Genomic DNA, 141,258 nt, shown 5'->3' on the forward strand with positions numbered 1-141,258 from the left:
AAGGGGGTAATCGGCAGTCAATATTTGGCATTACCTTTGCCGTGCCTGCTGCTTTTAGGTTGGGATATACTACAGTGTGTCCAAATATCCTCTGTATGTACAGCAGTAGCAGTAGGACATAGTACTGAGTACATTTTACGTTCACTGTAAAGCTGACTGACAGACTGCTGTACATTTAGTTTTCCTTGTAAACTACTGAGGTTCAAAAATAAAAACTAGTTCATTCAAGCTAATCTGGTCATTGTGTGGGACTGTGTACCTTGTGAAAGAAACAGCAAGAGCCCCCGCAGCGAAAGGCCGTCTTCTTAATACAGACTATGTGCTAATACATTTTTTTTTTAAATAAACGATCCTTATGATCTCAAAGTTCATGTGTCTCGTTTTAGGCTGTAGTTTGAGAAGTTCACAGCTTCAAAGAAAGGCAGCACTTCACAGTACACTCCCCTCTTCACAACTCCTCAACGTCAAACTGTTGCTATGAAGCCTTGCTGTGAGAGACTGCTCTGTAGACATGTTCTGTGGCTCTGCTGAAGCATGTCTGTCTCATAGAGGGGACATTATTGCACAAATAGACCGTCATCAATAAAGAGCATGTAGGATTGATAGTAGGACTTATAATTGATTTCCGCTTGATTCTTTTTCATTAATACCAAGGTTTAGGCTGTATTTTATGTACATACAGTGTGATTATAATGGGGAACTGTGCTTGCATATAAAAGTTGGCTAAAGATATGGCTGGTGGGAGCAAAATGTAAAAACACACTTGATTTGATTTGGGAGAAAGTTCCAATCGCATTATGTGATTTTGAGATCCATTGTCCAACCCGGAGGCTGGGGCGATTCACTGATAAATTTCATTCTGCTTTTGTTTTTACTCGAAGACGCCCTCTGGTGGCTAAAGTAGGCCACTATTGTGGTTCGTCACCCAGTCAACAGTCTTGTTCTCCTGCTACAGTACACGTCTTCAGTTCCACTTAATATGAAACCAGACGTCTGGCACACAGTAAGCAATTCCTAAAGTGCAGAAGGTCCCTTAGGAGAGAACTTGCCTACCCCAATCCAGATAAGACATCCTCAAACCAATCGAAACTGCTTCTGTCCACCTTCACCTGAGTATCAGTCAGTCACACCAGTAACCTTAGGGTCAACTCACATACCTCATAACAACAGGTGTAGACTAACAGTGAAATGCTTACTTAGGGCTTTCCCAACAACGCAGAGAGAAAAAAAATAATAACACGAGGAGTCAATACACAATAAGTAATGATAACTTGGCTATTTACACAGGGTACCAGTACCGAGTCGTTGTGCAGGGGTACGAACGAGGTCATTGAGGTAGATATGTACATATAGCTAGTCTTATCAGTAACAGTAAGCAGGCAATGCGTTGACGAGCCAGTCACATGTCAGACAGACCAGGGACACAGTCAGTCACGACTCACTGCTCAAGCCGGCGTCAGACCACCAGAACAGGTGTGATTCTCATCTCATCCAGCTGCTGACATCTCTTTATCTGTCCTTTCCATCAGCACTCACTTCCCCTTTCTCTCTCTCTCTCTCTCTCTCTCTCTCTCTCTGTGTGAGGAGTTGAGTGAAGAGACTTGTTACTTATAAAGCAGTCTGTGCTCTCAATGAATATGCCCAGATATGCTTATCAGGTTGTTTGTTGTAAAGATGACAGGTCTGTATGTCTCTGCATTAAAAACGATTTGTCAATGTTGAGAGTAAACGGTAATAGAAACAACAGAACTGACTCCTATAGGTTGAAAGGGGAGTATAGAAGGGTAGAGATGTGGGGTGGGTGTCAATGGTAGAAAAGCATACATCCAGTCATTGTTTCTTCCCTCGTTTGATGACCCAGTCCTTTGTCTAACTTTCTCTATCTGTCCATGTGTCCCTGTAACGTTCCCTGTCTTCCGCAAGTTTAAAACAAGTTGACCCGGCAGCAATTTACTTACACAGACAGCAGTGGAGGCTGCTGAGAGGAGAACTGCTCATAATATTGCCTGGGAAACAGAGCAAATGTGTTTGATACCATTCCACTGATTCCGCTCCAGCCATTACCACAAGCCTGTCCTCCCCAATTAAGGTGCCAACAGCCTCCTCTGAGAGACAAGAAGTAATAAATTGACCATGGAGAACATACGATGCTCAATGGAATAGGGCTCACAGTGACATCTACTGACTAAATCAAGGTATAACTTATCTGCGTCCAAGAAATTGCTTCGATTGATGATTACACAAATTGGGAGAATTGACACTACTGGTACCTCATTCGCAACAGCAAATCCTGACGGGAAAATGTCCAGGGGTATGTGGTTTCTGACAACTATTATATATACACAATACCAGTTAAAGGTTTGGACGCACCTACTCATTCAAGGGTTTTTCTTTATTTTTACTATTTTCTACATTGTAGAATAATAGTGAAGACATCAAAAGTATGAAATAACACAAAAAAGTATATTTTATATTTGATATTCTTCAAAGTAGGCCCCCTTTGCCTTGATGACAGCTTTGCACACGCTTGGCATTCTCTCAACCAACTTAATGAGGAATGCTTTTCCAACTATCTGGATGGAGTTCCCACAAATGCTGAGCAATTGTTGGCTGCCTTGTTAAATAAAGGTTGAATTTTAAAAAAGAATAATAATAATCTGAGTCAGCACTCCATCACTCCCCTTGGACATATAGCCCTTACACAGCCTGGTGTGTTTTGGGTTATTGTCCTGTTGAAAAACAAATAATAGTCCCACTAAGAGCAAACCAGATGGGGTGGCATATCACTGCAGAATGGTGTGGTAGCCATGCTGGTTAAGTGTGCCTTGAATTCTAAATAAATCACAGACTGTGTCACCAGTAAAGCAGCCCCACACCTCCTCCTCCATGCTCCTCCATGTTTCACGGTGGGAACCACACATGCGGAGATCATCCGTTCACCTACTCTGCGTCTCACAACGACACGGCGGTTGGAACCAAAAATCTAAAAATTTTGACTCACCAGACCAAAGGTCAGATTTCCACTGGTCTAATGTCCATTGCTCCGGCGCCGACAGAGATGGCCGCCCCGCTTCGCGTTCCTAGGAAACTATGCAGTTTTTAGTTTTTTTACGTGTTATTTCTATTTCTTACATTAGTACCCCAGGTCATCTTAGGATTCATTACATACAGTCGAGAAGAACTACTGAATATAAGATCAGCGTCAACTCACCATCAGTACGACCAAGAATATTATTTTCGCGACGCGGATCCTGTGTTCTGCCTTTCAAACAGGACAACGGAATGGATCCCATGCAGCGACCCAAAAAAACGACTCCGAAAAAGAGGGAAACGAGGCGGTCTTCTGGTCAGACTCCGGAGACGAGCACATCGTGCACCACTCCCTAGCATTCTTCTCGCCAATGTCCAGTTTCTCGACAACAAGGTTGATGAAATCCGAGCAAGGGTAGCATTCCAGAGGGACATCAGAGACCGTAACGTTCTTTGCTTCACGGAAACATGACTCACTGGAGAGACACTATCGGAGGCGGTGCAGCCAGCGGGTTTCTCCACGCATCGCGCCGACAGAAACAAACATCTTTCTGGTAAGAAGAGGGGCGGGGGCGTATGCCTTATGGCTAACGAGACATGGTGTGATGAAAGAAACATACAGGAACTCAAATCCTTCTGTTCACCTGATTTAGAATTCCTCACAATCAAATGTCGACCACATTATCTACGAAGAGAATTCTCTTCGATTATAATCACAGCCGTATATATCCCCCCCCCCAAGCAGACACATCGATGGCTCTGAACAAACTTTATTTGACTCTTTGCAAACTGGAATCCATTTATCCGGAGGCTGCATTCATTGTAGCTGGGGATTTTAACAAGGCTAATCTGAAAACAAGACTCCCTAAATTTTATCAGCATATCCATTGCGCAACCAGGGGTGGAAAAACCTTGGATCATTGTTACTCTAACTTCCGCGATGCATATAAGGCCCTGCGCCGCCCTCCTTTCGGAAAAGCTGACCACGACTCCATTTTGTTGATCCCTGCCTACAGACAGAAACTAAAAAAAGAAGCTCCCACGCTGAGGTCACACTCCAAGACTGCTTCCATCACGTGGACTGGGATATGTTTCATATTGCGTCAGATAACAATATTGACGAATACGCTGATTCGGTGTGCGAGTTCATTAGAACGTGCGTCGAAGATGTCGTTCCCATAGCAACGATTAAAACATTCCCTAACCAGAAACCGTAGATTGATGGCAGCATTCGCGTGAAACTGAAAGCGCGAACCACTGCTTTTAATCAGGGCAAGGTGACTGGTAACATGACCGAATACAAACAGTGCAGCTATTCCCTCCGCAAGGCTATCAAACAAGCTAAGCGTCAGTACAGAGACAAAGTAGAATCTCAATTCAACGGCTCAGACACAAGAGGCATGTGGCAGGGTCTACAGTCAATCACGGACTACAAGAAGAAAACCAGCCCAGTCACGGACCAGGATGTCTTGCTCCCAGGCAGACTAAATAACTTTTTTGCCCGCTTTGAGGACAATACAGTGCCACTGACACGGCCTGCAACGAAAACATGCAGACTCTCCTTCACTGCAGCCGAGGTGAGTAAGACATTTAAACGTGTTAACCCTCGCAAGGCTGCAGGCCCAGACAGCATCCCCAGCCGCGCCATCAGAGCATGCGCAGACCAGCTGGCCGGTGTGTTTACGGACATATTCAATCAATCCCTATACCAGTCTGCTGTTCCCACATGCTTCAAGAGGGCCACCATTGTTCCTGTTCCCAAGAAAGCTAAGGTAACTGAGCTAAACGACTACCGCCCCGTAGCACTCACTTCCGTCATCATGAAGTGCTTTGAGAGACTAGTCAAGGACCATATCACCTCCACCCTACCTGACACCCTAGACCCACTCCAATTTGCTTACCGCCCAAATAGGTCCACAGACGATGCAATCTCAACCACACTGCACACTGCCCTAACCCATCTGGACAAGAGGAATACCTATGTGAGAATGCTGTTCATCGACTACAGCTCGGCATTCAACACCATAGTACCCTCCAAGCTCGTCATCAAGCTCGAGACCCTGGGTCTCGACCCCGCCCTGTGCAACTGGGTACTGGACTTCCTGACGGGCCGCCCCCAGGTGGTGAGGGTAGGCAACAGCATCTCCACCCTGCTGATCCTCAACACTGGGGCCCCACAAGGGTGCGTTCTGAGCCCTCTCCTGTACTCCCTGTTCACCCACGACTGCGTGGCCACGCACGCCTCCAACTCAATCATCAAATTTGAGGACGACACAACAGTGGTAGGCTTGATTACCAACAATGACGAGACGGCCTACAGGGAGGAGGTGAGGGCCCTCGGAGTGTGGTGTCAGGAAAATAACCTCACACTCAACGTCAACAAAACTAAGGAGATGATTGTGGACTTCAGGAAACAGCAGAGGGAACACCCCCCTATCCACATCGATGGAACAGTAGTGGAGAGGGTAGCAAGTTTTAAGTTCCTCGGCATACACATCACAGACAAACTGAATTGGTCCACTCACACAGACAGCATTTACATTTACATTACATTTAAGTCATTTAGCAGACGCTCTTATCCAGAGCGACTTACAAATTGGTGCATTCACCTTATGACATCCAGTGGAACAGCCACTTTACAGTAGTGCATCTAAATCTTTTAGGGGGGGGGGGGTGAGAAGGATTACTTATCCTATCCTAGGTATTCCTTAAAGAGGTGGGGTTTCAGGTGTCTCCGGAAGGTGGTGATTGACTCCGCTGTCCTGGCGTCGTGAGGGAGTTTGTTCCACCATTGGGGGGCCAGAGCAGCGAACAGTTTTGACTGGGCTGAGCGGGAACTGTACTTCCTCAGTGGTAGGGAGGCGAGCAGGCCAGAGGTGGATGAACGCAGTGCCCTTGTTTGGGTGTAGGGCCTGATCAGAGCCTGGAGGTACTGAGGTGCCGTTCCCCTCACAGCTCCGTAGGCAAGCACCATGGTCTTGTAGCGGATGCGAGCTTCAACTGGAAGCCAGTGGAGAGAGCGGAGGAGCGGGGTGACGTGAGAGAACTTGGGAAGGTTGAACACCAGACGGGCTGCGGCGTTCTGGATGAGTTGTAGGGGTTTAATGGCACAGGCAGGGAGCCCAGCCAACAGCGAGTTGCAGTAATCCAGACGGGAGATGACAAGTGCCTGGATTAGGACCTGCGCCGCTTCCTGTGTGAGGCAGGGTCGTACTCTGCGGATGTTGTAGAGCATGAACCTACAGGAACGGGCCACCGCCTTGATGTTAGTTGAGAACGACAGGGTGTTGTCCAGGATCACGCCAAGGTTCTTAGCGCTCTGGGAGGAGGACACAATGGAGTTGTCAACCGTGATGGCGAGATCATGGAACGGGCAGTCCTTCCCGGGAGGAAGAGCAGCTCCGTCTTGCCGAGGTTCAGCTTGAGGTGGTGATCCGTCATCCACACTGATATGTCTGCCAGACATGCAGAGATGCGATTCGCCACCTGGTCATCAGAAGGGGGAAAGGAGAAGATTAATTGTGTGTCGTCTGCATAGCAATGATAGGAGAGACCATGTGAGGTTATGACAGATGTTCACAGTATCGAAGGCAGCCGATAGGTCTAGAAGGATGAGAGCAGAGGAGAGAGAGTTAGCTTTAGCAGTGCGGAGCGCCTCCGTGATGCAGAGAAGAGCAGTCTCAGTTGAATGACTAGTCTTGAAACCTGACTGATTTGGATCAAGAAGGTCATTCTGAGAGAGATAGCGGTAGAGCTGGCCAAGGACGGCACGTTCAAGAGTTTTGGAGAGAAAAGAAAGAAGGGATACTGGTCTGTAGTTGTTGACATCGGAGGGATCGAGTGTAGGTTTTTTCAGAAGGGGTGCAACTCTCGCTCTCTTGAGGACGGAAGGGACGTAGCCAGCGGTCAGGGATGAGTTGATGAGCGAGGTGAGGTAAGGGAGAAGGTCTCCGGAAATGGTCTGGAGAAGAGAGGAGGGGATAGGGTCAAGCGGGCAGGTTGTTGGGCGGCCGGCCGTCACAAGACGCGAGATTTCATCTGGAGAGAGAGGGGAGAAAGAGGTCAGAGCACAGGGTAGGGCAGTGTGAGCAGAACCAGCGGTGTCGTTTGACTTAGCAAACGAGGATCGGATGTCGTCGACCTTCTTTTCAAAATGGTTGACGAAGTCATCTGCAGAGAGGGAAGAAGGTGCAGCATCGTGAAGAAGGTGCAGCAGCGCCTCTTCAACCTCAGGAGGCTGAAGAAATTCGGCTTGTCACCAAAAGCACTCACAAACTTCTACAGATGCACAATCGAGAGCATCCTGGCGGGCTGTATCACCGCCTGGTACGGCAACTGCTCCGCCCACAACCGTAAGGCTCTCCAGAGGGTAGTGAGGTCTGCACAACGCATCACCGGGGGCAAACTACCTGCCCTCCAGGACACCTACACTACCCGATGTTACAGGAAGGCCATAAAGATCATCAAGGACATCACCCACCCGAGCCACTGCCTGTTCACCCCGCTATCATCCAGAAGGCGAGGTCAGTACAGGTGCATCAAAGCTGGGACCGAGAGACTGAAAAACAGCTTCTATCTCAAGGCCATCAGACTGTTAAACAGCCACCACTAACATTGAGTGGCTGCTGCAAACACACTGACACTGACACTGACTCAACTCCAGCCACTTTAATAATGGGAATTGATGGGAAATGATGTAAAATATATCACTAGCCACTTTAAACAATGCTACCTTATATAATGTTACATACCCTATATTATTCATCTCATATGCATACGTATATACTGTACTCTATATCATCTACTGCATCCTTATGTAATACACGTATCACTAGACACTTTAACTATGCCACTTTGTTTACATACTCATCTCATATGTATATACTGTACTCGATACCATCTACTGTATCTTGCCTATGTTGCTCATTCATATATCTTTATGTACATATTCTTTATCCCCTTACACTGTGTATAAGACAGTAGTTTTGGAATTGGTAGTTAGATTACTTGTTGGTTATTACTGCATTGTCGGAACTAGAAGCACAAGCATTTCGCTACACTCGCATTAACATCTGCTAACCATGTGTATGTGACAAATAAAATTAGATTTGATTTTATTTGCTCGTGTTTCTTGGTCCAAGCAAGTCTATTCTTCTTATTGGTGTCCTTTAGTAGTGGTTTCTTTGCGGCAATTCAACCATGAAGGCCTGATTCACGCAGTCTCCTCTGAACAGTTCATGTTGAGATGTGTCTGTTCGTTTAACTCTGTGAAAAATGTTTTTGGGCTGCAATCTGAGGTGCAGTTAACTCTAATGAACTCATCCTCTGCAGCAGAGGTACCTCTGGGTCTTCCTTTCCTGTGGCAGGCCTCATAAGAGCCAGTTTCATTATAGTGCTTGATGGTTTTTGCGACTGCACTTGAAGAAACTTTAAAAGTTCTTGATATTTTCCAGATTTACTGACCTTCGTGTCTTAAAATAATGATGGACTGTCATTTCTCTTTGCTTATTTAAGCTGTTCTTGCCATAGTGTGGACTTACCAAATTGGGCTATCTTCTGTAGACCACCGCTACCTTGTCACAACACAACTGATTGGCTCAAACACATGATTTTAATAGGGAAAGAAATTCCACAAATTAACTTTTAACAAGACACACCTGTTAATTGAAATGCATTCCAAGTGACCACCTCATGAAGCTGGTTGAAAGAATGCCAAGAGTGTGCAAAGCTGTCATCAAGGCAAAGGGTGGCTACTTTGAAGAATCTCAAATATAAAATCTATTTTGATTTGTTTTACACTTTTTTGGTTACTACATGATTCCATATGCGTAATTTCATCGTTTTGGTGTCTTCACTATTATTCGACAATGTGGAAAATAGCCAAAATAAAGACAGACCCTGGAATGAGTAGGTGTGTCCAAACTTTGGACTGGTATTGTATGTATAAATTCAGTACACACAAATAATCAATACCGCTAGTCTATATGTGACATGGTTATGTCTTGTTGCAATTATGGTTAGGGCTTGGCAGTTAATTAGCACGCTTTTGGCTTATTCCTGGGCAAGACCTAAACCATGTCACATATACATTCATCTAATAATTCAATTTCATAGAAAAGCAAACACAGAATGGTAATAACATTTTTATTTTTCTTTGCAATGAATCATCAAGGCGTGTCAGCATCTCATGAAATGGCAGAGCGTGATCGGCCCTAGGTGGACAAGTACAAGGGCCGCATCACCAGTGCAGGCAAAAGTATGGAATGGACCCAGCTGTCCTCGGTGGTATCGTCTCTAGAAAGTCCAGGGGTGGGACAGGACTGGTCAATCGCTCAGGTTGACAATGGAAATGCCCATGGTAATATGCAGGTAATATAAACCTTTGAGAATGAATGTGAGACTCTGGATCAGGGGTTGAAATGGCATATTTACAATCATGATTATGTGCAGGTTGTAGAGATGTCATTTTTACACCCATTATTATAATCTGGTTGTTCAATTTCAAACATTTGTTTACCCACTGTGCAACTGCTTCCCAGGAGGTCATGTCTAATGTGAAATGACTTTATTTAACTAGGCAAGTCAGTTAAGGACAAATTCTTATTTTCAATCACGGCCTAGGAACAGTGGTTCAACTGCCTTGTTCAGGGGCATAACGACAGATTTGTACCGTGTCAGCTCGGGGATTCAATCTTGCAACCTTTCGGTTAACCAGTCCAACGCTCGGACCACTAGGCTACGCTGCCGCCCCACTATTGTTTGATGAACATTCTACAATACACTATGAGTCTACAGAATCTACAGTTCCATCGATTGAATCTACAGTTCCATTGGAGATCTCTGTTATTTTTCGAGGTTGACAAGCGCTGCCACAGTCCAACGGGGGGCATTGGACAGTCGGGAACATATCGACCAAAGGCACACAGATGTTGGTTGGCTCCTATTCAGATGTCGAGAAAAGAAGTAGCCTCACTGGACCAAGGAGCAGAAGCTGAAATGTATTGACTGACTCACTCCTGGACTGAGCTGATGAATCATACATGTTGGAGTACCGTACGCAGCTACTAAGCTATTGTGTTTATGTTCAACCTATTGTGTTTATGTCTTTCATGGGCGTTGGCAGCCTACAATATGGGGGCTGACAGCATCTCCTCATATGAGCAGGTGGACGCTAAAACCACTGGAGGGAATTATGCCAATGATGTTGTTGCCAGAGCTGAATATTTGAAAAGAAACATGGCTATTAAAAGTCTCACAGGCTGACTGACTTTCTGTCATTCCAAGGAAAGAGAATTACATCCTTTGTTTTTTTAGGTCTGTTGTAAACTCCTATTAAAACGTTGGATTACAAGGCTATTACAGACATTATTATATTGTATTGTATTTTTCACATGTTTCATCTCTAACATAGTTCACTCCACTTTCTGAGAAAGATCATGTAATAAGTCATGCAAGGCTTTGCAGTCTCAGCTTTTACAACAATGCTTTACATTACACATCACACGAGTGCCTGATAAAACGCATTATTAGCCTAGAATTGTATTTTGTTGACCTCTGATTAAGCAACCGTCATTATGAGACTTTATAATGCCACTAATACAACATACATTACCTGATTCTGTTTTATGGACTATTGTTATGATAATACTTTTAAATATGCCTACATATTGGATATAGTTGTTATAAAGTCTCTAAATAAATCGAAAAAAAAGTAGTTGGCCACGACTACATATTGTTGAATGATATTAACGGTTTCCCCAAACTATCTCTGGGTATTACATTTAGGCAAGTAGGCCAAGACATTTGTGTTTTGTCTGATCCCTAAAGATGGCGCTATGCATTTAAAGTGATTTTTTAAATCTACCGTTCAAAGAGAAGATGCACGCTTTAGTCTACACTTGTCATTATTGCTTTTCGACAGCAGGAGATCGGGCTGTTTGGTCATTCTAATGTAGAAAGGGAACATACATATTGCCATTGAGCATGGACAACTGAGGACACACAACTTCAAGGGATGGAAATATTGTCATCTTCACACCGTGAGACTATTCTGCAGATGTGGGCATGCGCACTGCATCGGTTCTACGGGGGACGGGAAGACATCACGGAAAAACTCGCTGTACCCGAAACCCCCACGCTGAAATTCATTCTTGGTTGCAGAGTAGCACGACTACCGACTACCATGTTTGATACACTGTTGAAGTCAGGGACTACTTGACACCCTGGCGATTTAAGTCGCCGCAAAACCGTATCAAATACCGTATGGGAACAGTATGCGGGAAATGGTTGGAGGTTGCTGCGTGTGTTCCGATGAGCGAGGCTGGGCTGAAAATCCTCTTGTATACTGTGATGGGCACGGGTGCAGCGTCGCTGTTCACCAGGGTAACTAGCTTGCTATACTACAATGTAATTACGGTATTGGGGGAAGGATGGGGTGGTGCGTGCCTACGTGCGTGCGTGTCTGCCTGTTTATGTGGGAGGGGGTGTTTTCCTTTAACACGCGTTGCCGTGGTGCGAGAGGGGACATATAACATTACACCGAGCCCTTATGGCGCCGGCTATTGCGGTTTTGGTAGAATGGCTATTATTCGATCCAAAGTTACGCATCGTTAGGAAGCATTTGCTACTGCTGGAGCAGTGGACTAGCTGGCCTATCGGGCCTTCCGGATGAATTGTTTCCTCAACGATATATTCACCTTCTTTGTTGACATCTTTGTATCTCAGCCCTGCAGCAACGTCGCCACTCAATATGTCCATGAGTTTTGAGTCGAAGAAGAGCCATGAATTATGATTTAATGTGTACATCTTTACGGTTGTAAGGCTATAAGAGTAGTGCACACCTTCGCAGTATATCCCCCCGTGGCTTTTATTTATTGTGCTATGTAGGAAACATCAATAACAATATCGTCTGTGTCCGACACACGATACAATCTGAGTTTACAAACTGATATTCACGTCCTAGTATTATAAATTAGGCTATGTCTTGCAAAGTAAAACCACTATGGTTGCGTTCAAACCGCCACCACTCGTTGAAAAAGGTGACCTAAATCAATAGCCTATCAATATTGGGATCGTCTCGGGAATAATAAATATATAAATCATTGTGACACTTAACTTTATGCCCTGGCTACGCCTTCTCTCAATTCAGTGGTCTTGTGGTAAGAGTGTCTGTCCTGAAAAGGTTGGGAGTTTGATTCAGTCATACCAAAGACTGTAAAATGGGTCCTGCTGCATCTCTGCTTGGCACTCAGCATTAAGGAGATAGATTGGGGGTAAAGCCCAGTGATAGACGAGCATCCTGTCCAGGGGGTGTACTTGTACATCAAGCTGCTTCACACTATGGAAACAGGAGATTTGCTCTTGCTCCTATGAGTCGTTCCGGCTCGTACAAGCCATGGCTCGTGCAAGGCTACTTACTTACTCTATGCTTGCTCTCAACAGTAAAAAAAATATATATATATTAATTAAAAGTTGAAGGTATACCAAGAAGTTAGTTAGTTACATAACTAATAAGTTAGGTAACTTGTTTGTGTCTCGTTCATTTGAGTGGTAGACTAATGATTTGTCTGTATTTGTGTCTTTATTTATGTGTGTGGGTGTGTGCGTCACAGCGTGCTATGGTATTGTCCAGGTGCCCACTGGCCCGTGGTTCTGTCGAAAATGTGAGTCTCAGGAGAGAGCTGCCAGAGTGGTGAGTATATATATCCCATATATCGATATATTGTCCGTATACTCATTCAAATCTCTATCAATGTACAGGATATCCCTGCCTGTCGTAGTAAATAACACTGGTAGTACAGTGTGCTATTGAAGCTACTGTGCGTAGTTGGTTATTGTGAGGTGTGCTCTCATTTCTCATCAGAGATGTGAGCTGTGCCCTCACAAAGATGGCGCCCTCAAGAGGACAGACAGTGGAGGTAAACTACTGGACGCTGACTTTCCTTCCTCTATTCTTCATCCTCCACTTTCCATCAATCCCTCCTTTCCTCCACGTTTCCCTTGTCTTACAAACATATAATGTGTGTGTGTGTGTGTGTGTGTGTGTGTGTGTGTGTGTGTGTGTGTGTGTGTGTGTGTGTGTGTGTGTGTGTGTGTGTGTGTGTGTGTGTGTGTGTGTGTGTGTGTGTGTGTGTGCGTGTGTGTGTGTGTGTGTGTGTGTGTGTGTGTGTGTGTGTGTGTGTGTGTGTGTGCGTGCGTGCGTGTGTGTCTGTACTAATGTGAGCTGTTCTCTCTCCAGGCTGGGCCCATGTGGTTTGTGCACTCTACATTCCCGAGGTGCAGTTCGCCAACGTTCTCACCATGGAGCCTATCGTACTACAGTACGTCCCTCACGACAGATACATCAAGGTATTCGTCACTGTTCACTTCCACTTTTGATAGCCTTGTTTGTCTTTTGTCTTTTCTGACCGTCATTTGAAATGCATTTTATTGGCTTCAAATGATTGAATGAAATTGGAGATATTGTTTCTTTAGCCAGAGTAAAGGGTTGTCCATCTCTGCCTACCTTCAAAACTCCACACAAACTCGTGGGGGGCTGTTTTTGTCATTTGCACGCAGTCATTAGTATACAGTATATTTTTGCGCGGGGCAAAGCTTTCATGAGATCATCCGGAGTTTTTCCTAAGTCCTCTCTGCAAGTTTAGCCTTTAAAGTTGGCATCTGGATAGTCACGGGCCATGTATCCCACCATCGTCTGCATTCTTTCAGGCCTAATGGTCTTGAGTGATCGCTATTGTGGAAAAATCTATATTCAGCATATGCCCACCAGACAGATTTGTTTTTGAATGAAAGCTTTTATATGATTGGATTACAGTTCTATTCGAGTCAATGGGAAGCTACGTAGACGCCTGCTGCTGAACGATAGTGGGTACTCGTCTGGTAGTGGCCTCGCGCCACCATGTCAGGGGCAGCTATAGTAAAAGGCTTGCACCTCTCTGGTCTGGGTTGTCAGAGCCATTCATCAAGGATTTGCTGCCCTGCATTCTCAGAGAGCGTTTGAGTGGACAATGGGCCGTGTCCCAAATAGTACACAATCCCAAATGGGCCCTGGTCAAAAGTGGCTTCACCACACAGAGAATAGGGCGCCTTTTGGGACGCAGACAACGGGTGAAGGCTCAATAAGCCCACCACCCTCCCTCCCTCCTTTACAGTAGCTCCAAAAATGCCGTTTCCCTGTTTCCCTTTGGCCCATGATGCATGTGGCTCACAAGGGGAGGAGGAGGGGGTAGATGAAGGGAAGGGGGGGGTAGATGAAGGGAAGGAGGGGTAGAAGAGAAGAAAGGTAAGGAGGCCCGCTGTTCTTTTGTCCAGCACCTGTTGCTAGGCAGACAGCCAGCCCCCTCTGTCTGGGTAATAGCCGTAGGGGAGCGAGGTGTGAAGAGGAGTAGGGGGGTAGAATGTTTCATAGCAGGCTGCTATCAATGACAGGCTAGGGTTGGACTCTGGGCACTGCTGAGGCCCATAGAGTTGAACAGTATCACACTGGCTGTGTCCCAAATGGAACCCTATTCTCTATGTCGTGCACTACTTTTGACCAGGGCCCAGAGTATAGTGCACTACTTTTTAGCCCTATGGGCCCTGGTCAAAGGTAGTGCGCTCTATGGGGAATGGGATGCCATTTGGCATAGTTAAGTAGTCATAACTTATTATTTAATGCAAAAAAGCATTAATTTCGTGGAACGACCCGATTTCCATTCCATAGCTAAGTGTGCCCATTAGATCTGTGAGTGATTTCAGCTGGACATGACATCTGACGTTGATAAGAGGAGATCTGTTCTGGTCAGTCATCCTTCTTTTTCATCTTCCTCCTCCCCTCTCTTTAGACGTGTTATATCTGTGAAGACCATGGGAGAGAGAGCAAGGCTGCGTGTGGGGCCTGCATGACGTGCAACCGGCAGGGCTGTCGACAAGCCTTCCACGTCACCTGGTGAGTGGTCTGTGTGTGTGTGTGTGTCTGTGTGTGTGTGTGTGTGTGTGTGTGTGTGTGTGTGTGTGTGTGTGTGCGTGTGCGTGTGCGTGTGTGTGTGTGTGTGTGTGTGTCCTCTCCCATCTGTCTGACTGTCTAACCCTGTGCAGTGCTCAGATGGCTGGCCTGCTGTGTGAGGAGGAGGGCCCCGAGGCTGACAACGTCAAGTACTGTGGCTACTGCAAGCACCATTACATCAAGATGGTAAGAGACTGGCAGAGTTATTCAAGTCTCTTTTCAGCTTTCTAGGAGAGCTCCAGTTATTATTTATTTAAATGGAATGAAATGTGTAAATGTGTTGTGTAATAAGACGGATTTGGAAAGGACTTCCACTACTTCCACTTGGTTTTGTAACATTCACATACTGCGTTGAGGAAGGCAAGGAGACATAGCTTTTCAAGCCGGCGTGGAGAAATAGCCTCCGCCCCCTGTAGCTCTAGCCGATTGCCCGTCCAGCTATTGCCCCTATAGCTGTACTTGCCCCTGTGACCGTCACGGTTGGCAGCAGTGTGACTCTCTGCCTCTCCTCGGCGGGGTCCTGTAGCAGAGGAAGATGCGCTCCAGTGGAGAGAACACCGAACGCGGCTCCTTCGGCCACTCCAGGGGGGGCTCCACGTCCCCCGCCCAGGACAAACACGGCTCCCACCACCACAGGCTCAGGAAGGTGAGTGTCTTGTGTATTGTTGTGTACATACTGAACGTGCATTTGACTATTGCTTGGTGTATTTGCATGAATGCTCAAATCCTCAGCCTCTCCCTTTGGTTACATTCAGAGTCACAAGGACAAGGTGAGGCAAAAGGAGAGGCATAAAAAGTCATCTGATGGTCTGGGGTCCTCACTGTCCAGCAGCATGGACAAGGTAACGCCAACTCCAATATTTACACCCCTAAATGCCCTCAGTCTCTGTCTCTAACCTCTCTTAACTCTCTCTTTCTCTCTCCAGTCTTTCCCCACATCCACCAATCCTCTTCCATCATTGACCGAGTATAACCATTTGGTTCCCTAAATAGTTTGAACTATTGTGCGTTTCTAAGTGGATACATTTGAGAAAATGTTTTTTATTCAGGTGAGGTCCTTGGTTGAACTCTCTAACAGGACCGTCTCGCAATACTTTCTAACGAGCATAAAGGGCTTTAATCTGTGACATCAAACCGCTTCTCGATCTCCAATGACACATTTTCCACCCGTGACCTCTCTTGTGCTGTTGATTTAGTTGTCGTCGGGTCACCACAGCAACAAGGACAGCGAGGGGAATTTGAAGAGGATGAGCTCTCACGGCCAACTGGGACACCGCAGTAAGAAGACAGGAAGCATTGGCAAGAGCTGCTCCTCTTCCTCTTGCTCCTCCAGTCCCTTCAACACGGGTACAAAGCTAATCCTTTATGGGCCAACTAACCTGCCGTTTTGTGTCCAAGCAACTTCTCAGTCAGTTCTGTTTGTGAATAACCAACTCTCTAGTGCAGAACTCTTTGTTTTGGTATAACTTCACTGTGTTTAGTCTGAACGTGTGTTTTATAATGGTTTTAGGTATGTTAATGTGCTGTGTTTGGGAATAACTACGGTGTGTATTCCCAGGTGGCGGCTCCCAAGACCTGCTCCCGTTCTCCTCTACCTCTCGTTTGGAGCGTGACCCCGACCGAGGAGCAGACGAGCACGACGCCGAGGAGCCCCGGGATGAGCGGACCAGACGGACAGCGCCTGAGGAAGATGACGAGGAAGGGGAGGAGGAAAAGGAAGAAGAGAAAGAAGAGGAGGAGGAATTGGACAATAGTAAATACCACAACAAGGCCTCTCTGCAGCCCCCGGCCCTGACCCCGGTTGACGGACCTCACGGAGGGTCGTCGCAGGGTCACGAGAGGTCAGAGGGCGAGACCAACTCTTTCGAGACAAAGGTCACCATCTCCACTTTCGGCTCCATCATGCGCATCACTTCCTCCTCGGGTGGGATAGGCAGCGGCAGCAGCAAGCTCCGCAAAATCACTTCCTCCTCCTCGGGGGACTACAAGCTTTCCAAGTCGCTTCTCAAGTCCCCGCACCTAGCCACGCCCCCTATACTGGAGGAGGCCAACCTAGAGGAGGACAAGGGCACGCCCCCACCACCGCTGCCAACACACCGGGAGAGGAGGCACCGTGGCAACAAGAAGAGCCGGCACGGACCGGGTCGTCCGCGGGGGAGCAAGAACCGGGAGCGGACGGAGAGGCGAGAGGAGGAGTACCGTCACCACATGGCTCCTGCTCCACCTCCTTCCCTAACCTCCTCCTCCACCTCGTCCTCCTCGCTCTTCCCCAGCTCCTCCTCCCTCCCCCACACAGCGTACTCCTCCACCCTGCCCACCTCCTCCCTCTCCTCCTCCTCCTCCTTCCCCTCCTCCTCCACTTCCTCTAGCGTCAGTTTCTCCACAGGACGCGGCAATACGCTGCTCGGCTCCGGTGAGTCTCTCACCAGATCCGTCGTGAGCGGGCGTAGTCTCTGTGCGGTAGCCCTCTAGCATCCTGTGTGCACTTGCATGTGAAAATAATACACAGCACTTCTGTGTATTGTGGCTGTGGATGATGAACGTACACATCATCAAGTATGTGTATTTAGAGATGTTCAGGAAGCAAGATGCCTCGTTGAGAAAATGGCGGCCAGATTTAAGCCTGTACATATTTGCACTACAGAGAAAGAAAAGGAAGAAGAGGAGTAAAGAGATTGAGTAAGAATCAGAGGAAAGAACCCTTGTATGTATAACGCTTTTTGCTCATGACTTCTTGAGCAGAACCAGAAGTGCAGACTTTGCACGTGCGTAGTAAATCTTAGGTAGTTAGTGATCTGTGCGTCGTAAAGAGATTTGTTAGATTGTGGTTTTGTGTGCAGTGTCAACAGAGAGAGCATGTGCGTCAATGGCTGGGTTGACATCCTGCTTTTGCTCTACTCTGACAAGATATGACCTCAACACTTTTAGGTGCGCGGTTGTGTGTGTGTGTGTGTGTGTGTGTGTGTTCTATAAATGAATTGCATTTATGAATTAAGTCTGATACTATTCTCTTGGTTAGGAATCTACACCTGTCACGAGGGCCCTCTGTCTTTGAGTGGGGCTGTCTGTAACGCCCCTCTGACGTTGGGCGGAGGCGTATGTAGCACCGCTCTCTCTTCAGGACTCCTGCCATCTCACGTCTCCACAGTGTCACTTCAACCAGTCAACTCTGCCCTCAACCCACAGGTACTCGGGGAAATCAACATCATGTCTGCGTTCGAGCCTTTACCCATATCCTCGACGTTCAGGCTCTACCCTACCCAGGCCCGGTTGCTTCTGCCAAATTTAAGGCCCGGCCCGGCCCTGGCCAAAATCAGAAATAACTTCCTGCGTTAGTCAATCCATTAGCCGCTCCTCTCTGTCCGTCACGAGCTCCCTGCTCTGCTCATGGCGGCTCTGAGTCTGTGAGTATCCATAGCAACGGCTCCGCTTGGGCATGAGAGAGCAGTTAGCTGTTAGATACTTTTCGTCACTCGAAACTCTGTGAAATAATCTCTCCGGCCTTATATTTGATGAGGTGGAAGCACTTCTGACATCATGTTGCGGGCTGAGCCAGATATAACTGTACTGCGCAGCAGAGCACGAGCAAATGGCTCAGCTTCAACATTTTTGTCATCAATTTAGTGATACGCAGGCCCGGCACGTACCCTAGTTATTGATGAAAAAACAGGCCCCACCCGGCCCTAACTACCATGTATAATGTCAGAGCCCGTCGAGCTCGGGTCAGGTAGCAGAGCTTTCGTCTTCTTAAAAATGGCACACTAGTACCTATATACAGATGTATGATCTTCATTTGAGCCAGTTTGCTACAGCAGAAAAAGTATCCTGCTTCTGCAGGAAATATGAATTATTATGTGGATTTTAATTAATGGACACTTCTGTAGGGGTTGATACATTTTTTTCGTGAAGGAGTCTGACATTTCAAAGTGGAAATTACAAACTTGGGACGCCTTTTTAAACCTCAAATACACGACAAGTTAAAAATGTGTTGATAGTGACAGTTCTCCTGCAACAGGGTGATCAAATTAAGATCCTACATCTGTACTGCACTACCAGGCATCTGGTCAAAGTAGTGCACTATGCAGGGAATATATAGTGCCATTTGACTGAGCTTATCAACGATATCATGTTACAACTAAAATAGTATCCCACATGTATTCAGTTGCCAGGTAAATGAGATCCTAACTTTGTTCTGTGTGTGTTAAACCCTTGTAGGTGCATGTTCCATATTCCAGTTCTTCCTACAGCCTCAGCTCCTCTCAGCCGTTTGGCAGGGTCTTTTCCACTGCCCGTATACTGCCCTCGCTACTGAGCCAAGCCCAGACCTCACTTCAAGGTAACACACACACACACACTCGTTAGTGAGATACTTATGTTTGCTATGAAGTTACATAGGGGAGAGTGGGGTAAATTGAGACAAAGGGGTAAGTTGAGCCACCCTTGTTTCTAGGAAACCATACACAAAATGAACAATTTGACCAAATATTTAGGAAGAGGTCTTCATTTCAGTCTGTGACGGAAGAAATCACATGGAAAAGGTGGTTAGCAAGTTAGGTAAAAATACATTTAAGTCAAATGAATTTAGTGTGTTAGAGGTTTCATGATGCGTTTATCTAAACCAAAGTAGATCATTTTAAGATTGTTCTTTACATCAGTTTGGGTCTCTATAAGCTTCAGTATGAGGTCTTAAACCTAGCATGAAAGTGCATAATTTTGTGTGTGGGATAATATAGTCAAAATGTTTCCATGGGGTAAGTTGAGCCAATGATCATGGGGTAAGTTGAGTCAATGGTCATGGGGTAAGTTGAGTCAATGGTCATGGGGTAAGTTGAGCCAATGACCATGGGGTAAGTTAAGCCAATGGTCATGGGGTAAGTTGAGCCAATGGTCATGGGGTAAGTTGAGCCAATGACCATGGGGTAAGTTAAGCCAATGGTCATGGGGTAAGTTGAGCCAATGGTCATGGGGTAAGTTGAGCCAATGACCATGGGGTAAGTTAAGCCAATGGTCATGGGGTAAGTTAAGCCAATGGTCATGGGGTAAGTTGAGCCAATGACCATGGGGTAAGTTAAGCCAATGGTCATGGGGTAAGTTGAGCCAATGGTCATGGGGTAAGTTGAGCCAATGGTCATGGGGTAAGTTGAGCCAATTGTCATGGGGTAAGTTGAGCCAATGGTCATGGGGTAAGTTGAGCCAATGGTCATGGGGTAAGTTGAGCCAATGGTCATGGGGTAAGTTGAGCCAATGGTCATGGGGTAAGTTGAGCCAATTGTCATGGGGTAAGTTGAGCCAATGACCATGGGGTAAGTTGAGCCAATGGTCATGGGGTAAGTTGAGCCAATGACCATGGGGTAAGTTGAGCCAATGGTCATGGGGTAAGTTGAGCCAATGACCATGGGGTAAGTTGAGCCAATGACCATGGGGTAAGTTGAGCCAATGACCATGGGGTAAGTTGAGCCAATGACCATGGGGTAAGTTGAGCCAATGACCATGGGGTAAGTTGAGCCAATGACCATGGGGTAAGTTGAGCCAATGACCATGGGGTAAGTTGAGCCAATGACCATAGGGTAAGTTGAGCCAATGACCATGGGGTAAGTTGAGCCAATGACCATGGGGTAAGTTGAGCCAATGACCATGGGGTAATGGTTGAGCCAATGACAAGTTGAGCAAATTGAAGTGTTTTCTTCCCAGGCAGAAAAAAATCAAGGCATTATCTCAGGGATATGAGGTAACAACAGGGCCTTAGGTGTTAAGCCTCTGTTAAAAGATGCTTAAAATTATTAAAAGACAAAAAGCGATTGTGATTGTGTTGAATTGTGTTCTGGGAAATTAAGATAGACATGGTTTTAAAAAGGCATTTTTAAAATATTTAATTTAGTACAGAAATGTGTTTGCGGCTTAATTTACCCTGTCCCACAGCTCAACTTAACTTACCCTGTCCCACAGCTCCACTTAACCAACCCTGTCCCACAGCACAACTTAACTAACCCTATCCCACAGGTCAGCTAAGTTGTGCGAAGAGACCACTTTTTTTGGACAAGCAATGTTTTCAAAACAGAAAGACATAGTATATTTCTCTTGACGGAGTGATGCTGAATGTAAAAAACGGCTCAACTTACCCCAGTCTCCCCTACTGTAGCTACCTGGTAGTTTATCGGGATTGCTCTCTCTCCTCTCAGAGTCCGAGATGGACGACTGTCGCTTCCCATGTCACGACAACTCGCCACGAGAGAGCCTTTCCTCACAGTAAGTTTCTGTTTGACTCTACTCTCACTGTTATCAACACTGTTCTCTCTCACTGTCACTATCAACACTGTTCCCTCACTGTCACTATTAGCACTGTTCTCTCACTGTCACTATCAACACTGTTCTCTCTCACTGTCACTATCAACACTGTTCCCTCACTGTCACTATTAGCACTGTTCTCTCACTGTCACTATCAACACTGTTCTCTCTCACTGTCACTATCAACACTTTTATCTCTTACTGTCACTATCAACACTGTTCTCTCTCACTGCCACTATCAACACTGTTCTCTCTCACTGCCACTATCAACACTGTTCTCTCTCACTGTCACTATCAACACTGTTCTATCTCACTGTCACTATCAACACTGTTCTCTCTCACTGTCACTATCAACACTTTTATCTCTTACTGTCACTATCCACACTGTTCTCTCTCACTGTCACTAGCAATACTATTCTCTCTCACTGTCACTATCAACACTGTTCTCTCTCACTGTCACTATCAACACTTTTCTCTCTCACTGCCACTATCAACACTGTTCTCTCACTGTCACTATCAACACTATTCTCTCTCACTGTCACTATCAACACTGTTCTCTCTCACTGCCACTATCAACACTATTCTCTCTCACTGCCACTATCAACACTGTTCTCTCTCACTGCCACTATCAACACTGTTCTCTCTCACTGCCACTATCAACACTGTTCTCTTTCAGTGCCACTATCAACACTGTTCTCTCTCACTGCCACTATCAACACTATTTTATCTCACTGTCACTATCAACACTGTTCTATCATACTGTCACTATCAACACTGTTCTCTCTCACTGCCACTATCAACACTATTCTCTCTCACTGCCACTATCAACACTGTTCTCTCACACTACCACTATGAGACTGTTCTCTCTCACTGCCACTATCAACACTGTTCTCTCTCACTGCCACTATCAACACTGTTCTCTCTCACTGCCACTATCAACACTGTTCTCTCTCACTGCCACTGTCAACACTGTTCTCTCTCACTGCCACTATCAACACTGTTCTCTCTCACTGTCACTATCAACACTGTTCTCTCTCACTGTCACTATCAACACTGTGCTCTCTCACTGTCACTATCAACACTGTGCTCTCTCACTGTCACTATCAACACTATTCTCTCTCACTGTCACTATCAACACTGTGCTCTCTCACTGTCACTATCAACACTATTCTCTCTCACTGTCACTATCAACACTATTCTCTCTCACTGTCACTATCAACACTGTTCTCTCATACGGTCACTTTTACTTGTGTATGCTTTACCATTCCATTTCTTTCTGTCTCTTGTGTACCAACGTTATTCCATTTAATTCTGTCTCTTGTGTACCAACATTATTCCATTTCATTCTGTCTCTTGTGTACCAACATTATTCCATTTCATTCTGTCTCTTGTGTACCAACGTTATTCCATTTCAATCTGTTTCTGTTCTCTGTAGGCATATGACTGTTCATTTACCACTGTTATTCTCTCAGGTCTCCTATGAGCTGTCTGCCTCTACTGTTTGACCAGAGGGAGGGTGTGGGCCCTGGGGTCAGAGGTCGCCCTGAAAACGTCCCTCCATCCAGCTCCCACATAGAGCTCCTCCTGGAGAAGCATGGCAACGGAGAGATGGGTGCCAACAGTAAGTACACTGGGATTCTTTGTGGCAGTCTATAATATATCTTCATTCTCTGAGGATTTTCAGTTGGTCTTTTTTGGGCGATGTGTCTGCCTTTGTGACACAGTCGGTCATACACACCCGATGTGAAATGTATTTTTGGACCCTTTGGAGAGGAAGTGGATTCTTATCAACCCGAGTCAGTCTGATACGCTTGCTTTCAGATCCTTTAAAATGCGCTGTGCTGTTCTGCGATGATCATTAGTGTATCATGGCCGGTAGCGGCAGGTAGACTAGAGGTTAGAGCGTTGGGTCAGTAAATCCGAAAGGTTGCAAGTTCAAATCCCTGAGCTGACCAGGTAAAAATCTGTCGTTCTATCCCTGAACAAGGCAATTAACCCACTGTTCCTAGGCCGTCATTGTAGATAAGAATTTGTTCTTAACTGACTTGCCTAGTTAAAAAAATTATATTTAAAATAAAATGGCTTAGTATGGAAACTGTAACAAAAAAATGAAACAGACTCTAATGCAGTGCTCTACACTCACTCACTTTCTTTCCTACCCCTTTTTCCTGTCTCTTCCCCCCTCCCCCTTTCCATCTCTCTCTCTCCACCAGTTGTAGAGATGCTCCAGTCCCTCCACGCGCTGCAGCAGGAGAACCAGCGTCTCCAGGACCAGATTCTCAGCCTGACGGCCAAGAAGGAGCGGCTGCAGCTGCTCAACGTGGAGCTGGCCTGTCCCTTCCCCCCGCAGGTCCATCACTCCCACCAATCCGCCCAGGGCCTAGTGCCCACCACCGCCCACATCAGCTTCCTCTCCTCCGCACACGGTCAGACTCAGGAAACCCTCCTCTCATTCACCTCCTTTCAGAAGCTTCCCATCCTCCTTACCTCATTCGTTGATAGAGTCAGTTTGCTAGTCTGGAAAAGAGTGTCACCATCCCCCAAAACAAACCTTGTTTTTGTCATTATAATCTAGACAGTTGTGTGTTGTGTTTTTTTTTGTAGTTGGTACCCTGTCCCTGTATCTATATCTATATCCCTGTGTGTGTACCTCTCTTGTCCCTATAGACCCCCTCAGCACCAATAAGAGTCCCCTGTCTAAATGCTGCTTCCTGAATGATACCTCCTTCATCACCTCATCCGAGGTGAGAACCCCTTTGTGCCCACCACGCCTTACTTAGTACCGGCCAACACCTGAACCCACTGTGTAGTTACTTATACAATACTCTTGCCCTTTATCCCCAACTGTAGCATTAAAGGGGATATCTGGGTTTCATTTCCAATCAAACGTGCCGCCTCCACTTGTTTGTACATTGAGTAGCAACGGTCATCTAGATTGCTAAAAATGCAACAGAAGGACAATGGATGAAGATACTCATCTTACTGGCACGGACGATTAATGAGTTTAGGGATTTTGGTAGGAATTCAGGTATTCAATTTATTGTAAAATGTCACTTTTTAAAAATTAGAATGCACTTATATATAAATGTTCTTATTGTATTAGGTATTTTGGGGGATATTTTGTGTTAAAATAAAGACGATTCTATATGCGTCGTTTGCATAAATACACCAGGTTAGATTTGCAATTAGGAATAAATTAACATAAAGGGGTGGCACAGGGCTGCAACCCCCAAACACGACCTCTGTCGACCCTGCCTGCACTCACCTGCGCTGGCTTAGGTGCCCCTGTTGTTCTCACGTTCCCTTGCATAATTCAACAAGTGTGTCAATAGCAGGAAACCCTCAGAGTAAAAATCAACACGCTTCGCTCTAGATTACACCTATCTAAACATACTTTACATTTGCGAGGTCAAACTAATATCACTATAATCCGAGTGTTCATTTCCGGAAGATGCTTTCATTTCAGAGCCTCTAATTTGTAAACATTTCAACTGTATTAAAGGATTACTTTTCCAAATTCCGCAAAAAAATGAACACCCATTCAAATAAAGTTATCTTTCTTGTGATGGAGGTGTCAAGATGGTGCGTTAAATCCCTAACCAAGCTTTAGCGTTTTTTTACAGAATCAGTGTAAAGACAATGCATTTCATTGAGCCCATTTTAGCCATTACCAGAGTGTGTTTGACAGGTCATTACGAACGTTAACGGGAAAAAACGACAGGCATAATCAAGAGTATGAAAGAGTCACAGGTGTAAAATGAAAGCAATTGATCCAGTGAAATTTAAGTGACAAGTGGATTTTCACCCCTCAAACACAGGAAGTAGATGGGTGAAAAAGACAAATCCTCAGGTGGGCGGGGCATGCGTGTTATTACATTTCAGGGAATGTTAATATATGAAATATGGGGAAATGAACCTCACAGATTTCACCTTTAGATGAACCATAACTGTCCTATTAGTTTTACCCTGTGTTTTTCTCTTCCGACTCTAGGAGCTCCACTCTGGTAGTCCCTCCCGCAGTAGCTCCTCCCTCTCCTTCCAGAGCACTCCTCCCCCACAGCAGAGTCCCGCCTCCTTCGGCCAGCCCTTGCTGAACGGGCTGGGTGGGCGGGGTTTGACTGACAGCCTGGGGGGCCTCAGTCAGGCCAGCAGTTCCATGGTGGGCGGGCTCATGGTCTCCCTAGCAGGAAGTCCCCAGCTGAACATGAACGGCGTGCTGGGCAGCCTGAACGGGGTGATCCAGTCACCTGTCCAGAACGGACCTCAGCCCACCCTGCCGGCCCTGCGGCCCCAGCCTCCTCCTTTGGGCCCCCAGGCACTGGCACAGGGCCTGCAAATCCCCAAGAGCATGAGTCCGTGAGTACCTCCTCTCTGTCTGATCACCAGAAAAGTATAATGGTTGGTGATAGTGTTGGTTGATTGTTTTGTGAGGATGTTGTTTGTAGATTGCTGTTGATCAGTTGTTGTTGTTGTGATAGCCACGGCCATTATTTTTATGACAGGGATACATTTTTATATCGTCCTGTTGTGACTGGCTGTGCTGACTGATTCTGGTCTAGACTGTTACTGTAATTGATTTTTGTTGTGACTAATGGGTTGACTGGGTAAGTGTTGTTTGCACTGGAAGTGTCCCATGATGAGTAATATTGAACATGGTTGTGTTTCAGGTCTTCCCTCCTGTCTGAGCAGCAGAAGCAGCTCCTTCTCCAGCAGCACTTCACTCCAGTAATGACTCTACCATGCACTACAAACACACTCAGACATGCAAACACTTGCAGTACATGCTCTTGATGTTTGGTAACGCAATACAACACAACCATGATGATAAGATGGATCATCATACGAAGTTCAAATAAAACTGAAACCGTATTAATGGATGAATTATCGGGACCGAAATAAGAGATACAGTTGAAGTAGGAAGTTTACGTACACTTAGGTTGGAGCCATTAAAACTAGTTTTTTCAACCACTCCACTACATTCTTGTTAACAAACTATAGTTTTGGCAAGTCGGTTAGGACATCTTTTTTGTGCATGACACAAGTCATTTTCCCAACAATTGTTTACAGACAGATTATTTCACTTATAATTCACTGTATCACAATTCCAGTGGGTCAGAAGTTTACATACACTAAGTTGACTGTGCCTTTAAACAGCTTGTCCAGAAAATTACGTCATGGCTTTAGAATCTTCTGATAGGCTAATTCAAATCATTTGAGTCAATTGGAGGTGTACCTGTGGATGTATTTCAACGCCTACCATCAAACTCAGTGCCTCTTTGCTTGACATCATGGGAAAATCAAAAGAAATCAGCCAAGACCTCAAAAAATCAATTGTAGACCTCAACAAGTCTGGTTCATCCTTGGGAGCAATTTCCAAACGCCTGAAGGTACCACGTTCATCTGTACAAACATTAGTACGCAAGTATTAACACCATGGGACCACGCAGCAGTCATACCTCTCAGGAAGGAGACGCGTTCTGTCTCCTAGAGATGAACGGACTTTGGTGCGAAAAGTGCAAATCAATCCCAGAACAACAGCAAAGGACATTGTGAAGATTCTGGAGGAAACAGGTACAAAAGTATCTATATCCACAGTAAAACGAGTCCTATATCGACATAACCTGAAAGGCTGCTCAGCAAGGAAGATGCCACTGCTCCAAAACTGCCATAAAACTGCCAGACTACAGTTTGCAACTGCACATGGGGACAATGAGGCAGCATCTTGTTGTGGGGGTGCTTTGCTGCAGGAGGGATTGGTGCACTTCACGAAATAGATGGCATCGTGAGTGAAATAATGTGGATATATTGAAGCAACATCTCAAGACATCAGTCAGGAATTTAAAGCTTGGTCACAAATGGGTCTTCCAAATGGACAACAACCCCAAGCAAACTTCCAAAGTTGTGGCAAAATGGCTTAAGGACAACCAGGTCAAGGTATTGGAGTGGCCATCACAAAGCCCTGACCTCAATCCTATAGAAAGTTTGTGGGCAGAACTGAAAAAAACGTGTGTGAGCAAGGAGGCCTACAAACCTGACTCGGTTACACCAGCTCTGTTGGAGGAATGGACCAAAATTCAACCATCTTATTGTTGGAAGCTTGTGGAATTGAAATTGAAAGGCAATCAAATACTAATTGAGTGTATGTAAACTTCTGACCCAGTGGGAATGTGATGAAAGAAATAAAAGTTGAAATAAATCATTCTCTGTACTATTATTCTGACATTTCACATTCTTAAAATATAGTGGTGATCCTAACTGACCTAATACAGGGATTTTTTACTAGGATTAAATGTCAGGAATTGTGAAAAACTAAGTTTAAATGTATTTGGCTAAGGTGTGTGTAAACTTCCGACTTCTACTGTACATTATTAAAATATAGCTGTGAGCAGCAATGAACGGGGTTCACAGGATGACAAAAAGGACAGAAGATCACTCGATCATGCAGGAATTATCTTCCTTTATGTGCAATCATGATTCTAAATACAACATCTGGAGTGAATTTGACATGTGGTTCATGAGATGATTTTGAGCAAGAGTGTTACATATGCAAAGTATTAGTTATTAATAGTTTCCTTGTTTTTTATATATATTACCAAATTCAGTGTGGTTCGTCTTAGATATGTCTATGATAGTGATGACAAGTTTGAAGTTGATGGGCCACTGTGGATTGGAATTGCAGTGTTTTAAATGGACGTGTAATATCAGATTTTTTCTTTGGAGCTAGGCTTGTTAGGGGGCACTATAGGTTGAGGTTGGATAGGATGTGTCTGGAGGTGAGGTGGCAGAGGTGATTGGTAGGGGGCGGCTGCAGCCCTGGAATGGCAGCCCATTGCTGGTGGTTCAGGTGTTGCCTGACCTTGATCGGGTGTAGCTAATGCCAACGCTGGGAGCTGCGTTGGTGTATTGTTTCGGACTGGAATTTGTGCTAGAAGGTGCCATCTGAAACCTCAGCTTCTCCAAAATTACTCCATGATTTTCGACAGATGTCTTTAAAGCTTGCACCATAGCCAGGAGCTGTTGGATTGGATTGTCCTGACCTATGATGGACAAGGTCATGAGTTGTCTTTGGTGTCCGCTTATGGGGGTTGGACCTGGATGAGGGTTGAACTTTGAAGTCTCCCTCTTGTTCCTCCTCAGATTCTTTGTACTTCTGTGCAGGGGTGAAAGTGGAATTATTTTCTTCCCGGTACAGGACGTCCTGTCGTGCACCAAAACAAATGTATAACATATAGAATCCCTATTAATTCAAATAGGATCTCTGCGGGCCTAGTTGTAAAGAATTGTAATTGAACTTTTAAAATGTATGACCTTTAATTTGGTGTTTTATTAGGATCCCCATTAGCTGTTGCTAAAGCAGTAGCTAGCCTTCCCGGGGTCCACGCCAAACATCAAGTAATACAGAAGATTAATAAACAAGGACAGCTCAAGGACAGAATGTCAATTTACTGTGGTAATAAACATAACCAGTCATGATGTTTTCATATGATTGTCAAATAATCACTTCAAAGGGCTCCGTGACTTGGTTACCGGCGCACGTTCATCCACTCGCAACATATTCCCAGCCTCCAAATAATGGTGAATGGAAAGAGAGATCTGTTACACAAAATACCAAAAAGTGTAATGACATTTGGCGATTGTCGTTAGGACATCATTTATGCGTCCACTGCTGTTCGGGCACGTCTCGGTGTCAGCCACTCATCTCTGCCTTGACAAAATATCAGGGTTTTCCTCAAACCACATCGCATTTGAGCGTAGGCTATATGACCCGTTTTCAAGTCCATTTGCACATTTAAAAAAAATAGCGGTAATTATAAGAAAAGTGATGTAATAACCTACAGTTCTTTTGACATTTTGTTCTATTTGTACAGGCTCATGTTTTACCAATAAGGCGTACCCCCACCATTTAGTTTTCCCGGGACGCCGTATCTTTTCCGTACCACCTTACTTTCACTCCTGGCAGTGTGTTTTTGGGAATGGCCCCTGCGCCTCTGGGGCTGTAACAACAACAAAATGTTGAAAAGGTCAAGGGGTGTGAATACTTACTGAAGGAACTGTGCATACAAACGTTCAAGTCTCCAGGTCAAACAGGGCGGTGGATATGACGGTTTAAAGCGAGACTGCTTATGACAGTGTCAACTATAGGCCAATCAGTGCCGTTCTTTTTGCCCAAGTTATTCATGGCCTCTAGTTTCTCTGTTCCAAATTATTTAAAAAGTTACCAATCTGATCGACTGTTAACCCCTAATTATTCAATGAGTGTGACCATGGTCAGGTTTAGTTTTGGTCCCAAAAAATAAATGGAGAAAAAAAACAGCATATGCTGCAGTCCTTTTCTGGCCTGGCACCGGTAGATTCATTTTGGATGTGCATATCACTACCCATGTTCAAGTCCCTTATATCTTGGGCTGTGTGTGTCTCAGGAGCAGCAGGTGGTGGTCTATCAGATGCTGCAGCAGCAGTGGCAGAGGGAGCTACAGCGCCTCACACTGGCCGGGGCCCTCACCTCCACCCCCACTGCCCAGTCCCCAAACCTGGGGGCCTCGCCCCTGCAGGGTGGCCAGGGAAACCCCCTCTTCGGTCTGCAGGAGAATGCACTTCACAAGCCCGGGGTGAGTGCCGATATGCAGTTGTTCGAGACTCCTTATTTGAATAGGCCATTGTATATGTCAATTCTTGATCGACTGAAACTTTAAAGAATAAACGTCTTTCTAGAAGGTTGACCCGCTTTGTAATGCTGTTAAACCTGAGGATATAATGTTGATACATGTATGTGTGGGCCGAACATCTAAACTCACAGGTTAGTTTTAAATGTGTTTAATTTCAGGGGGTGGGAGAGAAGGGCGGAGACAACAATGGCTGATATGTTATCTTCGTGTCTGAACTGTTGCAGCTATAACAGCAGCTATAGCAGGGGAAAGGAACGTAATTGAGCTGTTCCATCAGAAACTAATGTCACCTTTAATCTCCATCTGAAAGACTCTTGAACTCTCTGTCTTCTATCATCTCTGTCTTTCCCCCTCTTTTATGAATGTATAATGGAATCGATTTAAACGGTTATGTTTTATTTCTTATGCATTGAATTCCTTTTATTTGAGGACGTTTTTTTTCTTCCAGGTCTGTGTGTGTGTAGGCAGCTTTCAGAGAGCATGAATACGGTGGTCTGTAATTGAATTGCACTGATCTGTTAGCTAGACCAATTGGGTTCACTCTTGTAGCAAGAGCCAGAGATTCTGGTGTCCTGACGGTAAATGTGGAGAGTATTTGGGGTCCAGCATAGAAATTGGACTCTGGTGATCAATTCCAAATCAACCCCTAGCCGCTACTCTCAAGGCACTTCCTGAGATCTGAAATGATTCGATGGGCGTAAACAACATGATGACTATTCCACCTAGCCGATCAGAAGACATGGTAAACTTTAAACCTATCCAATCCTTTTAGATCTCCTGGAGTGCCTATGGGTAGGGCTAAGTGTCGACTTGGAATTTGGATTTTGGGTGTTTTGGGCCAAAGTGTCCTTAGGCCACAACTTTACTGAAGCACTGACCCTCCGCTTAAGCAATTATACCCCTGTGGAACCAATGTATCCCTCCAAACATCCTTGTTGAGGACAATCTGTCTGAAACCTCTCTAAACATCAACTGTCTTCCTCAAGGTCGTGTCTTCCTTTCATTTTCTTCCCTCCCATATATTATACAACTATGATATTCCTATTCTATCCTATTAAATGTCACAGCTACAGGCTGGCATCAAATGATCTGGGGACTGGCATTGACAGTGTAGAGTGCGAACTATGCCTCAAGTCCACCCCTGAGAATTTCGAGAGAATATATGATCCTCAATATGTGTGCCGCTGCCAAGATTAATCAAACGAAACCAAACGTTTGAAAATTGTCCCAAGTAAACATGTAAGAAATTCATATTTTTGTTTCCTCAACCCATGTGTACTTTGCTGATATATAACCTAATAAGGGACATTTGGATACTTGGAACTGATAAGTTAATGATAGATTAGTATGAATATTTTGCACTCTATCCTGAAGTGTTAGTGTTTTCTTATTTGTTTCTGTTGTACATATTGTTCTGTTGATGCCCGGGAAACGAGTTGTTCTTTTAGCAATACTGTATAGTTGTCAATGCCTTCAAATAACGCTAGAATTACTGAGGAAAATCAACTCGCCCTTAACAGCCAAAAGGCAGCTTCTTTTTGTCTTATTCATTTCTTAATCTAGTTTTTGTTCTGGTTACATTTACCGTTATTTTAGATTGAGGGCGAAAGCACTCTTTTCAATCTTACCATTTATACTATTGATAGGCAACGGTGATAATGTCAACAATTGTCAAATGAAAATACGTTTATTGGTAAGTCTCAAATCATCTGTAAATTGTGTCTTAAGATGCTGCTCAATGTTTTAGAAGAACTGACAAGCAACATCCCATGTTAGATGGTGTCACTTTACTTTTGTCTTAAGATCTATAAAATGCGGTCATAGTAATGACATAGCAGTCATGGTATTTGTGACTATGTTCTTATACAATTGTGACTCAACGTCTTATTGGTGTCATCAGGTTCAAATGTTGATTCAATTGTCATCAGGTGACTTTATCTGTTATGATACGACTGTCAATGACATCGGTTACGTCATTCTAGTAACACTTATTATGTACAGTATGTCTTACTACTGAGATCACGATGTCAAGTTATAAAATGTTACCATTCAGAACACATAGGCAACTCGGGAACTATAATATGTAACTTTCTTTACTGCATCTCCTTTCCTGTGTGGCACATAACAACAGGTCCTTCTGTGCTGGGATCAAACTAATCTATTAACATTGGCCGTTCTCCCAGGTCTTTTAACTCACTGTTAGACTGGAATAATATTTTTCCTTTGCGGTGTTCGTTACTAATCTTATTCGATCATTTCCTCATTTAACTACGGTCAACGATCATTCCCAAATGTGTGTTAGTTTTCCATTTGCGACCTCGATATTGACCTCCCCGTACATGTGATATCCGGTAAGTATTAGATCTGTTCTGTTTTTGTTGTTAGTTAACAGTGAGGAGCTTTCAATCGACTTTTGTTAGTTGGTTAAAATACTGTAGCAACGAGACGATAGGAGAATGTTAACGTTGACAACACATGAGCCTATTCCTCCACATTGACAGGACTTCCAAAGGAGGTCTGCGGTTGAACAAGTACGTCCTTATGAGTTGTTGTACGATTAAGGTTTTTAAAAAATCTAGGAAAGAACATGTCGAAGAGGTTGTTTTGAATGAAAGAGTACCTCGAAGGAATCTTGAAAGGGAATCTTTCCCATGTTGCACTGGGGCGATTTGGCCCAATAAATGTAAATCTTTTTTTTTATATATATACTTTTTTATTTTTTTTATTGTTTGAGTGCAAATTGTATACTTAAATGTGTTTGTGTATAGACGCATTCATTTTCTAAGCTTTGAAGTTTGGGTAGCCAAGATAAAATAATCCATGTTATTATGTACGTATGTTGTTATGTGTATCTGTTATGTATTACATCATATTTAAGCACCTCTCTCTCAATGAAGTTTGACGAAAATGGAACGAACTTCTTGGGACATAAAATGCATGAAATGCAGTTAAGTCTCGCAAATCAGTAGCTAAATACCAAGTTTGACTACGCATAGTTTTTAAATGCATTGTTCTCAAAAAATGTTTTATGAAATTTAAGTTGAGCACTGCATTTAAGAAAAGACAAGCATTGTTGTCAATGTACAGTGTATTTGTTAGAGAGAATTAATCAACAATGAATTTGCCAATATTCAGATTTAATGCCCTGTAAAGTATTTTGATATTTTTGTGTAAAAATTAAGGTACAATTAAGACGACTGAACTTTTACTGTCAATAAATGTATTTTACTGAGTTGATTTGCATGTTCTCTTGGTTTCAAAGCTTTATTTACAGACCGCAGCATTGACAAAGTCCTTGTGTGCATCACTTACTTGAAGCAGCCTGTCATAATGCCTTCATGAACCAGTCATAACAGTGTTATGAACAGTCATAACAGTGAAAGAGAGCGGTTCCCCAGTTGGGCTGGTCTGTGACGCACCGACACATTTTCCATTCAGAGGAATAAGGCAACCTCACAGAGAGCTACACACAATAGAACACTTTATTTCCAGAGGACATACGTATGAGGTGGATGTGGTTCTGAGTAATAGCAAAAGAGGAATTATAATATTGACTGTATAAGGCCGGGATGTCAAAAATAAGGCCTGGAGGGGTCCAATCCGGGCCACAGGTGGTTTGAGTAATAAAACACCTGCAGCTGAATTATTTTTTTTTGGGGGGGGGGTCTAACTCAATGTACTTTAAAATTACTAAAATAAAAATGGAAACAGTAGAAATGATAATGGACCTATATTTATACCGTTTCTTGACTGTCCAGCTCGCTAACAATCACTAGACAGTCAGGGAGCATCGGAAACACACATAAAAACGATGAATAGAGGACTATGTTTAGCAATTTTGATGGCAAGGAAATACAGTATAACCAATTTTCAGTGTGGACCTCCGGACCTTGTTGAAGACGGAACGCGGCCTCCAGGGTAAAATGAGTTCAACCCGATAAGGAGATAGTGACATAAGCAAAGGACTGCATAACACATAGATAGCATCAACTACTAGTAACAACTGGCCATCGTAACAACCAACTGTAAATGCATGTTTCAATAACAACATCGCTCACTTCAATCCACGCACTCCATCACTCTTGTCCACCTGGAGAGAGATTGAGGAGGCTCTGACCTAAACCAGCAGAAGGACTGTCGGGTCTTCTGCCCCCTAGCAACCTATCGGTGGCCTGCAAGGCCTGGTAGCGGAAGTCACCGGAAGTTTTGGGAGACAGTTTATGATCCCCCTAGTCCAGGGATGGGTCATTTTGATGGGAGTGGGAGACACAACAAAAATCGGATTCATCATGAGGGGCTACACTTGCTCACGGGTCTGCGTACCCACATGTCCCTGCCCTAGTCTCTCTGGCGCCATCAGGTGATGGGTGGAGTGAGCTGCATGAAGTTAAAAAGCTCAAAGGCGGGGGGAATCCGTAACAATAAGTGTCATGAATCAGTCAAAACACTGTAGAAGCAAAGGTGTTGTCTAGCTTGATCAGGTTGGAATTATATTGGATACCTGTTGATGTATAAGAACCCTGTGACTTGATTGCACAGAACATTTTATGCTGAGGAAGAAAAAACTGCAGTGATGATTGATCTCTGAAAGTGAAACCTATCTGTGCTCACCCTGTAGGGGAAAAAATGGCATTTTCGAGTTATTTGGATGTTGTAGTACAATACATTTTATGGAGAATTTGTTATAATGCAGCTCTTGCCAACATGGCCAGGTGGCTCAGGAGCACCTCTACAAGAAGACATGTAGGATTGGTGACATAGAGATAGATAGAGAGAGGTGAAAGTAAGGCGGTATGGTCCCGGCAAAATAAATAGTGGGGATAGGCTATATAAGTAAAACATAAACAAACAAAAATGACATCTATGCTATTACACCACTTGTATCATTACAGCATGTCAGAGCCATGAAAAGTTAGTGAATGGACTTGAAAACAGGTGGTATAGCCTACGATCCGAAATGCGATGTGGTTAGATGAGAATACTGACATTTTTGCCAAGGCAGAGATGAGTGGCTGACACTGAGACGCTGGCGGACAGCAGTGGACACACACATTCCGGTCTAATGGAATCCACAAATGTCATTACACTTTATGGTGTTTTGTGTAACAGGTATCTCTTTTCATTCAACACTGTTGGGGGCTGGACATATTTTGCAAGTGGATGAACGTGTGCAGGTAGCCCAGTAAAGGAGCATTTTGAAGTGATTATTTGACAATCAGATGAGAATATCATAACTGCTTGTGTTTATGCCACAATAAAAGGTAATACATTGTAAAAAGTTAAATTACAAATCTTTACGACTAGGCCCACAGAGATCCTATTGAATTAATAAGGATTCTATAGGTAATTATATGATTAGGCCCATGAACATGTTTGCACATATAGGAGGTCCCATACTGTGAAAAAATGTATTCTACTTTCACCCCTAGATAGGGGATTCCTCTTTCTATCTGTACCATTATAGCGTCTGTGACTGCACGGGAAGCACCATTGAGGCTGCAACCCATAGAAAAACCCACCCAGTTGACTAATTAGACGACTTTAAAATGGCTTAAGTATGACGGAAACCTTCAATGGTGCAGCCCATGCCAAAACTGCCTTTTGGCTACTAGAGGCCTCTATCATTCTCTATGATTGGTGATGACTTGTATGGTAGTGGACCTCGCCTTGGGTCGTCTGTTAACATTTACAGGCCAATAGCTTACCTGTCTGTGCTACAATCATTGTCATTGGCGGTATAAACCCATTTGGAAGTTAAGACTTGTTGCGCGTGGTCTAATTTGTCTTTTTAATGTTGTTTTTTTGTGTGAAGAGGGTGAAGTGAAAGCTACTGGAGATTGTTTTCTCTGACTTTTCTTAGAAGGCAGCTTTACTAACAAGGCTAAACCGTCTACAGTGAAATTTACTAAAACGTTCGCGTGCCGTATCAGGAAGAATGAACGTGATCATAGGAACAATGCGCGATGGGACCAGGGCAACTTTGAGGCAACCTCGGCTATTTACGGCTCTTGCCAGTTCAATGGTAAGTATAAAGTCAAGGAAAATCCATGTTTGTATGTTGGTCGCTTGTGAGTATAGACTGCAAGTGCAATAGTTACAGAATAACACCTTTTGGCAGCTTTCTGTGTCGATCTGGATTCCAGCCTCTCTATAAATCCTCGCTAAAATAGTTCAAATAGATGATATGATTGTCAAAGTGTTACTGTTGACATATGCATTTGAATAAATATATATATACATCTAGATTCTAGCGTTTAAAGACTAATTATAAGGCATTGTATGAAATCGCAACATGCTGTTCATAGTAGATAAAGGAAGGGCAGCTGTTCAAAGAAAACCTGTATAGTCATTAGAGAACGCCGTATTCACCTATGGCACAGATATGCCATTCATATGGCCGTGAAGCAGCATTGTGCCATTAAATCTCAATCTTTAATCAAATAATTGACCTAAAGCAAAGTTCAACAGTAATTTGTCAGGTCCACTGAATAGGCTACTAAATTCCAAGTTACATTCAGATAGTAAGTTCTCCTAGTGCTGGGTTGGAACATACAAATATTTTAAACTCAGGCCCCTCTCCCAGCATTGGGGAACAACCCCCCATTTCTATCTCAAGCACTGTTCATGACACAAACTGTTGTTGGAGGAGAGATTTTTTTTGTTTTGTTGCCAGGTTTAAAGATTATTTCCTGCAATTCTACCCATTTTGTCATGGGGTGCAGATACATGTTTTGCCGTTTTAAAGCTAATTTTCTTGCAATTCTATATGTTTTTCCATGTCTAATGTGTATCCATGTGATTCATTGTGTGACTCGACCATTACTACAAAATCTTTGGACTAAAAAACCCAGCTAAAAAACATTAGCTGACGTGGGCTAGTTGATCTGGACATTTCTGAGAAGTTATAAATAGCTCTCTCAGGTATGCGATAACTGACATGACAAGAGGAGTACTGATGATGCACTACCTCATTTCGAAATTTCACCTTGCGCATTCTACTATTACAACTCCCCCACACCCCCCTGCCACCGTTTGGGTACCACTGCACCATGAGTTCTCAATGCCGGGATCTACACTGCTGTTCATATGACGAGCATAAGCAATGCACTATTATTGTGTGACTAATCTAAACTACTACCTCCTCAGATGCAGTGCTCCACTCAGACCAATAAACCTGTTGTCGCTGCCAAGATGCCTTTCAGGGTGAAAGTGACTGGGGGCAAACGCTACGTCTGGTGTGCCTGTGGACACAGCAAGAAACAGGTGGGTGTTCAGGCATTGAATGTCAAGATTCATGCCCGTGCAGGGCTCTAGCCTGTACCCTAGTTAATGATGGGAAAAAAACAGGGCCGACCCTCACCCGATGTATGTCGGGCCTCGGGTCGGGTAGCAGAGTTGAAGGCATTGAATGTAAAAAATAAAATAAAAAAATAAAGGATTAGGACCGATGAGCCAAAATTGGCGCGATATTAACCCTTTCCTTTCCCAGCAGTAGTGATTTAGGCCTATATGCTCTCCTATATGGTCTTCTTCATGAGAATAATGTCTGAAATTGTAATCTGTGCTATAATTAACTCATTTAAATCAGTGAAGCAATAGCACTGACAGTCTTTCTCTCGCGCTCTCTCTCTCTCTCTGTCAGCCCTTCTGTGACGGTGCTCACAGGTCTAAAGCACCCAGCATCTCTCCACGACACTTCACTCCCGAGAAGGACAGCACCCTTATGCTGTGTGCCTGTAAGCAAACCAAAAATGCACCTTACTGCGATGGCACACATTTCAAGGTCATCTTCCAGGATCTAGTCAGCTCAGTGAAAAAAGTGTTTAAAATGAATAACCTTTAAAAAGAATGGCATGACGCAGCTAATTTCCTTATAACTGTACCGCCTATATTCATTGTTCATGAATCACTTGTTGACACACATTTTATTTATGATAAATGGAAAAAGGCATTTATGTTTTGTCACTGTCCATAAGGGAATAAATGATGGCCTACTATTTCAATACACATTTTGTCATTCTTATCTTTTTCCCCTAAACCATGCATTCTTTTGAGAAACATGCTGGTGTCTGGCAAGTTCATATAGCTGATATATGATGATCGTTCTTAAATTAAGTTAATGAGTTAAAAAATATATAACCGCTTTTAACCCAACCCCTCCAAAAGACACACATACAGGTTTTGGAGAGTTGGGGGGGCTGCCACGCTGGGCACTCGGGGAGCTGTTGTTGTGAGGGTTCAGTGCCTTTCTCAAGGGCACAACAGCAGGCAAATGGCATCTAGGAATTTGATACCAGCAACCAATGGTTGCCAGCTCACTTCCCGCCAGATCTTCCAGTTGGACCCGAGATTCAAACTCGCAACCCCCCGGCCACTGTCTCACCTCTCTTAACCACCAAGCTACCTGCTGCTTGGTCATGTTGTCAACCAGGCAGCATGATGCATCGTCCAGAAACCTATACAACATCTCCTTTCCATAAAATGTGTTTGTTTTTTCAAACTAGTTTTCATTGGGAAGGTAGATAAAGCATTTTTTTATCAAAAGCAATCATTTTGGCTGTGTTTATACAGGCATCCCAATTCTGATATGCTGCCCAATTATTGGCAAAAGATCTGATCTGATTAGTCAAAAGAACAATATTTGGGCAAAAAAATCTGAATTGGGCTGCCTGTGTAAACACAGCCTAATGCATGTGAAAACACAGAATCCTACTCATTACTCCGCGTTCTTAATCTAGCCTAGTCTGTCACTTTTGTTTTGAGACGACTTGCCATTGGCTTTGAACGGGGAAACTGGTTTACGCTCCAACCTGGTCTCAGACTAGAGACTGTAAATCCGGGACACATTGTAAATCCGGGACACTCAAATTAGTATGATAAGTTACATTTGGTATGGTTACATAAGACCGAGGATTACTTAAAGAAAAAATGAAAAGTAGGGTGGTTGGTTGGTCAGGGGTGGATAGGAGGGTGTATTATGCAAACATCAAGCAACCCAAAGGGTTGCATGTTCAAATCTCATCATGGACAACTTTGAAACTACTTTTAGCTACTATGCAACTACATTTTAGCTACTATGCAACTACATTTTAGCTACTATGCAACTACATTTTAGCTACTATGCAACTACTTTGCATGTTAGCTAACCCTTCCCCTAACCTTAACCCTTTAACCTTGACCCTAACACCAAGCCTAGCTAGGTTGCCACCTACAGTAGCTAACATTGGTTACAACAAATTGGAATTGTTAACATATCAAACGTTTTGCAAATTTGTAACATATTGTATGAATTGCAAGAAGTAACATATTATACAAATTGTAATCCATAAGACATCATACAAAATGGATTATGGACACTTGCAAATTAATACATACCATACGGAATATAATGTATACTAATTGAGGGTCCCGGATTTACGTTTACTATGTTATGTGATTTCAACTTTGGAGGGGACCATTACATTACATTTTCTCAAGAGCAATTCCTGAGGGGGACACCAAAAGTAGTGTTGTAACACAAATTGCCTACGTTGTAATATGTTCAATGTATATTGAGGAACCATAATTACTACTACATTTACATTACATTTAAGTCATTTAGCAGACGCTCTTGTCCAGAGCGACTTACAAATTGGTGCATACACCTTATGACATCCAGTGGAACAGCCACTTTACAATAGCGCATCTAAATCTTTTTAGGGGGGGTGAGAAGGATTACTTACCCTATCCTAGGTATTCCTTGAAGAGGTGGGGTTTCAGGTGTCTCCGGAAGGTGGTGATTGACTCCGCTGTCCTGGCGTCGTGAGGGAGTTTGTTCCACCATTGGGGGGCCAGAGCAGCGAACAGTTTTGACTACTGGATCATTTATATTGAGTTAACTGAAGGGTTGTCCCAACTTGTCAAATGTTTATAATAATAATAATACTACTAATAATAGTTATAGCAGTGTTCCCTATCAGTCCAGTGTGTATGCAGGTATTTGTATTTGCAACCAGCAATACCAATAAGGGCCAGTAAGTGGCAATGGTACTGTACACTGTATGGGTGCAGTTTTCGTAAATACAATTGATCATCTCATCTAAAATCTCCATTGAGAACCATCACAAAGTTGGTCTCAGTATTGAATTTACCTTTTTTATTCGACTTTTTCTGATATTTAATGACTATATAAGTCTATATGACTATATGAGTCTACTACAATAGCTTTACAAGAACAACATTTTCAAAATAAGTACAGTTCTAAAAGCGAAAGAACTACTTCAATGAATAACCAAATCAACCAAAATAGCCTCCAAAAATACTTATTTAATGTTCAGTCAGTGTTTCAACACTTCAAACAACAGCCATGGACAAGTATATCACACAACATCTACCCCTGAGTCCAGGTTGAAATGATTTCATAATCAAATCCCCTCAAATGCTGAGCATCTTGCTTGGAGAGAAGCCGGGTGCAGCGGCCCGTGTGACTGATTCCGGAATCTACCTCTACATGGCCAGCCGTTAGCTACACAAAATCTCAGCTCGAAGGCTTTATTTGGTTGTAAAGAACAATATACAGAGCAGCAGACTACTTACGCACACACAACCAAACATTAATACAATCATATCAGGCAGAGTGCGCAAATTGGTTTAAGCAACCTTGATACAACCTTGATACAACCTTGGACATGGCCGATTATTACCGCCCCAAAAGGTAGGCAAAAGATTAAAGTCTCAACGAAGACGTTTGACATGGTCAACAACAACCACAAATCTGTCTTGTGCATGTAAACAAGTTGTCTTTGGTTACAATGTTGTGGAGTGATGATTTACTCCTACTCTATAGCATTGGGAGGAAGCGATTTATTTGTATTTTTATCTGCCGTAATATAATTTTCCTTTTTCGTGTTTGCTGACCATACATAGGCATTTGTAGGGTGCATTCACTGCATTTGCATAAAGGAAATCTGTTTTGCTACACTAAATCTGAAACTTACGTTACAGGTCCAGCGCTCTGTCATCGCTTACAAAAAGCCTTTCAAGGCGGAGCTTGTATGTGGAAAGCGTCACTCATGGTGCACTTGTGGACACCACCATGTGCCCAACGCTCTGCCCATCGCTCTGCTTTCATTGAAACGGGTTCATTGAACTCTGGATCAGATTGGTTTTAGCATACCAAAGCAGCAGATTATTCAGGTAGTCAATCACCGGCTTGTTTCTCCCAAATTTCTGTTTTAGCCTTTCTGTGATGGAACCCACAAGACTAAAGCCCAGGGCCTGTTACCTCAGCGCTTCGTCCCTGAGAAGGACTCCAAAGCTTAGCGGTGTGGCTGTAAGTACACCGCTAACCCACCATACTGCGACAGCACTCACAAGCAGGAATTCATCCAGTCTGCCCTGCTCCCAGAGAACACAGACTTCTGAATGGATAGGAGCTGCATGTGTTTTTGTCCAAATTTACTGTGGTGTGGGTCCTCTGAGTTCTGGTCCTGGAGAAGGAGGACCCTAATCACTGGTTCAGAAGGGTGATTGACAGCGAACAGATGACGTATACATGTCTGACGTGTTTAGATCTGATGTGGGGGGGAAAAAAATCAGAATTAGGCTGTCTGTCTAAACGCAGCCTTAGGGGCCTCATTAGAATATAATGGGAAACTCTGGCCTTAGCACGAGCTTTGAACAAATCTCCCATTGGCATCCATACAAGATTTGCATGATAAGAGCTCTGCGAACAACTCAATTAAGGATTCATCACATGATAAGCAATTTGCAAGGTGTTACTTGTTATGAGGCGATTCCACGATAACAGAATGATGCTGAGATTCAGATATTTCACTTTAAAATGTAAAAACCAAAGATTAAAGTTATTCAAACCATTCAAACTTTATGCACACGGACTAGTTTTAACAATTTCCACAAAACACATTTACTTGAGTGCAGATGCAAAGTTTGGTAACAGAATAACAGTGTCTTAATCTTTGCAATCAGGGGGGTTGGCATACATTTTAAAGTGAAAAATCTGAAAATCACGGCATTGTTCTGTTACCGTGGAATTGCCCTGTGTGGAATGCACTGGTGCTTCTGTAAATGTTTGAAATTGTGATGAAACAGATATTTTACATTTGAATGCTCCGCTAATGATACGCACAAGTATTGTGATGGACTGTTTCTCAAAATCAAGTATTGTAATAGAACACTAAATCATAAGCTTGATGTAAGATGAATTAAGATGTATTTCTATAGATCTAAAAACAGTATTATTTCCTCCATGGTGTATTCTGTCTGTGTTGAAATTAAAACGATCAAATATTTTTTTTCTCTTAATTACTGTCACATTTTGCCATCCCATAACCTGTTTTGTACGTCACTTATGAAGAAATGCAATGTTTCAACCGAAAACATCCCCTGCCTTTGAAGTCATGAAAATCCAGATTCTTTGGAGAGCACATAGTTACCGTGGATCCCAACTTAAAATCAAGTTAAACATTCTTAAATAGCAGCATAATGATAATACATGATTTAAAGCTCTGCTACTCACAAATTGTTGTTGATAGCAATGTAACAGATTTATGTATTAAAGGTCCAAATGGAGACTTATCACAGGAGCACTGGCAAGTTCTGATATTTGAACTACTCAAGAATATAACCCAACAATTAATCAGAATGGGACACCGAACTCATAACCAAGCAAGTAAACATTTTAATGACCTAAACATGCACATATGGCTGATATTTTAGAATAATATCATTGAATGGTCAAAATATACATTGAGGGAATGTCAAAAGTGTATGAAAATACAACAAGGTGTACATGGTCAGATATACAATTCCCTTTGAGCTCATTTCTCTGATGTGAGTAGAACGGGTACCGGTATGTAACGCTGAGAAACGTACAGTAAGCTACGTTTTTCAGACGATTGTAGTGCTGCTTGAGGCTTGATAAATATAATGGCTTTTCTAATGTCAAAGCACAGGGAAGTTTAGTACTCGCATACTGTGATCTGCATTTCAAAGAAAGTGCATCAAATGTTTCGTACATATCTATTGTCCTTGGTGATTGGGGCCATTACCAGTTGAAAGTACTGCATCTACATACACCAGAGTTATTATATACAGTATGACTGACGGCAAGAAGACAGATCTTGCCTTTATATTTCTAGGTTTTATATATATATATATATATATACAGTTGAAGTCAGAAGTTTACATACACTTAGGTTGGAGTCATTAAAACTAGTTTTTCAACCACTCCACAAATTTCTTGTTAAAAAACTATAATTCTGGCAAGTCGGTTAGGACATCTACTTTGTGCATGACACAAGTAATTTTTCCAACAATTGTTTACAGACAGATTATTTCACTTATAATTCACTGTATCACATTTCCAGTGGGTCAGAAGTTTACATACACTAAACTAAGTTGACTGTGCCTTTAAACAGCTTGTCCAGAAAATTACGTCATGGCTTTAGAATCTTCTGATAGGCTAATTCAAATGATTTGAGTCAATTGGAGGTGTACCTGTGGATGTATTTCAAGGCGTACCATCAAACTCAGTGCCTCTTTGCTTGACATCATGGGAAAATCAAAAGAAATCAGCCAAGACCCCAGAAAACAAATTGTAGACCTCCACAAGTCTGGTTCATTCTTGGGGACAATTTCCAAAAGCCTGAAAAAGCTGTCATACCTCTCAGGAAGGAGACACATTCTGTCTCCTTGAGATGAATGGACTTTTGTGCGAAAAGTGCAAATCAATCCCAGAACAACAGCAAAGGGCCTTGTGAAGATGCTGGAGGAAACAGGTACAAAAGTATCTATATCCACAGTAAAACGAGTCCTATATCGACATAACTGGAAAGGCCACTCAGCAAGGAAGAAGCCACTGCTTCAAAACCGCCGTAAAAAAGCAATACTACGGTTTGCAACTGCATATTGGAACAAAGATAGTACTTTTTTGAGAAATATCCTCTGATCTGATGAAACAAAAATATAACTGGTTTGCAATAATGACCATCGTTAGGTTTGGAGGAAAAAGGGGGAGGCTTGCAAGCCGAAGATCACCATCCCAACTGTGAAGCACGGGGGTTGCAGCATCATGTTGTGGGGCGCTTTGCTGCAGGAGGGACTGGTGCACTTCACAAAATAGATGGCATCATGAGGAAGGAAAATTGTGTGGTTATTTTGAAGCAACATCTCAAGACATCAGTCAGGAAGTTAAAGCTTGGTCGCAAATGGGTCTTCAAAATAGACAATGACCCCAAGCAGGGTAGCCTAGTGGTTAGAGCGTTGGACTAGCAACCGAAAGGTTGCAAGTTCAAATCCCCGAGCTGACAAGGTACAACTGTCGTTCTGCCCCTGAACAGGCAGTTAACCCACTGTTCCTAGGCCGTTATTGAAAATAAGAATTTGTTCTTAACTGACTTGTCTAGTAAAATAAAGGTACAATTCAAAATGAAATACCTCCAAAGTTGTGGCAAAATGGCATAAGGACAACAAAGTGAAAGTATTTGGAGTGGCCATCACAAAGCCCTGACCTCAATCCTATAAAAAAAAATTGTGGGCAGAACTAAAAAAAAAAAAAAGTGTGCGAGCAAGGAGGCCTTACAAACCTGACTCAAGTTACAACAGCTCTGTCAGGAGGAATGGGCCAAAATTCACCCAATGTATTGTAGGAAGCTTGTGGAAGGCTACCTTAAAATGTTTGACCCAATTTAAAGGCAATGCTACCAAATACTAATTGAGTGTATGTAAACTTCTGACCCAGTGGGAATGTGATGAAAGAAATAAAAGCTGAAATAAATCATTCTCTCGACTATTACTCTGACAATTCACATTCTTAAAATAAAGTGGTGATCCTAACTGACCTAGGACAGGAAATGTTTACTGGGATTATATGTCAGGAATTGTGAATAACTGAGGTTAAATATATTTGGCTACGGTGTATGTAAACTTCAGACTTCAACTGCGTGTGTGTATATATATTACATACCCATACAGATAGACAATTGCATCGCAATGCCATTCAGCATTTTGTCAATTGATATTTTAAAGCCAAATTAATTGTGAAGACTTGGGGAAAGGAATCGTTGAACCGACTGCATATCATACAGTTACAAAACAATTACAATATCCTGTATAAAAGATACTCTATATACATGACCAGGTATGTACGAATGCTCACATTGGATACATATTGTACATTTTGTATGTATGTTTTACTCTAACACACAGTCACACACACATTGAAATTAAATGTCTATTTGGCTGCACTTGACAGTCTGTTTACTGATCACAATCGCCCTCTCCCTCAGTACTCTCTTGGCAGATTTCCTCTTGGTCTGTCCATTGGTCCATTGAGGGGCTACTCCGACATTTTGGGGCAATTCTGTTTCACTCTCCATGTTTCTGGGATGTATCAGATTTAGGTTGGGGGTGATACCGCCCCTTTGTCCCCTCCCCTAGTCTCAGTCGCTGCTCCATTGCTTTTGCCGTTGACGTTCACCTTGCGTGCGTTGCTCCCCGACTTGGAGGCTAGAGGGAGCCGTTGAGTACCGTTGGGTCCTGTGGTACCGCTGGGGCTCTGAAGGGTAGAGGGTTGGCCTCGGAGGGCAGGGCTGGGCAGGGTGGAGGCGGCTCTGGGGACCTGACCAGCCGGGCTCAGGGCCTTGTCGCTGTGGGAGTCGCTCTCAGAGGTGGGGCTTGTGTTGACACCATCGGAGTGGGCCTGGGCGGCACCTTGGGACAGCCTTCGACGCTTCCGGGTGGGCTTGACACAGTACTGCAGGGGGAGGGGGCCATTCTGCAAAGAGTCACAGAGAGAAGATGAGAACTCTCCAGACACGTGAAAGATCACTCAGATCCTAGGACCTAGCAACGTAGATGTTTAGTGAAGTTGGGATTAGCGTTGGAAGTGACAACTGAAGCTTGGTCAGTGTTGTTGTTATAGCCAGTGTGTCAGTTGGCACTTACACGTCGCCAAGAATACATGTAGGCAATATCCATCAGCGTGTAGTAGTCCTTTAAGGGCTCATCAGCGTAGAGCACTTCAATCTGTCAAGGTAGAGATCATTATTACACATTAAATCGCACACAAGTCCAAGAAGGGGGGATAGTAGGGCCAGTCCACCTACGCGAAAGCATGCATGATCTACTGTATAGGAATGCAGCTTGTCACTCAAATACAGTATTGAGACAAAGTGGTTGTTGGTGTATACTGTGGCTTTCTATGGAGTTGTGAGGCGATGCTGTGCAGCCTGTAGCAATTACCCGTAAGGTGTTCGGAATGTCCATCTTGCTACGCAGGAACTTGGCTAAGTGCAGGACTGTCATGGCTGCCGGGCATTGCAGGAAGCGTTTGCTGTTGGTCTGAAAATGAAGAGAACAGTACGTGTGGTTAGAACAGATTTATAACTAGAGGGTAAGGGCATGACAATAATATGAAATGTTAGAAAAATGTGGTCCTGTATGGCTCAGTTGGTAGAGCATGGCGCTTGCAATGTATGAATGCATGAGAGTCGCTTTTAAAAGCGTATGCTAAATGGCATTTCTTATCATTTAGAGAGTGTGGATGACAAATTGACATTAGCGTTTGCATGTATATTGGGTTAGCATTTTATGGTTGAATCACTCACATTGTCTCCTTCTGTATCCACAGGTTGTGTGTCACTTCTATAAGCAAATGGAAAAACAGCATGGGTTAAGATGAGCATATCTTTGTTTTGATGTGCTTTCTTTTACCCAGCTTCCTGTTAAAACGTACTTGCACAGAAATACAGCCCTATTGTAACACATTTAGTCTGTTCTATACTATAAAATATTCAGAGATCACACATTCTAGAACTTACTTGATCTTCTCATGGAACTGAATGGAGAGACTGATGATTTCATCTTCTGCAATAATAGTCGGCTCCTCCACCACTTCTCCTGGCTCCAGGTGTTGGTTTTCCTGGTTTGTGTAGAAGTCCCGCCTTCGTTTCATCTCATCTGATGTAAACAAAACAATAAAGTTATTAGAGTGAAAAAGACATTGGCACGTGTCCGCTTTTAATTATTAAAGGGGGCAACTTTTCATGGGCAAAGTCTCAAACAGGCTTATTATACTGTAATTATCACTAAATATGCTCGTTATAAAATACTGAGATGTACACTGAACACAAATATAAATGCAACATGTAAAGTGTTGGTCCCATTTTTCATGAGCTGAAATAAAACATCTAAAATTTCCATATGCACAAAAAACATGCTTCTCTCAAATTTTGTGCAAACATTTGTTTATATCCCTGTTAGTGAGCATTTCTCCTTTGCCAAGATAATCTATCCACCTAACAGGTGCGGCATATCAAGAAGCAGATGAAACAGCATGACCATTACACAGGTGCACCTTGTGCTGGGGGCAATAAAAAAGCCACAACACAATTCCACAGCAGGAATGTCCAACAGAGCTGTTGCCAAAGAGTTGAATGTTAATTTCTCTACCATAAGCCACCTTGTACGTTGTTTTAGAGAATTTGGCATTACATCTAACAGATAACAACCTCTCACCTTCGGTCGTTTGAAAATGAAATAATCTAAAAAATATGTATTTTTTTTAAACAAGTCTTAAAGTTGGTTGCAATTTCAGTTTAATCCACCAGAAAAGACTAAGCAAATATTACAAAAAATATTATGGTTAAACCATTGCACATGGTTTATGAACTGATGCACAAAATGACCTACGAAAGTTTAATAAAAATGATTATACACAATTCTAGCAACCAATAGTATGAGATATATATACACATACAGTACAAGATTGGACACACCTACTCATTGTCACGTCTAATCAAGGTGGGTGGAATCAGGCGCAGAGAGCAGATATAGATATAAAGTTTATTCTCCGGTGAACAAAATAAACACGGTCAACCCAAATACACACAGGGTGAAATTATCCAACACAGGATAACAGACTAACCGGAGAATAAGAAACACAATAACACCGACAGACGAAATGAATGACAAAATAAACAATCCCGCACAAAACAAGGGCGGGACAACCTACATTATATACAGACACTAATTAACTAAACAACACACAGGTGAAACCAATCACACAAAACCAACAGATACACGAAAAGGGATCGGTAGTGGCTAGTAGGACGGTGACGACGACCGCCGAGCACCGCCTGAACGGGCAGGAGAGCCAACCTCGGCGGAAGTCGTGACACTCATTCCAGGATTTTTCTTTATTTGTACTATTTTCTACATTTTAGGATAATAAGGAAGACATCAAAACTATGAAATAACACACATGGAATCATGTAGTAACCAAAAGTGTTTTTAAAAAAAATCTAAATATATTTGATATTTTAAATTCTTCAAAGTAGCCACCTTTTGCCTTGATGACAGCAATATATATATATAAAAAAATGGGGTATTGGAAATGATGCAGATAATTAGTGATAGAAGCCACAATATATCTTCAATATTAAAACTGATCTAGCCCATAAAAAAAGGCCTTACAACCACAGACCATGAGTAACCACGCCAGCCCAAGACCTTCATATCGGACTTCTTCATCCTCTGAGGGGGAGGGTGGTGCTGAGGAGTATTTCTGGCTTTAATAAAGCACTTTTTGGGGGAAAAACTCATTCGGATTGGCTCGGCGTGGCTCCCCCGTGGGTTGGCCTATGCCCTCCCAGGCCCACCCATGGCTGTGCCCCTGCCCAGTCATGTGAAATCCATAGATGAGGGCCTAATAAATGTATTTAAATTTACCGACTTCCTTCTATGAACTGTAACTCTGTAAAATCTATGATATAGTTGCGTTTTATATTTTTGTTCAGTATTTGTATAGAAAACCCACCCCCTTACTCAAGAGATATGGTCTTACCTTTGAATAATCCAGGCACCAACTTGTATACAATGTCCTGTAGAGTCTTGTCTGACCTGAGAAAGGATATGCAAATGATAAAGCCACGTACTAAAGATAAGAGCATGTTGGTTGCACTTATAGATGCATAATAACATAGGTACTCCGGGAGAGACGTGTGCGCGCGCACACACATGCAATGTGACTAACCTGATGCTGAGCTGTGGACATGTCTTGTGTACTTGCACATCACATCTGGGGCAGAACTTGTTGGTTTCCAGGAAGGCAACAATGCACGTCTTGCAGACTGGAGTAAGAAGACAGACTTAATGCTGGTGATTCACTGTATGACTTTTTATGAAAAGAAAATGCATTTCTACGTCAGTTTATAGGCCATATACTCTAGCCCATATACTAATAATGTTATTATTGGTTCATATTCATTTAGAATAATGCAGTGGACTTAGGAATCTTACATGAGTGCAAGCACTCCACAATGGTTGTGGCATCGATGAAGTAGCCCACACACAGTGGGCATATCAGGTTAGGATTCAGCTCTGTGATTTTTAGCCGACTGGGTTGCATTTTATCCATCTGGAAGGATCTGAAAAAAAAAAAAAAAAAAACATAAAATAATTACTTAGATGATTTACTGGGTAGCAAGATTTGAACCACTAAAGTACATGACACATTTAGTGACCTTTTCTGCTGTTGTGATTTGTTTTCCAACACAGGGCCTATACATACAAAATGTGTACTGACATATTGATGTGGTCCACTGACATTGTCTATAATAATATGGATCACGTGTTTTTGTTAGAAGCATGGCTACTAGTATATGACTATTTATTTTGTAATTACTTCCAGGATGATTGTTTTTTATTTTTATTTCCCATCCATCAATGTAACAAAATACGTTTGGAACTGCTCTAGTCTAGACCCGACTACCCCAGTGGGGCCTGTGCACGGGGAGGCACGTACCCCAAACCCCGAGAAGACCCACAATGAGCCCCTCCAATACCAGTGGGTTCTTATGCATTATAGACATTCTTTATAAAAACTATGTAAAGACAGACGAAAAATACGCTTAGATGGAGAGTGGAAAACAAAGCAGCCATCTTAAATTCAGTGACAGGACTGGATATGAGAAACGAACAAGAGAGAATCCAAATATAACACCGAGTACCTCCGTTTGTGTGTTGATGTACCTGTGCATCGCGATATGCGAATAAAAACAATTGATGCCTTTGCTTCCTACCTGATTTGACATGAAAAACACCCGTACCTCCCGACGTGGATACAGGTAAATTATTTTGAGTTGGTTAACGTTAGATCTTGCAGCAGCGCCAGAAAATGGCTTTTTTTTCCCCCACATAGTCAGAGGACCGCCCATTATGGTCACGTGATATTATTTTCAGTCCCTGCCGCTTGCCATATACATTGTATTTGCAACATTTTATAAAAAGAAAAATACAACTCTCGCGGATAAGTCACTAAAACACCCTCCCCTCTATACATTAACCACATTTGTTTATGAATGAGTCATTGCATTCATTTTCTATTTTGACAACCATTTCTAGACGGAAAACCACGCCCCCCTAGACAATGGTCAGAACATTGATAACTATATTATTGGATTTATTGTAGGATTTTGCGGGTCAACTTGACTGTAAAACGTGCAAGATTTATAGCATAGGCCTACACATTAAATGTATGCCTTTTTCTGCTTCATCACCATTCAGTATGAATGACACATTTACTCTATGAGAAATCCTGCTATCTGATCCACAGCATTACTTTTGCCATTTGCAGCTTTTAGAAATACAGAGATTTACTGATTTTCACACCAAAATGTACCGACTACAGTACGCGCGCTTCTACTCTCTGCCTCTTGGGGGCGCACTTCGCTTTGCGACGTTCAGTCTAGACGCCATCTTGAGGAGACCCCAAAACTGGTGACAACAATCTCAGGCGCATCATAATGGGATTACTAACCTCTAAATAAAATCACCTCAAACCGTTGTGGGTAGCAGACGACACCAGAAAGGAGAGGAGTCGTACACCAAGAGTGTATTACTTATCAAAGAAGACTGCGGCGTAGCTAAAGGCAACCTTGCCTGTAGCGAGATGGCTGGCTAGCTATCTATGCCAACAGCTGGTCTGTGTGCCGCTCCGGACTGAACCGTGTGGCCTGCTCGGGAGGAAGGGTGGTGACCACGCAACATGCAATCCCGTTAATTTACTACAGAATCTAATTTGATTCAAAGACCCTGCAAATTGGATGCGACAATGCACGTATAGATATCACGCTCTTAAAAGTACATTTCGTTGTCTGGAGTGCTTACGACCCAGCTAGCCTGCTTGATTACAGTGCTGTCTTGCGTTTCCTAAATTATTCCCAACAGGAGACATGTCATCCAACTGCACCAGCGTTGCGCCGGTGAGCGCTAGCAAAACGAAGACGAAAAAGAAACATTTTATAGGACAGAAAGTGAAATTATTCCGTGCAAGTGAGCCTATTCTCAGCGTCTTAATGTGGGGTGTCAACCATACGGTAAATGCATTTTTGTTCATGTTCCCACGCTAGCTTGTTTGTCTTTATGGTGTTTTGACTAGCAAACGGTAACGCGATAGTTAGCCAGCTGCTTGATTGACCAGAGTAAATTTTAGAGCTCATCCGTCGTCTAGTAGTCTGTAGTGTATGGGTGTTAGTCGGGTACTTAGTCTGATGCTTAGATGAAAGCTGTTAACCCTTCAGTCACCATTCTCCCTGGTCAGGAATATCAATGTAGCAACATTCTAGCTATTTGGTGTGCCAGTCGCGTGCGCTTTAAAAATGTGCAGCAAGTATAGCTGCGACGTTGAACATAAACATTCGACATTACCCCGCGCACTATGCACGAATTATTCGGCACAAGCTGCATAACGTCTTCTGTTCTGTAAGAACGTGGGATGTGTGGTGGTCTGAAGTGAGCTAGTTAGTTGGTTAGGGGAGGAGGTCGTGAGCACTGCTCCAACCAAAGCATCCATTCTGTCTAGCGCAGGCCAGAGAGGGGTGTGACTGTTGGAGAGCAGCAAGTTGCATTACGCCCCAACCGCAGCCTGACTGCCTATTGTTTTACAGGCGTCAATGAATAATAAAGCGGCAAATCTTACATTTGCAGATTCTCGCCTGTATTCATGATTTAACGTGGTTTAGTGTGGAGTACACATTTGAACACTCAACCATAACAATAATAGGCTCACAGTTAGTCTAATTTGAGTGGGGAAAAGTGACATTGTCTTCAACTCATCCTAAAATACACTTTATTGAGACTGTTTTTCACCAAATGCATCAAGTTTCTCACTTAGCATGAATGCAGCGATCACCAAATGCATTGCAGAGAGCTTCAAGGCTCCATTTGTTTTGTGGCCAGCAGTAGTAGGCGAACACACCCCCTTCCCTGCTTGACTGACACCTCCAGATAAATGTCTTTAGCATGAATATGATGCCCCAGTTTTGGATTCGCTTCACCCACAATTTGAATACCAGTGCTGATGCATCATTTCACTTCCAATGTTTGCATGCATTTCAATATGTTGCCTACACACATGTACATTACATCTTGCATGTACTATTGTCTGTAATTATTCTTTCTCAATTGATTTCCCCCTCTGCTTGCTGTGTTTTTGGTGAGCTTATTTTATGTACGTTTCAATACCTTTATATAAGAAAGATAAGGATAAATATAGACCATTGTCAAATAGGCAGTTCTTGTAGACCAGGGATAGAATACATGCGTCAAATGGAGAAAACAATGGCATGAATTAACCAAACGCGCATATTTAGTGAAGCTGTAATAATCATCCTGTGATGTATTCTGCAATATTCATCATGGACAAGTTCAGTGTGTGGTGGAGGCTGGGTGTAGATTCAAGGTGTAGGCGGCAGGCTAATTTAGGCGATTACAAGAAAGACGTCAAAAGAGCCTTCTCCTCAAGGCTCTCATAACCAGAATATATTTCATCTCGGTAGTCAGTCGTAACATCGTTCTGCTAGTCACAAAGCCGGATGAATTCAGTTCCAAACTAAGCTTTTGCTCAGAGAAGACCTTTGTCAGTCGGAGCATATAGCCAAACACAGATTTAATTGAAGCTCCCTTCAAAAACATGGATTCAGTCATGATAGTAGATAATGCCAGCCTTACAACACCGGGAATAACGTACATCTTCAAATCTGATACGGGCCTTCATCAAACTTAACAATAAAATCTGCCATTGAGCAGACACTTTTATCTAACGCGACTTAGTCATGCAGATGGGTGGTCCCGGGAATCGAACCCACTACCCTGGCCTTACAAGCGCCATGCTCTACCAACTGAGTTACAAACGACCACCTTCATCAAACCTTGTGTGTAGGTTGATTAGACATAATCCAACATATAGTCAGGATATCGATTGTGTTTGCCTGCTGAAGGCATTAAGCTATGCCTCTAATGACAAAATGAATATGATGATGCTTTTGAAGGACACATTCATTTGGGCTCCCGAGTGGCGCAGCAGTCTAAGGCACTGCTTCCTCAGTGCTGCGGACACCCTGGTTCAAATCCAGGCTGGATCACAATCGGCTGTGATCGGGAGTCCAATAGGGTGGCGCACAATTGGCCCAGTGGTGTTTGGCCGGTGTAGGCTGTCATTGTAAATAATAATTTGTTCTTCGTTAGACTTCTCTCGTTAAATAAATAAAAATTGACCAGAGCATAACCTGTCGGCATGATAGACGGTGATCTTTATAGCATGTCAGACAGTTGAATGAGAGTCTATCCCTTGAAGTAGTCTCAGAGAGAGCCTGATATAACTCAACCCCAGCTCTATGAGAGGCTACTTGGCTATGTCCTGCATATTCCATACAACTTAATGTGTTTGTGCTCCGTATGCTATTATTTTTCTACCTCAAGGTAACTTTCCAATTTCTCTCCTATTTTAGCCGAGTCTGTGTCTCCCGGATGCGTTCTTGTCTCCTTTTTTTTATTTTGAAGCGTTTATTCACGTTCCCTCCCTGCCCCTCCTCTTACTGTCTGGAGTTCATAAATCTATGGAGAGGGCTGGGAATCAGTCTGTTCCTTACAGTGAATCTGTCTCGGTAGATAAGATCAACAGTGTGACAAGGGACTCAGCCAGAGAGCACTGCTGTCAGTTCGCTTTGGTCCAAAGTGAATGATTGTCAGTAAATAGACACTGGTTCACTGCAGTTTGGTCTGGTGTGGGGATTAGTGTGTTGACCTCCTCTTCCCTGCTCTAGCATTCTATTCTGATCTCCTGCTCTTTCTATCTCCCCTCTATTTCAGATCAACGAGTTAAGTAACGTGCCTGTACCAGTAATGCTGATGCCTGATGACTTTAAAGCCTACAGTAAGATCAAAGTGGACAACCACCTATTTAACAAGTAGGTATCCCGAGTCCTAACTTTGCAACCTGACATACCATATTACTGCCCACCATATTACTGCCCACCATATTACTGCCCACCATATTACTGCACACCATATTACTGCCCACCATATTACTGCACACCATATTACTGCCCACCATATTACTGCCCACCATATTACTTCCCACCATATTACTGCCCACCATATTACTGCACACCATATTACTGCCCACCATATTACTGCCCACCATATTACTGCCCACCATATTACTGCACACCATATTACTGCCCACCATATTACTGCACACCATATTACTGCCCACCATATTACTGCCCACCATATTACTGCCCACCATATTACTGCACACCATATTACTGCACACCATATTACTGCCCACCATATTACTGCCCACCATATTACTGCCCACCATATTACTGCCCACCATATTACTGCCCACCATATTACTGCACACCATATTACTGCCCACAATATTACTGCACACCATATTACTGCCCACCATATTACTTCCCACCATATTACTGCCCACCATATTACTGCACACCATATTACTGCACACCATATTACTGCCCACAATATTACTGCCCCACCATATTACTTCCCACCATATTACTGCCCACCATATTACTGCCCACCATATTACTGCCCACCATATTACTGCCCACCATATTACTGCCCACCATATTACTGCCCACAATATTACTGCCCACCATATTACTGCCCCACCATATTACTGCCCACCATATTACTGCACACCATATTACTGCCCATAATATTACTGCCCACCATATTACTGCACACCATATTACTGCCCACCATATTACTGCCCACCATATTACTTCCCACCATATTACTGCCCACCATATTACTGCACACCATATTACTGCCCATAATATTACTGCCCACCATATTACTGCACACCATATTACTGCCCACCATATTACTGCCCACCATATTACTGCACATCATATTACTGCCCACCATATTACTGCACACCATATTACTGCACACCATATTACCGCACACCATATTACTTCCCACCATATTACTGCCCACCATATTACTGCCCACCATATTACTGCCCACCATATTACTGCACACCATATTACTGCACACCATATTACTGCACACCATATTACTGCCCACCATATTACTGCCCACCATATTACTTCCCACCATATTACTGCCCACCATATTACGGCACACCATATTACTGCCCACAATATTACTGCCCACCATATTACTGCCCACCATATTACTTCCCACCATATTACTGCCCACCATATTACTGCACACCATATTACTGCACACAATATTACTGCCCACCATATTACTTCCCACCATATTACTGCCCACCATATTACTGCACACCATATTACTGCACACCATATTACTGCCCACCATATTACTGCCCACCATATTACTGCCCCACCATATTACTGCCCACCATATTACTGCCCACCATATTACTGCCCCACCATATTACTGCACACCATATTACTGCACACCATATTACTGCCCCACCATATTACTTCCCACCATATTACTGCCCCACCATATTACTGCCCACCATATTACTGCCCACCATATTACTGCCCACCATATTACTGCCCCACCATATTACTTCCCACCATATTACTGCCCCACCATATTACTTCCCACCATATTACTGCCCACCATATTACTGCACACCATATTACTGCACACAATATTACTGCCCACCATATTACTTCCCACCATATTACTGCCCACCATATTACTGCACACCATATTACTGCACACCATATTACTGCCCACCATATTACTGCCCCACCATATTACTGCCCCACCATATTACTGCCCACCATATTACTGCCCACCATATTACTGCCCACCATATTACTGCCCACCATATTACTGCACACCATATTACTGCCCACCATATTACTGCCCCACCATATTACTGCCCACCATATTACTGCCCCACCATATTACTGCCCCACCATATTACTGCCCACCATATTACTGCACACCATATTACTTCCCACCATATTACTGCCCACCATATTACTGCACACCATATTACTGCTCACAATATTACTGCCCACCATATTACTGCACACCATATTACTGCACACCATATTACTGCACACCATATTACTGCCCACCATATTACTGCCCACCATATTACTGCCCCAACCTTTATTACTGCCCACCATATTACTGCCCACCATATTACTGCACACCATATTACTGCCCACAATATTACTGCACACCATATTACTGCACACCATATTACTGCACACCATATTACTGCCCCACCATATTACTGCCCACCATATTACTGCCCACCATATTACTGCACACCATATTACTGCACACCATATTACTGCACACCATATTACTGCACACCATATTACTGCCCACCATATTACTGCCCACCATATTACTGCACACCATATTACTGCCCGCCATATTACTGCCCACCATATTACTGCACACCATATAAACTCAAACAAGAGGCCAATTTAGCTGCATTGTCTAAAATATACGGTACAGTACTGCCTGAAATCTGCTAACACTATGTTATGCTACTGATTAGGAGAGAGAAGGTCTTGACTTGGTTGTCCCAATTGTCTATGATGTGGTGTGCTTTTAAATCACTAGCCAGATCAAGTTCCTCTTATCACCTTTAATATAACTCACCATGGGTCTAGCGATCCCCACTACACTGGAGTTGTAGTCAAAACATTAACTGAACACTTAACTGAGCAGCTTTACAATGGAAATCGTCCTCATAGTGAAGCACCTCTAGTATGCTGGTCAGGAGCTTCTCATATTTCCTTGATCTAGTCCAGTGAGTTCCTCAGACACTCTGACTCTGCTAATGGACTAACCATAGATTTAGAGTAATAGAATGGACATGAACCTTCTTATGACGTGCTAACAGTCAGCATTTTGGTCAGGGAGTTGTTCAACCATGGTTTGTCAGTGCAGTGATAAGATATTGTGTAATGTAATGCATTTGAAGAATTTAGCTAGCCAGACAGTTTTAGAGGAATGATTCCATACATTTTGTCAAGTGAACTGCCAATATGCCAACATTCCATTCAAACAATGCAATCAATCCACAGCCATAAACTGTCTGAAATCAGTTGATGATAGGACTTAGACAAGTTGTAATGTAACAAGTACTGACATTGTGTCATGTAATAGCACTCACAGCTTTCTAAGAAAACACCAAATTGAGACAATAATGGTCCGTTTACATATATTTTAGAAGCTAATTATCCAGAAAACGAGTTTAAAACCCGGATAAACTGTATGATTTCTATGACTATTTTAGGTTGGTAATAAGTCTACTACACATCTTCTGATATATCACATGCCTTACTTTTATTTTCCTGCATCAGGCAAATCAGGATTATGCCTCTGGCGATCTCCACTACACTGGGGTTGTAGTCAAAACATTCATCGGACACTTAACGGATTATCTTTGCATTGCAAATCATCCTCGCAGTGAAGCACCTCTAGTGTAGTATGCTGGTCAATTGCTTCTCACATTTCCGTTATCTGTTCCAATGCTTCCTCAGATGACATCAACACTCGGACTGCTAATGGGCTAACACACTCTTCTATATTAACACTCTTCAACACTCTTGTGTCCCTCAGAGAGAACCTGCCCAGCCGCTTTAAATTCAAAGAGTACTGCCCTATGGTGTTCCGCAACCTGAGGGAGAGGTTCTCCATCGATGACCAGGATTACCAGGTAAAATATGGTCTCCCGTGTGGAGATGTCTACGGGGGAAGAATGTAGGATGGGTTAACTGACGAGAAAGACCGTTTGAGGATGGGTTCACAGTAGCGAACTGAAAGACAGAGTGAGGATAGACGTTTGCTTGGCACGGCTCAGTAATGTCAAACGGCTGGAGGACAGTTAAGGAGAGAGCAGATCAGAGTACCAGAGGGAACTCCCGGTTGTTCCCTGCCCAGTTTGACTCATTGCAGATTCCAATTCTTCCCTCAAGCCAAAGGAGTAAGTCTTTCTCTGGATTTCACCCTTCAACCCAATGTAGTAAGTCTTTCTCTGGATGTCACCCTTCAACCCAATGTAGTAAGTCTTTCTCTGGATTTCACCCTTCAACCCAATGTAGTAAGTCTTTCTCTGGATGTCACCCTTCAACCCAATGTAGTAAGTCTTTCTCTGGATGTCACCCTTCAACCCAATGTAGTAAGTCTTTCTCTGGATGTCACCCTTCAACCCAATGTAGTAAGTCTTTCTCTGGATGTCACCCTTCAACCCAATGTAGTAAGTCTTTCTCTGGATGTCACCCTTCAACCCAATGTAGTAAGTCTTTCTCTGGATGTCACCCTTCAACCCAATGTAGTAAGTCTTTCTCTGGATGTCACCCTTCAACCCAATGTAGTAAGTCTTTCTCTGGATTTGTTGATATAGAACTAAAAGACTGCCCCCTTTTTACTGAGTTATCACGTGTAAACAGTGTGTGTTTTTAGTGTTTAGAGAATCATACCAAGCATAGTTTGTTACATTAAGTTCAACTATCTTGGTAGCCTTGCTAAATGGATCCCTGTGTGAAGGTTTTTTTTTAGCCTGGAATAGCTCTGTAAATGAAATCCATTGATCCATTACTAACTTGTGAAGTAATTCTGAAACATTTTCTTTGTAGAGGGCTTTTCATTCACGCCAAAGCCTCAATTTTCTGCTCTGTATGTCTCTCCCTCCCCGGGCTCCCTCCTGTGGTGGATCATCACCAGAACTCTCTGACGAGGAGCGCCCCGCTGAACAGCGACTCCCAGGGGCGCTTTGGCAACCGCTTCCTGTCCAGCTACGACCACCGCTTCGTCATCAAGACGGTGTCCAGCGAAGACATCGCCGAGATGCACAACATCCTCAAGAAGTACCACCAGGTGGGAGAGTTACCGCAGGCACAAATATAACACGCTAGAATTTAAAAAATATATATTTTGAAGGGAGCATGTTGTCCTCAAATATCGAGGACCTTTCAATGTGGTGCTGCAGAAATATCTGTGAATTGTCCGATTTGACGGGACTATCCTTTTGTAATAGCTAACAATTATGCCGACGTCATTACTGGAGCTCTCCCACTGTTTCCTTTGCATTACTCATTCTCCTTCCTCTTCTCTCTCTCTCCTTTCCTCTCCCTATATTTCCATCCTCCTCCTCTGGGTCTCCTCAGTTCATAGTGGAGTGTCATGGCAGCACTCTGCTCCCCCAGTTCCTGGGCATGTACCGGCTAACAGTGGACGGGGTTGAGACGTACCTGGTGGTGACCCGTAATGTATTCAGCCACCGTCTCACCGTGCACCGCAAGTACGACCTGAAGGTAGGTGTCGATGTGCACGCTAGCTTGGAGGGAACTAACTGGGAGAACACTTACTGGTAGTACACGAACTCCAGTAGGGCACTCGGAGCACACTTACAGCTGTAACACTGTTGGCGCTCATTGGGGGTAAGGGCATTTATAACAAGCTCAATGCAGGGTGCTTGCAGAGTATTCCGGTTCCCAGTAGAACTCCAGCAACTTACTTAAGTCTAGATTTATAGACTATTTTCTGCTTATGTGATGTATTCTTTTTTATTATTATTATTTAGACCTTTATTTAACTAGGCAAGTCTGTTAAGAACACATTCTTATTTCCAATGACTGCCTACCCCCGGCCAAACCCGAACGACGCTGGGCCAATTGTGCACCGCCCTATGGGACTCCCAATCACAGCTGGATGTGATACAGCCTGGAATCCAACCAGAGACTGTAGCGACGCATCTTGCACTGAGATGCAGTGCCTTAGACCGCTGCGCCACTCGGGAGCTCATTATTTAGAAGGGGAAATGGTTAAGAATTCTGCTCTTGTGGAAAAGCTCAGTAAATCTGTCTCTTTGTGCATGGGCAACAACACTGAGAATAGAGGTGTGGTGGCGTAGATGCCTATTGACTCGCAGAATGTCGTTTCCCTTCACAACAAACCTCTGTGGCTGACAGGCATTCTCTGGGGGGGGCAAATTCTGCTTTCTGAAATATGACAATGTTATAACCATACTGTCAAGTCCAGGAGAAACAAAGGGGGAACAAAGACGCAACGAATGTCTGTCTCTAACTCTGAATTCCGTTACATCTCTGTGAATGATCTTCTTTCCTTCTCATTCAGGGTTCCACAGTCTCAAGGGAAGCCAGTGACAAAGAGAAGGTGCGTTCATTTACATAGATACGATGATGAGAGTTGGGGTACAATGACAGGAACCCAAAATAATTGTGTGGATCATGCTATAAAAAAAAGCATCAAACTAACCAGCTAAAAACAAAACTCATTTACAGCCCAAAATACTTTTAGAAAAGTGCAGAAGTAATGATTTTCCCATCTAATGATAATGAAGCACAAATGAAATAACACATCCACAGTTGGGCCATGTCCGACTGCTGTCCATGCTGCGCAGGAGGGGAAGTCAAAAGGGGGTGAGTGTAGTCCATGTGGAATAGTTAGCTGTGTGCGCTAGTAGTATCCACCATGCGAGTTACATTACCCGCTCTGAAACCTAGAAGTAGTTATTTCCCTTCCTGGCTACGTCTTTTGTAGAGCGGTGCGTGATACTGCTTTGTGACTGCTGAGTTGTTGTTGGGAACAGAAGGTTGCTGGTTCACGCCCAGTGAGGGACGGACAGAACCTGGTGGGGCCAATGTCACTAGTCGGATTCGTACTGCGGACCTCTCGCTCAAGAAACCCACCGTCTTACCCATTACACCAAGAGGAAATAGCTGAAATAGTTGTTCTCCCTAAAAAGTCAATCCAAGGACAATGAGTGGAAACTGAATCAAATGACCCTACTTTTCATGCATCAAAATTAACAGCAAGAAAGACCTCTGTCATTTGTGCCAGTCTCTGAATATTTTGATTCTAATTTCTATCACTCTGCTCAGGCCAAGGAACTCCCCACCTTTAAAGACAACGACTTTCTGAACGAGGGCCAGAAGCTGCAGATAGGAGATGACAACAAGAAGTACTTCTTGGAGAAACTAAAGCGCGACGTAGAGGTAGGAGACATCTCACGGCTGCTCAGATTGATGTTGTTTTTATTCTCATTACAGTCGTCGTTGTTTAAATATCCGGGTAAATGGACTTCTGCACATTGTGTTTTGTTTCTAGTCCTTTCAACCAGTTTCACCTAAGTACCTGTGAACAAAGACATGACTTTAGGTTGACAAATAGAAGAATAGTGAGTTTAATGTCCTCCAGGGAAATTTCCCAAATTAACATTTGTTGCCATCTCTCCCGTTTGTGTACATCAGTTCCTGGCCACTCTGAAGATCATGGACTACAGTCTGCTGGTGGGGATCCATGATGTGGACCGTGCAGAGCAGGAGGAGATGGAGGTGGAGGCAGGAGGAGAGGAGGAGGAGTACGAGAACGATGGGATGGGAGGAGCACTCACCGGCTCCTTCGGCACCCCTCCAGACAGCCCTGGGAACCCCCTCAACTTTGGCGGATTCTTCAGCCCTGGCGAATTCGACTCCTCCGTGGACGTCTACGCAATCAAGAGCAACGACAGTAAGAGACACTCTTTCTTGAGTTTTGTCAAGTGATTTTTCTATGCAATTGTGCTATATTTGTGCTACTCTCTATCTACAGTGCCTTCAGAAAGTTTTGACACCTTGACTTTTTCCACATGTTGTTGTGTTACAGACTGAATTTTAAATGGATTACATTTGAGATGTTTTGTCACTGGCCTACACACAATAAATACCCCATAATGTCGAAGTGGAATTATGTTTTTTTTCGAAATGTTTACATATTAATAAAAAAGTGGAAGTTGAAATGCCACACAAAGAAGGGCACCTATTGATAGATGGTTAAACAAAATACAGACATTGAATATCCCTTTGAGCAATGGTGAAGTTATTAATTACACTTTGGATGCTGTATCAATATACCTAGTCACTACAAAGATTCAGGAGTCCTTCCAAACTGGAGAGGAAGGAAACCACTCAGGGATTTCACCATGAGGCCAATGGTGACTTTAAAACAGTTACAGAGTTTAATGGCTGTGAAAGGAGGATACTGAGGATGGATAGACAACATTGTAGTTATTCCACAATGCTAACCTAAATGACAAAGTGAAAAGGAGGCCTGTACAGAATAAAACATAATCCAAAACATGCATCCTTTTTGCAACAAGTCACTTAAAATAATACTGCAAAAAAGGACCTGGCGGTTGTCTAGCAGTGATTAACTTCTTGATGCACCCATCCCATTAGCGGGATCATTTCCGTCAACATCCGCTGAATTGCAGAGCACCAAATTCAAATTAAATTACAAAAAATATTTAATTTTCATGAAATCACAAGTGTATTATAGCAAAACACAGTTTAGCTTGTTGTTAATCCACCTGGCGTGTCAGATTTCAAAAAAGCTTTTCGGCGAAAGCATACCAAGCATTTATGTAAGGACATCTCTCTCAGCAGACAAAACATTACAAACAGCTAGCAGCCAAGTAGATTGGTCACGAAAGTCAGAAAAGCTATAAAATGAATCGCTTACCTATGATGATCTTCGGATGTTTGCACTCACGAGACAGTTACACAATAAATGTTCCTTTTGTTCCATAAAGATTATTTTTATATCCAAAATACCTCCAATTGGTTGGCGCGTTATGTTCAGAAATCCACAGGCTCGAGCGGTCACGACCAGGCTGACGAAAATTCCAAATAGTATCCGTAAAGTTCGTAGAAACATGTCAAACTTTTTTTATAATCAATCCTCAGGTTGTTTTTACAATATATAATTGATAATATTTCAACCGGACTGTACCTTCTTCAATAGGAGAGAGAGAGAAAATGTCTGCTTCAAGCTGTTGCGCATGCAAAACGCTGCTGGCACCCAGCCATCCAATGACACGTGATCTTTCTCGCTCATTTTTCAAAATAAAAGCCTGAAACTATGTATAAAGACTGTTCACAACATGTGGAAGCCATAGGAAAAGGAATTTGGTTGATATCCCTTTAAATGGAGCGAAGGCAGGCAATGGAACAGAGAGCTTTCAGGAAAAACAGCACTTCCGGGTTGGATTTTCCTCAGGTTTTCGACTGCAATATCAGTTCTGTTATACTCACAGACAATATTTTGACAGTTTTGGAAACTTTAGAGTGTTTTCTATCCTAATCTGACAATTATATGCATATTCTAGATTCTGGGCCTGAGACATAGGCAGTTTCATTTGGGTACGTTTTTCATCCAATCATCAAAATACTGCCCCCTACACTCAACAGGATAACAACCAATTTGACAGAGCTTGAAGAATTTTTTAAATAACAATGGGCAAGTGTTGTACAAACCAGGTGTGGAAAGCTCTTAGAGACTTACCCGGTGCTTTTACAAAGTATTGACTCAGTGGTGTGAATACTAATGTAAATGAGCTATTTCTGTATTTCGTTTTCAATACATTTGCAAAAATGTCTAAAAACACATTTTCACTTTGTCATTATGGGGTATTGTGTGTAGATAGGTAAGCAACCAGGAAATGTTGGAGCAATTTCTGTATAGTGCATCTTGAATTAGCATTTGAAAATTAAACTAATTTTTGAACAGACATCATGGGACAGCCCAGTGAAAAGTAATACTTGCTATTTATACACCTTTTCACTGTCTTGCTCCTTGTGGTAGGTGCTGTGAAGAAAGAAGTGTACTTCATGGCTATCATCGACATCCTCACGCACTACGACGCTAAGAAAAAAGCTGCACATGCTGCCAAAACTGTGAAACATGGGGTGAGTAATGGACTAGATCTGACCTAACATGAAGCCAAGTGTTTAGGCTACAAAGATGCTAGATCATATAGTAGTTTCAAGTAGAAGATGATCTTGTGAGAAATTGTAGTTGTATGTTCCTAATGTGCATATGTTTACACTTTACTCTCTGTTGTCCCTCCCCCAGGCTGGGGCAGAGATCTCCACCGTAAACCCAGAGCAGTACTCCAAAAGATTCTTTGAGTTCATGTCCAACATCCTGTCATAGAATCATCTCTCCTACCCCAGACAATCACTACCTGTCATAGAGCCATCAGCCACACCCACCCCTCTCTCGCTCCTCCTGCCCCTCCCACCTGACTTAGCCCCACCCAGGGGGCGACAGACTGAAAGGATGCACAGACAACAAGCCTGTTCCATTGACCCACAGAGGGGGCGCCGGACTCTTAAAAAAAAAAAAAAAGCAACGCGTCTCTTCTCCTCCCACGTCCTACTCTCCGTCTCCTCGGTCTGAGTGCTCAACAAGGAAGGCATGTGAAACAGAGTTCTATAGGATATTTGAGACCCTCCCCCCGCCACCTTATACTAGTCCTCACGCCAGCACGGGAACTGTCTCACTAATGCCTTGAAAGAGTCTGCTTCAGCAGTAGGAGTCTGTTTAGTACCATCTGTTCGTGATTATTTTGACACACACACACCTCTCACAGACACAGAAGCGGTCAGATCGCATTAATCTTTTGACCTAGTGGCCAACAGGCGTTTACAAACTCTGACTTGTCAGGAGATCCGCAGCCGACAGTAACAAAATTGGAAATGCAGGAGATTAATTAATATAAGGGTTTTACGTAAATGAATGCAAAATCAAAATGCATGGCTGAAATGTACATGACTTCGCCAGTTATCTGAAACGGCAAACCACTGAACTTAGCATCTGAGCATCATGACTAAAAAAGAAAAAACATGTCTGAATGTTACATTGCCATATTGTTCTAAAAACTTGACATTTTTACCATGAACTTGGAGGTTGGTAAAAAAAAATCCACATAAAAAGGGGAATACTAAAGCAAATGCTTGTTTTATTACCATAAGAATTGTTTTTTATATCTTGTTTACATTAATGTAGCATTGGTGTTTGTATAGTTGTTTTGTTATCGACGTTAGATCAGAAGTTACTTGAAAAGGATTCATTACATATTAAAGGGAGTTATTGTTTTTTTTCCCTGAATCTAATTCATTTTCTCACCTTTGACTAACAGATCATTCCTTCGTGCCTTGTAGAGGTGGTTTTAAATTAAGTTATTATAATGACCTATTCTGTATCGAGAGCAAAGCAAAATTTCCGCATGAGACAAGTGTTAGACAATAGGTGTTTAGGCACTCAAATTAGTCCCTGGAAATTATTCATTTTATGAGATTACTGAATTAGGCTGCAGACTTCCTGGTTTTATTAATCCAGTTATCATAATCTGATAATGTTAAGCCCTCATCTTTCATTACTTGCTGAAATAACATACCAGGCAAACCAGAGTCATTGTAACACTAATAGTCATTAATTTTATTGAACAGTATCTTAAGAAAAACAGTACACGCAGTGTTTATCATTTTCATACAAAATAGTGGGAATTGGTAGAGATGAGGGGTTGAAGCAGCAGAGGGAGAGGAGCTTTAATCCATTCGGGCCTTCAGGGTACGTGTGGTGATCTTGTCCTTCTCACTGTCAAAATAAGTCAAATCAAGGTACTGTCACTACAACATTGACCAGAGCGTTACTAAAGATCACCATCTAAATGTCATGTCAATTGTATGAATCCTCAGATTAATTACAAATTTAGCAACTATTTAATCCAAAATGTAGGCAGTGGGAAAGGAAAAGTATAACTGCTTACATGACTTGCACGACGACACCCATGCCTGAAACGGCATCCCTGTCCACTGCATTCAGCATGGCTTGGGAGATGGTCTCAAACAGGTCCTCTGGTTCCTACAGGTGTAAATAAAGACAGTCAGAGACATAGTCAACTATCACACTCAATGTATTATCTTACAATACAGGACACAATAACCTACCATGTCTGGCTCCCAGAGAGATTCACACATGCCGTACATCTGCTCTGAGCAAGTGCCGCTCACAACAAAGTCCTCTGTCACCATGGGGCAGCCAATCAGGTCCAGGGAGCAGATAAATGGCTCAAAGGTCTTGGGGTCTAGACCAGCGATCACAGGCTCAATGTAGTATGGCCCAAATCTGAGACAACGGATTCACGTTTGATCAGTCACAGACTTGCCACCCAGGCGGAAGTGTAGACTTGTATATGAAATACTGTGCTTCTTCACATTAGTGAACTCACCTCCTCTCATAGAGCAGGTTGGAGACCATGCTCATGAATGTCTTAGGTTTGATCTGACGCCCCTCCTTCAGCTCATAGAGGTTCAATCTGAACTTGAGCCTCTGGGAACTGTTCGAGAAATAGAGTGGATATTTAATATCACCTGCAAAGTCGATCTGTTGCACTGACCATTTAAATACTCCAGAACTTGGGAGATACAAGGTGCACTGATAGACCAAGGCACACTTACACTGTCTGCACGTCAGTAGCCAGACCAGCCAGGCCAATGTAGAGTCTGTCTCCCATGGGAAAGATCTTCTGGAAGTCGGTGGTCACCATCTGAGCCTGTACACCGAATCTCCGATCTGCTGCAATGGCTACACATTGCTTACCCTTCATCGCCATGACGGCGCCACCATTATAGGACATAATAGACTGGGGATGGAAGACAAGGAGACGAGGGAGAGAAGTTAAGTAGCAATCGTGACGGGGACAATTTCAAAACCCAAACAACATTTCCATCACTAACTATTGAGTTAATAACTTTGACACTTGAAACATTCGTGAATCAGTAGCAACATTGGCATAACTAACGTCAAGATTATAAACTTCCATCAACAGACTCCCAAATTGCATGAGGATGTTTTATCCCTCTTCAGATAGCTAGTAGCAACATTAGCTAGTCAGTTCATTCACAGACTAGCGTTAGTGACAATAATCCAGTTTATAGTTAACTAGGTTGCGAGTTAATGTGGTAGTTACGTTTGGAAATTGCCAAACGCTAGTTATATTTTCGTTGAACAAGTTAGTTACCATTGCAGGTGACTTTTGGCATGGCTAGCTAACGTTAGCAAGCTAAATGCTAACTACCAAACTGATTAGGCAGCCGGTTGCTAATTTTACCAACCAATCTACGGACCACAAGTACTAGCTACATGCATACATTATTTATTGACAATCTTACCATTGTGAATACGTTGAGGTGTCTTCCTTAGCTTTGAAATATCTTGTAAATGTTCACTATTTTTAATGACTGCGGATAACAATCCCACAGTGACTACACGATTTGGAACAGCCGGAAATCAGTCAAGCTTGCTGTTTGAAACGTCATTCGGTACTACACGATGATTGGGTCTGTAAAAAAGTTATGGGTGGCCACCGTTGATATCATTGACGGTTGTGTTGGGGGAGTGTGCAAATGTTCCTAGTTTGTCTGAAGCGTGCGAAAGCGAAACAATAATGGAAATAAAGACAAGTTACAGTACAGTAAGCTATGAGCCTGAGACTGAAACACCAAACCACTGGAGATGGGCAACACTTAAATCCAGCATTATTATCATCATATAAAACCAAAAGGATTCCATGCTAGTCATTCAAAAATGTATGTCTACTTTATGATGATGCTGGTGACAGTGTGCCTGAGAATTTCTGTATTTCGTCTTCATAGGACATTTTCAATTATCATAGTTCTCTGAAGGTGTATATCAAAGCAGTAATCAGCATCACATACAACAACACATGTCAACTCAAAGACAGTATTTAGTTTGTTAGTCCCCAACTCAAAGAGCTTTAGGAACTATTTTTTATTAAGATCCACAATTCTTCTCCTTTACAGCAATACACTAAAGATATCCAAGGAACATAATTTACAAAAGAGTTGTGTGTGTGTGATAAAAGTTTGAATAATTCTAACCATTATAGAGAACACAATATACAATTTCCACTTAAAACAAATCCAAGGTTGCTCATTCTATAAAGGTGAGCATGTTGCTGGTGAATGGCACGGGTGAGTTTTGCCATTACAGAGGAAGTCAGATCCTTTGCATTGCTTTAGTCAGGGCAATGACTAAGGGGCAGTTTCACAGGGCCTGAGTGCAAATGCATGGTGCCTCTGCAGTGTCTGTTTTGTTTATTAAAATATAAATGAGTTGGCAGTCCTGGCAAACCGGTGCAGATATTTCAGTGTGGTAGCTGGTGCATATTTTTTACTCTCTCCTCCATCAACCCATTCCTGCTTCTTCTAGTTCTCATCTCCTCATGAAATTCTTCTCCAGGGATGCGGGGGTCCTCTGTATGGAGTGGATGTTTCTCTTGACTCGGTCCTCCAAGGATGAGGTAGACGCACTCTCCAGCTTCATGTTACTGCAGGGAAGGAAGCAAGAGTTTTAAAGGACCAGACAACAGCCATAGTAAGCATGCCATACGTGCACTAATGTGTGCACGTCAGTCAGCGAGATACTTACTGGATAAAGCCAGCGTTGCGGTCATGCTTGCCGCCTTTCTCTTTCTCCCGCTCCTTCTCATCCTGCCGTTTGTAACTTCTAATGTTGATTTCACGCTCTTCGTCTCTCTGTTTGGCAAAGTCCATCATCTCTCTCCTCTTCTTCTCCAGCTCTTCAGCAGAGAGACATCTAAGAGAATATCAGGCAGATAAATATAGGGATAAGAAAACCCTTTAGGATGGGGTGGTGGGATTACTATTAGTTCACCGATGATTGAACCCAGGTGTGATAATTGTATAAACAGGTGCTGTGGACTCTTACTTGGTGGTACTGCTCTGACGCCTTTGGTAGCGATCTTTCTGTGGGCTGGGGGCTTTGGGACGCTGGAACTGTGGAACTTTGAACTGGTCTGTCCTATGGGATGAGTGGTTCTCTGATTTGTGAGAGGAGTGGTTGTCTGTCCTGTTAGAGGAATGGTTGTCTGTCCTGTGAGAGGAGTGATGGCCGTTCCCGTCTGTCCTTTGAGGAGATCGAGAGCAGCTCCTCTCCTGAGAACGGTGCCTCGAGTGGTTGGGGGGCTTCGAGGACTGATGATGCCTCCCAGCTGGAAACTGAGGAGAGAAATTAGGCGATGAGCGGTACACATCTCTCTCAGTAGGATTTAAGTCACTTTTAATTGATTGGACTAAGATAACAACGTTCATGGTGTCACTGTCAATATATAAAGATTGAGCCGTACTGACCTGTAGTCCATAGCCAGCTGGGACATTGCGGTGGTGGGAATGTGAGTGGGTTGTTTCTTTGGATTCCTCTTTAGAATGGTGCCTAAGTAAAGATACATCACTCAGTTAACCCAATGAGTTTGAACTTCTAACCCTTTTAAACATTGTGTGTTTGAGCTACGTACTTATGGGTTGTAGCATTGGATGAATCTATTTCTTCTGCATCCGTAGGTGCTAACCATTAGTCTGTGTGATTATTAACGGCGGCTGAGCTAGAGTGGTGTTTGTGAGACACGGGCGAATGTCTGTAGAGTCCGAATGGTTTCAGCTACCCATCTATGAAAGGCTCATGAACACGCACATGTAACACGTTTTGTTCTGACGCTCACAAGCTACAGAAGGAGTCATTAGAAGGTAAGAGGTTCTTCTACATAGAAGATCATAGGAAATCCCAGGACAGTGTCTATAATACTGTAATAAGCTCACATAGTTGTCACTGACTATCCATTTCCCAGTGAGCAAACAATTTCTGTACTTGCAGCATTAATACAAATTCATTTTTATCGGGTTTTTGCTTCGGAAAACCTTATTTCTTCATGGGCATTTGTCAATTAACGCAACTACTTATGTAGCCCTGGTTGTCCTGAAAAGAACATAGTAAAACACTTCACTGAGAGGCTAAATATAAGGGCTAGACATGCAGATACATGAAAATCAGATAAATCCTAATTAAAAGCCGGATTTTGCTGGGGTCTAAGGACTGATAGGATTAAACACACAATCTACCCCATTGCCGTCAACAATAGAAGCTGCGAGCTAGATTTGTAAACTATCACAAAATGCTTATAAGATCAAAACAGTTCAACTGCACATCTGATCATATTGGCATCTGTTCACCGCTCCCGAGAAACCTCTATTGAAGTTAGGTGCACCTGTGTTTTTTGTCTTCATCCTCAGCGCTTGAGCTCAAGCTCCTTCTCTTATGCTTCTTCTCCTTTCTCCTCTCCTTCTCTTCCCGTTTCTCCTTCTTGTCCTTCTTCCTCTTCTTTTTCTTGTCTTTCTTTTCAAGATTCTGACGCAGCTGAAAGGAAATAAAAAGTGAAAAACGGTTGCTACTTTAGAACCCAGCTGTTACTACAGCAGGCTGAAACTGATTTCATTGCAGTTTTATTGGAGCCATCCAATTGACCATTTCTTTGATCTTCTTCATTTTCACTGGGTTTGTCAAGACCTCCCTCCTCTTCTCCTCCTCTCGTTTCCTTGAAAAATAAGACACGTGTCATTATAATCAGCTCTCGGCTAACAGCAGAACATCAGTGTATGGTATAACAGTTGCTAGATGGACACACTAAATGGTAAAGAAAGAGACCAGAGTGACTGACTTGATATCAAACAACGGGTCCTCTCTGATCTTGGCGGCCATGTCGAGGTTGGATGCAGGGGTGGAGGGGTTGAAGATTGAGCCAGGCAGGAGGCCGGTTTGTTCGGATGGACCATTCTCTGGCTCTTCAAACTGCTGGGTAATCTGCTTGTCGATGGGGCGGCCCAGCAGGTACTCATCACGGGACACCTGACCACCTGGCCCCTGGTACATCCAGTCCAACCGGTCATCTTTTTTCCTGTAAAACAACAACAAAAATGCAGTTGAGTGTTAGTGACTGCATCCAAAGGGAGTATCTCTGTCCATTTGTCTGTGGTGAGAGGGCACACTTAAATTGCTCTGGTTTTGATTTTTTTAAACCTAGACAGGACAGTGGTTTCTCTATCAAGGTGAGATCTATTACTTCCCCCTCATCACAAGGGTCGGTGAGGTGAGCATTACTTTAGAGCCCCAGTCTGCTGAGCGAATCTGGTGATATCTTCTCGAGCTCGTTCCTCTCTCAGCTCCTTCTGAAGCTCCTCGATCTTCTTTGCCTCAGCCTCGTGCTTCTGTTCAGCCTTCCACACCCGCTCTATGTTTTTCATAGTCTGGGGATGCCAGCTCTTCTTCAAGTTCTGACAGAGATGAGGGAAAGTGATATTCGATATAATTAAACAGAACTGGGAAAGATCGCTACAAATGATCAATACAACAATTTCTGAATTACAATTGTTCTTCTGGGAAGGTAAGGAATTACTACGTCTGAGTAACGTTAACTAGCTAAGTAGTTGTGTAACAACATAACTGGAAAATATAAAATAAGCACACCTTCAAAACTTTATTTAGTTAGGGGGTCAACTTAGTTAACTAGTTACGCCAACTAGCCATCGTTGTCGTGGCAGTGATGGCGTTTCGCTTCACTAAACACTAGTTCAGAAGTTGGCAGTAGGTGAATCAAGTGTTTTTGTGATTAGTTAGTTAGCTTGCTAGACATAAACAAAACAAACATGCGTAGCTAGCTAAGTTAGTTAGCTAGTTAAGCGGCTAACGTTAGCTTTGTACGCTAATAATTTGCTCATACTTACGAGGTCACCTCCTCCCATCTTGACTTAGATCGTCCACTCGGTCCGATTGAGAAATAAGATGTGAATAAACGTGTCCTCTACCTATGTGGTTATTGTACTTGACAAAACAAATGTATGTTATTATCTAAATAAAATCGACAATTGCATGCTAGGCTAGCGTGATGTGTTTTTCATAGTACTTCCGGCCTTTCTGATATTTTTTTCCGGTTGTTCAAGAGTGAGTTATTCTTCTTCTTCTTCTTCGGCTTCATCTTCTTCTTGAGGATTGGGTTGGCGGATCGCATCCAACTTTCAAGGAGCATACACCGCCACCTACTGTACTGAAGTGTAAGGCCAATCACGGCCTAACTACAGTATATTAAATTCCCTTCGTTAGTCCTGTTCCTCTAAGAAAGTGAAATAGACCCCTAGACATCACTTCCCTCCCCTTTCCTTCCCCACTACACCACCAACCCCAACCCTGTCCAACCTCTCTGACCCTTTCACACAATCTCTCCCTATCTACATCATACAATTCTCAAAATATCAACACAGGCTCTACCGTTTCCTCTACTAAACACTCATCACACAGACCTGTTTCATGTCTCCCTATTATCCACAACATGGCATTCAAACCTGTGTGCCCAAATCATAGTCTACTCCACACAACTTACTCTGTCCTACATCCCATACTCCCCACCTCTTCCTTTACTGACCGATACACGCAATAAAATGGCCTCCCCTTACTACTAGCATCCCATTCCCTTTGCCAAAATGGAGCCCTTTTGCCCGGATCAAGGACTTGACTACCCAGCCGCCCAGTGGGACCTGAATATCTACCCCCTCTTTCCTCACGGCACTCTTAGTCACCACATTGGCCTTCTCTTTACCCTCCACACCCACATGGGCAGGAACCCAACAAAAGCTTCCCACCACTCCCATCCTTTCCAGTCTTATTAACAGCACCAAGTCTCCCCTATCCGACCTGTCCGTCTTCCTTCCTTCCGTCTTTCTTCTCCCTGTCCCACCTCCTTAAATCTGTCATCTATCATCAGGGTGAACAACATCGGACTAACCACACTTCCCTGAGGAGTACAATGGTCCACTTCAAACCGCATTGACAATTCTAACTCCACCCTCACCCGTATGACTCGATCAAACAGGAAATCCATGATCCAGTTTTACAGATGTCCCCCAATTCCCAATGCACTCAACTGGATCAACAACCCTTCCCTCCATATGATATTGTAAGCTTTTTCAATGTCAAAATACACAACCCTCATCACCTCTTTTATTGTCAGGGCCTTGGTTATCTCTGTACTAACTGTCACCAAGGCATCCATGGCAGACCTCCCTCTACTGAACGAGAGGAGGCTGGTGGGAGGAGCTGTAGGAGGACAGGCTCATGGCTGATATGGAATTAATGGAACGGTATCAAACATATGGTAACCATGTTTGACTCCGTTCCATTTATCCAATTCCATTCATTACAATGAACCTGTCCTCCTATATCTCCTCCCACTAGCCTCCACTGTCCTGAGCCGACTCTGTGCTAAGCTCATCAAACCCATAAATCCCAAGAAATACATTATTCTACTCACTACCATCTTTTCCATCAATTTACACATGTTGTTTGTCAGTGCGGTAGGCCTATAACGGCCCGCCCTAGTGGGATCTTTACCTGGTTTTACAAACAGCAATATCACCGCACATTTCCACCCAGCAGGTATCACCCCAGTCTTCCACACCTTATTATACCACCCTAACATTGTTTCCAACACACTGTCCAGTGCATGCTTAAACATCGTATAACACACTTTATCTTCTCCACAGCTCTCCAACTCCCTTGTCATCTCAAACAGAAAACTCTGCATCCATTGCTTCTCCTGACTCCCGTTTTCTCTTTAAGACATCTCCATGTCTCCTCTTACTCCCAGAATGTGTTCAACAGTGCAGCATTGTGGAACTGTTTTCCAAAAAGTAGCCATGAAAATGCTCTCTGATCTGTTTAACTCTCTCACACACACACACACACACACACACACACACACACACACACACACACACACACACACACACACACACACACACACACACACACACACACACACACACACACACACACACACACACACACAGCAGGTTCTAGCAGTGCATCTTATAATACATGATGATGAAGTACTGAATAAATAAACAACATACTACTTAGTGACATGTCTCTTTTTATTTCCATAAAGAACATTTCTCTATTAAAATTACAAGCAAGTCTTAAAACCAGGCAATAGTACAGCAGTACTTAAATTATTACAAAGTATTGTTTAAATTCATATCTACTGCGACAACATACTACTGTAATCAATAAAATAAGATCATTTAAATAATATTTTAATCATCTTCAATCTGCTCCTATCTAACACATACAACTCAATAATAGCATTTCTGATGATAATAGAGATAGCCAGTAGGCCTATTTAATACATGTATCAAGTGTTCCTAGGTAGGCCTGTTGGAAACGCAAAGCTACAAGGGGGACATTCCGACCCGATTTAAACGTGTAGAAGGGAATTTAATTCCCTTTTTATCCACTTTTCTCTCTACACGTATTCTGACCTTGAACTTAGGCATGAGAATAGCATGCTATTCACTTGCTATTTGTTTCGGTAGACATTTAAAAAATGAAGGTGTAGTGGAGACCCCATACCCCATATTATTTTTATTTTTGTATTATTTTTTTGTATTTCTTTTCTCTCCCATTTCAATCTTGTCTAATCGCTGAAACTCACCAACGAGCTCAGGAGGCAAAGGTCGAGTCATGCGTCCTCTGAAACATGACCCGCCAAACCTCACTTCTCAACACCCGCCTGCTTAACCCGGAAGCCAGCCGCACCAATTTGTCAGAGAAAACACTGTTCAACTGACAACCGAGCTCAGCCTGCAGGCACCCAGCCCGTCACAAGGAGTCGCTAGAGTGCAATGAGAGACCCAAGCTACAGTCTTCTGGGGCCATCCGCAAATGACTTTATAGCGCCAAACCTACCGAGTTGATTTATGACTTTTAGAATGTTTGAATTATAAACCCAATACTTTTTACTGTATTTTTTTCCAATCTGTTTTAATATTAGCCACTCTCTGCTGTGTGGTTGTTCCTGAGCATAGCTAGCATTAGTGGATCATATTAGGCTACCGTATTACAAATTGGGCAATAATTTGGGACATGTAGCCTATTTGAATCATTATGGAACGCAGACCATATGTAGCAGTTTAAATCTGGAGCCTGGTGCACAGTTTACGACAAATGGACCGTTATCATCAAAGTTCCATGATTAGTCAGGATTATTAGGGTAGATTTATAGGACTACTGTTCAACCCCTATTGTACACTTTTCTCACTTTCAAATATTTCAGAATTGAACAATGGAATTTGGCAACTTTCAGGATAAATCAAACCACTCTATTTTTGATTCATCAATATATTTATTGAGTGGAGGCTCTCCAAACCTGTTTTTTTTATGATCCACAGTGGTGTAAAGTACTTAAGTAAAAATACTTTACTTCTTTACTTTACTATTTATATTTTTGACAACTTTTACTTTTACTTCCATACACTTTCCCTGACACCCAAAAAAAAGTACTCATTACATTTTAAATGAAAGAAAAGGAAAATGGTCCAATTCACGAACCTATCAAGAGAACATCCCTGCTCATCTCTACTGCCTCTGACCTGGCGGACTCAAATTCTTCATGTGTGATGTCTGAGTGTTGGAGTGTGTCCCTAGCTATCTTTAAATAAAAAAGACATGAACATTGTGCCATCTGGTTTAATATAAGGAATTTGAAATGATTTACACTTTAACTTTTGATACTTAAGTATATTTGACTAATTAAATTGACTTTTAATTCTTAAGTATATTTCAAACCCAATACTTTTAGAATTTTACTCAAGTAGTATTTTACTGGGTGACTTTTACCTGAGTCATTTTCTATTAAGGTATCTTTACTTTTACTCAAGTATGACAACTGGATATTATTTCCACCACTGATTATTCATAAATACTTTCCTAACCCTAAACAATATACAAGCTCCACCAATTGGTGCTGAAAAGGAGATGAATACATGGCTTTCTTTCGTTGATCCCTAATATTCTGAACTGTTCTATCCATTTATTCTAATGAGTCTGTCGAGAAAATTTGAATTTAAAGGTACACCACATTTAAAGTGGTGCTTTAGATAAATGTACTGGAAACCCTATTGAAAGGAAACTCCATAACAAAATCTATTGGCCAGCAAGTGGCAGGGTTTTCAGCAGTTTAATTAAATGTATTCAGAACGCGCAAGGGAACAGCACCTGCATAAGGTAAGACTGAATACCAACTACTGTGAAGAGCGTATGAAAGGTGTGTGTAGGAAAGGCGTACATTTCCTAAGTCTGAATCGGGCCCCAAGTGATTTGCAATAGATCGAGTCTCGAGGTGATGTCCTTTCATCACATTTGATTAACAAAATGCAAGTAAACCATCAAAAACCATTATGTTTTATTTTATTTAGGGTTATGTCTAAAGGGGGCTACAATAAACACCTCAGTGAGAGATTTCTACATAGCAAAACCTCAGCTTAGACCCTTTTAAGCACATTTTGACTAAGTCACTACTCAAAATACAACAATGCTTTCCTAACAAGACCAATTTGTTTTACAGTGACCACAATAAGCTAAGAAGCCTAAACCACGGCACACAGGCCTAAGCCTATTTAGAAAGGTCTAGACTGGATTCCGAAAACGTGATCAAAGTGCATCTTCTATCAAGATATAAATGATTATTTATGACTATTAATATCAAAATGGTCTCCAAACAATTCCACTCCATCTGTTTTTGGCTTTATGCTTGAACAACCTTGGAGGAGGAATTGTTGCTTATCCTGGAAGTTGTTGGTGTGACAAAATATGGTTTACCTAAGTTCCTCTCAATGAGGGATTTCAGTCCAGCTCACATTTCAGTGTGGCGTACATTTCGTGAGTAGTGATGTATCCAGCCTGTCTTTTGTCCCCGAGGAAATCCCCATCAAGTGTTACCACAGTGGGTTCCGTGAAGTGTGAACGTGGTATTGTGTGGATCGTACATTATACGGGGACAAGACCAGGGAATGACACATTTCTCGTGAATGAGATACGCTGCCATCATGTCACATTCACACCTGCAGCGCTGAGATAAAGGAGTGTCAAAAGACGAGCAACGGTGCTTTTCAGTCACAGTTGAGGGACATTTGAACACGATGACACATGCGGGGGGCGGGGCATCCAAGTGAAATGCATTGATAACGCAAATCACGTCTTCTTACTGTACATTACACAGAACATATATGTCGTTGACATGAAACACGGAGTGTGAATTCCACGCCACAATGTGCTGCAGTGGGACATCTCTGCACGTCTGTTGAGCAAAAGCAGCCATTTCTATTTGCACCGCCCACATACCGCACCAAACTGAATTACAGTGGTGCTTTACCTGTGGTGCTCTTTGGCAAAAGGTTGACGCCAACATTGCGCGTTAACATTTTGGTCAAAACCAAAAAATACAGTGTGGAAATGTTCCCGGGGACATGTTCATACACTCACATACAGTATATTATACACAGCAAGGCAAGGGGGTGGGTTAAAGGGTGGGGAAAGGCAGCCAACACAACATACCAACATATCCTAACCCTCCACTTCCATTGCCTTAAATTCAGTTAGATGTGTGCAGTGGAGACCGGAGAGTTTGATGGCTTCCATGGAAATAAATCTCTCTCCGAGTAGCTAGTAGTTTTACTGTAAACGCATCAAGCACCATCTTCAGTTGAACTCGTTCCCCAAGTCTCTGGGGATGGATGGCATAATAGCAGTATCAGCAATGGAAGTCCTAGCAGCTAGCAAGCTTTGGCTCTGGCTCGGTTGCCATGTAAATGGAAGAGGACATTCCTTAGATGGATATCCTTCCAGCAAGGCACTTGACAGCTTGTCCTCTGTTGGTGATGTCACATACGGGTAATTGCTTTGGACTCTTTGGTTTTATGCCCGTCTATGCTGTCTGGTGCTGTTATATGTGATATGATGCATCCTGAAAATCAGAGGGGCCTTTGTTGCCTTATGTTGTTCAATGCATCTGGTAGAAATAGACTATCAATTTATAATATAAGACCCCCTATGATTCCACCTACACTGGACTACATGTGTTATAAACTATGGATTGATTCTCTGTCTGATAGAAAGGGGCTGATAGTAGCCCACTGACTGCACGTTATCTGTATAGCATTCCAGATGTGGACGGGATACAGTTAGCTGGACTGTCCTGTCCCAGAGTGGTCTTTCTCACATTTCGGCTGCTTAAGGGGTGCCTCTGTGTCAGAGGCAGTGGCCTGCGAGGGCTGAGGAGAAGGTGTGTCAAAGCTCTTCCCCATCCTGCCCCCCTCTCCATACATCCTCTCCTCCCCTGGCCCGGAGGGAGACTCGTGTGTGCGCATGTGCTTGGCCAGGTGGTCGTTGCGCATGAACACTCGGGGGCACATGGTGCAGCTGAACTTCTTGGTGCCGGTGTGCATCTGCAGGTGTCGCTGAAGTTCGTCGGAGCGCGTGAAGCGCTTGCCGCAGAAGAGCCAGTTGCAGACGAAGGGCCGGTCCCCGCTGTGCCAGCGCAGGTGGGCCTTCAGGTGGGAGGTCTTGGCGTAGGCCTTGCCGCAGCCCGGGATGTGGCAGTTGTGCATGTGTTTCCTCCGGTCGTCGTCAGTGCTCTGGCCCATCTGCTCGGCGTGGACACAGTTGGGGCACCGGCACACAGACTGGCCCGAGCCCCTAGAGGCAGAGCGGCGCTGGGGCTTGGGCCGGACAGAGGCGGCACCCTCCTGTGGCTCCTCCAGGGAGTACGACTCCGGCTGCAGGAGCTCAGGTCCTCCCAGTGGCTCCATCTTGAAGCCATCCTGGGGGAAGAGGTGAGAGTGAGCTGAGTGTGAGGCTGGGGCCAGCTGGGCTAGCTGAGCAGGAGTACACAGCTGGGGCTCGGAGCCGTAAGGCCCCAGGGAGGACTGCAGTCCCATGGAGCTCTGACCAACTGCCTGTCGGCCCACACCCTGGCCCGCCTGCAGGTCCATCCAGCTCCCTGGCCCGGTGTGGAGGTCCCACCATGAGGGAACGTTCATCTCGTCTGAGCTGCCACCAGGGGGTGCTGTCCGTAACCAGGGTTCATAGGGGTGGGCCATGAGACCAGCTGCTGTCTGTGGGATACTGGTGTTGAAGGCTGAGTCTGGTGAGGAGTGAGCGGTAGCCGGGTGGGTCTGGAGTGTGGTGTGCTAATTGATAACTGGGTGAAGATGTGTAGACTACCACATGGCTGGATGGAGAGCTTGAGGATCCTATTCACGATTACTGACCTGTTGGCAAAGAAACGGATTGTCAAATTGTAAAATGGTGTAGTAAATTCTTGTAAGATGACTACTGCTTCTAGCCAAATGGCTACAATGTAGCCCAACAGACACGCCCCCGTCTCCATGGACACCCCACCCCAGTTCTCACGCTGCGTGGCCGAGGAGAGAGCTGACAGAATGCGGGGAAGGAGACGAGGGGAAACGTGTCCGGACAGAAACCTGCCAAATGCATCCGATGCCAGGTACTTCCCATGGCGGAGGACAGTCAAAGAGAAAGCTAAAGAAAACAACTTGAGCGGCCCTATGAAGAGGCAGAGGCAGAGTGGAGATAAATACGAAAGGTGGCAGAGGAAGGAGGAGGAGTGTTGACAGGAACAGCCCCGTGCAGAGATGGGGGGGTGAAAAGGAAGAAGATCCAGGGAGGTAATGGCTGCGGGCCAAGATCTACACTATTTGTACGTCTCTGAGATTTTCAGAGATGAAGCCTAGCAGACGGAACAACCTGTTTTTTTTTTAATGAATCACACATGATTTACAACAACATCCCTTCGAGGCGACTAACAAAAAAAAGAGACGTTGCGATAAAAAACCAAACGCCCGCCTCCTACACACTGGCGGCAGCATGCATCAACAGTTGCTGGCTGGCGGCTTTCAGGAGCCTGCGAACACAAGTCCAACAATAACACAAGAACGATGACTTTATCCATATAATTAGGGCAGCATGCTCTAAGACAGTCAGCATCTTGTCCCCACTGCTCTGCGGTGCGTAAACTCCAGTGGACCAGAACAATGTTAAAATATACACCCCGCAAATTAGGTTACCTTGGAATTTTGAGAGGTGACGGAATGCACCTGTTAAAATTGGAGGAGTCGAGAGACATTTTTTGGTCAAAAAGCTGTAACTCAATCGACAGGAGACGCTTTACTTGCTTCAAAACACAAAAAATTATTCCAAAAAATGTTCTGTCCCAAAATGATAAGTTGGCAAATATATGCCATTATTTTTACTGCAGGGCAGGAAACAAGAAAGCAGTCTGGGTCTGAAGAGGTTACTATCTTGTTCGTCTGAAGATCATAGGTCGTGGTACCATATCTGGGAGAGAGAGACCATACAGCATTAGCCACCCAGACAATCAAGCTTCAATAGAAGGGTCAAGGTTCAATGGTAAACATGTCTCCTGTCCCTTGTCCACAAAACCATTGAAGCCAGGTTGAGCAAGCTATTTCCACAACATACAGAAACTTTGCAAAAATAGCCTACAACTTGTGAGATTTAGATTCACTCTCATCCCTTCCAGTGCTTGAAATGGAATGGAAAAGGTATCAATACAAGGTACACTACCGTTCAAAATTTTGGGGTCACTTAGAAATGTCCTTGTTTTTGAAAGAAAAGCACATTTTTTTGTCAATTAAAATAACATCAAATTGAAGGTCAGCATCCCGGAGCCGCCTCTTCACTGTTGACTGGTGTTTTACGGGTACTATTTAATGAAGCTGCCAGTTGAGGACTTGTGAGGCGTCTGTTTCTCAAACTAGACACTCTAATGTACTTGTCCTCTTGCTCAATTGTACACCGGGGCCTCCCACTCCTCTTTCTATTCTGGTTAGAGCCAGTTTGCGCTGTTCTGTGAAAGGAGTAGTACACAGCATTGTACGAGATCTTCAGTTCCTTGACAATTTCTCTCATGGAATAGCCTTCATTTGTCAGAACAAGAATAGACTGACGAGTTTCAGAAGAAAGTTCTTTGTTTCTGGCCATTTTGAGCCTGTAATCGAACTTACAAATGCTGATGCTCCAGATACTCAACTAGTCTAAAGGCCAGTTTTATTGCTTCTTTAATCAGAACAACCATTTTCAGCTGTGCTAACATAATTGCAAAAGGGTTTTGCAATGATAAATTAGCCTTTTAAAATGATAAACTTGGATTAGCTAACACAACGTGCCATTGGAACACAGGAGTGATAGTTGCTGAAAATACGCCTCTATACGCCTATGTAGATATTCCATAAAAAATCTTCTGTTTCCAGCTACAATAGTCATTTACAACATTAACAATGCCGACACTGTATTTATGATCAATTTGATGTCATTTTAATGGACAAAAAATGTGCTTTTCTTTCAAAAACAAGGACATTTCTAAGCGACGCCAAACTTTTGAACGGTAGTGCAGGTACTGGTACTCAAGCAATAGAACATTTGGGGTGCAGGTACTCCCTACCAATGAGCACGGGCACAACTCAAGCGCTGATCCCTTCAAATGATTTTCAATTTGCTGAGACAACAAACAATGCCTTGAAGACCAACAGGATTACGAGCTATGCTTTGGACTGGTCTTCCCATGGCCCTCTTCAGACACTAGAGAGGAGATGCTCTAGAGTTGGAATGAAATTGTAAAGCAATTCGTTTGGAATTCCAGAATTAGAGGTCTGGTGTTAAAGGTCAAGCTGGTTTATTTTACGTTGCCCCGGAGCCAGAGCTCCACCGATGCTCTGTAATTTTGGGGGAATGTGAGTCAGATGCACCGTGGCGTGAAGCGTCCCCCTATTTCTCTCTCTTCCCCCTCCTCTCGTTCGCTCTCTGATATAATAGCCCTGTAAACAAATAAGAGAGTGGCCGATCCTCCTCCATTCACAAAAGTGGCTGGCTGGAACACTAGAGAGTATCCTGAGGGTAACAGCTGGCATGGGGCCCCTGGGGGAGGGGAGCCGGGGAGGAGGAAGGTGCAGGACGACAGGGCTGCATCGTAAAACCTGCCCGACCAAGACCCACCACAGCCCCCCCCCCCCCACCACCACCACCAGTTTTACTAGTCTGCCAGAGAGGAGAAGATGCTCCGGGGGAGGAACGCATCGCGGTAGATGATGACGAACTGACTTTTGTTGGTTATCGTTCCGATTCAGCCAGTAAAGGGAAAAGTACAAATATGATATAATAACAGAATAAGATGTCACAACCATGAATAAAAACTGATGCTGGACCTGAGCTTATGGATTCTCTATACTTTTCTTTTTACCATCCAAAATGTGTTTCTATCAAACACAGACGTTTGGAATTGTCATTACGATGATGAAGTATCTGTACTCCTACTTCTAAATATCTGTGTTTGTGTTTGAATGGTTTTTTGAGTTGAGAAAATCTTGTGGTTTAGTCTGATATGGGACATACCGTTACAGGTTCCAAGACATTCTAGAAGACTTAAGACGGGAAAATGTCATTAAAATACAGATGAGGATTGATAGTGAAAGTGGCAACAAGCAATCTCATACACATACGGAAATATATTCCCTTCTACGTTGGTGTCCCTGAGAGGATAGTGACTGCCTGACAGTTGTTTGTCTACTAGCATCACAGACAAATGAAACAACCTTGATTTGTTGTATGTTCATGTGGTTTTACATCAAATGTTGTCAATGTTACGCATTATCTGTCCAAATGTGAGCAGATTTGTAAACAGTCTTGCACAGACATGAAATTCCAATTCAAATACTCAATCAACATGTGAAGACGGAGTAGAGGAAGTGTCTCAACTAGCGTGTCAATAAATCATCATGACTCATATCGAGACAGGTCTACACAGAGGAGCACAATCCATGTGTTGACAGTTAGACATAGAGTACACGAGTCATATGACACCTCCTGTCTCATTGTATTAGGCTACAACATCAACTTGGAATACATCTTTACATTTCAATGGTCATTGAATGGGAAAACTCACCGTGAGGCTTAGGGTCCTCTGAGGCATATTGCCTGTCAACTTTGACGTTTAAATGTCATTTAGAAGTTCAAATGCTCTGGCTTGGGTTGGGACCCCAACGTCCCATACACTTAATAACAAATGAGGGTATCGTTCTTAAACACCTATGTTTGAGGTAAGTATTTAGCTGTTTAACAATAAGCCCTAAATTGATCTCCAAGGTTGAGCTTACACAAGTAGGGCTAGTATAGTGATTATAGTGTAGGCCTATCATACACGGATTGATCAGTAATCTACTCGAACCCACCAGTAGCTATGGAACGTGTACTGAGGAGTATTTTTTGGGGGTTCGCTCACACAGGAGTAATAAAGCCCTAGTTCACACAGGAGTAATAAAGCCCTAGTTCACACAGGAGTAATAAAGCCCTAGTTCACACAGGAGTAATAAAGCCGTAGTTCACACAGGAGTAATAAAGCCCTAGTTCACACAGGAGTAATAAAGCCCTAGTTCACACGAGGCCCTAGTTCACACAGGAGTAATAAAGCCCTAGTTCACAGTAGTTCACACAGGAGTAATAAAGCCCTAGTTCACACAGGAGTAATAAAGCCCAGTTCACACATACCCTAGTTCACACGGGAAATAAAGCCCTAGTTCACACGGGAGTAATAAAGCCCTAGTTCACACAGGAGTAATAAAGCCCTAGTTCCCTAATAAAGCCCTAGTTCACACAGGAGTAATAAAGCCTAGTTCACACGGGAGTAATAAAGCCCTGACAGTTCACACAGGAGTAATAAAGCCCTAGTTCACACAGGAGTAATAAAGCCCTAGTTCACACGGAGTAATAAAGCCCTAGTTCACACGGAGTAATAAACCCTAGTTCACACGGAGTAATAAAGCCCTAGTTCACACAGGAGTAATAAAGCCCTAGTTCACACAGGGTAATTTAGTTCACACAGGAAATAAAGCCCTAGTTCACATGGGAGTAATAAAGCCCTAGTTCATAAAGCCCTAGTTCACAAAATAAAGCCCTAGTTCAGCAGTAATAAAGCCTAGTTCACTAGTTCACACAGGAGTAATAAAGCCCTAGTTCACACGGGAGTAATAAAGCCCTAGTTCACACAGGAGTAATAAAGCCCTAGTTCACACGAGTAATAAAGCCCTAGTTCACACAGGAGTAATAAAGCCCTAGTTCACACAGGAGTAATAAAGCCCTAGTTCACACAGGAGTAATAAAGCCCTAGTTCACACAGGAGTAATAAAGCCCTAGTTCACACGGGAGTAATAAAGCCCTAGTTCACACAGGAGTAATAAAGCCCTAGTTCACACAGGAGTAATAAAGCCCTCACACATAATAAAGCCCTAGTTCACACAGGAGTAATAAAGCCCTAGTTCACACGGGAGTAATAAAGCCCTAGTTCACACAGGAGTAATAAAGCCCTAGTTCACACAGGAGTAATAAAGCCCTAGTTCACACGGGAGTAATAAAGCCCTAGTTCACACAGGAGTAATAAAGCCCTAGTTCACACAGGAGTAATAAAGCCCTAGTTCACACAGGAGTAATAAAGCCCTAGTTCACACAGGAGTAATAAAGCCCTAGTTCATAATAAAGCCCTAGTTCACACTAATAAAGCCCTAGTTCACACGGGAGTAATAAAGCCCAGTTCACACAGGAGTAATAAAGCCCTAGTTCACACAGGAGTAATAAAGCCCTAGTTCACACGGGAGTAATAAAGCCCTAGTTCACACAGGAGTAATAAAGCCCTAGTTCACACAGGGAGTAATAAAGCCCTAGTTCACACAGGAGTAATAAAGCCCTAGTTCACACAGGAGTAATAAAGCCCTAGTTCACACAGGAGTAATAAAGCCCTAGTTCACACAGGAGTAATAAAGCCCTAGTTCATAATAAAGCCCTAGTTCACACAGGAGTAATAAAGCCCTAGTTCACACGTGGAGTAATAGTTCACACAGCTAGTTCACACAGGAGTAATAAAGCCTAGTTCACACAGGAGTAATAAAGCCCTAGTTCACACATAATAAAGCCCTAGTTCACACAGGAGTAATAAAGCCCTAGTTCACACGGGAGTAATAAAGCCCTAGTTCACACGGGAGTAATAAAGCCCTAGTTCACACGGGAGTAATAAAGCCCTAGTTCACACGGGAGTAATAAAGCCCTAGTTCACACGGGAGTAATAAAGCCCTAGTTCACACGGGAGTAATAAAGCCCTAGTTCACACGGGAGTAATAAAGCCCTAGTTCACACGGGAGTAATAAAGCCCTAGTTCACACGGGAGTAATAAAGCCCTAGTTCACACGGGAGTAATAAAGCCCTAGTTCACACAGGAGTAATAAAGCCCTAGTTCACACAGGAGTAATAAAGCCCTAGTTCACACAGGAGTAATAAAGCCCTAGTTCACACAGGAGTAATAAAGCCCTAGTTCACACAGGAGTAATAAAGCCCTAGTTCACACAGGAGTAATAAAGCCCTAGTTCACACAGGAGTAATAAAGCCCTAGTTCACACGGGATAATAAAGCCCTAGTTCACACGGGAGTAATAAAGCCCTAGTTCACACAGGGAGTAATAAAGCCCTAGTTCACACAGGAGTAATAAAGCCCTAGTTCACACTAATAAAGCCCTAGTTCACACAGGAGTAATAAAGCCCTAGTTCACACAGGAGTAATAAAGCCGTAGTTCACACAGGAGTAATAAAGCCCTAGTTCACACAGGAGTAATAAAGCCCTAGTTCACACGGGAGTAATAAAGCCCTAGTTCACACAGGAGTAATAAAGCCCTAGTTCACACGGGAGTAATAAAGCCCTAGTTCACACAGGAGTAATAAAGCCCTAGTTCACACAGGAGTAATAAAGCCCTAGTTCACACAGGAGTAATAAAGCCCTAGTTCACACGGGAGTAATAAAGCCCTAGTTCACACAGGAGTAATAAAGCCCTAGTTCACACAGGAGTAATAAAGCCCTAGTTCACACAGGAGTAATAAAGCCCTAGTTCACACAGGAGTAATAAAGCCCTAGTTCACACAGGAGTAATAAAGCCCTAGTTCACACAGGAGTAATAAAGCCCTAGTTCACACGGGAGTAATAAAGCCCTAGTTCACACAGGAGTAATAAAGCCCTAGTTCACAGCCCTAGTTCACACAGGAGTAATAAAGCCCTAGTTCACACAGGAGTAATAAAGCCCTAGTTCACACGGGAGTAATAAAGCCTAGTTCACACAGGAGTAATAAAGCCCTAGTTCAAGTAATAAAGCCCTAGTTCACACAGTAATAAAGCCCTAGTTCAACAGGAGTAATAAAGCCCTAGTTCACACGGGAGTAATAAAGCCCTAGTTCACACAAAGGTTCACACAGGAGTAATAAAGCCCTAGTTCACACAGGAGTAATAAAGCCCTAGTTCACACAGGGAGTAATAAAGCCCTAGTTCACACAGGAGTAATAAAGCCCTAGTTCACACAGGAGTAATAAAGCCCTAGTTCACACAGGAGTAATAAAGCCCTAGTTCACACAGGAGTAATAAAGCCCTAGTTCACACAGTTCACACAGGAGTAATAAAGCCCTAGTTCACACAGGAGTAATAAAGCCCTAGTTCACACGGGAGTAATAAAGCCCTAGTTCACACGGGAGTAATAAAGCCCTAGTTCACACGGGAGTAATAAAGCCCTAGTTCAATAATAAAGCCCTAGTTCACACGGGAGTAATAAAGCCCTAGTTCACACGGGAGTAATAAAGCCCTAGTTCACACAGGAGTAATAAAGCCCTAGTTCACACAGGAGTAATAAAGCCCTAGTTCAGTAATAAAGCCCTAGTTCACACGGGAGTAATAAAGCCCTAGTTCACACAGGAGTAATAAAGCCCTAGTTCACACAGGAGTAATAAAGCCCTAGTTCACACAGGAGTAATAAAGCCCTAGTTCACACGGGAGTAATAAAGCCCTAGTTCACACGGGAGTAATAAAGCCCTAGTTCACACAGGAGTAATAAAGCCCTAGTTCACACAGGAGTAATAAAGCCCTAGTTCACACGGGAGTAATAAAGCCCTAGTTCACACAGGAGTAATAAAGCCCTAGTTCACACAGGAGTAATAAAGCCCTAGTTCACACAGGAGTAATAAAGCCCTAGTTCACACAGGAGTAATAAAGCCCTAGTTCACACAGGAGTAATAAAGCCCTAGTTCACACGGGAGTAATAAAGCCCTAGTTCACACAGGAGTAATAAAGCCCTAGTTCACACGGGAGTAATAAAGCCCTAGTTCACACGGGAGTAATAAAGCCCTAGTTCACACAGGAGTAATAAAGCCCTAGTTCACACAGGAGTAATAAAGCCCTAGTTCACACAGGAGTAATAAAGCCCTAGTTCACACAGGAGTAATATCATTTTGTGATTTCTAAAATGTTTTATTTGGTTTTCAATTTCTATTCATCAAAGGGGGGCTGCAGCACCCTCGGCACCCCTACTTCGAATAACAGGAAGTGGTTGAAGAGCTTTATAGTTAAGTGATGATAATAAACAATTATTTGTTCAATCATCATTCATTTGAAAAACACAAGTTTCCATCATCATCATTTGTCACAATAAAGACAGTTAGACAAAATACATATCCACCCGTCGAATGGATAAAAACGTTGTCGATCGTTAGAAAAAATGTGCTTATTACTGCCGCTTCTATTACGCACGTCGCAATGATTTACTCAACATTGTTTTTGTCGAATAAACCTGGTCCAGTGGAAACCTGCCTTGACAGTGTACTGTGAGGAGGTTAGAGCCTGGCGGAGTGGTGCCAGGAAAATAGCCTCCCCTTCAACGTAAAAACAACAACAAAGGAGTTGATCGGGGCCACAGTGAAGAGTGTCAAAAGCTTCAAGTTCCTTGGTGTGCACATCACCGAGGACCTGAAATGATCCCACCACAACGGCACCGTGGTGAAGGCGCAACAGCATCTATACACCCTCAGACGGCTGAAATAAATCCGCATGGCCCCTAAGACCCTCACAAACTTTTACAGATGCACCATCGAGAGCATTCTGTCAGGCTGCATCACCGCTTAGTACGGCAACTGCACCGCCCTCAACGGAAGCGCTCTCTAGGGTGGTACGGTCCGCACAACATATCACTGGGGCGCCCGAGTCACAGTCTGTTCACTCTGCTAACATCTAGCAGATAGAGACCGTACAGGTGCATCAAAGCTGGGACAGATGGACTGAAAAACAGCTTCTATCTCCAGGCCATCAGACTGTTCAACAGCCATCGAGCAATCTTCTGTAGTAAAAGACAAAGATAGACACACACACACACACCTCATAAACACGCAGACTCCTGTACTCACAAATAGACTCACACATGCATACGCCCATACTCTCAAACACACACCCAAACACATACACACGCACACACACACACTCACACACACTCACACACACACAGCCAATGCTGCTGTCCCATGTATATAGAGACATTAAACATTGGACTGTTTATTTTATACTTTTGTTTACTCTGTGTATTCATATACTGTATTCTTCATATAGCTCATTGTAATATAAAGTGCCTTCAGAAAGTATTCACACCCCTTGACTTATTTCACATTTTGTTGTGTTACAGCCTGAATTCAAAATTGATGAAATATTTACTTTTCTCACCCATCTACACACAATACTCCATAATGACAAAGTGAAAAAATGTTTTTAGAAATCTATAGAAAATGTATTGTAAATGAAATACAGACATATCTAATTTACATAAGAATTCACATCCCTGAGTCAATACATGTTAGAATCACCTTTGGCAGCGATTACAGCTGTGAATATTTCTGTGTAAGTCTCTAAGAGTTTTAAAAACCTGGATTGTACGATTTTGGCACATTATTCTTTTTAAAATATTTCAAGCTCTGTCAAGTTGGTTGTTGACCATTGCTAGACAGACATTTTCAAGTCTTGCCATAGATTTTCAAGTCAATTTAGGTCAAAACTGTAGCTAGGCTACTCAGGAACATTCAATGTCATATTTTTTTTATTTTTTATTTTTTATTGGTAAGTATATTTGTATGTTATAAGGTTACTGTCTTGCTGAAAGGTTAATTTGTCTCCCAGTGTCTGTTGGAAAGCACACTAAACCAGGTTTTCCTCAAGGATTTTGTCTGTGCTTAGCTATATTCTGTTAATTTTTATCCTAAAAAACTCCCTAGTCCTTGCCCATGACAAGCATACCCATAACATGATGCAGCCACCACCTTGCTTGAAAATATGAAGAGTGATACTTAGTGATGTATTGTATTGGATTTGCCACAAACATAATCAAATCAAATCAAAGTTAATTTGTTCACGAACGCTGAATACAACAGGTAGAGCTTACAATGAAGTGCTTACTTACAGGCCCAGTGCAATTTTCAAGTGCAGATAGTCCGGGTAGCCAATGTGCGGGGGGCACCGGTTAGTCAGGCTAATTGAGGTAGTATGTACATGAATGTATAGTTAAAGTTACTATGCATATATGATAAACAGAGAGTAGCAGCAGCGTAAAAGAGGGGTTGGAGGGGGGGACACAATGCAAATAGTTCGGGTAGCCATTTGATTGCCTGTTCAGAAGTCTTATGGCTTTATATTCAGGACATAAAGTTTTTGGCCACCTTTCTTGCAGTTTTACTTTAGTATGTTTTGGAATAGTTTTATTCTGTCATTTAGGTTAGTAATGTGGAGTAACTACAATGTTGTTGATACATCCAAATGTTTTTCCCCATCACAGCCATTAAACTCTGTAACTGTTTTAAAGTCACCATTGGACTCATGGTGAAATCCCTGAGTGGTTTCCTTCCTCTCCGGCAACTGTGTTAGGAAGGAGGCCTGTATCTTTGTAATGACTGGGTGTATTGATACACCATCCAAAGTGTAATCAATAACTTCACCATTGCTCAAAGTGATATTCAATGTCTGCTTTTTAAATGTTTACCCTTCTACCAAGAGGTGCCCTTCTTTGCGAGGCATTGGAAAACCTCCCTGGTCTTTGTGCTTGAATCTGTGTTCGAAATTCACTGCTAGACTGAGGGACCTTACAGTTCATTGTATGTGGGGTACAGAGATGAGGTAGTCATTCAAAAATCATGTTAAAAACTATTATTGCACACCGAGTGAATCCCTGCAAGTCATTATGTGACTTGTTAAGCACATTTTTACCCCTGAACTTATTAAGGCTTGATAATATACTTATTGACACAAGACATTTCAGCTTGTCATTTTTTATTTAAAAAAATTACATTTCTAAAAACATAATTCCACTTTGACATTATGGGGTATTGTGTGTAGGCCAGTGACACAAAATCTAAATGGAATAAATGTTAAATGCAGGCTGTAACATAACAATAACGTGGAAAATGTCAATGGGTGTGAACACTTTCTGAAGGCACCGTTTCTACTACTGTACATTGCATTTTTGTTACACTGTTTATTTATATACTGGATTCTCAATCTACTGCTGTATATATTGTTTTTGGTGTATATACGCATATATTGCATTTGGATTTCTGATACAGTGTTATTTGGGTTGTCAACTGGATTCGTTCTGACATTCGTGATTTCTTTTTACTTGTTTTTGTACTTAAAATCATCTAAGATCATATCATTCCCTTTCGCTGAATGCGTTGTTCCCGGCCCCTGTTGATTACACATACATTATCAAGGTCCTGAATGTCTTGGCTCAATCTGGGTTGAAGAGAATCAGCTTGCACTCATAGGCCTACACAGGTCTATATGAGGCATGACGTAATGTTGTCTTATTTTTGTCAACTAAAAGTCACTTCTTTATTCATTTCAGTCACCATAACATTCATACTGTAGCTTTGTAGTCTACTACAGCATTGGAATATGTTGTATGAGAGAGTGCAAGATAAGCTACTCTCCTATAAAAATTTGTAAAAACAATTCACTATAACATATTCTAATGACTGGAATTCCATTCATTGTAAAAAATAAATTACTATTTAAAAAATTACCTCAAATGCTTGTTGGTTTTGATGGTGATCCTCTGTGTTTTTCAACATTGGAAAGCATACAGATTACTGGTACTAATTGTTTCCCTCAATCATAATGAATACCCCTGTGTGGGATAACCCATTTCTAAATCGAGGTCTTTGGGGTCTTGAAAACACATCAAAATATGAGACATTCAACAACCTTTTAGGGCCTCTTTACCTCCTGCGTTATGTTTCATATGTGACCAGGAAACATTCACCTAAATATTAACTCAAACTGGAAAGGAGATCTATTCAATTTTTTACTTTATTCTACTTTATTTTGATGCAAATTGTACAAATTATACTATTTGCAAATATGGTATCAAATGCACAACCTGTCACTCAAACCCAATCCTTTCCATGAGTAGGGAATGAATTTGAATTAGGCTTACAATAATATATATATTATTTGGGCACAACTATATATATATATATATATATATATATTCATGACTCCATGACTCATTACAAATTATGAATTGAAATATGTCTTTCCAAATCTAAATTAAAAATACACATTGAAGATAATAAATACTTATACAGATATTTCCAATATTTTTTTCTTACTTTTTCTTAAAAACAAATACGTAAATATTTGCCATATCCCTTTATTTCAAGTGGTTCTAGATATTCCAGGTACAGTCCTCTGTTTCATTGTTCATGCAACTGTCAAGAGGATGTACCCGTCACTTCGATATTGTTCCACTACACACACACAAATACAACGCAACGGTTACCTCGTGGGTAAACAATGCGATGCTTATGAATCAAAAACGTTTATATTGAAACATATATAGCTACCTGTTTACACAATGGTGCCCGTAGTTCTATTCCGACGCGATGTAGGAATAGCTTTTTTGTAGCCTATTATATTCACTGGTATGAAAATAAATAAACCACCTTGGCAGAAGTCAACTAAAAGCCTTCAGTAAAAAATAAAAAAAATCGAATAAATAAATAGATATCCTCGTATATCATACAGTTCCCTCCATCTCGGGCGGTTCAGGTGAGACGAGACAACGCTTCCACGTACAGGTAAGCGTACTCAGTGGTGGCAAAGTTTATAATAGGTTATGTATCTTTTTATTTTCGCAGGCTCCGCCCTCTTTCGGTGTGTGTTTTCCCCTTTTGAAGATGCGCTCGCGCGGCTGGAGGTCAGGAAGTGTACATGGGCATGGCTCACTTACGTTACAACATTCGGACCCATGAGAAAGTTGACAACTCTTTGAACCCTCTTGTTACATAATTTGGGGTTGTCTCAGTGCCTAATACTTGCATTTCAAATGGCTGTAATGTTTGCCCACCGCAACTTACTCTCAGGAAAACTTTTATTCAAAGCCTTTGACCTGTCAAATAAAATAAAAACGAATGAATTATGTCGCAATGCACTGATGCATTACTAGTAGCTGGTCACTTACAATACAGTAGACTACTTGTTTATTAGATTGCTTGTTAAAAATTACATGTCACCCATCTTATTGACCCCATGGTGACACAGTGGCATCTGGTACCATTGCAATGGTCATTATTGTCACTGGTCTGGTCACCATGTAGGCTCCAATGTCATCATACGTAAACTACTGGCAACAGGCAACAGGTAATAATAGCACAGATTGTATGTTGTTATACATACTTAATCTACTGTAACCTGTTTATGTCTAACCTTCAGTGTCAGTTCAATTCTCAATTGTCAAGAGACCACAATTTACAAAACAGTATCATATCCTTTCATCTTCTGCATGTTACAGGCAGTGTAGGTGCCTTATCAAAGCTCAGTTGTGCCCAAATACATAGCTGTTCCTCTTACTTTTGCCAAATGAGAGGAAACACTCGTTAACTGTTGTCTGTCAGGTCAATGAAAACACTGATTAAATCCAATCCAACATCACTGCTTTTCACAGTCTCATCAGCCTCTTCTTCTAAAGGTTTTTATTTTTTCCCCTCTTCTCAGTTAATTCCTTTCCTGTCACAGCATGTTGGTGGAGTGACTTCAAATCACCTGACAAACAGAGGCCACAGACAGACCGGCGGGAAGTGGTTTACTTACTTACTGCCGTCTTCTTCTCTTTCTCTGAAGCAGCAGTTTTTAAAACGCTGAGTTTGTAGCAATGATGCACGGTACAGTGTGTCTATGGTTTGGACTGCAACATAACAGGATACAGATGTATTTAGTTTGGAATCAAATGATGAAATATTGACTCCGATTCGCATTTTCACAACCATGAATGATACAGTGCCTTCAGAAAGTATTCATACCCCTTAACTTATTCCACATTTTGTCGTGTTACAACCTGAATTCAAAATGGATTAATTGTATGGTTTTTTTCACACAATACCCCATAATGACAAAGTGAAAACATGCTATTCGAAATTTTTGCTAATTTACTGACATTTTCAAGTTTTGCCACTCAGGAACTTTTACTGTCTTCTTGGTAATCAGTATAGATTTGGCCTTGTGTTTTAGGTTACTGTCCTGCTGAAAGGTGAATTCATCTCCCAGTGTCTGGTGGAAAGCAGACAGAACCAGGTTTTCCTCTAGGATTTTGCCTGTGCTGAGCTCCATTATATTTATTTTTTATTCTGAAAAACACCCCAGTCCTAAATGATTACAAATATAACATGATGCAGCCACCACATTGCTTGATAATATGGGGAGTGGTACTTAGTAATGTCTTGCATTGGACTTGCCCCAAACAGAACACTTTGTATTTAAGGACAAAAAGTACATTTCTTTGTCACATTTTCTGCAGTATTACTTTAGTGTCTTGTTGCAAACAGGATGCATGTTTTGGAATATTTGCATTCTTTTCACTGTGTCATTTAGGTTAGTATTTCGGAGTAACTATAATGTCGTTGATCCATCCTCAATTATTCTCCTATCACAGTGATTAAACTCTGCAACCCTTTTAAAGTTCAACATTTGCCTCATGGTGAAATCCCTGAGAGTTTCCTTCCTCTCCGGCAACTGAGTTAGCAAGGACGCCTGTATCTTTGTGGTAACCGGGTATATTAATACACCATCCAAAGGGTAATGAATACCTTCACCGTGCTCAAAGGGATATTCAACGTCTGATTTGTTTTATTTTATACCAAGAGGTGCCCTTCTTTGTGAGGCAATGGAAAACCTCCCTGGTCTTTGTGGTTGAATCTGTGTTTGAAATTCACTGCTCGACTGAGGGACTTTACAGTTAATTGTATGTGTGGGGTACAGAGATGAGGTAGTCATTCAAATATCATGTTAAACACTATTATTGCACACAGAGTGAGACACAAAATCTCAATTTAATCCATTTTAAATTCCGGCTGCAACACAACAAAATGTGGAGAGAGTCAAGGGGTGTGAATACTCACTGAAGGCGCTGTGTGTGTGTAGCGTGTTTCAATAAAACAGACTGACTGTGTATTACAACAGACAACTGTAGCCTACATGCACTGTGCTATACAAGTGCTTCTTAAGGGATGTAGGCTTTTCTTCCATACGTACTAGCTTTCCCAACCTGTATTGAAAAGTTCACACGGAAAGAATTCCTTTCAATAGGGGATTGATCTTGTGTGCGTTCTCACTCGTGAAATTAATCTGGATACGCATGTACACAGAGAGGGATCAAGTTGCTGAATTGGGGACCACACACAATGCCTAAATGATGTTTACCAATGTCTTTCAATAGTCAGGCATATTTCCTTGTGAATAAAATTCTTCCAACTCCAAAAGAGACTGTTTAATAACATTTAATTACAGTGCATTTAAGATCAATTACAAGGGGCTTACAAATTCTCTTAAGGTTTTGAATCTGTTTAGACGGCATGTTGCCCCCTTTTCTGTCCGTGGCTGCATTCTTTTAAGCGTTTTTCACGAGGTTGTGTGTGTTTCTCAATTGTCTGCGTATGTTCGTGGATTTGACCTTCGACCCCTCAAAACTGACGTTAAAGACCATTTGATAGGGCTTGCACTTAAACCGTAGTCTGTTCAGATGTCAAAGGTGGTTTACCTAAAATTCGGTCCGCCCTTTTCCAGGCATAGAGCTGCTATTACACTGTTCACAGCTGGATTTGAACCTCTAGCAGTTGGCTGGAGATGCTTAGTCATATACTGTAAATATATAGTATAATCGTATATACTGACAGTACACCATCTCACAGACTCCATTTCAGGACAGGACACACCATCTTATTGGACCTTAAATCCTTCAGCTATAACCCGGGTGCCAAGGAAGGACCCACTATAGACCTCATCCCCCCCTATGTGTCAACTCATATAAATCCATTCACACTCTCAGAGACTTATATAGTGCTCGAGTCCTGAGGCACATTATGTATTGCTGAATCTCTCAGGTCGAATGCGGAAGACAAATCCCACAAATCCCTTTGAAATGAATCGTCTATCACGGATAGTGAACAAAGTAAAAAGAATTGTCACATTGTTGGCCATTCTTCTTGGATTAAAGCCGTTTCATTTCAAAGTATCCAAAGATAAACGATTCAAGGAACTTATCTTTTGTAGTTTTCTGTTCCACACTTGCTTTCGTCATCCAGTATCATTAAGAGGCTTCTAGATGGATAAAAAAAAGAAGATTAAAGAAGAAAATGATCATTATCATAGTTGATGTGTTCATGTCTATGGTGCACTAGTTTATTTTCGTCTATGTCTATAACTTATTTAACTTTAATTTGTACAGATCTGTCTCATAGAGACAGGGTGACCTGTTATAAGTAGCCTAACATTGACTAACCAACCATAAAGCATGTTTTATGTGTGTCCCACGGAAACTACCCTGGTGTCTCAGCTAAAGCCTAATATCACCGTTGGAGCCTCCAGAGGGATTGGCCAGGTAAAGCCTCATTTCCCCTCTGAGGGGGAAAAAAAGTTAACTAGAGTAAACAGTAAGTGTACAGTAGCAGACTTCCTATATCCTTGTTTACTATTCAAAATCCCATAAGAGGAGGTACCGGCTGCCAGGGGTTCTGAGTCTGACTGAGTCACGTTTCTTTTCTTCCCTTCTTCATGCAAACACACCTAGACACTCACTCACCACAGCAGCCCCCTCTCTCTCGCTCTCTCTCGACCTCCCCTTTCAACTTCAAACCCAGTCATTTCTGCAAGCTGCTACTTTGATTGTACCAAACACCTGTATTTTTGGGGAGAGACTTCCTCAGTAGCCCCCGCCTCCCATCTTTGATTGTTAAACAGCAGTGGCGCCGCCATTACTGTCTGAGAGACTGATGCCGCCCTGCTTCCCCTCCTCCTCCACTTAAGTTCCTTTTAAACCAGAATTTGAATTGGTCTCGGAGTATGGCGAGCTCCATTTTATTTTATCCACGTTCCACCATTCCAAAGTATCTGAGTTGTAGATGAAGACTTTGAATCTCATATTCCTGTGTGTGACAGCTGCGGAAATCAGAAAGAATCATCAAAGAATCATCATGCCAGGAAGCAGAGCCATAACATTCTAGCTCAAAATCAACAAGATTATGACTATTCTCCTGAATGCGAGGAAAGTGGGAATCAGAGGTAACTTTAGTAGAAAATGCTGTCAGAGTTGTTTGCTCTGTCTTAGGTTGTATCAACAGTACAGAGAGAGTGTGAACAGAGCAGACGCGCGCACACACACACACACACACACACACACACACACACACACACACACACACACACACACACACACACACACACACACACACACACACACACACACACACACACACACACACACACACACACACACACACACACACACACACACACACACACACACACACACACACACACACGGCCCTCTTCCCCTCGCCCTTAATACCAGGCTTTATTATCCAACCTCTCATCCCTGCCATCCTGTCTTCCCCTCCAGATTAATGTCCTCTCCGATCTCCACCAGCTGTTTCCGTGCCAGAACACCCCTCATCTTCCCGGGCCGCTGGCCTCTTGGTTCAGGTGGCAGATGGTAGTCTGTCTTTGGGGCTGGGCCATAGGGCCGCATTGTCGCAGTGCCTGTGCATCTATGAGAGAATAGCCGCCCTCACGCCCATTAGCAGGAGTGTCAGTGTGTTCACATCGCCACATGCCAGACCGCCCTTGTAAATAAGAATTTGGTCATAACTGAAGTTATATAAAATGTATAACCTGTGTGGACAGCTTTAAGGGAAGAGCCTTGTGTCACATAGCTCAAAACGTTGGAGTGCCCCCACCTTTTGTTGATGAAATCAAATAAAATGATAGCCTTTCACTTTATTCATTTGGACTAAATCAGAAAATGTTACGTTTTAGATTACAATACTATTTTGTTCATCATAATGCAACTTAAATATAACATTTGTAAAATGTCATGTTAACCTACTGAAATATGCTGTGTACGTCATAAACCGGTGTTTGTTTTGAGAGTGACTTGCGGGGGGGTGTACGCCCACAGTTTGTTTGTTATAAAGTGTGTCTGTTTTGTTTAGTCTGTGTGTGGTATGCGTGAGTGAGTAAGTGTGTGTCTGACTGTGTGTGTTTCACTGTCTGTCTGTCTGTCTGTCTGTCTGTCTGTCTGTCTGTCTGTCTGTCTGTCTGTCTGTCTGTCTGTCTGTCTGTCTGTCTGTGTGTATGTGTGTGTGTGTGTGTGTGTGTGTGCGCGTGCGTGTGTGTCAGTTTGAGCGGCGTTAACTGGGTGTGGCTGTCTGTGCCTGAGGTGGGCATTTACTTTTCAGGGCTGTTGGTGTTTGTGTCTTAGCACAGATGGGATGTGCAGAGGTTGTCAGCAGATAACAGGTTGTCTACCCGAAAGAATCCGAGCCTGCTTCCTCCACCTCCACCTCCACCTCCACCGCCACCTCCACCTCCACCTCTACATACATTCCAAGTGTGCTGCACAGTGCCACAAAGAAACACCTCTCACCACCTTAGTGCTTTGACATCCTTTTTCCTAGACACTCAACACCCAAACAAAGCTGGGAATAGCTGAGCACTGACATGGCCAAGTGTTCAACGACAACTGGAATCACAAGCCAAAAACCTAAAGGTTAAATGTGTTTGTGTTTATACTTCACAAGTTTCCTTTTGTATGTGTGGACGACACCCTATTAGACAACAAAGGGAAATACTTTAGCTATTGATCAAAAGCGTGAAGAGACTTGTAGACTTGGAATGGACTCAACCCCTTTACTGGAGCCAAACATATTAGTAACAGAGGGTAATAACAATGTCCTAAACTTCATTTTGACAGCAATTTCAGAAATGCTGTTTGGCCGGATTATATCGTTTCCTTTTGTATTGCCAAGTTACTTCCATGGAGTATCATTGTCAAAACAAATAAACTCCCAGACAGGATCAGTGTCCTGAGGCTGACAGTCTAGTCCAGCTACAAGACCCCCAACTGTGATGTAACATTGAGAGTTTTAGCACTGAAACAATTTGCATAGAAGGCCTAGTGCATGTTCTGCACGACAATGAGTGACAAGATACATACATATGTCATATCTCAATTTGATCACTCTGTTGTCGCTGCGAATCTAAGTGAAAATACCCTCAAATAAAATATGGCATTATGTACTGTCGCATCATATGAAACATTTGATCTCAAGTCCAAAATACTCCAAATGTTCATTCTTAGCTTCACTGTCCAAATACATATGTAAGGGACTGTATATGACAAGGGGTGCAGGTGTGTGAACAACAAATCAGCAGGCACATTTTTTTTTGTCACACTAAAAAAGGGAACATTTTAATAGGTTTGTGAACGATTTAGTACCAGGAATCCATGATACGCCTCATGCTCATGAACCTCATACCACTCATGCCGCCCATGGCTCCCATTCCCATGCCCATGCTGAAGTTGCTGTACTCTCCAGGCCTCATGTACATCATCCTGCCTCTGAAGTGGGGCTGCTCGTACATCAGCCAGTGACCTTCCATCACGTTGCAGGACTGGCATTTGGACATGCGGTAATGATCCGTGATGTTGTCACAGTCGTTCATCATCTCGTGCATCTGACCTCCGAAGTTCTCCCTCTCGTAGATCCTCATCCTGTAGTTTCCTCTGTGCTGTCAGGAGAAAAGTACAGGGTTCATAGATGAGATCATTATTTAGAACATTGTTGAATATGAGAGTGTGGCCATTAAAATATGTTTTACCTTCAATGACAAGATGTGACTATTTTAAGCGGAGATATTTTCGACCTACCATGGCGATCATGCGGCAGGACTTGATGCAGTCACTCATTCCAAAGTGCTGCATGTAGTCGGGGTACTCGCCCCTCCTCATGAAGTACTGGTTTCCCATGTAGTTGTTGTGGTTGTACAGCATCCAACAGCCACTCTCGACCCTGCAGGAGTGGCACCTGCTCAGGTAGGAGCTCATGTCACTGCAGTCACTGCTGCACTCATAGGAACGACCCTGGAAGTTCCTGTCCTCGTAGAAGACGATCTGAAAATATAATGGAATCATTTCTATGAATTAAACAATTGTGGGATAGGCTACTATTCAGTCACAATGGCAACCAGGATATTGGGATGAATCAAACATTCATGTTTTAGTTTGGGGTGCTAGAGCCCTTTTCTATACCAATCTAGAAAAATGTTAGTATGTATTTTCAAAACTTTCCCAGTGCTTACCTTGCCCCTGTTCATGTTGGTGGTGGACATGTTTGCTAACTGTGCTGCTGGTTGCTGCTCCTGAACTGACTTCCTACCTGGTTTAACCCTTTCTTTTATACCTGACCAAACCCAAAGAATCACTAGCTCCATTGTTCAAATCCCTGACCCAGCATCATGCTATAGAGAGAGGCCTATTGAGGCCACTGAGGTTACGTCCACATTTCCAGAAAGGCTGCTTTTCAATTGGTCGTTTCTCTTACAAAGTAATATAAAGCCTTTTGAGAGTTTACTCTCAAATGTGAAAGTTCTTCGTACATAAGTTTAAAATCTTACTTGAAGGATAACTTTTATTAACTAAAAAATGACATTTCCTGAAGTAAATGTGTGTGCTTGAAAGTCTTGAAGTATTTGTGGTTGTGAAATAGTAGTATAGTGGTAGTGGTAGCAACAGCTGTGGTAATAGTAGAAGTAGTATTGGTAGTAATAGGGTTTTCATAGGCTATGGGTTAGTTATAGTTACCTATTTTGGGGTGGTTTGTTGGTTTGGAGTTATTATAGTTGGTTATAGTGGGCTAGTATAGTAATATAGAGTGAGTACCATAGCATCATAAGCCATATTATGTGTTTTTAAGCTCTCTAAGGTCTTCAGTTTGAACATTCTGAATGTTTTGTGGCAGTGATTTCAGTTTAGAATGTTGAAACCTGCATTATGCCTTTAAAATGGGATATAAAAAGCTTTTATAGTTTATGAAGTATGAATGGTAGCAACAAACTGTGTTAAAGCAATCTAAAGTTGATTCAGTCTGCACATGTCAACTTTGGGTTGGTGTTTGTAGCTGGAACAGTTCAAGAGCAGTGGCAAATCCACATTTTGCCTTTAAATCTATGGAAATGTATGCAAATTTGAAAATGTTTTGTTCAAAATGTATACATAGTATCAAAAAGCTGTATACAAGCACACCATTCTAAACCGGTCTGCACGTTTTAAAGATTGAATGGAGTTTTTAGCTTTTAACGGTTCTGGAGGAGTAGTGGCTCCATTTTTGTTTTACCTGTCCTCTCCATTTAAACCTATGGCCATTAAAATGCATCGGGATATATGCAAAGGTATTTGTAGTGTGAAAGGTAAGCCATAAGTAGTACCAAAAATGATTGTTCATACAACCTGAAGACAGCAAGCCTGCACGTTTTAAAGTTGCTTTGGTGTTGGTTGCTTTTAGTTTTGTGCTACAGGTGGCAGCAGAAGGAGAGTAATAAAGTATGTCGGATTTTCGAAGTTGTTCTTGCTTTCAGCAGTCACATCGAATGATTTGACAGGTTAGCACAAACCGATCTGGGACCAGGCTATTAGTGCGCTGAGAATAAAAACATACTGATTATTAATCATTACAGTGTAGTCTTACATGCCATGGGTGGGATGGATATGCTCTTTTTGAGCAATTAAATGATCTATTTGATAATAGAATATATAGGACCCAAATCTAAGAAGTTGTGATGATGTATTCTTGAATCATGCTGACATGTTTCCGTTTTGTGCGCTTGTTACAGCAACATTTGTTGGCTAATTGTTGAATAGGGCTATGCACTTGTTTTTCAGTTATGTATTTGCAGCAAGTAATCAACGAGACTAGACCTTTAAATACAACCTTTGGAAACGATCACGTGGTACAGTAGCTCAACTACAATCTGCCATCTGGTAGCGACCACGTCTGGTTTTGCGATTAAAAAGGTAACATTTTTCCTGTAGGAAATTGCAACATATCAGTAGCTACAGTAACCCTATTGCTCAACAGGTGATAATGACAGCCAACCCTTGGATTGAAGTGAAATGAGAATCGTTTATTTGTGCATTTTAAGTGTGATATCTCCTGAAACCGGGAAGTGACAGCAAGGGCACATCGCCAACGATACCGTTTATATAGGCCCTATCTTAAATAAACATTTGACTAAAGCACATTTTAGGCTATCACGTCTCCATAAGACTTCGATCACATTGCTTAAAATGTTTCCCGCATTGTATAATAGAACAGCGTTACTAAATAGCCATGTTGATAAGAAGAAGGAGACGGCAAGGACCATTCGGATTTGTAAAGATTACCGAGAAGTGCAGTGCACAATTCCCCCTTATCGCTCTGTTTGAGAAGGGATGGACAATGCACTAGTTGACAGGAAGAACATATCATACCTGATTCTTCCCTAAAGATACTGTATAGGGGATGAATGCCTTATGTCACGTGTGCCCATTCTATAGGCTTCTTAGGCTAAAGACAATAGTCATAGTGTGAAATGAAATAGAAATGGGAAAACTGTAAAAAACATGACTAACTGATAGTGACAGTGATACACAGTATGTGTATATTTTTGAGTTTGCTTAAACAAGGCAGTTAACCCACTGTTCCTAGGCGGTCATTGAAAATAGGAATTTGTTCTTAATTAACTGACTTGCCTAGTTAAATGGTAAAAAATAAAAATACAACATTGACCAACGTAACTATGAGTGTTCCTGATTTTACCAATGGATGACTAAAGCTATGATTTTTTATCCTGACCAGGAAAAACTTCTGACCTCTGATATGATAGCAGTTTATTTCCTGGTAATATATTTGTTATGGTGCTTGTTTGTCCTCTTGTTCATTCAGGATGGCAGAGCCCGAGCCACCCCTCTCGTGTGACTGCTTTGTGTCCTTGCCCCCTGGCTCACAAGATGATCACGTGATCTTTGGGAAGAACTCGGACCGTCCTAGAGATGAGGTCCAGGAGGTTCTTTACTACCCAGCAACCGGTCACCCATCCGGGACCATGCTGGAGGTAAGCTAGGCCTAGCTTCACTTCTCCCCATAGATTGACCCTGTTGCAAATTATAATCCTGCTGCCATCTTGGATCGGGGCTCTCTTGAAAAAAGAGATTTGATCTCAATGAGATTAAACATGGATGGATCATGGGTCTGCCCTCTGAACATTGTATCAGAGTGTAGTCAGAGTGTAGGCATTTATGTTAAAAATGGTCACAACAGGTGTTTTGCTCTGTGACCAACATCACTAATTGGATTAGAGTTGTTGTCACTGGTGAGCAGTCAGTCTGGGCAATATAACGGAAAAGGGTTATCAAACCTCTGAAATACCCCTCCTTGCTATACACAATCAACATGTTCAAATGTACTATTCACAAAGTTTAAAGTTTGAATGATAGACTATCATTTATATGTATTTCCACGCCTTTATGTTACCAACGGTTGATACGACAGGTTTGCGGTATTGGCTGAGTACGTGTTGGTATGGTTTGCCAGTAGAATTTATGTTACAATCACATAAAAAGAGAATTGAAGTCTCCATCTCTCCTCCTGCAGTGCACATACATTCAGATCCCTCAAGCAGAACACACCCATGCTGTGGTCCTCAGCCGGCCTCCTTGGCTGTGGGGGGCCGAGATGGGGGCCAACGACAAGGGGGTCTGCATCGGGAATGAGGCTGTGTGGACCCGCGAAGCTATCGACCCAGGGGAAGCCCTACTAGGAATGGACCTGGTCCGGTAAGCCCGGCTGACCGTAGGCCAGCATACCAAACAGTGGTGTTGTTTTGGGGGCCAAGTGAATCCCAACTTCAGAATCACCTCCTGGTCCGAAAGATAGAGAGACGAGTTGAGCTGGCTGGGCTGGCTGGCCGTTGGGTCAGGTTCCTGACCGAGCGGTCTGATTGGCCGGTCTACTTCAGACAACGATAGGGTAGCGCTGCCCTTTAAGAATCTATTTACGAACTTCAGAATCACATCACTCAAAGTTTGGTGTGAATAATCAATGCATTAATGTCATTGGTAAATTTGTTGAAAAGTAGATATCCTAACTGGAGATGTGCAAGTATTTCAGCCCGTAGTCAGAATAGCAATATAGGGCTAGGCAGTAGCAGATGTGCTAGTAGCAGATGTGCTAAATGTACTAGGTAGACTTCCTTCATCACAGGTTAATACTTACATGTGTGCGTAGGGACTAGTCGTGTAAACAAAGATAGTCCTACTGCCCAAACATTGCTATGGGAGTTTTGATTAAATCCGGCCCAAGTGTGTTTTCACTTATGTCATAAAGCTGCCTTTACATTGTCATAAGCATAACATTTTAAAGGATTTTTGTAACGCTCACGCACCATGGAGCGTATTGAAGTGTAATGCTGAACAAATCAATGTAACTCTTAGCAGTTGTCAATGGCAGCCGCAGGTTGGTCCTGTTGTACCACTGACAGTGATATAGCAGCAGCAGGACTAACCTACTGCAGGGGTTGCTGCTCTGTGGCTGACCCTATGCTGCTCTGTGGCTGACCCTATGCAGACTCACAGTTGTGTATGTATGTATTGTGTCCGGGGAATAGTATAAGACAGAATGTTCTATTCTGATTCTATTCTACTCATGATCTATTCTCTTCTACCACTATTCTATTCCAGTGTTTCCCTGGTCCTCCAGTACCCCCAACAGTACACATTTTTATTGTAACCCTGGACAAGCACACCTGATTCAACTTGTCAGCTAATCATCAAGCCCTCAATGAGCTGAATGAGGTGCGTTTGTCAAGAGCTACAACAAAAAATGTGTACTGTTGGGGGTACTCGAGGACCAGGGTTGGGAAACACTGTTCTATTCTATAGGTATTCTACTCTATTCTACTCTACTCTACTTTATTCTACTCTACTCTATTCTATTGCTTGACAGCTTGGGACTGGAGCGTGCGGACAGTGCCTGGGGGGCGGTGAGTGTGATCACTGGTCTGCTGGAGCTGCACGGCCAGGGGGGGCCATGCAGGGAGGACCCGGCTCCCTTCAGCTACCACAACTCCTTCCTCCTGGTGGACCGCAACGAGGCCTGGGTCTTGGAGACTGCCGGAAAGCTCTGGGTGGCACAGAAAGTCACAGGTGAGGAAACTGCCGTAACACCGTGGGAGCTGTAGTGTGAATGGATGTTTTCGGGGGGCTGGGGGTGGCACAGGAAGTTACATGGTGTGGAAATTGCTTTAACATCACGGCAGCTGTATTGTGGACTGACGTTTTGAAACAGGTTCGTTTCGGGGTAGTCTCTGTTATGAAGTAAAATCTCACGGGAATTGGTCAGCCGAGTGATTAATTTATTTGTTCATACAGTCCGTATTAGAAATTGAGAGTGGCAAATATGAAGTCTCCACCCTCGCATAAAGAAATCTCAGCCAAAGCCCCCCGATCTGTGTGGGCACACGTGCGAACCAAAGAAGTTTAAGCACCGCCTTCGCCCAATCCTGATACGTGCAAATAATCAGTGACGAAAACCCCAAAACCGGAAACCAATGCTGCTCCTTATCTCACACATTCCATTCAGTCTCTGCAGATTCTTCAGTCTATACGCAAAATCTGCCCACGGGAGACTCGTTTTGTGGTTTCACCCTTGCGGTTATGGTTAGAATAGTGGGAGGGTAAGCTGATCCTAGAACTGTGCATCTCTGAGCACCTTCTACCAGCAGCATACAACTATGCACCCCCCCAACCTGTCTTTGCTTCCCACAGAGGGGGTGAAGAACATCTCCAATGCGCTGACCATCGGGACGGATATCTCGGCGGAGCACCCAGAGCTGAGGAGTGTCGCCCAGGCCCAGGGTTGGTGGAGCGGCGAGGGAGAGTTCTGCTTCAACGAGGTGTTCAAGTCTGAAAACCCCCCCGCCAGGATGGAACTGGCCAAGAAGCGTCACAGTGGGGGCACACAGCTCCTCCAACAGCATGATGGTGAGGGAGACCATTCTTTCTATTATATTCTAATCTACTTCAACACTTTCAACTCCTTATAACTGTAAAAACTCCCAAAATGATGTTAAAGCAGGCTCTGTTAACAACCCTATACATGGTTGGTTTGGTTGCCGTATTGCTTATACAGCTATTTTTAATAACGGCTTGGTATCCCTTCTTACCATAGAAAGTACGTCGAATGTAACGAGCTTATGTAATTTCCTGTCTCCTGCCATTTTCTCTCCGGTCGGCTTTCCCATAAAAATAGACGACTAATAACCTACTTAGGCAATACCTTTTCTGGTTTCCCCAGGTTCTGTGACGGCCGAGGTGATGATGTCCATCCTGAGGGACAAGCCCAGTGGGATCTGCATGGACTCTGGGGGGTTCCGCACCACTGGCAGTATGGTGTCCATCCTGCCCCGCGACCCCAGCCTGCCCTGCATCCACTTCCTCACTGCCACCCCCGACCCCTCCAGGTGTGTCACCTCCCCGGCCTGGTCCCAAACAAATCACTCTGACCCCCAACCCCATTGTTGTCTGCCCCTTGTGTTTAATCTAAATGAGCTGGATAAGTGTGTGACAAATGTTTAGGAAAATCCTTCTGGCTAACCAGAGAGCTATGTAGTAATGTTACTATTTTGCTGATACCTTTCCAGTTCTTTCAGATTTGCAAGAGGCACTCAACAAGGGTGTAGGAGAGGTGGCAAGGGATTGGTTTGGAACCAGGCCCAGGAACCCCTCAGGCTATCTGGAAGTGCTTCTTAAGATTCAGACTCAGATTCGCTCTTTGTCTTTTATCTCTCTATTGCTCTTTTTCATCTTCATCATTTCCCCCTTTGGAAAAACTGCGTTCTGATAGGAGTTTCTCTGTGTCTGTGTGTTTCATTTGGTCCTTACCACCTCCCCTCCTCCTCCTACCGGTCTTCCGTCCTGCCAGGTCTGTTTTCAAGCCTTTTATCTTCTCTGAGTCTGTGACCCCAGTGTCGTGGGTGATCTCCCCACAGTACGGCCCAGACGACCCGGTCAGGAAGCAGCCGCGCTTCCAGAGCCTAGTGGACCGCAGGCACGACCTGTACAAGGCCCATGAGGGGGCCCTGCAGACTATGGAGACCAACCCGGTACGTGTAGGAGGGGTTAGAATCAAATATGGGTAGAGTATGCCATGGCCTAATGTAATAGGCAACACTTTCATCATGTTATATATATATATTTTTTACATGAGTGTGGGTATGGACTGATGGATATTATGTGACGTACGTTACCGACTATGAACTTTCAGAATTTCCTATAAACGTCACAAATTGCTGTTTGTCAGGTCTTCTCCGTTTGTGCTTGTGTTTGGGGGTGTTAATGTGTGTATTTTTGCACGTGTGTGCTTCTGTCCCTCAGGACGCAGGGAATGCTCTGACTGAGACGTTGAGGATGTTGGAGGGCCAGTGTCTGACGGACATATCAGCCCTGCTCAGTGGAGAAACACCAGCAGAAGAGGAACTGGGGGACCTGTTCTTTGACTGTGTGGACACGGAGCTGAAGTTCTACCAGTGAGGAGGTAAGAACCGTGTGTGTGTGTGTGTGTGTGTGTGTGTGTGTGTGTGTGTGTGTGTGTGTGTGTGTGTGTGTGTGTGTGTGTGTGTGTGTGTGTGTTGTAGTAGTAGTAGTAGTAGTGTAGTAGTATTAGTAGTAGTAGTGTATGTCTCTGTTTCAGAAGTACAGTAACCTTCTCATTACGCCAATGCTTCCTCCAGTTGCTCTCTGTTACAGCGCCCTCATGTGGAGATCGCTAGTGCTCGCAGATCGGCAGGAGATGGCCCTGGGACTGTTTCGTCCTGTGCTCCTGTTAGATTGGCTCCCTCCCGTCTCATGCACTAGAACCCTCTTGATGCCATTCCATCCATCATTGACACAGAATAGAAATGTCTTAACGTTCCATGGGATTGGAGCATCATTGTCATTTGTATCACTTTAGGGAGCAACGCTCGCCCCACATTAGTGAGTATGTGATAGACCACTACAGGAGTGTACAGTTCCAGTCAAAAGTTTGGACACACCTACTCATTCAAGTGTTTTTCTTATTTGACTATTTTCTACATTGTACAATAATAGTTAAGATGTCAAAACTATAAAAACACATATGGAGTCATGTAGTAACCAAAGTTTAAAGGTTTAAACCAATCCAAATATATTTGATATTCTTCAAAGTAGCCATCCTTTTCCTTGATGACAGCTTTGCACACTCTTGGCTTTCTCTCAACCAGTCTAACCTGGAATGCTTTTCCAACGGTCTTGAAGGAGTTTCCACATATGCTGAGCACTTGTTGGCTGCTTTTCCTTCACTCTGCGGTCCAACTCATCCCAAACCATCTCAATTTGGTTGGGATCGGGGGATTGTGGAGGCCAGGTCATCTGATGCAGCACTCCATCACTCTCCTTCTTGGTCAAATAGCCCTTATACAGCCCTTATACAGAGTCCCGCTAAGCGCAAACCAGATGGGATGGCGTATCGTTGCAGAATACAGTGGTAGCCATGCTGGTTAAGTGTTCCTTGAATTCTAAATAAATCACTTAGTGTCACCAGCAAAGCACCATCACACCTCCTCCTCCATGCTACACAGTGGGAACTACACATGCAGAGATCATCCCTTCACCCAGTCTGCGTCTCACAAAGACACAGTGGTTTGAACCAAAAATCTCAAATTTGGACTCATCAGACCAAGGGACAGATTTCCACCGGTCTAATGTCCATTAATCATGTTTCTTGGCCCAAGCAAGTCTCTTCTTCTTATTGATGTCTTTTGGTAGTGAAGTAGGATGTCCCTTGGGGGTATCCGTACATATGTAGGACATGCGAGTGTTAGGTTAATAAACAGGCTGGAGCTAGAACCTCGTTGTCACTCGTCTTTATTTTAGATCATACTACATGGTGTCAGAAGTGGTTTTAAAATTCACATAAATGTGAAGAACGTACCAAGTAAATCATACATTCAGGCTGTTTCAAAGCAGGGAGGGCACAGTGTTGGAGATAAAACAGCGCATATCATTATTTTGCTCGCTAACGAGCAAGGACAAAGCTACTGCTTAGCAACACGTTGCAAGAGGAAGAAGCTGGCGGGATTTCAGGGTTTGCGACTCCCAAATTCAACGGGCTCTGGCGCAAACACGGACAGGCCAGTGGCTAGTGCTGACGGATTTCGTTTGTTTTCGTCCGGAGTCCCCCGGACAATTTAGATTGTATGGACATTCAAAACGGGCCGAAATGGATCAGGCGCTTTGAAAGGTACAGGGTAGCATCAGGCTTAAACGTGAAAAATGAGGCATTTCAAGTTAATACACTGATCTAATTTGTAAGTCGCTCTGGATAAGAGCGTCTGCTAAATGACTTAAATGTAAATGTAAATCTAATCTATGGGCGATGAAGCCGAGGATATATTAAATGCTTCAACGTTGACCGAGGAAGAGAAACTTAACTACAGTGCCGTTAAACTGTTTTGAAACGCTTTTTGTAGGGAGACGCAACATTATTTTTGAGAGAGCTAGGTTTAATATGCGCAAAGAGGGGCAGGGTGAAACCACCGACAGTTTTATCACAGCTGTTCACAAACTAGCAGAACATTGTCAGTTTGGCGCGCTCAGGGAAGAGCTGATCCGAGATCGGATTGTAGTCGGAATAAGAAATATCTCACTTTCTGAAAAGTTACAGTTGGATTCCCAATTTACCTTGTCCAAAGCTGTAAACCAGGTTAGGCAGAGACAGACAGTACAAAGACAGCAGACGATGCTGCGCGAGATCAGCTCCTTGCAAAACGAAGAGAGTGAGGAAATAAATGCATTTTTATACAGAGCTAAAACAATCACAGACAGCACCAGTAGCTAGTTCAAATGTGTGTCGCAAATGTGGGAAATCCACTTTCCACAGATGGAAAGATTGCCCAGCAACGGATGCGGAATGCAGGAAATGTCACAGGAGAGGACACTTTTCAGCTGTCTGTCGATTTAAAGCAAATGCATGAGGTTTCAGAGGAGGTACAGCAGGACAGCATCTTGCTTGGAGATGTAAAGGGAAACAATACTGGCTGGCATTCAGACATTAAACTCAATGGGGAGGTTGTGTCATTTAAACTAGACACTGGGGCACAGTGACAGCTATCCCAACTAGGCTGTATAGCTATTGCAGGGATGGCCCTTTGCTCTCTACAAACAAAAAAACTGTATGGGCCCAGTAATAACATTTTACCAGTGGTAGGGCACTTGGTGATTAAACTGGAGAGTAAAGACAAAAGTGCCATCCAGCCTGTAATTCGTCATTGACTCTCTAGCCAGACCGTTGCTGGGGCTGCCAACAATTGAAGCATCGCAACTCATTGAGAGAGTGAGCAAACTGGAGAACCCAGGTGAGGTTTTCAAAAATAAATTCCCAAAGTGTTTTCTGGTCTAGGAAGGATAGAAGGTGACTACAAAATCCGCCTGAAAGAGGATGCTGTCCCCTATGCCCTTACCACCCTCCGCTGGGTGCCTGTCCCTTTATTGGCCAGAGTAAAGGAAGAGTTGGGGAGGATGGAAGAAATTGGGGCGGTGTCTAAAATAGAGTCCTACAGACTGGTGTGCAGGGATGGTGGTCCCAAAAGCCAATGGGGACATAAGGATATGTGTGGACATGACTGAATTGAATGAGGCATTCTGCAGAGAGAGACACATCTTACCATCAGTGGAGCAGTCACTGGCTCAGTTGGATGGCTCACAAGTCTTCACAAAGCTGGATGCCCGCTTAGGTTTCTGGCAGATACCGCTGTCATCAGAGAGTAGGGCCCTCACAACGTTTATAACACCGTTTGGCCGGTACTGTTTTAATGTTTTGCCATTTGGAATCGCTTCCGGTCCTGAGCATTTCCAAAGACGCATGTCTCAGCTGTTGGAGGGGCTGAGTGGCGTCATAGTCCACGCGGACGATGTGCTCGTGTGCGGAAGGGACAGAGCAGAACATGATGTAAGGCTCACAGCAGTTCTGACCCGACTCCAGGAGACTGGCCTGACACTCAATGAAAAATGCACTTTTGCACAATCAGAGGTCTTGTTCTTGGGACACATAATCAGTGCAGATGGAATAGAGCCGGACCCAGAGAAGATCAGCGCCATCACAGATATGCCCAGACCCCAGAATGTGGCTGAAGTCAGGACCTTCTTAGGCATGGCCACATATGTGGGTAAGTTCCTCCCACAGTTCTCAGATACAACCAAACCTCTGAGAGACTTACTAGCCAAAGAGAATGACTGGTCATGAGGTCACATGCAACAGGTAGCGTTTGACAAAATCAAAGGAGATCTGGCCTCACAGAGAGTGCTGGCCCAGTACCGTCCCCACGCTAAGACAAAGGTATCAGCAGATGCATCATCCTTTGGGCTAGGGGCGGTCCTCACACAGATGCATCATCCTTTGGGCTAGGGGCGGTCCTCACACAGATGCATCATCCTTTGGGCTAGGGGCGGTCCTCACACAGATGCATCATCCTTTGGGCTAGGGGCGGTCCTCACACAGATGCATCATCCTTTGGACTAGGGGCGGTCCTCACACAGATGCATCATCCTTTGGGCTAGGGGCGGTCCTCACACAGATGCAGGACAACATGGAGTGGCGTCCAATAGCATACATCTCCCGAAGCTTATCCGACACAGAGCAAGGATATGCTCAAGTGGAGAAGGAGGCATTGGCGATCACATGGGCATGTGAAAGGCTCAGCCAATACCTTATTGGCCTGCAGTTTACAGCAGAGACTGATCACAAACCACTGTTGGCTCTGTTAGGGACAAAAGCACTCAGATTACTGAGGTTCACCTACAAGATGGTGTATGTGCCAGGGAAGGCACTGATCACAGCAGATGCACTCTCCAGGGCCCCAATTAAACGTCCATTATCAGAGGAGGAGCAATGTCTAGAGGGTGAGGTACAGGTGTCCATTAATGCATTAAGGGACAGTCTACCTGCATCTCAGACCAAACTGCAGCAGATTGCAGAGGAGCAACAACAAGACCACATCTGCCAACAGATGCAAAAAGGGATGGCCCAGGCAGGAGGAACTGCCTCAGCTGCTGAAGCCCTATTGGGTGCACCAAAGTGACTTCCACTGTAATGGAGACCTTCTCATGAAAGGACAACGGATAGTTATCCCAGAGACTCTACAACCAGAAATGCTAGACAGAGTGCATGATGGACACATGGGGATAACCAAATGCAGACTGAGGGCTCAACAGTCAGTGTGGTGGCTTGGTCTGAGTACTCAGATTGCCAAGCTAGTGGCCCAGAGTGAGGTTTGTACAAAATGTCAACCTTGTCATCCGGAGCCAATGATGACAACAGAGCTGCCAAAACGGCCATGGCAAAAGGTAGGGGTGGATATGTTCTATTGGAAAAATGACACTTATCTGCTAGTGGTAGATTACTACTCAAGATACATTGGAATAGCAAAGATACCCATAACCACATCAGCTGGTGTTATCAATGGATTAAAGTCCATTTTTTCCAGGCAAGGTCGATAGAGGTCCTGGTTACAGATAATGCTCCCCAGTTCTCTGGTAGTTCTCTGGTAGCCCCTACCATGCACAGAGTAATGGTGAGGCAGAGAGAGCTGTGAAAACAGTCAAGGGACTGCTGAAAAAGAACAAGGATCCATACAGGGCTTTGTTAGCTTACAGAGTTACACCACTGCATCATGGGCCGTCGCCTGCCGAGCTCCTGATGGGCAGGAGGCTACGCTCCCCGTTGCCTGTCACGCCGGCTCAGCTTAAACCCCGATGGCCTAACAGAAAGGCCTTCGCTGAGAGGGACAAACGTCTGAAACAAACGCAAACTGGAGACTTTAATCGGAGACACCGTGCTAAGGAGAGGCCAGAGCTGGCAGAAGGTCAACGTGTGTGGATTACAAACTCAAAGACACCAGCAATAGTGCTGAGGAAAGCGGATGCCCCACGCTCCTATGTGGTGGACACAGGCTCAGAAGAGGTACGAAGGAACAAAACACACCTCAGAGCTCTTCCAGATCTACCAGCCTCACAGACTGAGGCCACAGAAAATGCACAAAAAGAGGGTGAAGGAGAGAGAATGCTCACAGAGCCACAAGCGCACCCAAAAAGGGATGTGAAGCTACCAGAGTGGCTGAAATACTATGTTACGTGAAGAGAAAACATACGGCTGGGGAACATACCCAGCAAAAAGAGACTGTACCTAAGTTAATGTTCATACTGTGTGATTTAATGCTTTCATACTGTTTCAGGGTGGGAAGTAGCATGTTAGAGAATAATACTGGTTTCCAAATTGCATTTCAGTTATGCTTCAGTGGTTATGCATGTTGAGTTCTTGTTCATGGGAGAGGGGAAGATGTAGTAGGATGTCCCTTGGGGGTATCCGTACATATGTAGGACATGCAAGGGTTAGGTTAATAATGGTCCTTCTGTGGCTCAGTTGGTAGAGCATGGCGCTTGTAACGCCAGGGTAGTGGGTTCGATTCCCGGGACCACCCATACGTAGAATGTATGCACACATGACTGTAAGTCGCTTTGGATAAAAGCGTCAGCTAAATGGCATATATTATTATATATTATAAACAGGCTGGAGCTAGAACCTTGTTGTCGCGCGTCTTTATTTTAGATCGTTTCTTTGCAGCAATTTGACCATGGAGGCCTGATTCACGCAGTCTCCTCTGAACAGGTGATGTTGAGATCTTGAATGTCTTACTTGAACTCTCTGAAGCGTTAATTTGGGCTGAAATCTGAGGTGCAATTAACTCTAATGAACTTATCCTCTGTACCAGAGGTAACTGTGGGTCTTCCTATTCTGTGGTGGTCCTCATGAGAGCCAGTTTCATCACAGCGCTTGACGGTTTTTGCGACTGCACTTGAAGAAACTTTCAAAGTTCTTGAAATGTTCCGGGTGGACTGACCAGTAATGATGGACTGTCATTTTCTCTTTGATTATTTGAGCTGTTCTTGCCATAATATGGACTTGGTCTTCCTCAGGGCTATCTTCTGTATACCACCCCTACCTTGAAACAACACAACCGATTGGCATGCATTAAGAAGGAAACCAATTCCATAAATTCACTTTTAACAAGGCACACCTGTTAATTGAAATGCATTCCAGGTGACTACCCCATAAAGCTGGTTTGAGAGAATGCCAAGAGTGTGCAATGCTGTCATCAAGGCAAAGTGTAGCTACTTTGAAGAATCTCAAATATAAAATATCTTTTGATTTGTTTAATACATTTTTGGTTACTACATGATTCCATATGTGTTATTTCATAGTTTGGATGTCTTCACTATTATCCTACAATGTGTAAAACCCCTTGAATGAGTAGGTGTGTCCAAACTTTTGGCTGGCACTGTATGTATGTGACTTTGCAGATCTGTTTCACATTAAACACCTACTGTAAGTACGCTATTTGTCAAATGTGCTATTCATTGTTACAAGTGAATGGGGGTTAGTTGACTGACTGCCCCCATGTGAATTAACTAATAAAATATTAGCTCTGTCTGCTGATGTGTCCTGTATTTATTAACACTGTAGTTTAAAACGAACACTGCAGTATTCAATTCAGTAATTCAGTATGTACTGACGTATTTAGTTAAGTAAAGAATTCAACAAATGTAGTTTTGTTAAAGTTGGGGAAATTCTAATACCGTCCTGTTGGTGGCAGTGTTGCACTTCCAATCCTATAAAATATCCCAGCTAACAACTTTAGAAGTAACCTAACCAAAGATTGTCTATTATATTGACAAGATTTTTCAGTGACCAATCCAACAGTGGAAATGACATGTCCCTCAAAGATTGAAGCCAGGTTGGAGGAGGCGAGGTCAGGTGGGACCATTCAGCCAATGAGAGGGCAGATGCGTTTAAACAACAGCCATAGAGATTGAAAGAAGACTCATCTTTCAATCGGTGCTATTATTGTATCGGTTCATTTTCTTTTTCATTGTCTGACTCCTTCCAACTCATAGGAATACCCACCCAGTTGACTACTTTAAAATAGTGGAAGCCTTCAATTTCAATGTCCACGATGTGTCCTCTATCTCCATTGCCCAACTCCAATATAAAGTCGTTATTTTTTTTAATTGCCGAAATGCCACGTGCATACACTTATATCAGTGCATTCGTATCAACCTAGCCATTACGAAACTTATATTCGATTAAATAAGCCTGATGTAACAAATTAGCAATTATATTTTTTGTTGACCAAATTCGATACGCTCTCATTGACCTCAATACAAAAAGGCCTCGTTTCCTGGGCTTATTTTAATTGCTAGATTTTGTGGCGGAGTAAAACCTCAAGCTTTGCCTCTTGCTCTCTGACCTTACATTCGTTTATCAGTGGAAACGGAAGTTAGGTTGAAAATACTGTATCCGTGAAAACCGGAAACATCCGCTTTCTCCCAACCCCGCTGGAGACGTATGACTGGAAAACCTAACTAGCTGTAAAACCATAGTTTATAAACCTTTTTATTTCTACACTATAATACTACACTCTGGTTTTCAAGTCAAAGAGCTCAGTGGTAGGACGATCAAATATCTGAACCCTCAAAATCCAGAATGAGACGACACACAACATATAATGACGAAGACATGCGCGATGCTACCAGGAGGAAGGGAGAGAAGGTAAATAATCAGGTTTTGTCCGTTCTTGCACATGCATTTCCAGAAGTATTGTCAATGTGATATTTACATTTGGTGATTTAATGTATTTGCCCGTACCTTCCTGACCGGCATGTTTATGTTTCAATAGCCAGCCTGCTCTGAAAAAGACATTAGCTAATGTTAGCTAATCTGACGTAAGCTAGCTAACGTTAGTTGCTAGGAAGCTCTGATCTGCTTCTAAAATATGTGGACTGGGTTTCTTTTATATCATGTTTTTACAAGTGTAATTCAATGTAACGTGTATGACGACCAACTAAACTGTCTGGCCTACCATATGCATGCACATCCACATCCAAGCATTCCTTACCAATTCTCTCAATTACCAAACTTCAGGTTTTATTTTGACGATGCATATATTATACATTTTGCAAGTTAGGAAAATTGTGGTTTTGCCAAGTGGATTCTTCTCTTCCATGCGCTGGCAGTCGAAATACAGAACAGAGAACTGAGTGTAGGATTGAGTTTCCTCCATGTATTTCCGACACACACAACTCACGCACAGCTAACCCTCTCACTTACTATATACTACATCTACTACTACAAACCAGTTTAGTATTTTATTAGGCAGCAGCTACTCTTCCTGGGGGAACACACAAAACATCACATCTTGCAAAACATTGTGCATCATACAAATCCACATTCCCACCACTACATCACAAATGTACATTGCTCCACTACTACATTACATTTTGGGAGAGATTTCCACGTAGTCATGGCTCTATATAGTACTGTGCGGTTCCTAGCCTCTGTTCTATATCTGGGGACTGTGAAGAGAACCCTGGTAGCATACTAGCATGTCTTATGGGATATGCCTTGGTGTCTGAGCTGTGTGTTTAATTTATTGAACAGATAGTTTGGTACTTTCAATACCTCTATACCCCCGGTATAACACAGTTTTTTTTGCCCCCCCCCCCTAAAATAAACTATGGCTGTCCATGGTGCTGAAAGTGCGATAAATGTTTATTGGTAGTCATTTTCTCATGTTAAGTCTAATATTTCACGAACCTATACATGATGCAATGCTGCCATTTGTAGACTGCTGACTGGTGGCAATAATGTTATTACTTGTTCAATAATTAAAATTGGAAATTCAGATTGTAAATTCATGTTTTTATGCAACCGCATACTAATCAGCAACCAATGGATTTTTTTAAATAATATACAACTGTCCTGTATAGGCTACCTGAACCTGCCTGTCATGAGCCGTCCTCCTGCTCTCTCCTAGTTTAGATAGAACGTTGTTGTTAGGAAAAAACAGTCTATTAATGCCAAATAAGCCAGTCCATCCACTAAACACTAGTTTACTCGGGATTCTTTCATTATTCAGTGTACTATCTATAGCTATGTACTGTATTTAGCTGCTTTTTATAAAAGTAGCAGGTAGCCTAGTGGTTAGAGCGTTGGACTAGTAATCGTTTGCTTGATCGAATCCCCGAGCCGACAAGGTAAACATCTGTTCCTAGGCCGTCATTGTAAGTAAGAATTTGTTCTTAACTGACTCGCCTAATTAAATAAAGGATACATTTAAAAAATTGCCGAACAAGTTTTCTTCCCGAGTGGCACAGAGGTCTAAGACACTGCATTTCAGTGCTAGAGGTGTTACTACAGACCCTGGTTTGATCTCGGGCTGTATCACAACCGGCAGTGATCGGGAGTCCCATAGGGTGTCGCACAATTGGCCCAGCGTTGTCCGGGTTAGGGGAGGGTTTGGTCGGGGTAGGCCGTCATTGTAAATAAGAATTTGTTTTTAACTGACTTGCCTAGTTAAATAAATAAAAAAAAACAGAGGAAAAAAGTAATTGGCTTGAGGGTAAAATCAGCCACTATTTATTTATTGTTGAACACTGTCTGGCTAATAGCCTACACAAATGGGCTGCAATATTCAAGGTAAATTAAATCTAACTTTAGAGTCTCCTGAAGTCCTCCATTTTTTTTTGTGCAAATATACCTGAGATAAGAGACTGTTGATATTTCAAACCACACAACTCAAACACCGGTTCACCAGTATGAATGAAATCGCAAACCGCTTTCTTTTTGTCTGTCCAGTATCCAGGGCGACCTGTCCCCAGAGCTTCGAATACATTCGTTTATTTCCGTAACGTGTTGAAGCCGGCAATTAAGGAGAATGAGGTGCTCAATTAAATATGTTGCAGAACTGCTGTATTTGAAGCACAACTCACTTCTGCCCAGTTTCCCGGATGTTGCTATGGCAATCAAGCTGTGTTTACAATCCTGTAACAGTCGCTTCTGCGGAGAGATCGTTTTCTAAACTAAAACTCATAAGGAACTAACTTCCGACGCATTAGGTTCTCGGTCTGATATGAGCTATTGAACCCCTGAGTAAGCGCCACTCATTGCACTGGCGCCGTCGTAGCCTTAACCACGGCATTTGTTCACCGATATCCCCTGAATCAGTGATTTATTTTTGTCTAAGACCCGAGGCACTTTTTCATTCACATTCCCGAAGCCCAATAAACTAAAACTTAGCTTACCTATGGAAATTAAAAGCGTTAATATTAATTACCTTTTTGAGGGTTACTGTCAATTCTTGATTAAATTAAAGAAAATAGACAGACTACTTTGAGCCAGGAGAGACTGACTTACATGTTTTGGATGTTAGCCCTCTGTGTACATTTAAGGGCCAGGCATGCTACTCTGTTCAAGGCAAAGTACAGTTGGCCCATGTCCTTCTTTGCAGAACGTGACCATATAACTGGTACGAATCGAGTATGAATCATGTCAACCTTCATCCATTTTTAAGCTATATAGCAAGCAGCTGTCTTATTGGATGGTTATCCATTGAAATTTTCTCATGTCTCCTGTTAGGTCCCTGAGGATAAACAACACGAATCCACCATTTACTCATTCAGGTCACAGGAGCAGGACACAGCAGCCACAGGCTTCCAGCGCTTCCTCAATGTCCTCAACAAAGGGGTGGACATCAACAAGCTCTCAAAGATTGTCAACAATGTGAATGAGTTGCCCCCTATACAGGAGGCCCATCCCAAGACTGCCTACAGGAGTGAGTATAAGGAGGCCCCAGCTCAGAACTCTCAGGATTGCTTGGGGCCCCACAGTAGAGCTCTGCCACAAGACCAGAGTCACTCACACATTCGTGAAGAAAGGAGGCTGGATCTCCCACATGGCCAGCTCCAGAGCCTGCTGGAGTCCATCGGGCTAGATCTGGGGGTGGAGGAGTTGGGCCGACTGACAGACCGGACCAAGGAGAGGCTGTACGGGATGAAGAGAGACCAGGAGAGGAGCCCGTTGAAGTCAGACAGGCACTCTAGTACTAGAGACTGGGACAGAGAACGAGACGAGGACACAGAGAGGGACGGATCTAAGAGAAATGGAGAAAGAGAACGGGACAGAGACTGGGCCAGTTCTGAGAGAGACAGAGAGAGAGACGGGGAAAAATCTGAGAGAGACCGGGACAGACACTCTAATACCAGGGACAAGCGCTCTGGTCCCAGGGACAGGCACTCTAGTACCAGGGACAGGCGCTCTGGTCCCAGGGACAAGCACTCTAGTACCAGGGACAGACGCTCTGGTTCCAGGGACAGCAACAGGGACAGGCGCTCTAGTACCAGGGACAGCCAGAGAGATAGGCACTCTGATACCAGGGACAGTGAGAGAGACAGGCACTCTGATACCAGGGACAGTGAGAGAGACAGGCACTCTGGTTCCAGGGACAGGCACTCGGGTACCAGGGACAGCAACAGGGACAGGCGCTCTAGTACTAGGGACAGCGAGATAGATAGGCACTCTGATACCAGGGACAGTGAGAGAGACAGGCACTCTGGTACCAGGGACAGGCGCTCTAGTACCAGGGAGAGAGACGAGGACAGGCGCTCTAGTACCAGGGACAGAGACGAGGACAGGCACTCTGGTACCAGGGACAGGCGCTCTAGTACCAGGGAGAGAGACGAGGACAGGCGCTCTAGTACCAGGGACAGAGACGAGGACAGGCGCTCTAGTACCGGGGACAGGCGCTCTAGTACCAGGGACAGAGACAGGGACAGGCGCTCTAGGAGCAGGGACCGAGACCGGGACAGGCGCTCTAGTAACAGGGACAGAGACCGGGACAGGCGCTCTAGTACCAGGGACAGAGACAGGGACAGGCGCTCTAGGAGCAGGGACCGAGACCGGGACAGGCGCTCTAGTAACAGGGACAGAGACCGGGACAGGCGCTCTAGTAACAGGGACAGAGACAGGGACAGGCGATGTAGTACCAGGGACTGGGACAGAGATGGTGACCGGGAAAAAGAAAGTGACAAGGATTGGTATAGGGACAAGTCCAAGGAAAGCTCTTCTGAGCTCAACACACACAAGGACCCGATATATCCTTTTTCTCACCCTCCTAATGCATCTATGATGGCAACCTTCTCCACCACCCAGTTCTCTCTGTATACCAGCAGCCCCTACGCCAATGCCTTCCCTCCAGGTTGGGGTTATGCCCCTGGCACCATGCCCCCTGTTACCATGCCCCCTGTTACCATGCCCCCTGGAACCATGCCCCCTGTTACCATGCCCCCTGGAACCATGCCCCCTGGAACCATGCCCCCTGGAACCATGCCCCCTGGAACCATGCCCCCTGGCACCATGCCTCCTGGTCTTATGCCCCCTGGTAGCATCCCCCTGGTACCATGCCCCCTGGCCTTATGCCTCCTGGTACCATGCCCCCTGGCCTTATGCCCCCTGGTACCATGCCCCCAGGCCTTATGCCCCCAGGCCTTATGCCCCCTGGTACCATGCCCCCTGGCCTGATGCCCCCTGGTCTTATGCCTCCTGGTACCAGGCCCCCTGGCCTTATGCCCCCTGGCCTTATGCCCCCTGGCTTTATGCCCCCTGGTATTAGGCCCCCTGGTATTATGCCCCCTGGCTTTATGCCCCCTGGCTTTATGCCCCCTGCTACCATGCCTCCCTTCCCATACCCTCCCCCTGGGTATCCACCCTACCCCAGCGCCCCACCACATTACTCTAATAGCACAGCAGCCTTAAGCCAGACATACGCATACACCCAGGCTGCTAGCAACCTCCAGCTCTCATCTACTCAGCCTGCCAGTAACCACCAGTTAACATCTATCCCACTCCCATACAACCAGCCCACTGGCAACCTGCTCCAGCTCATGAACCTCCAACTCCCAAACAGCAAGCTCGCTAGCACCCGCCAGCTTACATACATCCAGCCAGCTAACAACCCCCAGGGCAAATCTACCCAGCCTGGTGGGACCTGCCAGCTTACATACTTCCAGCCCGCTAGCAACCCCCAGGTCACGTCTACCAAGCACGCTAGCACCCGCCAGCTTACATACATCCAGACTGCTAGCAACCCCCAGGTCACACCTACCCAGCCCGATAGTGAACTCAAGTTCACAAGCACGGCTGTACTGACGCCAGCACTGAAAGTGTTGACCCCAGGCCCCATCTCCTTGAGCAAGACCCAACAACTGAAGGAGCCATCACCCCCCCGCTGTCTGCATTACGTTAAGACGGTGGTGCCCAAGGGCAGCACCCGCCGCATGAGACGGTCAAGAGTCACGAAAAACAGGCAGGCGCTTGAAGAAAGGTATAATAAATACAAGAAAGAGGTTCTGAGAAAGAGGAGAATATATCGAGATCTCCAAGGGAAGAGAGATGGACTGATTGCAAGAGCTGCAGCGAAAGTGGCCGCTCAGTTGGCGGCAAAGTACCCCAGGGCCCTCTCTGAAGCGGAGGCAGAGAGCGATGTTGAAGGGGAGAAAAAAACAATGCCCGAAGAAGCGATTAAGGGGAAACTAAAGAAGAAGGTTTGTGTAATTACTTCTGGAAGTACAGTATTATCTTTGGTATGAAATACCTTTGCTTACTTCTACGCTGTTCTCACTTTTGTCGTTATTGCTTGTCTGTTTTGCTAGCGATATTATTCACCATTCGGTCATATTTTTGTTGACATGCGAGTGTATACCCTTTCTCAGCTTGAAGAGTTCAACCTGAAGATGAAGCGGAAATCGACGCAACAAACACCAACATAAACTCGAAGGCAGTTTGTTGTAAGTAAAAGCAGTAGAAATACTCATCTATTTCGCCAAAGAATGTGTATACAGGCGTGTTCACTCCATTTTGGAGAAATTTGGAAAATAGAGTTGTGTTTTAAGTGTCTTAAGTTAATGACCCTGGAATATTTGATTTGGGTCAGTTATGCAATGATTCTATGCAATGATTGTTTTTCTGTCATAGCAAGTAATTTGTCTGAACTCTTCCTCTTTTCTGCAGATCTTCACTTGGCATCATGAGCTCATCTCCCATTAGAATAGAACCTGCTGCTGACCCATCTAGACCCTATGGACATCAGTTGGCTTACATTGTTACCTATCAACCATTTATAGATTTGTAATGACACTAGCAAAGGATTTGTTATCTTTGAGCCACATCCTTTTAAGGCTACATAGTGAAGATTTTTTTTTCAGATTGGGTTTATCTGTAGTAGCATGGGTACGGTCAGAGGCTTTTCTTGACAACGTGATCTGACTAGCAAAAATGATTGCCTTTATATAGGCTTTTCGCTTTAATTAGGTCCTGGATATTTTCCTAGGCTGGTCATTTGGTCAGGAAAAACTCTTAACCCATTTCTGTGGATCCTCTTTCACTGTGTATATATACAAAATAAAGAGTTATTTCATTTATTTGTCTCAAAAAGTTACTTCAATATGGAAGTCATGCTGATGCCCTAAACTGTCACACATCGTCCTGTTGACGGCAGTATTCTAATTTTAATCATAAGAAGGTGGGGGGATCTACAGAAGCAGGTACAGCAGAAAAATAAAATACTTTTTGTCTTTGGCTAGCTAGATCGTTACTTTTGTGTTCGTTAATATATACATTTTTATGCAATTGTATTTGAAGTCGAGCACTCTCATGTCAGGCTTTGGTAGGGTACGTGGAACTTGTTTGACGCCTCAAAATCCGAAATGACACGGCGAACATAATGTGACAGTACCCTCTTTCAGGCCTAAGACAAAGAGCGCGGGTGAGGTTGCAGACAGGAAGTAAACACTCGTTTTATAGTTACTGCTTGCACATTCTTTTTTAAGACTAAGGTCATGTGTTTGGTTATGATTTAAAAAAAAATATTGGGCTATAATGCTTCTGTCACGCTCACAGCATATTCTGAAAATGACAGCTTGTAGCTAACGTTTGCTTATCTAGCTTAGCAGAGGTTCTGCATCAGATTCATGCAGCTCTAGTATTCTGAACATAGTTAGCATTTATGAGGCCAGCAATCACGTTCCTCACATGCTAGGAACGGATTTCCTCAAGTTGTAATGAAAAGGTGCCAGTCTGTCCCAAAACACAAGTTTTATGGAGACTTGTGGGAGGTGTGCTTATAACGTCGCCACCTGTATATGCGCTTGCATCCAGACTGAGGAGAAGTCCGCAATGGTATTCCTGAACACGTCCTGAAGTGGTCAGCAAGATCTGAACATTATCAGCACAAAGCCACTTCTGTGCGTCTAGACCCCTATGAGGTCTTCATATTCTGAGAGCCAGGGGTGCAACTTTAGTTTTAGAAGTGAAGGGGGACGCCAGTCTCAACGTCAACAGTGAAGAGGAGTTCCTCTGTCCAGTGTCTTTGTTCTTTTGCCCATCTTAATCTTTTATTTTTATTGGCCAGTCTGAGATATGTTTTTTTCTTTGCAACTCTGCCTAGAAGGCCAGCATGAGTCGCCTCTTCACTGTTGATGTTGAGACTGGTGTTTTGCGGGTACTATTTAATGAAGCTGCCAGTTGAGGACTTGTGAGGAGTCTGTTTATCAGTTTCTTGGTAATTTCTCAGAACAAGAATAGACTGACGAGTTTCAGAAGAAAGTTCTTTTTTTTCTGGCCATTTTGAGCCTGTAATCTAACCCACAAATGCTGATGCTCCAGATACTCAACTAGTCTAAAGAAAGTTTTATTGCTTCTTAAATTGATCGACACAACAGTTTTCAACTGCTAACATAATTGCAAAAGGGTTTTCTAATGATCAATTAGCCTTTTAAAATGATAAACTTGGATTAGCTAACACAGCGTGCCATTGGAACACAGGAGTGATGGTAGCTGATAATGGGCCTCTGTACTCCTATGTAGATATTCCATAAAAACAAGCAGCCGTTTCCAGCTACAATAGTAATTTACAACATTAACAATGTCTACACTGTATTTCTGATCAATTTGTTGTTATTTTAATTGACAAAAAATAAATAATTCTCTTTACAAAACAAGGACATTTCTAAGTGACCCCAAACACCTGCTGATACCATAAGTCGCATGTAGGTGTGGACTTGATACTTACATGTAACTTCTGCTACAGTATCAGAATACGGAAATCCCATTGAAAAGACTGGTCTAGACACATAAAAGTCGCTATGTCATCTGATTTGTGTTCAGATTTTGCCTGGTATGGCAATAGCACTGCCCTCGTTCACATGGCGCCAAATAGGGTGGTGCGGACAGTCCAGTACATCACCGAAGCCGAGTTTCTGCCATCCAGGACATCTACACTATATATACAGTACAATGACATTCTAGACGATTCTGTACTTCCAACTTTGTGGCAACAGTTTGGGGAAGGCCCTTTCCTGTTTCAGCATGACAATGCCCCTGTGCACAAAGTGAGGTCCATACAGAAATCGTTTGTCGAGATTGGTGTGGAAGAACTTGACTGGCCTGCACAAAGCCCTGACCTCAACCTCATTGAACACCTTTGTGATGAATTGGAACTCTGACTACGAACTAATCGCCCAACCATCTGTGCCCGACCTCACTAATGTTCTTGTGGCTGAATGGAAGCAAGTTCCCGCAGCAATGTTCCAACATCTAGTGGAAAGACGTTTTCTAGCTATGCCGGGCATTATCAGTTCATTGTTATGGATGTATCCAAATTAAGGTCAATAGAAAACAGCTACTTTGCTGTTATTCTGCCTGCAGAGGTAGTGACTGTGTTAGCCGCAATGGATAGGAATGTTGCCAGCAAGCATGATGACACAACATAAAGAACGAATGACTAGGTCGCGTTGCTAGCGACCAAAAGATGATAAAAGTATGATTTTTTTTATATAAATGAAAATGTCAACAAAAGATATGTAATTTTACCGGGAAATGTGTGTTTTCATATTGTTTTCTTTGGCAACTACGGTATAAGCGGAATAAACACCTCCGTTCTGTACATTACCTTGGAAGAAGGGACTCTATCCACCTTTTCCAGCTGCATGTAATGTACAGAACTTCTGTGTTTATCCCTTACATGTACCACGGGTATGACAAAACAATTATTGTACTCTTCTAATTACATTGTTAATCAGTTTATAATAGTGATAAAGCACCTCCTGGGGTTTGTGGTATATGGCCAATATACCATGTCTAAGAGCTGTATCCAGGCACTCCGCATTGCGTCCTGCATTATAACAGCCCTTACATGGAACCCAAACCGGCTGTGCGCCACCGTGCATAAATTAATGTTGTCGTCCCACACCAAATGCAATCACGACACGCAGATTAAAATATCAAAACAAACTCTCAACCAATTACATTAATTTGGGGACAGGTCGAAAAGCATTAAACATGTATGCCAATTTAGCTAGCTAGCTTGCACTTGCCCAAAGTCCTCAACTGTGACAATTAATCCACACATAAAATGGTCAACTGAATCGTTTCTAGTCATCTCTCTTCCTTCCAGTCTTTTTCTTCTCTTGACTTTATATTGCCATTGGCAACTTTCATAAATTAGGGGCATTACTGCCACTGACCTCGTTCGTCTTCAGTCACCCATGTTGGTATAACCAATGAGGAGATGGCACGTGGGTACCTGCTTCTACAAACCAATGAGGATATGGGAGAGGCAGGACTTGCAGCGCGATCTGCGTCAGAAATAGAACCGATTTCTATTTTAGCCCTTGGCAACGTAGACGCTCGTTGGCGAGCGCGCAATAATCGAATAACATGGATTTCTAAATTAATTTTGTAACGCTCGCGCAGGCGATGCGAGCGCTGTGGTCAGCTTATTACGTTTCGAACACACCCCACAGCGTCATTGCGCAAAATGCAGTGGTTTGTATTCATACGCCTTGGCATTTTTCCTATTTTGTTGCCTTACAACCTGGAATTAAAATAGATTTTTGGGGGGTTTGTATCATTTGATTTACACAACATGCCTACCACTTTGAAGATGCAAAATATTTTTTATTGTGAAGCAAACAAGAAATAAGACAAAAAAACTGAACTTGAGCGTGCATAACTATTCATCCCCCCCAAAGGCAATACTTTGTAGAGCCACCTTTTTCAGCAATTGCTGCCACCACCATGCTTCACTGTGGGGATGGTGTTCTCTGGGTGATGAGGGGTGTTGGGTTTGCGCCAGACATAGCATTTTCCTTGATGGCCAAGTTAGCTCAATTTTAGTCTCATCTGACCAGAGTACCTTCTTCGATATGTTTGGGGAGTCTCCCACATGCCTTTTGGGTAACACCAAACGTGTTTGCTTATTTTTTTCTTTAAGCAATGGGTTTTTTCTGGCCACTCTTCCATAAAGCCCAGCTTTGTGGAGTGTATGACTTAAAGTGGTCCTATGGACAGATACGCCAATCTCCGCTGTGGAGCTTAACAGCTCCTTATCTTTGGTCTCGTTGTTGCCTCTAATTAATGCCCTCCTTGCCAAGTCTGTGAGTTTTGGTGGGCGGCCCTCTCTTGGCAGGTTTGTTGTGGTGCCATAGTATTTACATTTTTTTATAATGTATTTAATGGTGCTCTGTGGGATGTTAAAAGTTTCTGATATTTTTTTATACCCCAACCCTGATCAAGCGTTAACTGTGGTACAGTGCATTCGGAAAGTATTCAGACCCCTTGACTTTTTCCACATTTTGTTACGTTACAGCCTTATTCTAAAATTGATTCAATAAAAACATTTCCTCAACACAATACCCAATGACAAAGCGAAACAGGTTTTTATAAATTTTTGCAAAACATTAATACAATAAAAACAGAAAACAGTAGAGGTCGACCGATTCATCGGCATTAATTAGGGTCGATTTCAAGTTTTCAAGAATAATCGTTAAATTGGCATTTTTGGTCGCCGATTACATTGCATTCTATGAGGAAACTGTGTGGCAGGCTGACCACCTGTTATGCGAGTGCAGCAAGGAGCCAAGGTAAGTTGCTAGCTAGCATCAAACTTAAATTGTTTTTTATAATCAATCTTCACAATCACTAGTTAACCTAGTAATATCATCAACCATGTGTAGTTAACTAGCTTGTCCTGCGTTGCATATAATCAATGCGGTGCCTGTTAAATTATCATCGAATCATAGCCTACTTCGCCAAACGGGATGATTTAACAAAAGCTCATTCATGAAAAAAGATGAATCGTTGCACGAATGTACCGAACCATAAACATCAATGCCTGTTCTCAAAATCAATAAACAGAATTACATTTCTTTAAACCTGCATATTTAGTTAAAAGAAATTCATGTTAGCAGGAAATATTTGTATTTATTTTATTTAACCTTTATTTAACCAGGTAGGTAAGTTGTGAACAAGTTCTCATTTACAATTGCGACCTGGCCAAGATAAAGCAAAGCAGTTTGACACATACAACAACACAGAGTAAAACATGGAGTAAAAAAAACATACAGTCAATAATACAGTAGAAAAAATAACTACATTTACATTTAAGTCATTTAGCAGACGCTCTTATCCAGAGCGACTTACAAATTGGTGCATTCACCTTATGACATCCAGTGGAACAGTCACTTTACAATAGTGCATCTAAATCTTAAAAGGGGGGGGGGCGTGAGAAGGATTACTTATCCTATCCTAGGTATTCCTTAAAGAGGTGGGGTTTCAGGTGTCTCCGGAAGGTGGTGATTGACTCCGCTGTCCTGGCGTCGTGAGGGAGTTTGTTCCACCATTGGGGGGCCAGAGTAGCGAACAGTTTTGACTGGGCTGAGCGGGAACTGTACTTCCTCAGTGGTAGGGAGGCGAGCAGGCCAGAGGTGGATGAACGCAGTGCCCTTGTTTGGGTGTAGGGCCTGATCAGAGCCTGGAGGTACTGAGGTGCCGTTCCCCTCACAGCTCCGTAGGCAAGCACCATGGTCTTGTAGCGGATGCGAGCTTCAACTGGAAGCCAGTGGTGAGAGCGGAGGAGCGGAGTGACGTGAGAGAACTTGGGAAGGTTGAACACCAGACGGGCTGTGGCGTTCTGGATGAGTTGTAGGGGTTTAATGGCACAGGCAGGGAGCCCAGCCAACAGCGAGTTGCAGTAGTCCAGACGGGAGATGACAAGTGCCTGGATTAGGACCTGCGCCGCTTCCTGTGTGAGGCAGGGTCGTACTCTGCGGATGTTGTAGAGCATGAACCTACAGGAACGGGCCACCGCCTTTATGTTAGTTGAGAACGACAGGGTGTTTTCCAGGATCACGCCAAGGTTCTTAGCGCTCTGGGAGGAGGACACAGTGGAGTTGTCAACCGTGATGGCGAGATCATGGAACGGGCAGTCCTTCCCCGGGAGGAAGAGCAGCTCCGTCTTGCCGAGGTTCACCTTGAGGTGGTGATCCGTCATCCACACTGATATGTCTGCCAGACATGCAGAGATGCGATTCGCCACCTGGTCATCAGAAGGGGGAAAGGAGAAGATTAATTGTGTGTCGTCTGCATAGCAATGATAGGAGAGACCATGTGAGGTTATGACAGAGCCAAGTGACTTGGTGTATAGCGAGAATAGGAGAGGGCCTAGAACAGAGCCCTGGGGGACACCAGTGGTGAGAGCGCGTGGTGAGGAGACAGATTCTCGCCACGCCACCTGGTAGGAGCGACCTGTCAGGTAGGACGCAATCCAAGCGTGGGCCGCGCCGGAGATGCCCAACTCGGAGAGGGTGGAGTGGAGGATCTGATGGTTCACAGTATCGAAGGCAGCCGATAGGTCTAGAAGGATGAGAGCAGAGAAGAGAGAGTTAGCTTTAGCGGTGCGGAGTGCCTCCGTGATACAGAGAAGAGCAGTCTCAGTTGAGTGACTAGTCTTGAAACCTGACTGATTTGGATCAAGAAGGTCATTCTGAGAGAGATAGCGGGAGAGCTGGCCAAGGACGGCACGTTCAAGAGTTTTGGAGAGAAAAGAAAGAAGGGATACTGGTCTGTAATTGTTGACATCGGAGGGATCGAGTGTAGGTTTTTTCAGAAGGGGTGCAACTCTCGCTCTTTTGAAGACGGAAGGGACGTAGCCAGCGGTCAGGGATGAGTTGATGAGCGAGGTGAGGTAAGGGAGAAGGTCTCCGGAAATGGTCTGGAGAAGAGAGGAGGGGATAGGGTCAAGCGGGCAGGTTGTTGGGCGGCCGGCCGTCACAAGACGCGAGATTTCATCTGGAGAGAGAGGGGAGAAAGAGGTCAGAGCACAGGGTAGGGCAGTGTGAGCAGAACCAGCGGTGTCGTTTGACTTAGCAAACGAGGATCGGATGTCGTCGACCTTCTTTTCAAAATGGTTGACGAAGTCATCTGCAGAGAGGGAGGAGGGGGGAGGGGGAGGAGGATTCGGGAGGGAGGAGAAGGTGGCAAAGAGCTTCCTAGGGTTAGAGGCAGAAGCTTGGAATTTAGAGTGGTAGAAAGTGGCTTTAGCAGCAGAGACAGAGGAGGAAAATGTAGAGAGGAGGGAGCGAAAGGATGCCAGGTCCGCAGGGAGGCGAGTTTTCCTCCATTTCCGCTCGGCTGCCCGGAGCCCTGTTCTGTGAGCTCGCAATGAGTCGTCGAGCCACGGAGCGGGAGGGGAGGACCGAGCCGGCCTGGAGGATAGGGGGCATAGAGAGTCAAAGGATGCAGAAAGGGAGGAGAGGAGGGTTGAGGAGGCAGAATCAGGAGATTGTACTGTAGCACTGTAGAAACTATTACACTCAACTGAACGACTTGATTAGTGTAGTGTTAGCTAGCTACATAGTTGTCTTTGCTGTCTTCGTATCCAAGATAATTGTGTAGTTTAGAGCGTGTAGTCTTAGAGTGATTATCTTAATTTACAGAGGTTAGCTAGCCAGCCATTTGTCGTCCTTAACGTAGGAGACACTGCTAGCTAGCCAACAGCTAGCCAACGTCTACTGAATAGAACTTCCGCACTCAACAACCCGGTCGCATTCCGCTTCGCTCCACAGGTAGTATCACATTTTCATTTCATTTCATTACAGCACAACGGTTTGATTTGCTTGATCGTAGCTAGCTACATAGCTAGCTACATAGCCGTCTGTGTATCAAAGATAATTGTGTAGTCTAGAGCGATTTTCTAGGTTAGCTAGCCAGCTATTGTCGTTCTTTTAACGCAACGTAACGTAATCAACACTGCTAGCTAGCCAGCTAGCCCCGAATAGCAGCACTGTAGAAACTATTACACTCAACGGAACGACTTGATTAGTGTAGTGTCAACAACGCAGCCACTGCCAGCTAGCCTACAAAGTCAACAACGCAGCCACTGCCAGCTAGCCTACTTCAGCAGTACTGTATCATTTTAATCATTTTAGTCAATAAGATTCTTGCTACGTAAGCTTAACTTTCTGAACATTCGAGACGTGTAGTCCACTTGTCATTCCAATCTCCTTTGCATTAGCGTAGCCTCTTCTGTAGCCTGTCAACTATGTGTCTGTCTATCCCTGTTCTCTCCTCTCTGCACAGACCATACAAACGCTCCACACCGCGTGGCCGCGGCCACCCTAATCTGGTGGTCCCAGCGCGCACGACCCACGTGGAGTTCCAGGTCTCCGGTAGCCTCTGGAACTGCCGATCTGCGGCCAACAAGGCAGAGTTCATCTCAGCCTATGCCTCCCTCCAGTCCCTCGACTTCTTGGCACTGATGGAAACATGGATCACCACAGATAACACTGCCACTCCTACTGCTCTCTCTTCGTCCGCCCACGTGTTCTCGCACACCCCGAGAGCTTCTGGTCAGCGGGGTGGTGGCACCGGGATCCTCATCTCTCCCAAGTGGTCATTCTCTCTTTCTCCCCTTACCCATCTGTCTATCGCCTCCTTTGAATTTCATGCTGTCACAGTTACCAGCCCTTTCAAGCTTAACATCCTTATCATTTATCGCCCTCCAGGTTCCCTCGGAGAGTTCATCAATGAGCTTGATACCTTGATAAGCTCCTTTCCTGAGGACGGCTCACCTCTCACAGTGCTGGGCGACTTTAACCTCCCCACGTCTACCTTTGACTCATTCCTCTCTGCCTCCTTCTTTCCACTCCTCTCCTCTTTTGACCTCACCCTCTCACCTTCCCCCCCTACTCACAAGGCAGGCAATACGCTCGACCTCATCTTTACTAGATGCTGTTCTTCCACTAACCTCATTGCAACTCCTCCAAGTCTCCGACCACTACCTTGTATCCTTTTCCCTCTCGCTCTCATCCAACACCTCCCACACTGCCCCTACTCGGATGGTATCGCGCCGTCCCAACCTTCGCTCTCTCTCCCCCGCTACTCTCTCCTCTTCCATCCTATCATCTCTTCCCTCTGCTCAAACCTTCTCCAACCTATCTCCTGATTCTGCCTCCTCAACCCTCCTCTCCTCCCTTTCTGCATCCTTTGACTCTCTATGTCCCCTATCCTCCAGGCCGGCTCGGTCCTCCCCTCCCGCCCCGTGGCTCGACGACTCATTGCGAGCTCACAGAACAGGGCTCCGGGCAGCCGAGCGGAAATGGAGGAAAACTCGCCTCCCTGCGGACCTGGCATCCTTTCACTCCCTCCTCTCTACATTTTCCTCCTCTGTCTCTGCTGCTAAAGCCATTTTCTTCCACTCTAAATTCCAAGCATCTGCCTCTAACCCTAGGAAGCTCTTTGCCACCTTCTCCTCCCTCCTGAATCCTCCCCCCTCCTCCCTCTCTGCAGATGACTTCGTCAACCATTTTGAAAAGAAGGTCGACGAAATCCGATCCTCGTTTGCTAAGTCAAACGGCACCGCTGGTTCTGCTCACACTGCCCTACCCTGTGCTCTGACCTCTTTCTCCCCTCTCTCTCCAGATGAAATCTCGCGTCTTGTGACGGCCGGCCGCCCAACAACCTGCCCGCTTGACCCTATCCCCTCCTCTCTTCTCCAGACCATTTCCGGAGACCTTCTCCCTTACCTCACCTCGCTCATCAACTCATCCCTGACCGCTGGCTACGTCCCTTCCGTCTTCAAGAGAGCGAGAGTTGCACCCCTTCTGAAAAAACCTACACTCGATCCCTCCGATGTCAACAACTACAGACCAGTATCCCTTCTTTCTTTTCTCTCCAAAACTCTTGAACGTGCCGTCCTTGGCCAGCTCTCCCGCTATCTCTCTCTGAATGACCTTCTTGATCCAAATCAGTCAGGTTTCAAGACTAGTCATTCAACTGAGACTGCTCTTCTCTGTATCACGGAGGCGCTCCGCACTGCTAAAGCTAACTCTCTCTCCTCTGCTCTCATCCTTCTAGACCTATCGGGTGCCTTCGATACTGTGAACCATAAGATCCTCCTCTCCACCCTCTCCGAGTTGGGCATCTCCGGCGCGGCCCACGCTTGGATTGCGTCCTACCTGACAGGTCGCGCCTACCAGGTGGCGTGGCGAGAATCTGTCTCCTCACCACGCGCTCTCACCACTGGTGTCCCCCAGGGCTCTGTTCTAGGCCCTCTCCTATTCTCGCTATACACCAAGTCACTTGGCTCTGTCATAACCTCACATGGTCTCTCCTATCATTGCTATGCAGACGACACACAATTAATCTTCTCCTTTCCCCCTTCTGATGACCAGGTGGCGAATCGCATCTCTGCATGTCTGGCAGACATATCAGTGTGGATGATGGATCACCACCTCAAGCTGAACCTCGGCAAGACGGAGCTGCTCTTCCTCCCGGGGAAGGACTGCCCGTTCCATGATCTCGCCATCACGGTTGACAACTCCATTGTGTCCTCCTCCCAGAGCGCTAAGAACCTTGGCGTGATCCTGGACAACACCCTGTCGTTCTCAACTAACATCAAGGCGGTGGCCCGTTCCTGTAGGTTCATGCTCTACAACATCCGCAGAGTACGACCCTGCCTCACACAGGAAGCGGCGCAGGTCCTAATCCAGGCACTTGTCATCTCCCGTCTGGATTACTGCAACTCGCTGTTGGCTGGGCTCCCTGCCTGTGCCATTAAACCCCTACAACTCATCCAGAACGCCGCAGCCCGTCTGGTGTTCAACCTTCCCAAGTTCTCTCACGTCACCCCACTCCTCCGCTCTCTCCACTGGCTTCCAGTTGAAGCTCGCATCCGCTACAAGACCATGGTGCTTGCCTACGGAGCTGTGAGGGGAACGGCACCTCAGTACCTCCAGGCTCTGATCAGGCCCTACACCCAAACAAGGGCACTGCGTTCATCCACCTCTGGCTTGCTCGCCTCCCTACCACTGAGGAAGTACAGTTCCCGCTCAGCCCAGTCAAAACTGTTTGCTGCTCTGGCCCCCCAATGGTGGAACAAACTCCCTCACGACGCCAGGACAGCGGAGTCAATCACCACCTTCCGGAGACACCTGAAACCCCACCTCTTTAAGGAATACCTAGGATAGGATAAGTAATCCTTCTCACCCCCCTTTAAGATTTAGATGCACTATTGTAAAGTGACTGTTCTACTGGATGTCATAAGGTGAATGCACCAATTTGTAAGTCGCTCTGGATAAGAGCGTCTGCTAAATGACTTAAATGTAAATGTAAATGTTTCTTTCTCTCTCTCGGAGGACCTGAGCCCTAGGACCGTGCCCCAGGACTACCTGACATGATGACTTCTTGCTGTCCCCAGTCCACCTGACTGTGCTGCTGCTCCAGTTTCAACTGTTCTGCCTCATTATTATTCGACCATGCTGGTCATTTATGAACATTTGAACATCTTGGCCATGTTCTGTTATAATCTCCACCCGGCACAGCCAGAAGAGGACTGGCCACCCCACATAGCCTGGTTCCTCTCTAGGTTTCTTCCTAGGTTTTGGCCTTTCTAGGGAGTTTTTCCTAGCCACCGTGCTTCTACATCTGCATTGCTTGCTGTTTGGGGTTTTAGGCTGGGTTTCTGCACAGCACTTTGAGATATCAGCTGATGTACGAAGGGCTATATAAATAAATTTGATTTGAAGGTTGACACCTGGTCCTGCCGTGGCTGTGACACTGTCCCCTATACTGGTTCTGATGGCAACAAGGTTGACACCTGGTCCTGCCTTGGCTGTGACACTGTCCCCTATACTGGTGCAGCTGGCAACAAGGGTGACACCTGGTCCTGCCGTGGCTGTGACACTGTCCTCTGAAGTCTCTCCTTGGCTCTTTCCCTTTCACCACCCTCACTGACTCACAGTCTGTCTCTAGAAAATAAATAAGGTGTTTGCCGTACTCCTAACTACCACTACCCAAAACTACACAATTAATCACAACAGCAATACCATTGCCTTAAACAAATCTTAGTTCAGTCACCAGTTTAAGTTGAGAGTGGGGGTATCCATGGCATTTTCCATTTATGTCCCTATTTTACAAGTCCAAAAAATGTAGAACCTTTCATAACCTTTCAGATGGGCTTCTATCATCTTATCTTCTATCATTCTATATGGGCTTCGATCTAAAAGGTAGCTAGCAAATGTGAAACGGATTGCAGTGACAAGAGTTGACAGTTGTGAGTTCACCATTTACACAACATATGCTGCAACCTTTTGTCATTTTAATATAGTTTGTTTCATATTGGCTGGCTTCCAACAATAGCTGAATTTGCAAAGCTAGCGAGCACCAATTCCGTTTCTGTGGTGTTTCCTATAATCTTTGCTATTGTCAGTTTACTCCAAGATCAGCACACGTGCTTCAAAGTCCCATAGCGACGATTTCGTTTTTGCAACGAGACCATTAAATATATTTAAGACAATGGTAGAAGAGAGTGTAGTTCTGTTCAGTTGGGAGTTCAGTTTATCGCTAACCTTATCACATGGACTTTGAAGCACTACAACTGCATGCTGATCTTGGAATAAACTGACGATAGCAAAGATTGCATCTTTGACGACGCCACATAAATGGAATAGGTACTGCATCTTTTTTGGCATTGTATGCATGTAAGAAAACTGTGGCAAGACAGCAGTAGGTTTATAATTGAACACATTTATGAAGATTTTACACTATTGTGGAGAGATGAACTGTTTGGATTCTTTACATACAGTAGAAATAAGCGGACATAAGCGGAAACATTTTTTATGTAATTAATTTCATTCTTTTGGCCAAATTTCATATACACAAATGTACATTTACAAACAGAAAACCACATTTTTGTACCCTACAAAAATAAATGGAACTGTATTTTAAGACGGTTAAATGCTCTGCTAACAAAAAAGCTGTTAGAATTGTAAGTATATGCATGTCCCTTAAGGTCCTTGTGTAATTGTAATGTGATATTGTACCCCCTAGCTCGATTGTCCATTGTTTGTAATCTATGTATGCTTGTGTTCCTTCCCCATGTGCTTTATGTATTGTTTTGTTGTTAATTTAAAAAAAGATACGAAAACTCTGTTACTTGCCAGAAAAGGAACTGGCAGTGGATCAAACCATTGTCAGGCAAAGGGCGGGGGGTCGCAATCTTTTGAAATATTTTACATTTTAAAAACACGCTATTAAGTGTATATAATCAGCGCAAGTGCTTTCATTGCGTATTATTAATATTATTGAAACTACATAGTTATGTTTACAGTGATATATTGGGGAAGACAATATATATTGGGGTCGTGTCCCCCCCCCACCGCCGCTCAGGCACGCTGGAAGATAACATACCCAATGGATCCAGGAGGTACAGCCCGCCGTGGCAGTAAGGATAAGCAAGTGGGGATTCGGAGGAGTACATGAGCTACATCATGGATCCATTGTCCAGAGACTGTAGCAAAGGCTCATTGAAGGGTAGCAGTGCTCCCTTCTCCCCAGACACAGATGGGGACGTTGACGGAGATCCTGTGCAGCCCAGTGTGGACCTGGAACTCGCTCGTAAGAAGAATGAGCTGGAGGTCATAGAGGAGAAGATAGCTCGCAAGAAAGTTGTTCTTGCTACACGAGAGCTTGAACACGGAGCTAAGGACATGCCTAAAAAACAGACTGCATCCACAACAGTGAAGGGCATGTCTAAACAGACCAATATGGACAATACAATATTCAAAACATACAACAATGTCGCCGACAGGTCGTCACGCGTATGCCTACCTCTTAAACGGAGGGTGCTGGACATTCTAATAAGTAAGTTCAGAAGAACACCGCGACGGTACCTACTGCGTAAGGTAACCTATTTGTTCTGTATTTATTCATTCGGTTTGGGGTCAATTCTGAATTTAGTTGCTAATTGGTCTCACATTTCCATAAAATGTTGGGATTTGATTTGGCCACACTCCACATGAAGCAGAATTTAATTCGAATTTAAGGGATAGATTTGGGTCAAATTCCCTTTACTTTGTGGCCTGGAGATATGTAAATATGATTTTGTAGGTTGTCTCCCTTACACACTGAACAAAAATATAAATGCAACATGTAAAAGTTTTGGTTTCATGAGCTGAAATAAAAGATTCCAGAAATATTCTATATATATTACTTCCCTGTTAGTGAACATTTCCCTTTTGCCAAGATAATCCATTAATCTGACAGGTGTGGCATATCAAGAATCTGATTAAACAGCGTGATCATTACACAGGTGCACCTTGTGCGGGGGACAACAAAAGGCCACTCTAAAATGTGATGTTTTGTTACATAACACAATGCCATAGATGTCTCATGTTTTGAGGGAGCTTGCAATTGGCATTCTGGAATGCAGGAATGTCCACTAGAGCTTTTGCCAGATAAATAACAATTATTTTTATTTCGCCACCATAAGCAGCCTCCAATGTCATTTTAGAGAATTTGTCAGTACATCCAACTGGCCTCAACCGCAGACGATGTGTATGGTGTTGTGTGGGCTAGCGGTTTGCTGATGTCAATGTTGTGAACAGAGTGCCACATGGTGGCGGTTTGGTTATGGTATGGGCAGGCATAAGCTACGGACAACGAACACAATTGCATTTTAATGATGACAATTTGACTGCACAGAGATATTGTGACGAAATCAAGTCAATCACCACCTTCCGGAGACACCTGAAACCCCACCTCTTCAAGGAATACCTAGGATAGGGTAAGTAATCCTTCTCACCCCCCCTAAAAAGATTTAGATGCACTATTGTAAAGTGGCTGTTCCACTGGATGTCATAAGGTGTATGCACCAATTTGTAAGTCGCTCTGGATAAGAGCGTCTGCTAAATGACTTAAATGTAATGTAATGAAATCCTGAGGCCCATTGTCGTGCCATTCATCCGTCACCATCACCCCTTGTTTCAGCATGATAATGCACAGCCAGCCCCATGTCGCAAGGGTCTGTACACAATTCCTGGAACCTGAAAATGTCCTAGCTCTTCCATTGCCTCTATACTCACCAGACATGTTACCTATTGAGCATGTTTGGGATGCTCTGGATTGACGTGTAGGACAACGTGTTCCAGTTCCCGCCAATATCCAGGAACTTTGCACAGCGATTGAAGAGGAGTGGGACAACATATCACAGGCCACAATCAACACCCTGATCAACTCCATGCAAAGGAGATGTGTCGCGCTGCATGAGACAAATGGTGGTCACACCAGATACTGACTGGTTATCTGATTCATGCTTCTACCTTTTCTAAAGGTATGTGTGACCAACAGATGCATATCTGTATTCCCAGTCATGTGAAATCCATAAATAAGGGCATAATGAATATATTTCAATTGACTGATTTCCTTATATGAACTGTTACTCTGTAAAATCTTTGTTTTTGTTCAGTATAACTCGCTATACATGTTATTAAATGTAATGATAGAAAAACGTAAATTTCTCAATTTCATGACAAAAATACAAACAAAATACTGTTTGACATCATTGAGTTATAATCAAACTAACATTTAAAATTGTATCTGTAATCTTTAGCAAGAGGTGGCAGGTAATTTTGGCAAAGTATTTGTCAATGGGTTGAGACTCATATATTCATATCTCAGTTGAATTTCTTTGATTTGAATTAAATTCTACTTCCTTTATTTCAAATTCTGCTTCCTGTGGGGTGTGACCAATTCAAATTTCAATTGATGTTGAATATAATTTGAAATCCCGAATTGACGTTAACCCTGTTATGAATAGATATTTCCTGATAGATCAAAAAGAAGTTGCTGCTTGATAGTAAATAGTTCCAAAAATGCATTTGTGCAAAAACACTTCCAGAATGAATCAAGGTGTGTAGTGGAGAAAGTCAAGCGCCTTTATTGTTTACGGCTTATGCATAGCGAGAATGGAAAAAACCCGCACCATCAGGGTGACCACCAGATCTTTCTTGATGTTTGGATTCTGATGTTTCTACTACATGGACTTAGCAGTAGATAAACCTTGGTTCTTACATGAACTATTAAGAGTCTTAAGAGGTCAATAAAAACTGACCTTGGATCACTATCCAGGGGCAACCTCATTACACATACTAAAATGGTGCTTTTAGTATGTGGTCCTTTTGTAGCTCAGTTGGTAGAGCATGGCGCTTGTAACGCCAGGGTAGTGGGTTCGATTCCCGGGACCACCCATACGTAGAATGTATGCACACATGACTGTAAGTCGCTTTGGATAAAAGCGTCTGCTAAATGGCATATATTATTCTAAAGTATTGTCTATTTTCCTTCAGGATACCCCTGAAGAATCAAAACAAGATGCGAGCATTGGATCTGATGATTAGAGCTCCCCTAGAAAATGAAGAGGCCCGTCCTCTGAGACTGAGGGTTTTAATGAACCAGCGACGCTATCCCGACAATGAGGAGGTATGTAGCCATAACAAAACATAGAGGTCCGCAAAAGTATCATAAGAAGGAAGTCCAGAAAACCATAGCCCCCGATTTATACAATCGATTTCTGCGATTGACACCCATCCCACATACGCTAGATATTAAGTGTCTACCTACTTGTATACGTCATCTTTTTGTGTGTTCTTCTAGGCCTACAGTGTTGTCTCGAATGTCATGGCTATATTCGCGTCATCTCCGTCGACCACCTGCACGAAAATGTTTCTATCCTTTCAGATGCATCAATTGCTACCTATCATGCTAACAGTCATTGAGATGGACTTGTAGCATAGCAAGTCAGATAACAGCCAATCATTGCTGAATGAGTAATTATGAGTCGAATGCAGTTGACAGAATGCAACCAAATACTGTGCCCTTCATAATTATTTGGGGACAGTGAAGCATTTTATCTTATTTTCTCTTTACTTCACAGGTTTGGATTTGAAATCAAATAATGACTGTGGGGTTAAAGTGCAGACTGTCAGCTTTAATTTGAGGGTATTGTTTTATCCACATCGAGTGAACCATTTAGAAATTACAGCACTTTCTATACATAGTCCCCCATTTTAGGGGACCAAAAGTATTGGGACAAATTCACTTATGTGTATTAAAGTAGTAAAAAGTGAAGTATTTGGTCCCATATTCACAGCACACAATGACCACATCAAGCTTTGTTGGATGCCTTTGCTGTTTGATTTGATTGTTTTTCAGATGACTTTGTGCCCAACAGAAATGAATGGTAAATAATGTATAGTCATTTTGGAGTCACTTTTATTGCAAACAAGAATAGAGTATGTTTCTAAAAACTTCTCCATCAATGTGGAGGCTACCATGATTACAGGCGCTATGTCGGAAAGTGCTGTCATTTCTAAACGGTTCACCCGATTTTTATAGATGAAAATATCATCAATTTACATCTGACAGTCTGCACTTCAACTTCATAGTCAGTGTTTGATTTAAAATCCAAACTTCTGGAATATAGAGCCAAAAGAAGAAAAAAATGTATTCACTGTCCCAACAATTATGGAGGGCACTGTACATCTATCGTGACATTCAGATAAATATACCAAGCCCATGATAACACAAAGGTAGTGTGAAATGCGCACACAAGTGATACGTAAATTAAGGATACGTTTGACGGAGCCATCTTGATGATGCAAGCAGATCATACACATTTTGTTTGTTTGTAGCTGAACTGCGTAGATATTCATTGATATTTCCACGTGTCTCCTGTTAGGTGGTCCCTGATGATGAACCGCATAATCCAACCATTCAGAGGCCACTTAATTCACTCAGGACACAGGAGAAAGACATAGCAGCCACAGGCTTCCAGCGCTTCCTCAATGTCCTCAATGAAGGGGTGGACCTCAACAAGCTCTCAAAGATCGTCAACGACGAAAATGGGTTACTCATTGTGGGCGAGGAGCTACCACAAGTTTGGCCGACTCTGCCCGAGGATCATGTTGACTCCAGCAGTAGATCCAAGTCTTCTCTAGTTGAGGAGAAGACGAAGGTGAGGCTTGAGGATGAGCAGCGGCACGAGCAGATGCAGACCCTGCTGGAGATCGTTGGGCTGGACTTGGGGGTTGAGGAGTTGGGTCAGCTGACAGACAGGACCAATGACAGGCTGTATGGGAAGATGGGAGACTTGAAAAGGAAGGAGTTCGAGAATGAGAAGGGGGAAAGAGAAAAAGGAAAGCGAGCCTTCATTTAAACATCTCAGTACTTCCTCATTATCATCAGACAGCGCCAGACCCCTTCTAAACCAGCACTCAAACATGACCATTGAATACAGCAGCTCTAGTAACAGGGTATGTGACATAGAGAGACACAGGGACAGATCTGAGAGGGACTGCCACCGACACTCTGGTACCAGAGACAAGGAAAGAGGGAGGGAGGAGGATATAGTCAGAGAAATTGACAGATCTGAAAGAGATTGAGAGGGAGATGGGCACAGACACTCTAGTACCGGAGAGAGAGACAAGGACATACCGGTAGTCAGAGAAACTAAGTGATCAGAAAGAAACGGAGAGAAAGACAGTGACAGATCTGAGAGAGTCAGAGACCCAGAGAGAGACTGGGACGGAGGCCGAGCGAGAGACTGGGACGGAGGCCGAGCGAGAGACTGGGACCGATCTGACATGCACAGGGACAGATCTGAGAGGCACAGGGACAGATCTGAGAGGCACAGAGACTCGGAGATCCACGTGGACGGAGGCCGAGAGAGAAACAGTGACGGATCTGAGAGAGAACGGGTCAGATGCAGATCTGAGAGGCACAGGGACAGAGCGAGGTGCCTGCAAAGGGACAGGGACAAACATTCTAGGACCAGAGACTGGGACAGTCACTCTGTCGAAAAGATAACTAAAAAGCAGCATTCCCCATGTGAGGATGGCCTTCACTTCACCTAAGCAGTTACATCCTGCCTGGTTGGCCCTGTCTGGGGGTATCATCGGACTGGGCCACATTATCTAAGCACTGAGTTCTGTCTAAGCACTTTGTGACATTTACTGATGGAAAAAAGGCTTTCAAAAGTAAATTAATTTGATTGATTGACCTTAAGTCAGAGATACAACATACACCCAGCCCGCTAGCAACCACCATCTCACATACACCCAGCCCGCTAGCAACCACCATCTCACATACACCCAGCCCGCTAGCAACCACCATCTCACATACACCCAGCCAGCTAGCAACCACCATCTCACATACACCCAGCCCGCTAGCAACCACCATCTCACATACACCCAGCCCGCTAGCAACCACCATCTCACATACACCCAGCCCGCTAGCAACCACCATCTCACATACACCCAGCCCGCTAGCAACCACCATCTCACATACACCCAGCCAGCTAGCAACCACCATCTCACATACACCCAGCCCGCTAGCAACCACCATCTCACATACACCCAGCCCGCTAGCAACCACCATCTCACATACACCCAGCCAGCTAGCAACCACCATCTCACATACACCCAGCCAGCTAGCAACCACCATCTCACATACACCCAGCCAGCTAGCAACCACCATCTCACATACACCCAGCCAGCTAGCAACCACCATCTCACATACACCCAGCCAGCTAGCAACCACCATCTCACATACACCCAGCCAGCTAGCAACCACCATCTCACATACACCCAGCCAGCTAGCAACCACCATCTCACATACACCCAGCCCGCTAGCAACCACCATCTCACATACACCCAGCCCGCTAGCAACCACCATCTCACATACACCCAGCCAGCTAGCAACCACCATCTCACATACACCCAGCCAGCTAGCAACCACCATCTCACATACACCCAGCCAGCTAGCAACCACCATCTCACATACACCCAGCCCGCTAGCAACCACCATCTCACATACACCCAGCCCGCTAGCAACCACCATCTCACATACACCCAGCCAGCTAGCAACCACCATCTCACATACACCCAGCCCGCTAGCAACCACCATCTCACATACACCCAGCCCGCTAGCAACCACCATCTCACATACACCCAGCCCGCTAGCAACCACCATCTCACATACACCCAGCCCGCTAGCAACCACCATCTCACATACACCCAGCCAGCTAGCAACCACAAGGAAAAGAGACAGAAGCATGCAGAAGCCGTAGTGAAAGTGAAAAGAATAAACATGG

At 43.7% G+C, this 141,258-nt stretch overlaps 11 protein-coding genes across 24 annotated transcripts; 6 read left to right on the forward strand and 5 right to left on the reverse strand.

Annotated features, from left to right (window-relative positions):
* The first annotated feature begins 10,938 nt into the window (after positions 1–10,938).
* LOC118365713 (protein AF-17-like) lies at positions 10,939–33,196 on the forward strand. 3 transcript variants are annotated; one of them, XM_052490534.1, is made up of 20 exons: positions 10,941–11,412; positions 12,642–12,721; positions 12,893–12,947; positions 13,268–13,377; positions 14,853–14,956; positions 15,106–15,199; positions 15,540–15,659; positions 15,769–15,855; positions 16,210–16,360; positions 16,572–17,426; positions 18,033–18,199; positions 19,229–19,349; positions 21,193–21,259; positions 22,771–22,919; positions 23,512–23,724; positions 23,966–24,042; positions 25,290–25,654; positions 25,966–26,023; positions 29,719–29,907; positions 30,123–33,196. In XM_052490534.1, the coding sequence occupies exons 1-20, from the start codon at positions 11,304–11,306 to the stop codon at positions 30,156–30,158; spliced, it is 3,207 nt and encodes a 1,068-aa protein (XP_052346494.1). In that variant the 5' UTR covers positions 10,941–11,303; the 3' UTR covers positions 30,159–33,196. The 3 variants fall into 3 exon arrangements, with proteins under 3 accessions (XP_052346493.1, XP_052346492.1, XP_052346494.1); XM_052490533.1 differs by lacking the exon at positions 30,123–33,196 and having other exon boundaries at positions 10,939–11,412; positions 15,543–15,659; positions 29,719–30,116; XM_052490532.1 differs by lacking the exon at positions 30,123–33,196 and having other exon boundaries at positions 10,940–11,412; positions 29,719–30,116.
* Positions 26,054–50,170, reverse strand: LOC118365714 (polycomb complex protein BMI-1-like). Of its 2 annotated transcripts, XR_008088392.1 has the most exons (10): positions 50,046–50,170; positions 49,264–49,391; positions 48,998–49,094; positions 48,809–48,864; positions 46,785–46,923; positions 46,572–46,608; positions 46,207–46,305; positions 45,910–45,990; positions 43,628–45,739; positions 26,054–26,754 (listed from the first exon to the last, which is right to left on the reverse strand). XR_008088392.1 is itself a non-coding variant. In XM_052490535.1 (9 exons), exons 2-9 carry the CDS (start codon positions 49,379–49,381, stop codon positions 45,362–45,364), a joined length of 1,005 nt encoding a protein of 334 aa, XP_052346495.1. In that variant the 5' UTR covers positions 49,382–49,391; positions 50,046–50,170; the 3' UTR covers positions 42,621–45,361. The 2 variants fall into 2 exon arrangements, 1 of the variants encoding a protein (XP_052346495.1); XM_052490535.1 differs by lacking the exon at positions 26,054–26,754 and having other exon boundaries at positions 42,621–45,739.
* Positions 35,586–37,971, forward strand: LOC118364703 (CDGSH iron-sulfur domain-containing protein 3, mitochondrial-like). Its single transcript, XM_035746399.2, has 3 exons — positions 35,586–35,986; positions 37,111–37,227; positions 37,607–37,971. Exons 1-3 carry the CDS (start codon positions 35,900–35,902, stop codon positions 37,805–37,807), a joined length of 405 nt encoding a protein of 134 aa, XP_035602292.1. The 5' UTR covers positions 35,586–35,899; the 3' UTR covers positions 37,808–37,971.
* Positions 50,171–50,682: 512 nt separating the features above from the next.
* LOC118364913 (phosphatidylinositol 5-phosphate 4-kinase type-2 beta-like) lies at positions 50,683–65,186 on the forward strand. 2 transcript variants are annotated; one of them, XM_052490536.1, is made up of 11 exons: positions 50,683–51,078; positions 51,193–51,341; positions 54,115–54,212; positions 57,868–57,964; positions 58,972–59,124; positions 59,415–59,561; positions 60,385–60,423; positions 61,152–61,265; positions 61,521–61,779; positions 63,892–63,995; positions 64,162–65,186. In XM_052490536.1, the coding sequence occupies exons 2-11, from the start codon at positions 51,198–51,200 to the stop codon at positions 64,240–64,242; spliced, it is 1,236 nt and encodes a 411-aa protein (XP_052346496.1). In that variant the 5' UTR covers positions 50,683–51,078; positions 51,193–51,197; the 3' UTR covers positions 64,243–65,186. The 2 variants fall into 2 exon arrangements, with proteins under 2 accessions (XP_052346496.1, XP_035602623.2); XM_035746730.2 differs by having other exon boundaries at positions 50,684–51,341.
* A 316-nt stretch (positions 65,187–65,502) lies between these two features.
* Positions 65,503–67,434, reverse strand: LOC118364912 (proteasome subunit beta type-3). Its single transcript, XM_035746729.2, has 6 exons — positions 67,266–67,434; positions 66,552–66,736; positions 66,323–66,430; positions 66,042–66,219; positions 65,861–65,955; positions 65,503–65,688 (listed from the first exon to the last, which is right to left on the reverse strand). The coding sequence occupies exons 1-6, from the start codon at positions 67,266–67,268 to the stop codon at positions 65,640–65,642; spliced, it is 618 nt and encodes a 205-aa protein (XP_035602622.1). The 5' UTR covers positions 67,269–67,434; the 3' UTR covers positions 65,503–65,639.
* Positions 67,435–67,839: 405 nt separating this feature from the next.
* LOC118364915 (pre-mRNA-splicing factor CWC25 homolog) lies at positions 67,840–71,902 on the reverse strand. The gene is made up of 9 exons (XM_035746731.2): positions 71,691–71,902; positions 71,068–71,240; positions 70,628–70,864; positions 70,435–70,504; positions 70,178–70,326; positions 69,267–69,348; positions 68,845–69,134; positions 68,545–68,712; positions 67,840–68,443 (listed from the first exon to the last, which is right to left on the reverse strand). The coding sequence occupies exons 1-9, from the start codon at positions 71,706–71,708 to the stop codon at positions 68,329–68,331; spliced, it is 1,302 nt and encodes a 433-aa protein (XP_035602624.1). The 5' UTR covers positions 71,709–71,902; the 3' UTR covers positions 67,840–68,328.
* Positions 71,903–76,189: 4,287 nt separating this feature from the next.
* LOC118364916 (transcription factor Sp6-like) lies at positions 76,190–91,826 on the reverse strand. The gene is made up of 2 exons (XM_035746732.2): positions 91,569–91,826; positions 76,190–79,067 (listed from the first exon to the last, which is right to left on the reverse strand). Exon 2 carries the CDS (start codon positions 78,894–78,896, stop codon positions 77,979–77,981), a length of 918 nt encoding a protein of 305 aa, XP_035602625.1. The 5' UTR covers positions 78,897–79,067; positions 91,569–91,826; the 3' UTR covers positions 76,190–77,978.
* Positions 91,827–98,438: 6,612 nt separating this feature from the next.
* Positions 98,439–99,461, reverse strand: LOC118364705 (gamma-crystallin M2-like). The gene is made up of 3 exons (XM_035746400.2): positions 99,355–99,461; positions 98,924–99,166; positions 98,439–98,784 (listed from the first exon to the last, which is right to left on the reverse strand). The coding sequence occupies exons 1-3, from the start codon at positions 99,382–99,384 to the stop codon at positions 98,485–98,487; spliced, it is 573 nt and encodes a 190-aa protein (XP_035602293.1). The 5' UTR covers positions 99,385–99,461; the 3' UTR covers positions 98,439–98,484.
* A 1,455-nt stretch (positions 99,462–100,916) lies between these two features.
* On the forward strand, positions 100,917–113,593 carry LOC118364917 (secernin-2-like). 6 transcript variants are annotated; one of them, XR_008088393.1, is made up of 10 exons: positions 100,918–101,065; positions 101,976–102,144; positions 102,684–102,865; positions 104,034–104,233; positions 104,855–105,070; positions 105,384–105,549; positions 105,933–106,191; positions 106,463–106,622; positions 106,835–107,871; positions 112,440–113,593. XR_008088393.1 is itself a non-coding variant. In XM_035746735.2 (9 exons), the coding sequence occupies exons 2-8, from the start codon at positions 101,977–101,979 to the stop codon at positions 106,616–106,618; spliced, it is 1,227 nt and encodes a 408-aa protein (XP_035602628.1). In that variant the 5' UTR covers positions 100,918–101,065; position 101,976; the 3' UTR covers positions 106,619–106,622; positions 106,835–107,953. The 6 variants fall into 6 exon arrangements, 5 of the variants coding, with proteins under 5 accessions (XP_052346498.1, XP_035602629.1, XP_035602628.1 ...); XM_035746735.2 differs by lacking the exon at positions 112,440–113,593 and having other exon boundaries at positions 105,359–105,549; positions 106,078–106,191; positions 106,835–107,953; XM_052490537.1 differs by lacking the exon at positions 112,440–113,593 and having other exon boundaries at positions 106,835–107,953.
* Positions 113,594–114,365: 772 nt separating this feature from the next.
* Positions 114,366–119,652, forward strand: LOC118364918 (YLP motif-containing protein 1-like). 2 transcript variants are annotated; one of them, XM_052490539.1, is made up of 3 exons: positions 114,366–114,710; positions 117,576–118,630; positions 118,685–119,652. In XM_052490539.1, the coding sequence occupies exons 1-3, from the start codon at positions 114,645–114,647 to the stop codon at positions 119,514–119,516; spliced, it is 1,953 nt and encodes a 650-aa protein (XP_052346499.1). In that variant the 5' UTR covers positions 114,366–114,644; the 3' UTR covers positions 119,517–119,652. The 2 variants fall into 2 exon arrangements, with proteins under 2 accessions (XP_052346499.1, XP_035602630.2); XM_035746737.2 differs by having other exon boundaries at positions 114,367–114,710; positions 117,576–119,652.
* A 14,702-nt stretch (positions 119,653–134,354) lies between these two features.
* Positions 134,355–139,948, forward strand: LOC118364919 (zinc finger protein 318-like). 4 transcript variants are annotated; one of them, XM_052490551.1, is made up of 4 exons: positions 134,355–135,013; positions 135,813–136,440; positions 137,456–137,588; positions 138,847–139,948. In XM_052490551.1, the coding sequence occupies exons 3-4, from the start codon at positions 137,481–137,483 to the stop codon at positions 139,321–139,323; spliced, it is 585 nt and encodes a 194-aa protein (XP_052346511.1). In that variant the 5' UTR covers positions 134,355–135,013; positions 135,813–136,440; positions 137,456–137,480; the 3' UTR covers positions 139,324–139,948. The 4 variants fall into 4 exon arrangements, with proteins under 4 accessions (XP_052346511.1, XP_052346512.1, XP_035602634.1 ...); XM_052490552.1 differs by having other exon boundaries at positions 134,355–134,972; XM_035746741.2 differs by lacking the exon at positions 135,813–136,440.
* Positions 139,949–141,258: the final 1,310 nt, after the last annotated feature.

The sequence above is a fragment of the Oncorhynchus keta genome, chromosome 32 (genome assembly GCF_023373465.1).
Source record: "Oncorhynchus keta strain PuntledgeMale-10-30-2019 chromosome 32, Oket_V2, whole genome shotgun sequence".
Classification (NCBI taxonomy): Eukaryota; Metazoa; Chordata; class Actinopteri; order Salmoniformes; family Salmonidae; genus Oncorhynchus; species Oncorhynchus keta.

Bases quoted from the DNA above. Each gene is read 5' to 3' on its own strand.
- LOC118364918 (XM_035746737.2), top strand. From the start codon at position 114,645: ATGAGACGACACACAACATATAATGACGAAGACATGCGCGATGCTACC. The intron at 114,711-117,575 runs GTAAATAATCAG...GTCTCCTGTTAG, and splicing joins CCAGGAGGAAGGGAGAGAAG to GTCCCTGAGGATAAACAACA.
- LOC118364916 (XM_035746732.2), bottom strand. From the start codon at position 78,896: ATGGCCCACCCCTATGAACCCTGGTTACGGACAGCACCCCCTGGTGGC.
- LOC118364913 (XM_052490536.1), top strand. From the start codon at position 51,198: ATGTCATCCAACTGCACCAGCGTTGCGCCGGTGAGCGCTAGCAAAACG. The intron at 61,266-61,520 runs GTAGGAGACATC...TGTGTACATCAG, and splicing joins AACTAAAGCGCGACGTAGAG to TTCCTGGCCACTCTGAAGAT. The intron at 63,996-64,161 runs GTGAGTAATGGA...TCCCTCCCCCAG, and splicing joins CCAAAACTGTGAAACATGGG to GCTGGGGCAGAGATCTCCAC.
- LOC118364703 (XM_035746399.2), top strand. From the start codon at position 35,900: ATGAACGTGATCATAGGAACAATGCGCGATGGGACCAGGGCAACTTTG. The intron at 35,987-37,110 runs GTAAGTATAAAG...CTACCTCCTCAG, and splicing joins CGGCTCTTGCCAGTTCAATG to ATGCAGTGCTCCACTCAGAC. The intron at 37,228-37,606 runs GTGGGTGTTCAG...TCTCTCTGTCAG, and splicing joins GTGGACACAGCAAGAAACAG to CCCTTCTGTGACGGTGCTCA.
- LOC118364912 (XM_035746729.2), bottom strand. The intron at 66,431-66,551 runs GTAAGTGTGCCT...TTTCTCGAACAG, and splicing joins GCTACTGACGTGCAGACAGT to TTCCCAGAGGCTCAAGTTCA. The intron at 65,956-66,041 runs GTAGGTTATTGT...TTACACCTGTAG, and splicing joins CTCTCTGGGAGCCAGACATG to GAACCAGAGGACCTGTTTGA.
- LOC118364917 (XM_052490537.1), top strand. From the start codon at position 101,977: ATGGCAGAGCCCGAGCCACCCCTCTCGTGTGACTGCTTTGTGTCCTTG. The intron at 102,866-104,033 runs GTAAGCCCGGCT...ATTGCTTGACAG, and splicing joins CTAGGAATGGACCTGGTCCG to CTTGGGACTGGAGCGTGCGG. The intron at 106,192-106,462 runs GTACGTGTAGGA...TCTGTCCCTCAG, and splicing joins AGACTATGGAGACCAACCCG to GACGCAGGGAATGCTCTGAC.
- LOC118365713 (XM_052490532.1), top strand. From the start codon at position 11,304: ATGCGGGAAATGGTTGGAGGTTGCTGCGTGTGTTCCGATGAGCGAGGC. The intron at 18,200-19,228 runs GTACTCGGGGAA...AAACCCTTGTAG, and splicing joins ACTCTGCCCTCAACCCACAG to GTGCATGTTCCATATTCCAG. The intron at 24,043-25,289 runs GTGAGAACCCCT...TTCCGACTCTAG, and splicing joins CCTTCATCACCTCATCCGAG to GAGCTCCACTCTGGTAGTCC.
- LOC118364919 (XM_052490551.1), top strand. From the start codon at position 137,481: ATGCGAGCATTGGATCTGATGATTAGAGCTCCCCTAGAAAATGAAGAG. The intron at 137,589-138,846 runs GTATGTAGCCAT...GTCTCCTGTTAG, and splicing joins GCTATCCCGACAATGAGGAG to GTGGTCCCTGATGATGAACC.
- LOC118364705 (XM_035746400.2), bottom strand. From the start codon at position 99,384: ATGTCCACCACCAACATGAACAGGGGCAAG. The intron at 99,167-99,354 runs GTAAGCACTGGG...TTATATTTTCAG, and splicing joins CCAACATGAACAGGGGCAAG to ATCGTCTTCTACGAGGACAG. The intron at 98,785-98,923 runs GTAGGTCGAAAA...TTCTCCTGACAG, and splicing joins CCTGCCGCATGATCGCCATG to CACAGAGGAAACTACAGGAT.
- LOC118364915 (XM_035746731.2), bottom strand. The intron at 70,865-71,067 runs GTAATGCTCACC...GTTGTTTTACAG, and splicing joins CAGCAGACTGGGGCTCTAAA to GAAAAAAGATGACCGGTTGG. The intron at 68,713-68,844 runs GTAAGAGTCCAC...ATATTCTCTTAG, and splicing joins CGTCAGAGCAGTACCACCAA to ATGTCTCTCTGCTGAAGAGC.
- LOC118365714 (XM_052490535.1), bottom strand. From the start codon at position 49,381: ATGGATAAAATGCAACCCAGTCGGCTAAAAATCACAGAGCTGAATCCT. The intron at 46,924-48,808 runs GTAAGACCATAT...TGTTTACATCAG, and splicing joins GGTGCCTGGATTATTCAAAG to ATGAGATGAAACGAAGGCGG. The intron at 45,991-46,206 runs GTAATTGCTACA...CTACCTTGACAG, and splicing joins ACATTCCGAACACCTTACGG to ATTGAAGTGCTCTACGCTGA.